Raw genomic sequence first — 121896 nt, 5'->3', positions numbered from 1 at the left:
TGACCAAAAAAAAAAAAATTAACTGGGCCAGGAGCCAGTCACACCTATAATCCTAGCTACTCAGGAGGCTGAGATCTGAGGAGTGCAGGTGAAAGCCAGCCTGGGCAGGCAAGCCTGTGAGACTCTTATCTCCAATCAACTACCAAAAAACCCTGAAGAGGACTCTCTGGCTCACGTGGTACAGCATTAGTCTTGAGCACAAAAGCTCAGGGACAGCACCCAGACCCCTGAGTTCAAGCTTCAGAACTAGCAGGAAAAAAATTACTGGGTTTGCATTTACCTAGCAGGCCAGAAGCTCTGGATTCAATTCCCAGAAAATAAAAATTACATAATACAGCTGTATTTCAAATCTTTGCCTTTTTAGTCGCTTTGTATCAATGTAAAAAATGATTAGAAATGCAAACTTATTATAAATTATTTCCTGATAGGAAAACATTAATACTTCCCTAATCCCTTTCCTCCTTTAATTAGGCAGGCAATGTGTCCATATCGTAACATGGTTTGAGGAAGGGACCTGTCACACAAGTGTCTGAGAACCCAGTTTCCATGCTTATGAACTGGATCAGGACTGGCTCCTTTCCTTTGAAAAAGAAAAAAACTCTTTAAGAAGTAGTCAACTAGATTCCCCTGAAATTGGACTATGCAGTAAACATTACTTAAGTTGATGTTGAAATTCCAACCTTTATTGGACAGAACTGGTGGCCATATTAAAATACCGGAAATGACAACCACGGAAAAAGTAGATAAACACTCAGCCTTTTAAGATAAGGTTGTTGATGTTTAACAAGCATTAATTGAGACAACTCCTGGATGAGGTATTTCTTTACCTTCTCTAGCAATATTATCTCAGAGACAGAAATTCAGTATGAAGCTAAATCATTTTGCACAGGAAATAACTACCTGCTCAAAAGATAACAGCACTTTGCATCTAAGTAATACTTTGAACAAACACCCAGTCACATTTAAAATGCTAATGAAATGCTGAGATACCTGGAAAGTGTGTCCCTCTAATTCCATGGAGCTGAGAAAGGAAACCATTTAGCTAAAATTACATAGCTGGTCACTTGCCATGAGTGTTTAGTCCCCTAAAATCAAGTATCTGATGGGAAATGACAAAGCATTTATCCTGGAGACCTACCATGTGCTAGGCATTTTGTATCTTATTTTTTTGGGGGTGGGGTACAGGTTCTGGGGTGTAAACTCAGGCCTGGGCGCTGTCCCTGAGCTGCTTTTGCTCAAGACTAGCACTCTACCACTTGAGCCATGGCTCCACTCCTAGCTCTTTTTGAGTAGTTTATTGGAGGTATGAGTCTCATGGACTTTCCTGCCTGGGCTGGCTTTGAACCATGATCCTCAGATCTCAGCCTCCTGAGTAGCTAGGACGACAGGCGTGAGGCATGGCGCATGGCAGAAATGCCCTTCTTTAAGAAGGGAGCTAGGGCCTTCACTCCACAGTGTGTGCTACATTTGCACCCTCCACGAAGGCTCAGAGGGGTCCAGTGACTCTCGTGAGGAGAGGAAGGAGAGGCCCAAGAAAGCGGGGTCCCCAGGACAGGCAGCAACAATGACATGCTATCTGTGGCATCTCTTCGGTGGTGGCCCTTGCTTTGCAGCATGAAGCACCCCAACTTCTGAAGACCAGGGGGTTAAAAAACAAAGCTAGGGAGCCGAGCTGGGTTAGACTGGCCTGCTGCTGGCACTCCCATGATGCTTCATAGATGATGACAAAGTCCAGCTGCTGGGTGCCAGTGGCTCACACCTGTAATCCTCGGTTCTCAAGAGGCTGAGATCTGAGGATCCTACTTCCAAACCAGCCCAGGCAGGAAAGCCTGTGAGATTCTTATTTCCAACAAAAAGCTGAAAATGGGGGTATGGTTAAAGTGGTAGAGTGCCAGGCTTAAGCAAAAAAGAAAAAACCTGAAACAAACAACAACAAAAACCTAAGGGAGAGCTCGAGGCCCTGAGTTCAAACTCCAGTATCAGCATAATAGACAAAATAATAATATAATAATAATAACTCACCTAACACAAAACCTGTTTTCTCTGAAAGGCACGCCAACAGCCCTTCCTTTGACGTTTCGGGTGAGCGTGGGCTGGTGAGGGACGAGGTCCAGTCCCGCTGTCTGTGTTCACGCTAACAGGAATCTCTATGTGCACTCCATGCGCACTTCCTCCAGCCCCAGCTCTCCCCTCTCCTGCTAACATTCTGTCATCAGCCTGCCCTTAGAGGAGCCTCTCCCATTTCCCTCTGTCTACCCGGTTATTTCTTTCTTATCCCTTAGCACATCACTTCTTCCAGAACCTTCCTTCACCTCCGACACAGGGCAGAGTCTGGACACCTCCGGGGATCTCTGTAGATGTCCAGCCCACGCTGAGGCTGTGCCTAGCTATTTTAAGCTTCTCTCCATAGCTGGGATAACAGGTATGTGCCATAGGACCCAGCCTCTTCTGCAGAGATGGAGTCCCAACTTTTTTTGCCTGGACTGGCCTAGAACCGAGATCCCCCTGATCGTAGCATCCTGCATAGCTGGAATGACGGACCTGTGCCACTGTGCCCAGTTATTGGTTGAGAAGAAGAAATGTCATAAACTTTTCTACCTCTGCTGGCCTAGATCTATGTGAGCCTCCCAATCTGTGTCTTCTGAGTAGCTAGGACAAAAGGCCTGAGCAAATACATGTGACTTCTGCATAGGTTAAAGTTTCAGAGGACGAAAACAGCTTTAAAGTCTGTGATGGGGGATGAGCAGTCATCCAGGCTGTGAGCCGAGACAGTGTGTAGAATAGGTGCTCACATAGTATCGCCACATATTTTTGCTTTTTTGTACTAGTACTAGAGCTTGAACTCCAGGCCTTGTGTTCTCACAACACTTTTTCACTCAAAGCTGGCATACTACGACTTGAACCATGCCTCTACTTCTGGCTTCTTAATGGTTAATTGGAAATAAGAATCTCACAAACTTGGCTGCCCAGCTAACTTTAAACTGAGATTTTCAGATCTCAACTTCCTGGGTAGTTCAGTTTCCAGGTATGAACCAGCCATGCCTGGCTACCAAAATATTCAAAGATCTACCTTTTGCCAAGTGCTGGTGGTTCATGCCAGTAATCCTAGCTCAGGAGGCTGAGATCTGAGGATTATAGTTCAAAGCCAGGCTGGCAGGAAAGTCTGTGATTCTTTTCACCAATTAACCACCAGAAAACTGGAAGTGGCACTGTGGCTCAAGTGGCAGAGTGCCAGCCTTGAGCTGAAGAGCTCCGGGACAGTGCCAGGTCCCATAACCACCACCACCAACAACAACAACAACAAAAAAAATAAATAAAAGGAAAGATCTGCCTTTCCGCACAGTCCCTCTAGCATGCTGGCATCTTGAATCAGTGTCCACAGTGGGTGGAGTCCAAAACCTAAACTCCAAATCTACAGAGCTACCAAACTCTACTGAGCTCTTATCTAAAGTAGGGTATGGGGCTGGGAATGTGGCTTAGCAGTACAGTACTTGCCTAGCATGCATGAAGCCCTGGGTTTGATTCCTCAGCACCACATAAACAAAAAAAAGCTGAAAGTGGCGCTGTAGCTCAAGTGGTAGAGTGCTCACCTTGAGCAAAAAGAAGCCAGGGACAGTGCTCAGGCCCTGAGTTCAAGCCCCAGGACTGGCAAAGAAAAAAAAGTGTAGTATTGCACATAAGCTACATATAACTTCCTGTATACTTAAAATCATGTCTGGGTTACTTATACCATCTAATGTAATACAATACCATGTGTTTGTTATATTGTATTGCTTAGGGAATTAGGATGGTACAGGCATAATCCTTTCCCCTGATACTCATGCATTTGAATGAACCTGAAGATATAGAGCCTACAGATAAAAAGGCCAGCATCAGCAGGGAGCCGGTGGCTCACGCCTGTCATCCTAGATAATCAGGAGACTGAAATCTGGGGATTACAGTTTGAAGCCAGCCTGGGCAGGAAACTCTGTGAGATTCATCTCCAATAAACTACTCAAATAGCTGGAAGTGGCACTGTGGCTCAAGTGGTAGAGTGCTCGCCTTGAACAAAAGCAGCTCAGGGACAGCGCCCACTCAGGTCCAGAGTTCAAGCCCCAGGACCAGCAAAATAAATAAATAAATAAATAAAAAGAAAATTGGCCATCACTGTAGGATAACATCTGGTTTCTTGGTAGACACCTCTAAAAAAGTTAGTTCGTTCTTTTTGTGAGACCAGGGTTCTACTGTGGTCATACTGATTGAAAAGGCAATCATTTGGGAAGCATCACTGAAGACTCTGAGGTGGAGTCTAGCCACTAAGGTAGAAAGAATTCCTCAGGATTATAATTTAGGTTCATATTCCCATCCAAAGGAACCTCTGGGCACATCTGCAATCCCATAATTAAGACTGATAATAGCATCGTAAAACCCAAGCCTTAGCTTCAGAGGAGAATGTCTGGGCAAGCAGGCTGTCCTAAAAGCAGCCCGACTCTTAGACGCTAGCTGCACGGGGTAGTCACAAGTGTCATGCTTCTTGGCCACCAAGCCGCCCTACTAAGTGATCTGAGCAATGGGTAATGTAGGCAAGAAATTGCACTGCATGACTTAGCTGGCGAGTGGAATTAAGAGCACATGAGTGAGTTAAGAGCGCTTGGCCACCTGCTGCCTGGCCTGGAAGCCTCCAGATTTACCTTGCTGTTTTGTTTTGCAATATTTTAATGCTAGTGAGGCTGAAGTCCCTACCCATTTCACGGCAACCATTGGAACTTCCACTGTCCGGTGCTGGTCTTTCTCTGAGAGAGAAGCCCCACCCACTCCCATGGGTGGTCTCATTATTCACTAGCTCTTTAAGTTCTAAATATTTAGCATTAAACCCTTTGTCAGTTGTGTATGTCTCCACTGATCCTTTTCCTTTGAGAGGTTAGAAGCTTACCTCTGAAACAGATTGGCTCTGAGATGTACTAACTAAGTGGATGGAGTCTAGGTGTTAGAAGCTGGGCTAGTCAGCTTCCCATGGCTGTAACAATATACCTGAGATCATCCACTTAAAGGGAGAAAGGTTTGTTTTGGCCCACAGTTTTATTAGATTTCAGCCCAGCGCCTCATGACACTGTAAGCCTATCAAGGCATAATACGTCATGATAGCAGTACATGGCGGGGGGGGGGGGGGGGCTTCTACCTCATGCCTACCAGAGGAAGTGAAACAGCCAAGGATCAGTGTTCTAATATCCTCTTAAAGGGACCTAACTTTCACTAGGCTCCACGGGATTCCCCTCCCCCTCCTCTCCCCTACCCCCTCCCTTTCCCTTCATCTCTTTTTTGACTGCAAGGCTGGCACTGTACTGCTGAGCTGTTAAGTTTTAGCTGTTAAGTTTAGCTGTTAAGTCTTTCCTCCGTTCTGAGCTATTTCCTTGACCTCCCTCCAGCGAGCTAGGGTCAAATCTAAGGGGCTAGATGGAGATTCCCAAGATAGAACGTTACCCATAGCTCTGATCAGATGTTTAGTTCAGAAGGCTAATAAAATAAAAAAAAACACAACACACAAGCCTGGGAATAAGAAAAGTTAGTTGGAGATCTCCTAAGTTGGCCCACAAGCCTTCTCCTCCTGTTAAGCAGCAGGAGGAGACCTAAGTTGGCCCAACCTCCCGCAAGGGTGCAGGAGGAGTAGACCCTAGACCCGAGTGGACTCAGAGTCTGGGGCTCAGGTAAGAGTGGAGAGTCCCCTAGATTGGCCCACAAGCCTCCTCCTGCAAGAAGCAGCAGGAGCAGATCTCAGTTGGCCCAACCTCCCGCAAGGGTGCAGGAGGAGTGGACCCGAGTGGACTCAAGTAGTGGTGGAGAATCTGGGGCGTCCCCCAGTCTCCCACGGGATTGCCGAGTAAGCGCGTCTGCTTCGACAACCCCTTAAAGAACCCCTTTAAGAAATAAGCAAAAGAAAAACAGACAAACAGACAAATTACAGGACAAGATAAACAAATCAACAGCGCTGTTTCCTTACCTTAGGAGTCTGGGGTCTCGGGGGTCTCTGGGGCGATCCCGGACGAGCCCCCAAATGTTGTGCCAGGTCGCGAGACAACCACCAAGAAGGCCACCGAGACTCAGACGTTCCGAAATGCAAAAGCAAGGCAAGGCTTTATTTAAGCGAGCTGCAACTCGGCCCTCGTCCTACCCACCAACACAGCGGAGGTTAGGAGGGAGCCCCGAGCTACGATTACACAGGGCTTATAAAGGCAAAAAACAAAGTTACAACAATCAGGTGTTCAAGCAAGCAAGATTAGGACACAGGTACAAATCTGATTGGCTCAGGGTTTGAGGCATTCTAGGGGTGGTCAGAGTTAAGCATTCCCAGCAGTTAGAGTTCGACCGACTGGGCCCTAATGGGCTTGTCCTGGGTTTGCTCACAGGGCCTGCTTATCTCTGGTTCATGTGGTAAAATGGGGTTCATGTGGTAAAGTGGGGTTCACGTGGTAAAGTGGGACCTGACTTCAAAGTCTGGCACTTCAAGAACAGGGTCTTGCACTCCCCTCCCCCCCCAGCCAGGTGTGTGCCTAAGCTGCTATTCCCCTACTTTTAAGTCTTTGTGGTCACTGGAATTGTGATCCCAGCCCCCATGCCCAAGGAATCTTTTTCCCTGGTTGGCCGGACATCTCAATTTTTCTGCCTTGGTTTCCCCTGTAACTTGGGATGACAGGTGTGAACCAGGAGTTTGTTTTCACGGGAGAACATCACTTCAGTTCTGCATTTTACACTAAGTCTTCTTTCAACTATGTCTCCTACTGTTAAACCTGTTTGTGGAAGCCTTTTGCCATTTTGTTTTGGTGTTGTGCGGCTTGAACTCTGGGCCTGGGTGCTGTCCCTAAGCTCTTCAGCTCAAGGCTAGCCCTCTACCACTTGAGCCACAGGGACCCTTCTGGTTTTCTGGTGGTTAAGTAGAGATAAGAGTCCCATGGACTTTCCTGCCCAGGCTGGCTTTGAACCTCCATGCTCAACTTTCAGCCTCCTGAGTAACTAGGATGACAGGCCTGAGCCACAGGCACCCAGCATGAAGTCTTTATCTTGGTGCTTTATTGTCAGGGCCTCTGAGGACCCCTTTTCCCCTACCTCCCGGGGAAAATGCCTGAACCCCAAAAACTATGAAAGAGCACTCGGCCTTGTCTTCCGCCAGCAGAAGGCAAAAGCGTACTCTCATGGATTACACTAAGTTGAGGAAAGGTTGCCGAAGCCTCCCCCCTCCCCCCCCGGGGTCCCCTCACGTGTCAGGATCGGCGGCAGGAAGAGAGACATCAGGGAGACACCTTGATGTTTGAATGGGTCTCAGCCGCCCAGAGGGCGGGGAGAAGGATTTATTACGAAGACAAAGGCAGAAGGGGAAGGACTTGGGGTGACTGACTGATTGGCTGACTGGGATGCCCATCAGGTGATGTCATGAAACTTCCTCTGTGGGCAGTGACTACAGCCCCCCAAGAGCTGGGTCTCTGTAGAAGTCCCTGCCATGATGGCATGCACTTGTGTTCGCCCCAGAAGGGCGGGGGCTTCTCTTCCTGTTACAGACGGAAGGGGAGGGGACAAGCTAAAGCCAACTGTGGTCTCTTAAAGGCACAGCTGTCCCCAACACTTTATTACATTAGTTTTTCCTCTTTCTCTCTTGTTGCTTTGGAGCCAGGCTCCACCATGTAGCCCAACCTGGTCTCCAATTCATGTTGCTCCTGCCTCCTGAAGATGGAGCCGCCACAACTGGATCTTGCGTTCTATTCTGAAACCTGCTTGGTCTTTTTTTTTTTTTTTTCTTTCAGTCTTTTGTTCTTACATCTGCAATCTTTCATTTCTTTAAATATATTGTAACAAAGATTTTATAAGTGGACATGATTCATTTAAGAGAGTTTGGCCGTCTGATTTTGCTTTTTTCTCAGCTGATTCTTCTTTGCACAAATGGTGATTTGACTGTGAGTTCACATATTTGGGAACTTCTGTGTAAATCTTTCATTCTGGTCAGGTTGGGCTTCTATAGAAGTGATTTGATTTTACCTCTGTTAGTTGGGGACACCACCAACCCAGTATCAGGTGACCTTATTTGCTCCTGTATTTTAGATCACCTGTGAAGAGCAGATTATAGCCATTAGTTTATAAACCATTCTCAGAGAACACATTTTCCTATCCATCATATGTTAAAGGTGACTCCATGCTTTCTTATTATGCACACTTCTGGGAGGAGATCTATGTAATCCTACTTACTCAGAAGACTGAGATCTGAAAAGCGAGGTTCAAAGCCAGCCCAGGCAGGAAAGTCCATGAGATTCTTATCTCCAATTAGCCACCAAAACCCCAGAAGTGCAGCTGTGACTCAAGTGGTAGAGCACCAGTTTTAAGTAAAAAAGCTACCAAACCCTAAGTTCAAACACTAGTTCTGGCACAGAAGAAAAGCTTGTGTTTGTTGGACTTCGCCTTCGCCTTCTCCTTTGCCAGAATGCTCACGGCTGGGAACTTCCCTACTTTCTATATGAGGGCCTTCTTCTCTGGCCTTGATGCTCAATCTAAAGTAGGTCTCACTTTCACACCACCTTTCTTTTATCTCTTTGCTAATACTGATAACTTATTTTTACCAAGCCCCTACAAAGAAGGGCTGTGTTTTTTGTGTTTTGCTCACAAGTGTATTCTCAGTCCCTAGAACAATTCCTGACACACAGAAACGCCATAAACACAAGCTGAAACGAATGAATAAGCTGGAAAGAAGTATGAAAAGAAAACAGTTATGTAAAAAGCTTGGAGGAAGTCCCAAGGCAGAGCAACTGCCAGGAAGGAGATCCTGAGAAAACCGGAGGTTTGGGTACTCTCAGGGCTAGAAGGACCCCCTGTGTCTTCTGAGGCAAGGGAGCGATGATCAAGGGGTGGGCATGAGCTTGGGGCTAGTGCTTTTATCACTTGACTTTCCTGCCCAGGCTGGCTTTGAACTGTGATCTTCAGATCTCTCAGCCTCTTGAGTAGTTATGATTTCAGGTGTAAGCCATTGGCACCTGGCTTAGATTGTCAAGTGGGACGACATTCAAGGTTTTCAAGTAGGAAGAATGATGACCTGATTTATGTCTGTAGAAAATGGATTTAAGCCAGGTACTAGTGGCTCACACCTGCAAATTTCTAGCTAGAAATTCAGGAGACTGGTCTCTATTGAGGATCCTGGTTCAAAAACAATTGGAACAGACAAACTCGAGACACTCTTAACTGGCAAAAAGCCGTGGAGGTGTATGTAGCCCAAGTGGTAGAACACAACCTTGGGTTGGCCCTGAGTTCAAGTTCAGTCCCAGCACACCCACACAAATTTTAAAAGATTACTTGATTAGGAGGATGGAAGCAATATCAGAGGTAGAAAGTGGCATCTGTAAGAGAAGAAATTCAGTAAGGGAATAATGATCCCATTTGGCTATGTCAGACATGAGATACTCTAATTCCCTTGCGGCTTGTAAGGAATGGTAGCCCCTGCCTCTGAACCACCGCAGCCAGCGAGCTCGGTTATGGATGGAGTGTGGCATTACGGACGGCGGGGACGAGCAGGCACCGTGCAGACGTCCGGGAGTCGGTGCGTGTCCGGAGGTGCGGCACCCACGGCGTCGACCTGGCCTTTGGAAGCATCACCGCACACACACCCCGCGGGAAGCAGGGCCGTGACCGGTGGTTCACGGGAAGGGACGAGGGCCGCTGGGGCCGCTTTCGCGGGTCCGGGCCGATCGCCGCCCGGGCAGCACAGAGGCCCGTCGCCCGCCGCCCGGGTGTCCGCCCCTGGGCGGGAGGCGGCGCGGGGCGGGGCCCCGCCCTCCCAGGGAGGCACAGACCTCACCTGAACCCCGGGACGGGGACGGGGACCGCGGCGTCCGCGGGAGGGGGAGAAGCGAGAGGACCGAAGTCCAGCCGTCCGTCCAGCAGTGGGTAAACGAGCTTTGGACTTGGCGGTCGAGGAAGGCGGGGCGGACGCTCACCCAGCCCCTCCCCCCACGAGCGCCCCCGGCGGCCGGAGCCGCGCCGAGCGCCCCCGCCGGCTTCCCCACTCCGGAGCGGCCCCCGCGGCCTCCGTCCCGCCCCGCCCCGCCTCCATCCCGCCCCTCGCCACGCCCCCTCCATCGCCAAGCCCCGCCCCTCCCCTCCCGCCATTGGCTCGTCCGAAAGACGCGGGGCGTTACCCGTTTGAATGGGGAGCGCCGGGAGCGAGCAGGGCGCACGCGCAGAACGGCGCGGGCCGGCGCCGCCGAGAGACCCCCGCGGTGACCGAGGGACGCTCCGGGGAGGCGAGGGGCGGGGGGTCCGGCGCTCTGGCCCACGTGACCAGCCGGGGGCGGGCGCCGGGGGCGCGCCTGGGCCTCCCGCGGTGCCCCTGCCTGGCGCGGCGCCGGCCGCGAGCGCGCTCGCCCGGCGGTGGAGGCGCGGGGACCCCCAGTCTGCGGCCGGAGGCGGCGGCTCCCGGAGCTCCGCCGCGCACCCCGCGCTCGCCGGCCGGCCGGAGGTGAGCGGGGCGGCGGCCCCGGGGCTGGGGCTGGGGGCGGGACCCCTCGGGGCGGGCGGGGAGGGTGCGGACCCTCGGGGCGGGAGTTCGGGGACGGGCCCCGCGTCCCGAGAAGCTCCGCACCTGCCGCTCCTCGGCGTCGCGGGTCGAGTGAAAGGGCGTTGAGCGGGCTTCCGCGGGGCGCGCGGGGGGCGGCCGGGGGGCGCGCGGGGGCGCGGGGGGCGCGCGGGGGCGCGGGGGGCGCGCGGGGGCGGCCGGAGCGCGGTCCGGGCCGAGCGCCGGCCACGCCGCCCCTTCCCCAGCCGCTCCCCGCTCGGGGGCCGCCGCCTGGAGCGCGTCGTGGCGCTCGGCCCCCGCCCCCTCCCCCCCTCCCCGTCCTCGGCGCAGCCGTCGTGGCGCTCCGGCCCCGGTCCTCGGCGGAGCCGTCGTGGCGCTCGGCCCCCCGCTCCCCCCCCCCCCCCCCCGCTCCCCGTCGTCGGCGGAGCCGTCGGGCCGGGGCTCGGGACCGCGCTCACTCTCACCGAAGGACGAGCGCTCGTTCCAACGCCCTCCCCTCCCCCGACGCCGGGGATGAATCGGGGCCTGGTGGGTCTGAGCTCCCGGGCGGGGGGGGGGGGGGGGGGAGGGCCGGGGCTGCGGCTCCGGGTGTCCCCCCCCCTCGCCCCCCCGCCGGGCCGGGAGCCTCGTGGCTTCGCCCCTCAGCCGCCTGAGCCGCTCGGATCCAGGGCGCGGGCCTCGCCCCCGGCCGGCGTGGCTTCTCCCACGCAGACACTTCCACTGTGCACTTCACAAGAAAACTCCGCAGCCCTCTGGAGTCCCGAAGCCCTGAACCGGGCGCTTCACCTAAAGTAACCGCGCACCGAGCCGCAGGCGTCCACGGGGTGCCCCCCGGAGTGCGGGCCCAGCGCGGAGCTAGGCGCTCCGGACCTCAGAACCGCCCATCTGCCCACACCAGCCCCAAGGTCTCAGGTCTTCAGGTTATGTTGTTAGGAAGTCATCCTGGGTCCGATCCTAGCGCCTGTGCGGACCGCTTCTGTTTGTCCTTGCCTCAGGATCACGTTGCGGGACATTCTTCTACTTTAAGGCGCCTATCAGGGCTGTTTTGTTGTGAACTTTTGAGGAAATATTTCCATGCTTGCCATCATTGCCATCGGAGTCACACATTTTCACTATCCTTTTAATCATCTTTCCAAAAGCATTTATAAATTAAGAATAAAACTTTTTATGAGTTTCTTGCATAAATATGAACGTGCTCCATTTACCGTGGAAAAAGAAATACGTTGAAGTCAGGTTTTCCTATTACTATAGAATCCCTTGGTCAACACACAGGGTCTTGCCTGTAGCAGGCAAGTACGATTCCTTACCATTGACCTACACTCTTAACAGAATGCTTTTCTGCTTCCTACATGGTTCCTATTTTCTTCCCAGGCAAGAAATTAGAAAAGTTTGACATCCATTCTGTATTTGGTGTTCTGTGATAAGAAAAGGCTTCCTGTTCAATAGTTGTTTTCCAGTATCTTTCTCTCCTGTCTCCTCTTGCTGCCCTATATGATGCGATGAGTTTATCTTCCTAGTACACATCCAGCTTTGGATTCTTCATTGAAAAACAAAGCTGCTTATTGCATTAATGCAATGTCAAATATGTGCTCCAACTACTGCAAACAGTTTGGTATTGTTCTACCTTCTCACACATCTTTCACTCCTCCTGACTGGGTACTTATCCTGGGACAGCACATTCTCATCTCCTCACTCCAGCTTGAGCCAGTTCTTGTAAACAGAATGCCTTTCTTCCATTTGCCTAATAATATCTGCTATCCCGTCAAGATGTGATACAGCTTTCCTTGCTTCTATCTTTTTAGATTCTTTTGTTGTTGTTGTTGGTCGTGGGGCTTGAATTGTGGGCCTGGGCACTGTCCATGAGCTCATGGCTAGCACTCTACCACTTGAGCCACAGCACCACTTCGAAAGTCTTATGCAGTTTCCTGCCCATGCTGGCTTTGAACCGCAATCCTTATATCTCAGCTTCCTGAGTAGCTAGGATTACCGGCATGAGCCACCAGCACCTGGTTCTTTTTAAATGATTACCATCTCATCATTTTATTATTATTTTGTGCTGACACTGGGGCTTGAACTCACGGCATAGATGCTATCCTTTAGCTTTTTCCACTCAAGGCTGATATCTACCCTTTGAGCCACGCCTTCACTTACAGCTTTTTGCTAGTTAATTGGAGATAGTCTCACAGACTTTTCTGCTCAGGCTGCCTTCAAGCTGTTGCTAGGATTAATGGCATGAACCACCCAGCTCTCATAACATTATTGAACTGCATAGAAACACTTATTTTCCCATAGAAGTGTTATTACAACTTTAGACTCACATTTGATATATTTTCCTATGAAAAATTCTGAACTAATACTCTATGGACTTTTTTTTTTCATTTATAGTCTTTCAAATTTGGGATTTATTTCCGCCTGAAAGTGTGTTTGAAACTGATTTTGGAGGTTTAAAGCCTTGTGATGTCTGGGCCACTCCCAACTATTGGAGAGGCAGAAATTGGGAGGATCACAGTTCTTGAGGCCAGCCTGACAGTTATTAGTAAGATTCCATCTCAACCAAAAAGCCATGATTATCCATGATTGTAATCCAACTACATAGGAGGCATAGATAGAAGGATTGAGGTCTAAAGCCTGGATATTGGGAGACCCTGCCTAAACAATAACCAAAGTGGAGGGGAAGGAGGAGGTGTGGGTCATTAACACACCTATATAGCGAGCTAGCAGCCCTGAGTTCTAACTCCAGCAATACGCACACAAAGGACAATAATCGGTTTTCATACTGGACGGACTTTTATCCAGCGTGGATCCATTCTTAAGTAAAACCTGTTATCTAGAACCAGAGAACAGCAGTTCTGTGACAGCTCATCTGATGACAGAAGGGCCGGCAGGCAGGTAGTATATACAGCACGGAGATGTTGGACCAAAGATGAGATTTCATCATAGTCCTCAGGGTGGTGAACAATTAAAATCCGAATTATGTCTGGAATTTCCCATTTAATATGTTTGGACTGAAGGTGACTCTAAGTAAACTGGGGAACATAAAATTGTAGATAAGAGGAAACTACGGCAGTAATACATGATGGATCATGTTCTGAGGTAGTTTGGTAATCATTTTTTCTCAAAGTTATATAATCCTCTTTTTTCTACTCCAGAAATATGTTTAGTAAGACTTTTGAATTTCTTTGAGCTATTAATTTTTATCATTTTGTCCAATAGATTGTATAGACTCTAAGCAGAAATATTTTAAATACAACTTTATTTTTTAATCATTTATTTATTTTTGTGTAGGTCCTGGGGCTTGAAATCAGGCCTGGGCCCTATCCCTGAGCTTTTGAGCTCAACCTAGTGCTTGGTGTGTGTGTGTGTGTGTGTGTGTGTGTGTGTGTGTATGTACTTACATATGTATATATGTGATATATATTCATATGTGTGTATATATATCACATATGTAAATAAATATATTGATATATCAAGCACTTATATATATCAAACTATATATCAGGTACTAATGTATATAAATATAAATAAATATATATATTTAGCTTAGCTTGAACCATCAGGATTTTCAGACTACAGGCAGACATTTTCTTTGTAACCTGAATAATTATTTGGAAAGCACTAAATGTTTAATTATAGTCCATTAAAAATTAGAATAGGGGCTGGGAATGTGGCCTAGTGGTAGAGTGCTTGCTTGTTGTTTTTTTTTGCCAGTCCTGGGCCTGGGACTCAGGGCCTGAGCACTGTCCCTGGCTTCTTTTTGCTCAAGGCTAGCACTCTGCCACTTGAGCCACAGCGCCACTTCTGGCTGTTTTCTGTATATGTGGTGCTGGAGAATCGAACCCAGGACTTCATGTATACGAGCCAAGCACTCTTGCCTCCAGGCCATATTCCCAGCCCCAGAGTGCTTGCTTAATAGGCATGAAGCCCTGGGTTCGATTCCTCAGCACCACATATTCGAAAAAGCTGGAAGTGGTGCTGTGACTCAAGTGGTAGAATGCTAGCCTTGAGCAAAAAGAAGCCAGGGACAGTGCTCAGGCTCCAAATTCAAGCCCCAGGATTGGCACGCGCGTGCACGCGCACACACACACACACACACAAATAGAATATAGTTAGGTGCTGGTAGCTCACGCTTGTAATCTTAACTACTCCGAAGGCTGAGATTCGAGGATCACAATCTGAAGCCAGCCAGACCAGGAAAGTCTCTAAGACTCTTATCTCCAATTAGCCAAGACCAGCACTAGATAGATAATTTAGACATTTATTACGTATGGCAGTACTGGGGTTGAACATAAGGCCTTATCATTTGCTAGGCAAGTATTCTACCATTTCAGCTACATCTCTAGCCCTACAATATCTTGTTTATGTTACTTGGACTTTTCTTTTTACTTCTATTTATTCAATTTTATGTGCTAATCAGATTTAGCTAGAAATCAATTTGCATGCTTTTAAAACTCTTTAAGGGTTATTTACCTAACAGATTAAAAAGATACCTATTTAAAGCATCTCTGTAGGAGAGAAAATTAGTGTTTTTTAAACTCTGGAGAAAAGTCTGATGAGAAATTATACCAAGTAATAAGAAAAGTAATTGGATTTGTTCCTATGGGATAGACTCATACATATACTTGGCCTTTTCTCATGATTAATAACAATGCTAAAGTGAAGTATTGAAATATCAAAATCCTCTTTTTTTTTTTTTTGCCAGTCTTGGGGCTTGAACACAGGGCCTGGGGCGCTATTCCTGAGATTCTTTTGCTCACCACTTGAGCCACAGTGACACTTCGGCTTTTTCTATTTATGTGGTACTGAGGAATTGAACCCAGAGCTTCATGCATGCTAGGCAAGCACTCTTATCACTAGGCCACATTCCCAGCTCCCCCAATCCCCTTTTTGTAGACTATATGTCAGTATTGATTCATTTTGAAATTTCACTGTGGATTTTATTAGTATTTAAGCTACCCAGGGAGCGGAGTACCTTCTAACTTTATATGATGGAAAAAGACATATATGTTTGTTTCTCAGTAAGAAAGGAACTTTAGTCATCCTTGGTCTTCAAGGGGATTTGGTTCTAAGACATTGTCCTCCCAAACATTCAAGAACAAAAACCAGTTTGAAGTTAGTCATGCCTCTTCGACTAGTAGCTGGGTGCAGGCATACATGCTTGTCATCTGGCTACATGAGAGTCTGAGAATGGGAAGACCACAGCTTCAGCCTGGGCAGAACATGTCAGTAAAACGGCCGGGAGCATGGTAGCAGACACCTGTCCTTCCAGCTGTGGGAGGGAATGAAAAAGGACCATACTCCAGTGTGCACCTGGGGAGGCAGGAAGACCTGATGTCAAAATAACACGTGCCAAAGAGGGCTGGAGGCGTGGCTCAGCAGGAGAGTGCCTGCCTAGCAAGGGCCCAGACTTGAGTTCAGACCTCACTGAAGACATGGCTTCAGGCTCTGACTGGAGTATGCCTTCGTTTCACTTGGAATCCGTAATCTTTATTGTAATCTGTCCTTCTAACGTCCTGTTTAGCTAGCTGGTTGATAGTCACAGGCAGCTTAAGTTTTTAAGTTCTTTAAAATTTGTTTTGCGATGCTAAAGATCAAATCTGAAGCCTTTCACATGCTAAGGCAAGCTCTTTCTGCCCTGAGTCTTGCCCACAGCCATGACGTTTTTATCTGTTTGAGAGAAATTGTTTTGTGAAGTACATTTATTTTCTAAGCTAATTTTGATCTAAAAATCTCACCAACACTCACAAAATCTCACTCTAAAATCTCACAAACTGATGGTTTGTAAACTTAAAGATTATAATACATTCAGATGTGAAGTTGGTTGTGTTAAATACTTCATGTATTTGCTTTAGTTTATTGATAGCTTTGATTTATTATTGATATTTTTACAGCATAATGTCTGGCAAATCTAATTTATTGATAGCTGATTGTTTTTATTGTTAGTTTTTATTGATAGTTTTTACAGCATAATTTCTGGCAAATCTAGTTTTGCAGCATAATCTGTATTAAATTCTCATTTCTCCATGAGTGATGTAGAACAGAATATATGCTTAACTAAGCATATGATTAGCTTTATTTTGTTAAATTTGAGATTGTGTTAAGTAATGTATATTTAGCACATGTGAAAATTGTCAGTTCTAAAATCATGCTCAATAGTATTATAGACTTATATGTAGTCTTAAATTCCTTTTTAGTTCTTAGTGTTATGTAGCAGTTTGATATTGTTGGTTTAGAGACTTATGCTGAGTAAAGATAATTAGGACTTCTGTGTACTGCTTTAACTTTTTCCTTTGAATAGAATTTCTCTTTAATTTTGTCAGTGACTCCCTCCATGAACATTTAGATTTCATTGATACTTTCAGTTTTTTCTTTTAAAGACATGTAAAAACCCAGGAACATCAGTCATTCAATTCTGGTTTTACCTCCCAAACATTTTCCCATTTATCAGTTTTTTTTATACCTGTTGGCCATCTTGATTTTTTTCAGCTGTCATTTGTGAATATGGCACTTTAACAAATCCAAGTTTGATATAAGTGGTTCATATTTTTCTTCTCTACAACATAACTTGTAATCAAATTTGTCAGTCCTGTTTTACCTATATATCAACATGGAAGTGTTGCAAGGTCTCCGGCCCACTTGCCCTTTGCCCAGATGGCAGTAGGCATGATTTTCATTGTCTTCCAGATATTCTAGGCCACATGCCATCATCAAGTACCCCGCTGGTCTTTGTCCTGACTATGGCTGTGTAGGGGACTTGTTTCTTCTGTCAGCAATGTATTATACTGTCAAAATGATTGTTCTTACCTTTAGTTGCTTCCTCAACACGTGATGCAGTAGAATCGAGCTCTGTTCAATCTCAGGTTATCCCTATAAGGCTTTGTGCCTTGGTTTTTGTGTTTTGTTTTGTTTTTCATATGTTCTTCTCATTTCCCTGTATTTATTTCCTACTTTTACTGTTCTTCTCTTAATTTTGCTTGTAGTTACCTTCATATTTGCCATCTTGTCGTCATGTTATCTTTCAAAATAAATTTTTAGGCAGAAATAGAAACTTGAGGAACCTAGAGTATTGCTTAGTGCTCGCTAAGGATGCACGCATGAGACCTTGGTTCAATTCCAAACACCACCAAAAGAAAAAAAAGTTTCAGTTTAGGTTATCAACCACATTTGATCACCTAAAAAATAAGTTAGTGTCAGCCTGAAGGAGTTGAATCTATTGGGAAGTAGACATTTTGGCATCCTGCTTTATTTCTGCCATAATCACTGTGGTATGTGGTACCTGTACTCTGAATTCTAATACAACAGAACTTTGTTTAAATGTGACCTTCATTCTTCCTCATATCTATCTTTGCTCAGATTGATAAAGGGCTATTACATCTAACTTCAAACATTACAACTAGAAGGGATTTGGAGAATTGGAACATTGGGCTTAAGGGGGAATTAATAGCATATAGAAAGTTTAGAGAATTCACATGACCTAACTTCGAGGCAAAGAAGGGACAGTATATTTAGTATCTGATGGATATCACTGGTTTCTATAGATCCTTGAATAAAAATGAAGCAAATAAAAATAAGTAACTGTCAATTTAAATTATTTAGGACCAGGTACTTTCGATAAGTTCAAAGAAGCACAAAAGATGTGAATGTTTATTAATTGTCTGTTCCATTTTCCCCTATCATGTCGTTTGCATACTGTTTACTGTCAGTGGAGTAAATCAGGGCCAGAATTTCTTTGCTAAACGGCCAACCTTGCTTGCTTATTCTGCCTGCCTTGGACACTTTGTAGAAGTCCGCTTGGCTGTGTAAAGAGTCTCCTTGTTTTGACTTTCTTGTCTTATAATTACATGTGAAACAAAAAGACCTGATCTTTCTGTATGTTTGTTAATTTCTTGAATATGATCAAAATGATTGCTTTATCTTTATTTCTCTCTGATTGGACCAAATGATGCTGCTAATCGTTTTCGTTATTCGTGAAGTTTTGGGAACATTGTTTGGAAGTTGCTATTAAGGGGTAAATATGTTTCTTGCAAATATTTAGTTGTAAGTCTTAACAGAGGTTAAAGGTTGAAACCTGATCACAACTCAATTTAAACACAAAATTTCCAGTTCCAATTCCTGGTCATGTCATTAAATTTTCTTACCTAATGAACAACTATATAATTTTTTGCATACTTAACAAGTGTTGTTATATATATACATATACTATATATCTATAAACTAGATATCTGTACATATGGTATCTATAAACTAGATCTATGACTATATAATTTCCTGTTTATATATGCATATATAAACACTGAAATATGTGTGCCTATGCATATACACATATAGCATATAGTATTGAGTATGTAGTATAAATATAATATACAGTATTGTTAACTATGTAATGTAGAACAAATGTTGCAATGGCTGCAGCAAGAATCATGGGTTAAGAATTGGCCTGCTTGTTCTATGAATAATTTAAGATACAAAATGCTGCCGGGCTGGGGGTATAGCTCAGTGGCACAGTGCTTGTCTAGTGTGTGCGAGGCTTGGGTTTGGTGTGTATGTGTGTTAAATCCTACTTAATTAAAGAGTGACTTAGATATTTTAGAGAATAAAGCTATATTAGTTGTCTTTAATAAGTACCAAACAGTATTCTCCCTGCTTCCTTCCTTGGTTTAATTATGTGAAAAGTAGTCCTCTATGCAGGTTCATCAAGTAAGATATTTTATGACATTTATTCATCTACATTCACTAACTTGTTAAACATGTAAATGAATGCATGTAAATATTTAAAATGTTTACATTTTAATAAGTATAAATTAACATTTTTAAATTATTAACAAAAATTAGAATTTTATTATCTCATAGATAAGAAAATAGTTAAATACAGTTTAAATTTAAATTCACCTTAATGCCTTTCCTTGTGTCCATTTCATAAATAACATGCTAAACCTCATAGTGGATAATGGATGCATTCAGTTGCCAGTTTGACTGTTTAATCTACATGCACTTTGGAGCTATTTTTCTGAATAGCTATACTAGTTCTCTTTAGTAATGCTTTTTTTTTTTTTTTTTTTTTTTGGCCAGTCCTGGGCCTTGGACTCAGGGCCTGAGCACTGTCCCTGGCTTCTTCCCGCTCAAGGCTAGCACTCTGCCACTTGAACCACAGCGCCGCTTCTGGCCGTTTTCTGTATATGTGGTGCTGGGGAATCGAACCTAGGGCCTCGTGTATCCGAGGCAGGCACTCTTGCCACTAGGCTATATCCCCAGCCCTAGTAATGCTTTTTATTAAGGAGAAGAGAGGCATATTCTGAACAAAACAAAACAACATTTGTTGAATTAATTGCTATGACCTATCTTTTCATCCTTTAAGTTATTGCTTCCTTTGTTGAACAGGAGAGGAAATAGCACAAACTATATTTCGTGTCTCTTACATTCCAACTAGTAGTTAATTGGAAAACTTCATTTCCTCCAGGAAGCTTTGCAGTGTTTCCAAGACTGGTCTTTTCTTCTCCCTTCCTTATCTTACAGCTCTTGTTTCCTATTAACCTCTCTCCACTACTTAATTAATCTTAAAAGCATGATGCTAAGTAAAACCATCCAAAACTAAGTAATATATTATCTAGGGCTGTGTACACAGTTTGGTAAAGTTACAAAGATAAGCAAGGAATGATGAACAGAATTCATCACAGAGGCAAGAAGGTGATTGCTAATTTGAGGCATCCAGGAGAGTTCAGATGCATGGTAATATACTTGATCTCATACTGGGTAGTGTTTAACAGATATTTTGATGTGTTATTCTTTTTAGATATATATAGAATATGATTACTGGATTTTCATGTAATTTACTAATAGCATTTTTTTCTGGTGATACAGGGACTTGAACTCGGGGCCTTGTGCTTGATCAGCTAACTCACTTTAGCTGGCACTCTAACCATTGAGCCACACCTCCTGGCCCTGTGAATAGCAGTTTTTAAGAGCTCCGAATGTCATGCTTTAATGAAAAATTATTAGTATAGATTAATTACACAAAAAATTGTTTTGATACATACATTCACATAATGTACTTTCAATCACATTTATGTGTGTGTGTGTATATGCGTGCATACATATATATTTGTGTTAGTCTTGGGGCTTGAACTCTGGGCCTGCATGCTGTCCCTGAGCCTCTTTGTGCTCAAGACTAGTCCTCTACCACTTGAGCCACAGTGCCACTTAGGGCTTTATCAGAGTAGTTTATTGGAGATAAGAGTCTCACAGACTTTTCTGCTGGGGCTGGCTTTGAACTGTGAGCCTCCGATCTCAGCCTTCTGAGTGGTAGGATTACAGGCGTGAGCCATTGGCACTCAGCTTATGATTTTTTTAAATGCTAATGTGATACATACTTTTTTTCTACTGTGACTGCTTATGATAGGAAATATTACATAAGATTATTGTGTTTTACCTCAATTTTTAAAAATTGAAGGGCAGTTCCCTAGCCAGTCTCTTCCAGTCCTGTGCTCATTTGGAATGTGCACCATGACAGTTAAGCCTGCTGCTGTTTTCTGCAGTGACTGACCTGCCAACAATCTGTGGAGTTAGCTGTGTGATTATGTACAGCTCAGAGTTGGTTTAGGTTATTCTTTGAAAATAGGACTTGAAGCAAAGCATCTTGTATTCCTTTTGCAGAAATGTTGCTGAAGTGCTGCCGAAAGGGCCAGAGATGCAAGGATTTGGGACACATTTTGAACCTTTAAGCTGTCTGACATTGACCTCCTTTCATTATTAATTAAGAAGAAGCAGGAGCTTAGGATGTATTAACACCACTTCATTAATATACTAACCGGACAGTGTTCTGCAAACAATTCTGCATTGTAAAGAACTGGATTGATAAAAAACAAAATAATTTTATATTTTACTCACCTTATAATATGACTCCATGGAGGAAAATTTGATAAGCATGAGGGAAGACCATTCTTTCCATGTTCGTTACAGGTAAGACTGTTGCTTTCCTAGCGATGACTTAATCCTCATTTAGACGTGAATTTGAAAATATTCAAAATATTCCAGGTATAGTTAATACCTGTAAGCAAAGTTTTGTTTTTCTGTTGTGGTAGTTGTTTTTATAGGAAAATGGGAGAGAATAATTATATTGCATGGTTTATTAATTTCTGAAAGTTTTCAAATAGTTGCTTTCTATATTTTGTAGCTTTTTATACAACGTAAATATAAAATATATTTCAGATCCTTAAGAGTAAAAGATGGATTTTTGTTGCTGTCGGTTGAAGGACCTAATGCTATGTTGTAGTTTTAAATGTTAACCTTTTATAAATACACTTCTAAAGAAATGGGTATTAAATAAAGTTGGAATTGAATGGATAAGTACTTTCTAAAAGTGACAAATCGATACCCATTTTTAGTAATAAAATGCCCATGACATATTATATGTAATGGGAACAAAGCAAGTATCTTTGCATTGTCATTATTTAACATTTATTCTGGTCATTGTACTGAACCATAAAATAAAAATTACTTAGTAGATTAATGAAATAATAATGGTCTCTTTATCAAAGCTGTTATAAATTAATAAAAAAAACACCAGAATTTGTAGCAATAAATTGAATTAGGAAATCTCTACAGGTGTTCACTACCAAATCTTTGATGTCTTAACGCATGTTTAGGAAATAGTAAATTTATCATTCTGTAAAACATATGGTTCATGTTAGGACACAGTGCCAAGGAAGTTTATATACATAGGCAAAGGCATTTATATTAAAAATAAAAATTAAATTAATTTGTAAAGATACAGGTTGATTTTTATGGAATTACTCATTTTAGCATGATAATGCTATCTTGATTTCATATCTGTGTATGAATACATATGTTAACATTAGAAACGGTTGCAATATTGCCAAGGCTCTTCTCAATTCTTGAGCTCAAATGCTCCTACTTACCTCTGTCTCCTAAATGCTTTTTTTGGGGGCCAGTCCTGGGCCTTGGACTCAGGGCCTGAGCACCGTCCCTGGCCTCTTCTTGCTCAAGGCTAGCACTCTGCCACCTGAGCCACAGCACCGCTTCTGGCCATTTTCTGTATATGTGGTGCTGGGGAATCGAACCCAGGGCCTCATGTATACGAGGCAGGCACTCTTGCCACTAGGCCATATCCCCAGCCCTTTTTTTTTTTTTTTTAATAAAAGACAACTTTTAGAGATCCATACTAGGTATTTTATAAAGGAAATCTTTCTGGAATGTACTTCAAGATGATCCGGGCTTAGGGAAGAGATAAAACATAGAGATAGTATCATATATATTGGTAGTTGCTGAGGTTGAAAGATGGATACGTTGTAATCCTTATACTAATTTCTTTAGTTTTGTATTTCTTTGGGGCCTGTTCTTGCTCATTCGTACTTGTTACTATGATTACAAGATATTTCAGTATTCTAATATCATAAAAATGAAACTGTTGAAGTTCACTTGTAAGGAGATACAAGTGCTAATATTCTTTCCTAAGGAGTAATTCCAGATAACATGGAGTGGTAGAGAACTGGATTAAGAGATAACTAATTCCTCTCCTTTACAATCTTCTGATTTCCCCTTTTGTCATACTTGTGTCAAAGAATTATTTTCACTTTTGAAACTAAGATATAAAATTTAAATCTAGATTATCTTTGTACTACTTTTCCCTCTACAAAATAAACTAAAACAGGTTAGTTGGTAAGTTGGCTTGGATGAAAGGTGATTGAAGCTAGGCCTAGTGGTAGAAGATCTTCACCCATGCTTCCACAATGGTGAGAGAAGATAGGGTCATGCCGTCACTTATTTTGAAACACTGAGTAAGCCTTTTGAGGAGGCAAATTTGGACATAGTTGATATTATTAGATCTTTTAAGGTATTGTATCACCAGGGTTTTAATCCTGTTTTGTTTTCACTGATGTACTGTGAACACAACCAAAGTTAAAGAGGTAAAAAAAACAACAGAAAAAAACAAAACACTAGAGTTAAAATCTAGTGGAAAAAGTTTTTGAGAGATTGAAATAATGCATTTATGCAGAGAGTTACCCCTAAAATTATACCTAAAATGTTTACTTTGTTAAGAGCAAAAGTGAAAACATTTTACTGGGCAATGATAACTCTTGTCTGTGGTCTTAGTGACTCAGAAGACTGAGATCTGAGGGATCTAAACCAGCCAGGGAATGAAAGTCCATGAGATTCTTACCTTCAATTAACCACCAAAAAGCTGAACGTGAACTGTGACTTAGTGGTAGAGTATTAAAAAGCTACGGGACAAAAATATTTCAGTCAAGGATAGTAATGTTTATCATTATTAGAAATATAATTTATTTGGCTATACAGCTAGGTGAGCCATTTGGAAGGATAGAAGAAACTTGGGAGGATCTATTTTAGCAGAGGTGTTTTCCTGGTTTGTTTTCTACATCTGAGTATGTTATGTTCTGTGTTTTTATCCCAACTGAGAAACAAGTGAAATAATTTTATTCTCTCACAGCAGAAAGGATATAAAATTACTTTCTCTGTTACTATTTAATGACCTCCTAAATAATTAATAAACTAACTTGCCCTATTTTGCAAATTACAGATATTTGACTGAGATGTTGTGAATTTTGCCTGAGTATTGACTTCTTTTCTAATTAAATATGTCACAACCGTAAGGTATTTCAGAATTAACAATCTAAAAGTTTTGGCCTTCATTGCAATCAATTACCAAAAGTCTTTTTCTATACTAGTTTATTTTAGAAACAATTTTTCTATAATAGTTTTTCTTTCGTGGTCATGGAGGACCGCGGTTGGCAAGCGGGGTTCTTAGTTTTCTATTCGTTTCTAGTGGCAATTATGGAAAATGTCTTTTTGCATCAGGGCTCCAGTGGCTTATGCCCAAGATCCTCACCACTGGGGAGGCTAAGATCAAGAGGATGACAGGTTATGGCCCGTCTAGGCGTACATTTTGAGATCCCTTCTCAATCAAGTGCTGGGTAGAGTGGTACACATGCCCTTCTTCATCCCAGACACCTGGACGGCTGAAATCAGGGGGACCCCAGTTCCAGGCTGGCTCAGGACAAAATAAAAGTCTCACTGGAAGAACCCAGGTGTGGCTGCACGAGTCTGTCGAAGCTGCTAGGAAGCGTAGAAGAGCAAGTGGATTGATTCCAGTGTGGGCCCACCCTAAGAAGGAGACCCTATCTAACCATGCAAACAAGAGCCTGGAGGTGTTGCTCTGCAGTAGACCACCTGCCTGGGCAGCCAGGGCCCTGCGTTCAAACTCCAGGATTACCAAAAACCCCAAAACAGCTAGCCAGGACACCGTTCAGCCTATACCTAAATTTTGTTAGATATCGAATTTCAGTGTAATGTTACGTAAGTTAAATCCTGGAAGACCAAGTGTTTGTGCTAGTGTTTGTTTGAAAAAAGCACTTCAAGCAAGTAGATATTGTAAATTTCTAATTTATAAACGTCATGTCTGTGCATGGCCATTTCTGCCTTATTCCTGACTTTCTGCCAGCAGCCAGCCGTCCTGAACTTTTGGTGCTAATGGCAATGCCTATGTGAAACCTACCCCTCAGCCATGTCTGGTGGCGTGTAGTTGTGGGGGTTTCGTTGTTGTTGTTGTTACTGTTGTTGTATTAGTTTGGTTTGGCTTTGGTGGTGCTAGCAATTAAACTTGGCATTACCTAGCTAGTCAGACATTCTACTGCTTTTATAACTCCAGTTTGCGCAATTTTTATTTATTTGTTTATCTATCTATTTACTTTTGTGCCAGTACAGGTGCTTGAACTCAGGGCCTGGGCACTCTCCTTTTGCTTTAACTTTATTTCTCAAAGTTGGCATTGTACCCCTTGAATAATAGCCCCACTTCTGACTTTTTGCTGATTAAATAAAGAGTTTTACAGATTTTCTTGCCTGGGCTAGCTTCGAATCATGATTCTCAAGACTTCAGCCTCCTGAGTAGTAAGGATTACAGGTGTGAGCCACTCTGTATCTCTTCTAAACAACAAAAACTGCGCCTGCTAATTGACCTGCCACTTAGATACACAAAGTATAACATTTATTATGATACTAAGTATGTGATAGCTTAATTCACATTTTCTCCTAAAGCATTGACTCAACCCATGCTTATACATTCTAAAAGGCTTTCAAAAACTACAGATGGCCAAACTGCCCTATGGTGGGACTGAACAGTGAGAGTTTAAAAAAAGTGACCCGTCCACACATTCTGCTCGTGTGCAGCCAGGACGAAGAGCCACTGCTCTGTTACAGCAGCCCAAAGCTGATTCTAGAAGAGAAATTGAGTATTAGCCCAGACATTAAAGTTTGCTCATAAGCTGGGCACTGGTAGCTCACACCTATGTATAATCCTCGCCACTCGGGAAGCTGAGATCCGAGGACTGTGGTTTGAAGCCAGCCTGGAAGGAAAGTCCATGAGATTCTTACCTCCAAAAAACCACTCAGGAAAGGTTGGAAATGGCACTGTGGCTCAAGTGGTAGAACAAAAAGAAGCTTGAGGACAGAGTGGGCCCTGAGTTCAAGCCCCAGGGCTGGCAAAAATTAAAAAAGCTTGCTCAGTTTTTAAAGATTGATGATATAGGGCTGGGAATATGGCCTAGTGGCAAGAGTGCTTGCCTCCTACACATGAAGCTCTCGGTTCGATTCCCCAGCACCACATATATGGAAAATGGCCAGAAGTGGCGCTGTGGCTCAAGTGGCAGAGTGCTACCCTTGAGCGAGAAGAAGCCAGGGACAGTGCTCAGGCCTTGAGTCCAAGGCCCAGGACTGGCCAAAAAAAAAAAAGATTGATTATATATATATATACCACTGGTGACACACAGGTAGTTTTTGGTCCATATTTAATGTATAATATTATGTATTTTATATCACCTAAACTTCGCAGTGCATGAATACTGATTTGGATGAAGGTGACTTTATAAATGGTTAAAGACAGTGTAGTGTGGGTGGCTCACGGCTGAACTCCGAGCTGCTCAGGAGGCTGAGACCTGGAACACTGCGGTTCAAAGCCAGCCCAGGCAGAAAGTGCTGGATTAAAGGTGTGGCTCAACTGTAGAGCACCAGCAGTGAGGGAAAAAGCTGAATAAGAGCTTGGGGCCCTGAGTTCAAGCTGTGGTTCCAGGGAGAAAAACAAAAAATACAAAAGATAGCATGCCAACTTAAAGGAGATTTGCCACATCATAAACATTGATTAAGCCAGGTGCCAGTGCTCCCTGCCTCTCATCTAGCTACTCGTCTGAGGCTCGCAGCTCAAAGCCAGCCCTGGCAGGAAAGCATGCCAGACTTTCCAACAACCTACCAGAAAAGGCCAGAAGTGAAAACCATCAGAGACAGCACCCAGACCCTGAGTTCAAGCCCAGGACCAGCGCGTGTGCACATGCACACATACACACGCACACACACGCAGAGGCTGAGAAACACGTGGTAGGTGAAATGCACCTTCTAAAGTTTAGAATTAGAACTGATAACAGTTCAGTGGTGGTTTTTCTTCAGATATTTTTTCAATTCAAGACAGACTTTGAGAATTAGAATTTCCGGAATTTTTTTTTGGGGGGGGGGGGGGCCAGTCCTGGGGCTTGAACTCAGGGCCTGGGCACTGTCCCTGAGCTTCTTTTGCTCAAGGCTTGCACTCTACCACTTGAGCCATAACACCACTTCTGGCTTGTTCTGAGTTTTATTGGCAATAAAACAGACTTTTCTGCCCAGGCTGGTTTTGAACTGTGATCCTCAGATTTCAGCCTCCTGAGTAGCTAGGATTACAGGTGTGAGCCACCAGTGCCTGGCTTCCCAGAATCTTTGGGTTACTGCTTTCTTAACAAGGTTTCTTGGCATTAGTTTTCTCTGTATTTGTGCTTTCTGAATGAAGATGTTTATTAGTCTGTACATGGTTGTATGTGGTTAGAAAAGGAAGGAGAGAATATGTGTTGTGTGGGAGAGACAAAGAAAGGGGGAGAGGTGGATATTTGGATGGGAGGATGGAGAATTGAGTAGATCACCTGCATAGATATTGCATTCATCATAGGACCTCACCTTCTCAGTCACTCTTGGAAGCCCTTAGATCTGCCATATTTCAGTAATTTAGGAAACACTGCTTTAGGTTCTCTCACTAGTTAAAAGTGAGTTGCTCTACGTAGACCCGTGAAAATGAGCCCCACCTGAAGGAATTTAGCTCTTCTTTAAAACAGCTTTCTGATGCTCTGAGATTTCAATATGCATTAGCTCTTGACTACAAATAACGGCTTTATCAGTGATGTATGCAGCCTTCAACTAGAGAGGCATTGCCTCAGCAACAGTAGCCACCAAGTCCACATTTAACTTATGTATTAGCCACTGCTGTCGGTATACTATTGTAAGTGTGTGTCCCGTGTGATTTTGTAGAATGGAGGCTTCTTGCCTCGAGCTGGCCTTGGAAGGAGAGCGGCTGTGTAAATCAGGAGACTGCCGTGCCGGTGTGTCATTTTTTGAAGCCGCAGTTCAAGTTGGAACTGAAGACCTAAAAACACTTAGTGCAATTTACAGCCAGCTAGGCAATGCTTATTTCTATTTGCATGATTATGCCAAAGCATTGGAATACCACCACCATGATTTAACCCTTGCAAGGTAACTCAAGCTTTTTAATATTCTCTTTCCCTAAACTAACTGTTGTGTAAATCCATTTAATTCTGTAAAAAAAAACACAAAAAACGCAGTATATTTAATGAGTTCTAATTTAGTAGTACTGCTTTTAAAAACTAATCTTTCAGCTAAACACCATTTAATTGAAAAGTAGTGAAATGCTCTAGAGTTTAATTAAATGCATGAAAATTAATTTAAAGGCAGAATATTAAGTTTCAGAGTTTTATTTAAAGTAAGTTTGATGGCTAATCAGTCTTTGTATTTTAAGTATGTTCTCTAGTAAAGCAGTTTTCTGGCTGCTTTATATTGTAATGAGCTTTACGTCTTTGGCTTTTCTCCCCCCTCCCAGGACAATTGGAGACCAGCTGGGGGAAGCCAAAGCTAGTGGGAATCTGGGAAACACCTTAAAAGTTCTTGGGAATTTTGATGAAGCTATAGTTTGCTGTCAGCGACATCTAGATATTTCCAGAGGACTTAATGACAAGGTAATAAAGAAGGCCCAGTGCCAAATGGTTTCATTGAAATTGCCTTCTAATAATAGTGTATGTTCTGTCACTTAAAAAAAAAAAATATATATATATATATTCCACTGGTTTTAATTTTGGCACCCTTTGTCTTATATATGTTTATCTGATTTGGGGAAGGAAAAGGGGAATCACAGACCTGGCGGGACCAAGAGTGAACCAGTGCCCAGTGGTGTCACTAGACACAGCTGGAAATGAGCTGCACGACTTGGGGGAGGGAAGTCGGGGAGGGAGGGAGCAGCACCGCTCAGAAAGAAATGTACTCATTACCTTGCTTAGAAACTATAACCTCTCTGTATATCTCCTTTACAATAAAAATAAAAACAAAATATGTTCATATACAAATAGAAAATTAAAGAGAAAACTTAAGATAAAGAAAAATAACAGACCTCTCATCAGTAATCATTTGTTTGGTTCTTTATGGCCATAAAGAAATTTCTTACTTGATAATGTCAAGAATATTACAAATATACATGCTAAGCAGTATTAAGTACTTGGCTTTTTTAAATTTCAAAGTGTAAACTTAGCAATTTTTATCCAGGTAGGAGAAGCAAGAGCACTTTACAATCTTGGGAATGTGTATCATGCCAAAGGGAAAAGTTTTGGCTACCCTGGTCCCCAAGATGTGGGAGAATTTCCAGAAGAAGTGAGGACGGCTCTTCAGGCCGCGGTGGACTTTTATGAGTGAGTAGGGCCGCTGCAGCTGAGCAGCCCACTATTCTGTGGCTCTGTTCCACACTCCTTACCCAGTACGAAGGTTCCAAGTTTGGCAAAGGTTTTAAAAAATAGCAATGGCTTGGGGGTATGGCTCAAGGGCTCAGGCCCTAGCCTTGCAAGTACAAGGCCTTGAGTTTCCATAAGTCAAAGCAGTTGGTTACATGTTACAGTGTGGTACTGAGACCTGACATCCTCATGGAAACTACAGACTACTGCCCCTTAGTGGCCTCAACAAGAATCTCAGGGCATAGCCTAGTTTCCTCAACGTAAGGTTAGCCTTTTGCTAATAGGACTTCATAGAGCTCAGTTACAGAGGTTTCATGATTAACTGTCTTTGACTCAAGACAGAAACCTACAGGAACATTTCTATAAAGATACATCACAGATGGACCTTTAAAATGTTGCACATTAGGCCTATCAACTTAATTTTTCTGGTAAAAAGAATTGGATTAGGGCTAGAGGTGCAACTCAGTGGTAGTGCTTACCTAGCATGGGCAAGGTTCTATGTGGGTTTAATACCTAGCACTATGAGAAAAGAAATAGATCTGTAAGTCAACTAAATAAAAACATTTTCTAGGGGCTGGGAATATGGCCTAGTGGCAAGAGTGCTTGTCCTGTATACTTGAAGCTCTGGGTTCGATTACTCAGCACCACATATATAGAAAAGGCCAGAAGTGGCGCTGTGGCTCAAGTGGTAGAGTGCTAGCCTTGAGCAAAAAGAAGCCAGGGACAGTGCTCAGGCCCTGAGTCCAAGCCCTAGGACTGGCAACAACAACAACAAAATTCTAAACTTCTTCACTAATGTACTGCTTTTTGTTACCATTTTAGGGAGAACCTGTCGTTAGTCACTGCTCTGGGTGACCGAGCAGCGCAGGGACGGGCCTTTGGAAATCTTGGCAATACACATTACCTCCTGGGCAACTTCAGGGATGCGGTGATAGCACACGAGCAGGTACTGTGGTGATAGCACACAGCAGGTACCCGGAGCCTGCGGGCCTGCACATCTCCCGTGGAGCTCCTCAGTGACGAGCCTTCCTTTTTACGATTGCTGAATCTAAAAATTTTCTGTTTCAGCGGCTGCTTATTGCAAAAGAATTTGGAGATAAGGCAGCGGAAAGAAGAGCGTATAGCAACCTTGGAAATGCATATATATTTCTTGGTGAATTTGAAACTGCTTCTGAATACTACAAGTTAGTTTATTATCTCTACAAATAAACATAAAATAAGTAGTTGTGTGATCCTATTAAATTGTAGGCTTTGGGTTTAAAACTTGTTTTGTTTGTTTAGTTGGTTGTCTGATTTGTTTTGTTGTGTACTTGTAATTTGGCCCTGATTTTCTAGTTCACCATCTGTAGCAGATCTAAATACCTTAATTTGGGGATTTTGTATTGTGATTATATGAACGAATTAATTAAGAATCAAATGGTTGGTAACCAGTTGACTAAAGAAACATGAGTACAAAAAGGGCATGACAGCTATTTGACTAAAGAAACAAAGTAATGAGCTTTTCCTCCAACAAGCCAGCTAGAACTCAGAGAGTTGCATATATTCTAAAAACATTAGAAATACTTGGAACTAACCTCTGTAATTGTTTTTAGGCCCACACAAGCTGACTGACATAATAGATCCATATTCTTCAGTATACAGAGTAGGTTGGCAAGCCTACATTAGTAACTGGATTTGTTTCCATTTATAAATCAAGTGTACAATCAGAGAGCAGTGCAGTACCAGAAAGGATTGTGTCTCAGGACCTAAAAGGCAGTTCCAGAGGTCTCAGAAATATTTGTGAGGACAAACAGCATTAGAATAAGTGAGGTGATGGCTTTGAAGGTATTAAGTCATGAAGTATGTAGTTTCAGTGTTGTTTGATAAGATCCATTACCTTAACATAATAACTTTTCTCAGTTATAATTAATATGAAGTAATTCTGTTGCTTGGCAGAAAGTATGGAAAAGGGTCATTTAAGTTATTGGATCCAAAGATACCCGTAAGTTACAGAGGATTTGTTTCCTTCTTTTAGGAAGACGCTGCTGTTGGCTCGGCAGCTTAAAGACAGAGCGGTGGAAGCGCAGGCCTGTTACAGCCTGGGGAACACCTTCACCCTCCTTCAGGACTACCAGCAGGCCGCCGACTGCCACCTGAAGCACTTAGCTATTGCTCAGGAGTTAAAGGATAGGTAAGGTCTACATTCTTTTACCATACAGTGAAGGGAACATATAAATGCAGTAGTGCATCTCTAGAATTTTTCCTTTAATTTTTTCCCCTTTGTTCCCATCTTAAGGGCTTTTCTGTGTACTATTCTCTGCGTTTTGTTTAAAGGTCCAGCCCATGGTAGAGGAGGAGCTTGAGCCAGGATCAGTGGTTAGGTCAAGGTAGCTCTTCCCCTAGATTCATACACACACCAAGTGGCTACCTGGTGAAGCTGCCAGGAGAAAGAGAATGTGGCACTTAAAAGAGACTTGCCCCTAAGATTTATTGTTTTTATAATGTGTTGCCTATTTAAAAGAATGTTTTCAAGTTTTAAAATTTGATCTGGATTTAATATTATCTAGGTATTCTTATATCTCTAGTATCATAGCACTAAGTGCTTTATCTAAAAGATAAAGCCAAAGTATGGTTCATACCTTTAATTATACATTAATGATTGCTACATTGTTTTTATGCTACACACAGACCTCTTTTCAGATAACTGCATGTTAGCTTTGAACTCTGTTTTAGAATTGGTGAAGGAAGAGCATGTTGGAGCTTAGGAAATGCATACACAGCTCTAGGAAATCATGAGCAAGCAATGCACTTTGCTGAAAAGCACTTGGAAATTTCAAGGGAGGTAAGAAACAGAAAAACTCACTAGCTGTGCTGTTCTAATTTACCAATCAGTGGCTGGGAGGGGAATGCTATCATTTTTCCAGATTGTTCAATATGATTGAATAGTAAGTTTGATTATATATTGTTCGTTTGGCATCCACAAAGTGTTTTATGATACAGAGCCAAGGGTCTGCCTTTGTTACCTTGATGTAGAAAGGCAGAGACGTAGGACAAGGCATGGGCAAATGGGAAAACATGACTAAAATATGTCTCTCCCCCCTTCCCTCCCACCCCCCTGGCTTCTGAATAGAGATGGAGGAACAAAGACCACTCTTCTTACACTTCAGCTTGCTGGATATTTGAACTCAGAAATTTTCCCTTCTTCCTTCTTGACTTTTGTCCTCTTGGGGTACTAGGGATTGCTTCCAGGGCTTCCAGCACGCCTCATTTCTCTATGTATAAAATGAGAGTAATATGTGCCTTGCAAAATTTTACTGCAGTTAGGGGTTTTATGTTCCTAGCATAATGACCAGTGATGGTTTAGTAAATGTCAACTGTTATTGTAGCATAGAACTAAAAATTTTTAGGGAAATTTTGTTCATATGCACAAAACTCATCACACAAATATGACAGGATAACTACATTGTTTAATTTTTAAATCCCAGAGAATAGAAGTGATCTAATATTTAGAGAACCCAAGAAATGTATTGAATATAAATAGCTATGCTGTTGTAATATTTTAGAAGCTATATTTTTCTGCTTTTAAAAATCTTTTGTAATAGTGAGTGGCTCCAACTTTCACCAATAGGTAGATAACCCAGGCAAAAAAATCAACAGGAAAACTTTAGAGTTAAATTGCAGTGTACAGGAAAAAAAAACACCAAGAAAAAAAAAAAACCAGCTTTTATTTTGCGGTGCTAAAGATTGAACGCAGGGCCTCATGCTTGCTAGGTTAGTGCTCTACCACTTGAGTCACACCCCAGTCCAAAAGCAAAAAACAAAAACAAGCCCTGTTAAGGAAATAACCCATATCATTCACTCATAGTTTTATAATTTTAGTATACTTTTCGTTTCTCTGTATTTTCTTCCAGTTTTAGGATAACAGCATTTTCAGCTGATCTTTACCCTTAAATAAAAGCTAAATATAAATACTTGTGGCTTTAGGTTGGGGATAAGAGTGGTGAACTAACAGCTCGACTGAATCTCTCGGATCTTCAAATGGTTCTTGGCTTGAGCTACAGTACAAATAATTCCATAATGTCTGAAAATATCGAGGTTAACAGTTTACATGGTAAGTAACTGGTCTTTTAAAACTCAGTGTTTTTTTTTTGTTTTTTTTTTTTGGCCAGTCCTGGGCCTTGGACTCAGGGCCTGAGCACTGTCCCTGGCTTCTTCCCGCTCAAGGCTAGCACTCTGCCACTTGAGCCACAGCGCCGCTTCTGGCCGTTTTCTGTATATGTGGTGCTGGGGAATCGAACCTAGGGCCTCGTGTATATGAGGCAGGCACTCTTGCCACTAGGCTATATCCCCAGCCCAAACTCAGTTTTTTTAATCTCAAAAGATTTTTCTCCATATTCAGAGATTCAAATAGAATAGATAATATAAACCACAGTGAGGGTAGTTAGTGGAAAAACCATAAGGTGGGCACATCTCAGTGCTGAGATGCGGTAGAATAGGGGAAGCAGGTGTGCAGTGTGGGCGGGACAGAGCCGGCGCCCTATGAAGAGGCTGCGTCCGGCAGCATTGTGGCCAAGCTAAAGATGCGCCATCTGTATAACCAGCACTTCTACCCCAGCATCAAAATCAGAAGAAATGCGTATTTGTATACACCAAGAAGCATTTCTGGAAATTTCTGAAGGATCACTTACATAGTGACACAAATGAATTAAACTAAACTACAGGTGTCAGGTTGGATGAATCTCACAAACATAAGGCTCCTCAGAGAAAGCAAGTTGCAGAATACAATCTGACATCACTTAGGTTTCAAAACCTTGCAAATAATGCTATGTTGCTTATATACACATGTGTCATGAAAATGTATAACTGCAGGGATCAGGGCTGAGATTATAGCAGTAGAAACTCTGTAGCATGTACCAGGCCTGGGTCCCCTCATCAGCACAAAAAATAAAAGTGCAGGGAGCAAGGGTGATTGACGTTTTAGTTTTTATAGATGTTAAGTATCAGGTATTCCCTTATATTGTGTGTGCGTGCGTGTGTGTGTGTATGTGTGTGTATGTGAGTCCGTCCTTTCTCTGACCTGCCTCTCCCACTAAATTGGAGATAAGGGGTAGTCTCACACACTTTCCTGCCCAGGCTGGCTTTGCCCCATGATTCTCAGATCTCAGCCTCCTGAGTAGCTAGGATTGCAGGCGTGAGCCACCAGAGCCCTATGTCTTTTAAAATGCCACTTAATTTTTAAGATTGAATAACCTAGGAATTCTTTGTAACTAATGTGTGACATTGTTATTTTAATCTCTTTGAGAAAGCTTTCTTTAAGCTTTTTCTTAAGTAGCAATAAACCCATCTATAATATCTTAAAGTGGAAAAGTATAACTTAGGAAGAAGTAACTATAGTACTAGGAATTTTATATTTGTTCTTCTCTTAAAATTGAAGCCTTTAAAATTTTTTCCTTATACCACTCTATGTTTGGGGGGTTTAGAGCTTACGTAGATAGTATAAAACCAGTTATTATAAAATGCCTTTTCTACATTAAGGGATAGTGTTGGTAACCTGTGGTTAGTTTCTAAACCAAATATAACTTCCTTACATCAAAGTATGTTAGAGGGGATATGGATTTTTATGTAGATGGTGTGGAAAATAATTATTCTCCAAAAGATAGCGTGTTTGAGCACGTGTCGTTTCATGAGGGTTTGTGTATCAAGTAGCTGAGAAGCTGGCTATGCTCCTGACAGGCGCCCTGGCTCATCTGCGTTTGTTTTTGAACAAAGGTGCCCGCCCCAAGCTCGGACGACGCCACAGCATGGAAAACATGGAGCTGATGAAGTTAACTCCAGAGAAGGTTGGCTATTTTCGTGTTTTAAATTTCATGAACGGATACAGTATTTTAGTAACTTTTGCTTCAAATGAAATAGTTAAGCCTCTTCTTACTAGGTTACCACTACAGCACTTGCCTTTAAGAAGGATCGGGAAAAGGATAGTATAAAAGAAGGGACACAGCAAGCTGCTAACCAAGAAAAAAGTGTATGTACACACGTGCTGACCTGAGTTTCCTTTGTAGATTCATAAACCAGTCCAGAAAACTACTCAACAAACTTGATTTTGCATACAGGTGTGCATGTCTGGATTATGCTAGACATACTTTATATACTAGACAGAACTGTTTGAATAGTTGACCATGTAAATGTATTGCTTTAAAAGAAAAATAAAAGATCACATAGAAGAACCAAAAAACGTCAGAAGGAACCCATTGACGCTGGTATCATTATTGCCGAGTTTAATGAAGCTTATTGTCCAGGGGAGAGTTGTTCGAGCTCTATTTTTAAGTAGCTTTTTTTGTTTGATTTTGGGTTTTTTTTGCCAGTCCTGGGGCTCAAACTGAGGGCCTGAGCACTGTCCCTGGCTTCTTTTTGCTCAAGGCTAGCACTCTACCACTTGAGCCACAGCGCCACTTTGGCTTTTTCTATATATGTGGTGCTGAGGAATTGAACCCAGGGCTTCATATATACGAGGCGAGCACTCTACCGCTAGGCCATATTCTCAGCCCTTTAAGTAGCATTTTTAAACTGACAAAAGAAGCACTTTTTATTTAAAATGCATCCTTCCCAGACTGCTTTTTGCTCTTCTTTTTTTTTTTTTTGAGGGGAGTGGGTAACAAAAGGGACTTAGTAGAGAACAAATCAAAGTTACTTTCTTCTACTTCCACTTAATTTTACATTATTGTTTCATGTATATCTAAACTTATTTAGTTTAGTAGGAGCCAGGGTTTGAACTGAGGGCTTGCAGCTTCCTTGCTTGCTAAGCTGACATTCTACCACTTTAGCCACACTTCCAGCCCTCCTGGTTATTTTGTTTTGTTTGTTTTTGCCAGTCCTGGGGCTTGGACTCAGGGCCTGAGCACTGTCCTTGGCTTCTTCTTGCTCAAGGCTAGCACTCTGACACTTGAGAGCCACAGCGCCACTTCTGGCCTTTTCTATATATATGTTGCTGAGGAATCGAACCCAGGGCTTCATGTCTACCAGGCAAGCACTCTTGCCACTAGGCCATATTCCCAGCCTGCATGTGTGCCTCAGAGCACAGCTCACACAGGGCTTTTCTGGTGTGAGAGAAACATTCTACACCTTGATTGGTACAGGGTCCTGTGGCTTCCAACTTGGTCTGGTTTGTGTATTTGACTGTATGAATTTTATATATGAAAAAATATGCCTTGTCACAATTTTCAGTGATTAACATAGCACACAGACCTTCAGACTTCAAAAACCACTTAAGACTGTTAAACCCTCCATGTTGCAGAGCTATTATATATTCTGTACACTTTTCCTCTGCATGCAATAGATTGTCATGTACATAAAGCCAGGCCTTGTCATTTGATGTCTGAAATTTGTTGTCTTGCTCTGTTGCCTATGGTGGCCTTGAACTCACCACCTTCCTGCCCCAGGCCCCCCAAAGCCAGGATCACAGGTCCATGCCACAATCCCCTGCTTCAGTCAGATGGGGACCTGCACAAATGGATTTTGCCTATTGAGAACTTACTGTTTAGTGAAAACAGTATAGGTTCTTTTGTCTTTTTGTTTTATCTTGCTGTAAGAGGAGTTAAACGCAGGACCTTAGGCATTCTAAGAAAGCACTTTTGTGTTTTGGCCAGTCCTGGGGCTTGGACTCAGGGCCTGAGCACTGTCCCTGGCTTCTTTTTGCTCAAGGCTAGAACTCTACCACTTGAGCCACCGCGCCACTTCTGGCCATTTTCTGTATATGTGGTGCTGGGGAATTGAACCCAGGGCCTCATGTATACGAGGCAAGCACTCTTGCCACTAGGCCATATCCCCAGCCCCTAAGAAAGCACTTTACTACTGAGATTTACTACTGAATCAATGAATGAATGTGTATATATATTTTTTAGGGCTTTGGCAATTGTTTTTTATTCTTAGGTTCTTAAAAACCACCATGGGGGGGGGGCAACACCAAAAATTAGAGAGTATTACAATTTAAATAAGTCCACATAAAGATTTATAGTGAAGGCAAAAAAAATTCAAAATAGGGGGTTTAGGGAAAAGCAAGAAATCTAATATTAAAACACGTTTGACAAAAGAAAAAAAAAGCCACCCTCTTAATAGTTGATGAGAAATCCACACTATACATTATTAAAGTATAAACTTGAAAATAGTGAAATACACTGGGGAAAAAAAAAGAATGGCCAATGTATAACTATGTATCAGGTTAATAGTACATGGAGTCAGAAAGATTTGGGGTATTTTTATTTGTGATTTTGTAGGTACAGAACTGGAACAGTGAGATTCTTGCTAAACAAAAACCTCTTATTGCCAAACCTTCTGCAAAGCTACTCTTTGTCAACAAACTGAAGGGGAAAAAGTATAAAACTAGTTTGTCCACTAAAGTTCTCCAAGATTCCAGCAATTCTGTGGACCATCAAATTCTGAATTCTCAAAGGGTATGTTTATATTTTTGAGTATTGAATACCTATCAAATTTTTCACAATTTTAAGTCAGTTATACCTCTCCTATTCAGAACTGTCCATATATCCCTGTATTTTCTTGTCTTGCCAGTCCTGGGGCTTGAACTCAGGGCCTGGCACTGTCCCTGAATCTCTTTGTGCTCAAGGCTGGCACTCTACCACTTGAGCCACAGCACCACTTCCAGCTTTTTCTGAGTAGTTTATTGGAGATAAGAGTCTCAAAGACTTTCCTGCCCAGGCTGGCTTTGAACTGTTGATCCTCAGATCTCAGCCTCCTGAGTAGCTAGGATGATAGGCGTGAGCCACCAGCACCCAACATCGCTGTATTTTCTATCTTCTTTACAGCTCTGTTCATTTACAAGATGTTTGTTTTGGCAGTAATTATTTGTATTTCAAGTTACCATTGCTTATAAAAGATACCAGGATTCACCACAGTGTTTCCCAGTAAAGCTAATTCACTTTAGAAGACAAAACAAAAAAAATAATTGTTCATGGACTTTTTTTTCTTTTCTTGTGCTGGTCTTAGGTCTTCTTTACCCATGACCTTTCTGTGCACTGTCCCCTGAATACTGTAAATATTTAGAATTACTTATTGGACAGGATAAAACATCTGTCACTTTCAAATGCCTTATTCCTAAGAAGACAAGTTTTCCCTAAGTAATTATTCCCTCCGTACACAGATTTTATGTACATTTGCCTCTAATACTTGATAAATGTTTAAAAAATTACTTACATTAAAGTGTATATATCAGTTTTATTTTTGTAACTTTCCAAAGAAGTCTTTTTGACTGGCCTTCTTTGACTCGGGTGAAGCTTCTGTCTTTCCCCAATACCTTCAAACCTTTAATTTAAAAAGGACCTCAGAGGAGCTCCCTAGAGCTTGACAGGATTCCTTGGGTTTCACCCCAAGCGGCACACACGGTAGAAAGTCAGTCTGCTAGGAAAATAGACTTGCTTTCCCATTTAGCTTAACATTTAGTTTGCTTAAATTCCGTTACTGTCGCGTGATAGAACTGACGCGAGTCTGAGTGCAGGTGCATGGCTAGTGCTGCCACTCGCTGCTGGGTAGTGGTTGTGTGGTGGGTCTGATGACTGGGTGTGCCGGAACATCCACAGAGCTTTGGCTGCATCCCTCGGGTTTGGGTAAGTGTAGTGACGCTCGTGTGGTGAGATTGTCCAATGGTGCGTTCCTCAGAATGGCCCCATCCTTAAATTATGCATGAATTTGCACAGATCAGCACCTGAAGTTCTCTTGAGACTGAGTCCCATTTGTTTAACCTTAGAAATACAAGAATTAAAGTAACTAGAAATGTCAAGATGCATTATGCTTATAACGGACATGTGGAATTGAAACCTTTGTACTACTAAACATTTAAAAAGAGAAAAAAAATGACCAGGTACTGGTGGCTCATGCCTGTAATCCTAGCTTCTCAGGAAGTAGAGATCTGAGGATCATGGTTCAAAGCCAGCCTGGGTAGGAGTGTCCGTAAGAGTTATCTCCAATTAACCACCAGAAGACTAGGAGTGGTGTGTGGCTCAGTGGAGGAGCACTAGCCTTGGGTGAAAAAACAGAGACAGCGCCAAGTTCAAGCCCCATGACCAACATAAAAAAGAAAAAAAGAAATGCATTTTGTTAGGTTGCCATAACCTACGATTACCAATTTGTCATTTGTATTCTTTTTGAAAACTAAACATCAATTTAATTGTGACTTTTCCTCCTTCTGAGTGCATTGTGTGTTACTGACTTGAGGGTAATGGGGGAATAATTAAGTGTACTAGGTTTTCTCTTACTCTTTTAGAGGATCAGTGCAGATAGTGTTGGGGATGAAGGATTCTTTGATCTGTTGAGCCGATTTCAGAGCAGCCGGATGGACGATCAGAGGTGCTGCTTACAGGAAAACACCTGCCGCCCGGCTCCCCCCGCAGCCCCCAACGCGCTGAGCAGTAAGTCACCAGTGCTCCCCCCGCAGCCCCCAACGCGCTGAGCAGTGAGTCACCAGTGCTCCCCCCGCAGCCCCCAACGCGCTGAGCAGTGAGTCACCAGTGCTCCCCCCGCAGCCCCCAACGCGCTGAGCAGTGAGTCACCAGTGCTCCCCCCGCAGCCCCCAACGCGCTGAGCAGTGAGTCACCAGTGCTCCCCCCGCAGCCCCCAACGCGCTGAGCAGTGAGTCACCAGTGCTCCCCCCGCAGCCCCCAACGCGCTGAGCAGTGAGTCACCAGTGCTCCCCCCGCGGCCCCCAACGCGCTGAGCAGTGAGTCACCAGTGCTCCCCCCGCGGCCCCCAACGCGCTGAGCAGTGAGTCACCAGTGCTCCCCCCGCGGCCCCCAACGCGCTGAGCAGTGAGTCACCAGTGCTCCCCCCGCGGCCCCCAACGCGCTGAGCAGTGAGTCACCAGTGCTCCCCCCCGCAGCCCCCAACGCGCTGAGCAGTGAGTCACCAGTGCTCCCCCCGCAGCCCCCAACGCGCTGAGCAGTGAGTCACCAGTGCTCCCCCCGCAGCCCCCAACGCGCTGAGCAGTGAGTCACCAGTGCTCCCCCCGCAGCCCCCAACGCGCTGAGCAGTGAGTCACCAGTGCTCCCCCCGCAGCCCCCAACGCGCTGAGCAGTGAGTCACCAGTGCTCCCCCCGCAGCCCCCAACGCGCTGAGCAGTGAGTCACCAGTGCTCCCCCCGCAGCCCCCAACGCGCTGAGCAGTGAGTCACCAGTGCTCCCCCCGCAGCCCCCAACGCGCTGAGCAGTGAGTCACCAGTGCTCCCCCCGCAGCCCCCAACGCGCTGAGCAGTAAGTCACCAGTGCTCCCCCCGCAGCCCCCAACGCGCTGAGCAGTGAGTCACCAGTGCTCCTGCCTCAACACTTCTCTTTCACCTGCCTGTGTGTGTATACTGGGCCCTAGCTCTGAGCTTTTTGCTCAAGATTAGTGCTCTGCCACTTGAGCCACAGTTCCACTTCTGGCTTTTAGCTGGTTAATTAGAGATAAAACTGGCTTTGAACTATGGTTCTCAGATCTTAGTGTACTGAGTGGCTAGGGTTACAAGTGTGAGCCACCAGTACCCAGCTTAATAATCTGATTATTTCTGAGAATTTAATTTTCATCATGGAGATACAGTGATTGTCCCTGAATACATGTACTGCTGAAATAGTGGTATTTGTACAGTTCAAGCAAGGTCTGTTTCAGTTCTCTTAAGTGTATGTTGGGTTCCCCCCCCCCCTTTTTTTATACTATCTTTCTTTGGAGTTGGGCAAAAAAAAAAATGAGAGCCGGGTATAGGTATGATGGTAAGCCTTTACAAACACTTGAGAGACTGAAGTAGGAGGCCTGTCTGGACTATATAGTGGGACCTTGTCTAAAGAGCTAATTTTCTATGACGTGTAAATCTATCTAGAATAACAAGGAAAGCCTAGACAAATGAAGAGAAAGCTGTGGCTGAAGCTAGGGCCTGTTTAAATCTTAGGAAAACTTAAGTAACCTGTTTTACACCTTTCTATTTTAACTACTAATTGATGGCTTCTACCACAGACTAAGACTTAAGATTAGCTAAGTGTTTCCAAAAACATCCCACGCTCACTCTAGTCTAATTTACGTGTATTGAAACAGATACTAAACAGCTCAATTCTGAAATCCAGCACTGTACCTTAGTTCTCCGTGTTGGGTGAGTGTAAGGTAAAGGAGAACATGGAAGAGTCTGAATCACTTGCAAGTGGACCGTTTGAGATTCAGTGGAGTTCACGCTTCCCTCCCTGCTAATAAAAGCCACAGGTGTCTAGTTAAAGCTGGGAGTGCGGGACAGGTGTGTGTGTGTGTGCGTGTGTGTGTGTACACCTAGATGTGTCGACATGGATAGCAGACAGGCTGACCCTCTGGTGACCGCTCTCCTCGCAGGGCCGCCTGCCTCTGTGGTGTCCCCCAGCACAGAGGACTTCTTGGATCTTCTGGCCAGCTCGCAGAGCCGCCGCCTGGATGACCAGAGGGCCAGTGTCAGTAACTTGCCAGGGCTTCGTCTGACAAAAACCAACAATAAGTCAGTGCTGGACCACCTGGTAGCTAATGACAGCAAAGAGCCTGATGAAGACTTCTTTGACATCCTTATAAAGTGTCAAGTATGCCTTTATTCTTTTCACTCTGTGTATAACTTGGATCCCACTGAGAAGTTTAGTAGCACTGTAATTCCATTTTTTGCTTTTTTCCTTGTGTTGGTTGATACCAGGGCTTGAACTCAGGACCTTGAACACATTTGGCTCAGGCTGGAGTTTCACCGCTTGAGTCACACTTCCCTTTCTAGCTTTTTTCTGGATAGAGATGAGAGTCTCTGATGTTTCTGCCTAGGCTGGCTTTAGCCCTTGATCCTCAGATCTCCCCCTCCTGGTTGACTGAGATTACAGGTGGGAGCCACCCCCCTAGAATTCCCTGTTTAGAAAGAACTCAGGGAGACCTTACTTGCCTGTCACCCGAAGAATTGTTGTGCTAGGTATCGAGGATGTTCTTGCTTTTTAAAGGATGCTACATTTTAGGGGGAGAAACAGTGAATAGGTGGGGATTTACAAGCATGTATTAAGCAGAAAGACAAGTGTCTTTGTGGCTATGAAGAAAGCTAAAAAGAAACCAGGATTTTTTGTTTGTTTGTTTAAAGGTTTTACTGCCAATTCCATGAAGATAAGAAATATAAGGATAGTAACAATTCAGAGAAAAGGTTGAAATCATTGAGCAATTCTTGAAATTTTACAAATTTCATCTCTGTGGTCAGTGACTCCCTAAAAGTGATATCTAAAAAGCTCTGTGGGTTCCCCACAAAGATCCAGTAAAATTATTATAAAATATAGGAGGGGGAAAAAAAAACAGGAACTACTGCATTTTGCCATTTAAGTCACAGACTTATGGGCAGCCTGTCATCTGAACAGGACCTTGTCGGGGCTTGAAGCCCGCAGACATGCACTCAGTGACAGAACAAAGCCTGGCACCAGTAAAACAAAGGTTCCGTGCCCAGAATATAAACAAAATGGCGTCAAAGCGGGTTTATTGGCTGTAGGATAAGGAGCAACCACAGTGCCCAGCTTTCAGGTAACGGCCTCAATCTCTGTACATACTTCAACCAAGCTCAAGGTCCACTGGGGCCTTCAATTTGAGGGTCCATCTGGCACCTCCCTTCATGAGACTGGAAGGCCAGCTGCCCGACGGTGAGACTTTGGGCTGTTCTTCGGTACCGCCTGGTGCAACCAAGGCAGCCTCGTCTGCAGTGTGACGCTGTACCAAGGCAGGCATAAGCTGCACAGAAGTGGCCATGAGGCGGTGGTGGGAAAGGATCAGCTTCTCGGCACAGCTGTGCAGACAGGCCTCTCCTCAGCATCCAGAGCTCGGTGGTGTAGACGGCACACAGCGCTGGAAGCAGAGCTCAGTCATCCGATTGTAGACCAACAGGAAGTCTCGCACGTTTCTCAGCTGTTGTTGCTGCTGCTCCATAGGGCCAAGGACCAGAAACCAGGATTTGTAGCACGTGGAGGAGGAACATCTGCATCTGCTTAACGATGCTCTTCTTGGTCCGCCACCTGAACAGACGTGAATGCGGCTTTCAGCCTCGTAAGGAAGGCGGGAGAGGGCTTTGCATGTGCAACGGCAGGTCCCCTTTTGAGCAGAACATCAAGGCGGCCCCTGTGCCTTGATAAGGGAGAGGACAGTCATACGAAAGGAGGGTGGAGAGGTGTTAGGGCCTCGATGGGATGGATAGGACGGAGGCTTGTGTTCAAGTCACAGCTGAACGATCGCCCTGGACGCTAATGGAAGAACAGAGCGGTGAGGGCGCGAGGCTAGTGTGCAGCAAGCAAAAGGGACTAAGACACAGTAGTTGTGTTAAGTACACTGGGGTGTATTTTGGAGTTAGGGTTCTTTTGACAAGATCTGTTCAACTGGGATGCAAGCTTGAGGGGTAGACTCAAAGATGGCTTCTGTCTTCTGGTTTTGGTGATGGAGAATACTAGAGCTTTCTGTTTTGTTAAGTATGTTAAATTTGAGCTATTCATAAGATAGTAAAATGGAGAGTTGAGCAGACAAATACATAAAACCCAGCCGGAAGTCAAAGTGGCCGGCATCATGTGTGGCGATTAAAGTCCTGTTAAGAAATTTTACCTGCTGGAGCGATGAAAGGTCTGACGCCAAGCCAAAACCTAGCGGTTAGATAGAGGAAGGTGAGCGACGACAGCCAGGACTGGGAGGAAGCAGCACATGGAAAGGTACAAGCTAGATTGCTGGATCTGACACCATGGAGATGATTCGTAACTGCTATAGATACTATTTGAAGGCTGGGAATGTGGCTTAGTGGTAGAGCGCTTGCCTTGCATGCATGAAGCCCTGGGTTCGATTCCTCAGCACCATATAAACAGAAAAAGCCAGAAGTGGTGCTGTGGCTCAAGAGTGCTAGCCTTGAGCAAAAAGAAGCCAGGGACAGTGCTCAGGCCCTGGGTCCAAGGCCCAGGACTGGCAAAAAAATCAAAAATAGGGGCTGGGGATATGGCCTAGTGGCAAAAGAGCTTGCCTCGTATACATGAGGCCCTGGGTTCGATTCCCCAGCACCACATATACAGAAAACGGCCAGAAGTGGCGCTGTGGCTCAAGTGGTAGAGTGCTAGCCTTGAGCAAAAGGAAGCCAGGGACAGTGCTCAGGCCCTGAGTCCAAGCCCTAGGACTGGCCGAAAAAAAAAAAAAATCAAAAATATTATTTGGTCGCATGGATTTCTGTCCTCTCTTTATTCACCTCACCTATACCCGGTTAGGTTTTTGTGTTTTTTTAAATTACTTTAAAACAGCAGCCAGGCGCTGGTGGCTTACACCTGTAATCCTAGTTACTGAGAAGGCTGAGATGTGAGGTTCGGTTTGAAGCCAGCCTGGGCAGACAAATCCGATAGGACTCTTATTGCCAGTAAAACAACCAAGAGCTGTGGAGATGTAGTTCAAGGAGCATTTCCCCAGCCTTGAGCATAAAAGCCAAGCGAGACCACACAGCCCCGAGTTCAAGCCCCAATACCAGCATTAAAGAAAAATAGAGCAAAGAAATGGATCCGTAAGCTGCAGAAAGAGCAAAGGGAAGGATGGGCTTTCCTCCCCTTGGGGTGAGAGTAGCGTGTGTGTCTCGGTCAAGGAAGGGGCAGTGCTGTCGCAACTCGGGACTTAGCTTCGGGTGCCGGTGAAAGGGAAAATGATTGTGTAGCTCCTCTCCGCCAAAGCAAGTAAAGAGCAGGGTCACTGGCTAATTGGAACTAGGGCTTTATAAGCTTGGAGAGAAGGAAAATAGAAAACAATTGACTTTGAAGAAGTGAACTGGAAGCTCACTGTGCGGAGGACCTACCACCTTAAGTTCACATTGCTGAAGTGAGAGTGATCAGCGCAGTTGTGGATATTCTGCACTCATCACCGGCTGCTTGAAAACGCATTTCAAGGTGGGTAATTTGGGCAGAGCAGAGGGCCCTGGGCCTTACTCAGCAGCCTGAGAAGTGAAGATAAAAGAAACAGTTTGAGACCAACCCAAGCAAAAGAAGTAAGCCAGGCATGGTGGCACATACCTGTAATCCCGGCTACATGGAAGACAAAGGGAGGATTATGAGCCAAGACCTGTTCCAAGCAGAAGCATGCGACCTGCCTTGGAAGTCACTACAGCAAAAAAGGCATCTGGCTCAAGGGGTATCGTTCACCGTCACTTGTAAGGCCCTGAGTTGAAACCCAGCACACACACACCTGGTATTTTGCCAAGAGAATGAGATGCAGGAAGAAGCCAGTTGTTGAAGACAAGGGCTTTCAGTGATGGACCTTAACACCTCCACGGCACGCAACGAGCAACGGGCACGCGCAGAAGAGCAACGCCAGCCGCTCGGGGCTCGGGTGGCGCGATGGCGGCTCTGCTAGTCCCTTGGGAGGCTGAGATGGTGGTGGAGGCCAGCCACAGCAGCCAGGTGTGACCTTCGTCACCCCGACCTGTGCACAGGGGCACACACCTCGCACCACCCCATCCGACACGGGGGCGGGGGTGGCTGAGATGGGAAGTCACTGGATGCCAGGCCAGCCTGGCCGGAAGAGCCCGCCACACTCCATCTCCACGGAGCTCGTTCCAGCCTGGGGGCCCAGAGCCGCTTGGGGCCTGCGCTGAGCTCAGCAGAGTTCCCTGTGCGGCTGTCCTGAAACAAGCAGTGAAAACGGGCTGGGAGCCAACAGTGCTGGCCTGCCCCTGGGATCCCAACTGCTCAGAAGGCCGAGATCTGAGGATCACAGTTCAAAACCAGCCACCCCCCATAAAAATAAAGAGCCAGAAGTGGAGCTGTTAGCCTTGATCACAAAACTTGGGGACGGGATGGTGCCCAGGCCCTGAGCTCAAGCTCCAAGAGCAGCGCGCAGACACGCAGGGCTGGAGACGTGGCAATCTAGCAAGTGTGAGGCTCTGAGTTCAAATCCCCAGGACTGGGATTAGGAGTACATCACCACTGGTATCTGCCCAAGGCCTTGAAAAAACAGTGCCACCAGGGTTTTATAGATAGCATACTTGTTGATGCCTGCTGTAAGATTGTTTCTTTTTTTTTTTTTTTTGGCCAGTCCTGGGCTTGGACTCAGGGCCTGAGCACTGTCCCTGGCTTCTTCCCGCTCAAGGCTAGCACTCTGCCACTTGAGCCACAGCGCCGCTTCTGGCCGTTTTCTGTATATGTGGTGCTGGGGAATCGAACCTAGGGCCTCGTGTATCCGAGGCAGGCACTCTTGCCACTAGGCCATATCCCCAGCCCAGATTGTTTCTTATACCTGTAATAGTATTGCTTAGTATACCCTCAACACTGTGTCTATCTGTACATGATACTACATGCCATGCTAATCTCTCTCAATTTTTTAGGGCTCCAGATTAGACGATCAAAGATGTGCACCCCCACCCGCTGCCCCCAAGGGCCCCACGGTACCTGATGAAGACTTTTTTAGCCTCATTTTGCACTCCCAGGCAAAAAGGATGGATGAACAAAGAGTTCTTCTACAAAGAGGGCAAAATGGGGACACCGAGTGTGGGCTGAAGGGTCTTTTGCAAAGCCATGCTTTGTTGGAATTTAAAAGCCCAGGGAAGTGAGCAGCAAGCTAGGGGCTGTGTGTGTTTTTACAGAACACTGCAGGTAAACTCAGCCTGCTTGTTCCTAACGCAGAAACCACATAGCACTGTCAGAGCGCTCGCGTGATGTGGTCTGCGCCGCCGCCTCCGCACAGGTTTCTGGGTGGAGGTGTCCACAGGTGCTGTCACGACTTCCAGCACCCCCGCCAGCGCCCGGGCGTCCTGAGCAGGGATGGCCACATAGGAATTTAGCCCTCTTGCTGAGGTAGCTTTGTAAACTCCCACTGAAATGGCATTTTTAAAACTTAACCATGGATTTACAGTCGGAAATTACAGCTTAGTAAAAATAATGCACATGTCCAATGTAAAAAGTTCTAGATATTTTTTCTCTATTTTCAAAATATTTTTAGGCCAAGCCAGTATAAAACTGTTAAGAAATAAATTTCTTTTAGCATGTTTTGGCTATTAGTCTCTTCTGTTATGTAATAGCCAGAAAACCCAAACCACGTAAACTGAAAATTAAGCATGGGAGGCTCCAGGTCAGCTCGGCTGACCTTGCTCGGCTACCACTAAAGCTTGTCTTCAACCATACACTGCAAGCCGTTTACAAGGGTTCCTAAGAGGAGTGGGCAGGGGCTGGGAATATGGCCTAGTGGTAGAGTGCTTGCCTCGTATACATGAAGCCCTGGGTTTGATTCCTCAGCACCACATATATAGAAAATGGCCAGAAGTGGCGCTGTGGCTCAAGTGGTAGAGTGCTAACCTTGAGCAAAAAGAAGCCAGGGACAGTGCTCAGGCCCTGAGTTCAAGGCCCAGGAGTGGGCAGGAGACAAAGAGGGAGCTGGGGAAGTGGCGGGGAGGGCGGGTTTAAGGCTAATAGCAGGATACCAGTGCCCACAAAAGGCACACGGTGCCAAATTACAGAGTACTACTCTAAAATGGCAAAATAAAAGTTAAAAGTTTCAGGCCTAGAATTCCATTTAGAGCCAAAAAACAGTCCCCATGAAACTCATATCTCCAATTAACCACTGAAAAACCAGAAGTGGCGCTATGGCTCCAAGTGGTAGAGTGCTAGCCTGGAGTAAACAGAACTCAGGGAGAGCACCCAGGCTCTGAGTTCAAACCCAAGGACTGGAAAAAAAAACAACCCAATAAGCAAATACAGTATTATACCAAACAACAGCTATGTAAGAGTAAGAAAACAGTACATGCCACATGTAAAAAAATAAGTAAACACAGTATGTACCAAATAGCTACAGAAAAATAAGTGTTTATTACACCCATAAACATTTAACATAAAAACTATAACAGTTGTCTACCCCATTCTGATTTTCTTAGAAATAGCTATGTTATATAAGCATTCAATTTGAGTGACCAATACTGGCTAGTCAATAAAGTCTTATCCCTCTCTTCAGGCAAAAAACTGGGCTTGATATGTTTCTTCAGTTTGCTTAAAGTCTTCCCTGAATTGCTATAATCATTCAATAACAGTAGCATATTGCCTTGCTAGCTGTCAAAGTAGATTCCCAAATGGCATCTGTAATAAAAGAATACAAAGATGACATTTAAAATGTTTTGAAGAGTCAAGAGTCCAAGCGGTACTGTAGCTGAGTACTCTATTCCACTATGATGACTGTAGTAGTCTATAACTTGGCAGTCACGTGTCTTCCGAATCGATCACGACTCCGCACAATTCCCACCATGGGAGCACACTAATGATTTGTCCATGGTGAAGAGGAGCAGTCTGCAGAGACTACTTCATATGCATGGGTGTTCACAAATCTATGCGAAGCTGCATTCATCCTTTCATTAGTTTGTTATGTGCCTGGTATGTTACAAATGATAAAATCTGCTCTGATATCGAAGGTCATATGCAAATTAACAAACTGCTTTTTTAGACTTGGAAAATAAAGAATGCTTTGTAAAATCCTTAATCTATGGGGCTGGAAATGTGGCTTAGTGGCATGGGGCTTGCCTACCATGCATGAAGGCCTGGGTTCGATTCCTCAGCACCACATAACAAAAAAGTGGAAAGTGGCGCTGTGACTCAAGTGGCAGAGTGCTAGCCTTGAGCAGAAAGAAGCCAGGGACAGTGCTCAGCTCAGGCCCTGAGTTCAAGCCCCAGGACTGGCAAAAAAAACAAAGCCAAACAAAAAAATGTTTTCCAATCAGAATTTTTCCTTTGTACAAAAATCTCTAATAATTAGAACTTCAGACAGCCAAGGCACTATGGTTTACTATAAGCCATCCAATATCTAATAGTGTCCACTGCTAGAATCCGAAGCCACATGGAAAACCGGTCTTAATGAAGTCTGTGACTTGATGTAGTAGGGAAAGAACAAAGTCATTCTCAAAGTCAATGATGGGAAGCTGAGGTTGTATAAACTTCTCTAGCCACTGAGCTCTAAGGCATGAAGTCAAAGGTCCCCCAACAGCCACAGGAAGTCCCACTGCTCCGTGGGGGCCCAGCCGTCAGCCAGACTCACGTTGGGAGTGTGCACTCTGCATGTGTGCTAAGAGCTGCAGTGCACACACAGATGAACCTAAGGGAGCTCCTTTAACAACTGATTATTATATTGGAAACACTTTGAATTTAGTGCAGAACCAACTGCTCTGCTAATTAAAGTAGGTCTGACTGGGTTTCCATCTAGCAGTACCCATTAGTTGGTTCCTATCAATGCCCAGAACAGTAAAATGTCTTCAATTAACTTCTGGTTCCTTCACTTCATCTAAAATTACACTTGCCATAACATTCATTTAAAAAAGTAAATTCTGGGGCTGGGAATATGGCCTAGTGGTAGAGTGCTTGCCTCATATACCTGAAGCCCTGGGTTCAATTCCTCAGCCCTACACATATATAGATAAAGCTGGAAGTGGTGCTGTGGCTCAAGTGGCAGAGTGCTAGCCTTGAGCAAAAAAGAAGCCAGGGACAGTGCTCAGGCCCTGAGTCCAAGGCCCAGGACTGGCAAAAAAAAAAAAAAAAAGAACTTGATGAATGTATCTTAGTACTAAAGAGAATAAAGTCTGTGTGTATGTGTTGTCAGTGAAATTAGTGATTGAGTTGGCATCATTTAAGTATACACTATCACTAGGAAGCATGAGTAAAGAATATACTTTCCAGAATTCAAGATGGCTTCAGAGCTGGGCGGACCTCTGTTCCTCTAGCCACATGGGTTGCCGACTGGCTCCTTCCCACACCCAGCTCCTGCCAGGCTCAGTGGGCTGCCCTCAGCTCCGGTCCGCAGCTGGGGTGCGTCAGTCCTCAGCAAGGGCTTGTGGGTCTGCAACTCGGTCACGTCGGTCCTCGGCAGGGTCACATCAGTCCTCAACAGGGGCTTGTGGCTCTGCAGCTGGGGCGCATCGGTCCTCGGCTGGGGCTCAATCCTCAGCTGGGTCGCATCGGTCCTCGGCTGGGGCGCGTCGGTCCTCAGCTGGGGCTCAATCCTCGGCTGGGTCGCATCGGTCCTCGGCTGGGTCGTGTCGGTCAGCAGCTGGGTCATATCAGTCCCCGGCTGGGGCTTGTGGGTCTGCAGCTGGGGCACATTGGTCCTTGGCTGGGTCATGTCGGTCTGCAGCTGGGTGGTGTCAGTCCTTGGCTGGGTGGTGTCAGTCCTCGGCTGGGTGGTGTCAGTCCTCGGCTGGGTGGTGTCGGTCCTCGGCTGGGTGGTGTCAGTCCTCGGCTGGGTGGTGTCGGTCCTCGGCTGGGTGGTGTCAGTCCTTGGCTGGGTGGTGTCGGTCCTTGGCTGGGTGGTGTCGGTCCTCGGCTGGGTGGTGTCGGTCCTTGGCTGGGTGGTGTCAGTCCTCGGCTGGGTGGCGTCAGTCCTCGGCTGGGTGGTGTCGGTCCTCGGCTGGGTGGTGTCAGTCCTCGGCTGGGTGGCGTCAGTCCTCGGCTGGGCGGTGTCGACGGTCCTGGGCGGGGCTCGTCCTCATCCACGTCCCCATCAGGTGCGTCTCCCGCCGGCCCCAGTGAGACAACGCGAGCAGGCCGGCTCTGCCCCGGCAGCGCGTCTCCTCGTGGGATTCCAGCAGTGTCCTCGGGTTTCGTATGCACCATGGGCGACTGACGCTATAAAGGACACAGGTTTAGTGTTACTGTCAACACAGCGACATGTGGCAAGCCGCTGGCTTCGCGTTTGCCTTGCTCCCGCCGCGCTGGCCCACAAGCCCTCACCTCGCCCAGTGCACATGGCTGCTCGGCTGCCGACTCGCCCTCCCGCCCGCCGGGCGGAATCCCTCCACACACACCGACGGGGCGCGCAGCGAGTTCAGAGCACTGCAGACAACGCAGAGCGTGACACACGGTTCAAGGATGAGCTAGCGGGAAAGCAGGAAGCCAGGTGCAGAGGCACAGGGCGGCAGGGACGCGGCCTCGGAACTGACAAGGCCTGAGGACAAGTGGGCGAGCCCTTCACGCAGCCCACACCGCCACAGGGCCCTGAGTTCAAGGGGTCTGTGGCTGGGGGGGAGGGAGGGGTGGAGGGTGCAGGAGAGGGAGAGATGACCAGCAAGGGCGGGGGCGCATGGAAAGGGGGAGACCACCAGAGGGATGGCCAGCGAGACGGGGTTGGGGCAGGCAAGGACCCAGTGTCCCCCTCAAGCTGGGTCAGGAAGGCACTAGATGCTTTTCCAGGTGAGTGGCTGGTGGTAATTATGAACACGCACAGGTTTTCTGGATACACACACATTTACACACCTGTTACTATTTCTATAAGAAACTTCATGGCAAGAGATTTTATAATTTCCTGTCTCAAGGTTTACTTTGGAGCTAAGGGCTCTGAATCCAAAACCCTAGTAGTGTCCCATCCCCCTGCCAAAAAAGAGGTTCACTTTACAAATACCAACTCCTTTCTCAAACAGAAATGTCCCTTTAAATAACCAGTGGTACTGGGGCTGGGAATGCGGCTTAGTAGTACAGTGCCTGCCTAGCACGCACAGAGCCCTGGGTTCGATTCCCCAGCACCGCATGTACAGAAGACGGCCAGAAGTGCAGTCCAACAGCTCTCAACAGAGAAATGGGGTCTCCTCTGACTTCTTCATGCCCCCAAGGGGGGCAGGAGGGGCGCTAGGGTGAAGGACTAACAGTGGTCAGCAGCTAGGAAGCCTTCGGGCCAACTTACGCTGGCGTCTGCCAAGTCGCAGGCCCGGGGCGCGCTCTCTCCTCCGTGCTCATGGGTGTGGCTCGGGGGGGCCCTGCTCGATGCGGCCAGGGGGACCCCTGCGATGGGGATCGGGCCTGTAGTCCACGGCGGGCCGGGGGTCGCGCTCAGGCCCGCGGAGCTGCCGGAGGGTAACGACGGAGCGGCCTGCACCATAGCAGAAGACCTGGGGGAGGGAGAGGGGAGGGGAGGGGGAGAGGCACAAGGTGAGCGCATCGCCCCAAAGGGACACGAGTCCAACCTTCTGCGCCTCTGGAGGGGGTCCAGGCTTATGTCACACAGTCCCCGGGACCTGGGGGGCTGCACGGCTCCGAGCCTGCCCCAGAGCCTGCCCCGGTGGGATAGTGTGCAAGGCTCTTCCCCCAGCCATGAGAGGGAAGCCAAGGGAGGGGGCCACAGCGAGGCACTGGGGGGAGGGGGGAGAAGGGGGCTCAGTGTCTGGCAATTTCTCAATGCTTACTCATCATAGAAAATAAATGCTTAAAATTATGTCACTATGCAAATATTCTGCATGTTTTACAACCATAAACCTAGCTAGTGCCACATCTAACATTCAGGTTGAAACTTCACCATACAAAGACCCTCACTTTCTCTCTCCCTCTCCTCCCCCCCTCCCTCCCTCCCTCTCCCCCCCCCCCTCTCTCCCCCTCTCCTCTCCGCCCTCCTCTCCTCCCTCTCTCTTCCTCTCTCCCCCTCCCTCTCTCTCTGAGGGCACACAGGGCGGCTTCGAGGTGACAGTGGCACTGGGGGGAGGGGGGGCAGCTCCCAGCACGTGTTTGTACTTCTATGTGGGAAATGGAAGTAAACAGGCCTCCTAAGCGAGCTCATGGTAGTCCTCAACTTTTAAGGCAGCACAGGGATCCTAGGATCCAAACAACGGAGCTACGGTGAGTCCTACTTGAAGACAGCAGCACTGTCCGTCCTCCCAGGCCCTGGAGTGAGGTGAGGAGTCACGCAGGGCGGGGCCCGGCCGCCTGCTAGCAGGGAGGCTAGAGGGCAGGAGTCTGAGCTTGGGAAGGGAACATCAATTGAGGCAACACAGTGCTGACTTAATGTCCAAAAACAAACACGAATGATAAAGCTTGTGCTCCCAGTTTCAGATTTAGACTAACCTATATGGAACTAGTATCACATAAGACATATTTAGAAATCACTAAATCCTGAAAACACAGCAAAAGACAAAAAGCAAAGAAATAATTTCAAAGTGAATAAAGCATCTGAATTTTGAAAAACAGGTAAAAATAAACAACAAAAACTCTGAACAAACGATGGATGAATAATGAACCATGTTTTCTCCTGTGTGCAGGTTCTAGGGCTTTGACTCAGGGCTTGAGCTTTTGTGCTTAGGACCAGGGCTCTGCCACTTGAGCCCCAGCTCCACTTCTGGCCTTTTGGTGCTTCATTGGAGGGAAGAGTCTCAGACTCTCCTGCCCAGGCTGGCTTTCAAACAAGATCCTCAGCTCTCCGCCTCCCGTGTGGCTACGATTACAGGCGTGAGCTACTGGCGATGAACAATACGTTCATAAATGTCTTTGGACCCCCAAACTGTTCCCAGCACTGCCTCCCTCCACATTCGCATTCTGTGTTTAACCAGACATGCCTCCTTGCTCAGTGACATCCTAACTCAGGTTGGAATAAGTGGGCCTATTTCTTTTCCAGGAGGAAGTAATGAAGGCATCCCTGCATACGAACTTACCAACGTTTCAAAAGGTTATTCTCCATCACTGCTGTCACCTGTGGGGAAGCACTTCCTTAACTAAAGAACATACCTATGAGTATAAATCAACATTTCATTGAAAGACCACCGCCTTGACACAGTGGAGGAGAGGACAGAGGGGGAGACTCTCAGGAGAGCCTGCCCCGTGGCCATCTTGGAGCAGCCAGGAGCCCCAAATCCCCAGGGAAGGGGGTCTCTGCCAGCTGTCTAACCTCTGATTCCCCCAGGGCTTCCCCAAGGAGACCCCTCTTGACAGCAGAGGAAGCGGCCCAGACATGGGGCCAGGGTGGGCTAAGGCACATGGAGAATGTACTGGAATAGTCCCCAGTCCTGCGGCCACCTTGCCAACAAACGACAAGCACCACTGCCACCTAGGCCGTTCCTCCCAGCCCCCCACCACTGCGGGAAGAACATGCCAGAAGAGTTCCCCAGCCTCAGGAGGCGGAGCTCCCAGCGGGAAGGGCAAAGCTGAGGAGAGTAGCCTTGGCCAGCTCCTCCACCAAGTGTGCAGCACAGAGACCTCTGCCCTCCGCCCCGCCCCGGGTGAGCAGGGACACTGTACATCTGCCACTCTCGGGAATCCAGAACTTCCCATGCAGTCACACAAGACATGGAAGACATGCACACAGAAAGAAAAAAGAAAAGCATCATCAGACTTGCCTAATTTAAAACTCTTTCAGGAGCCCTACGATAATTGACAGTCACCCCAACAAACGCTAACACGGTTGGGGCCCAAAGTAGGCCTGCTAATCTGCTTCCTCAAGAAGCCTCCTGCACCCCCAAGCTGCTGGCCCCTCCCTCCACTCCCCAAGTCAGAAGAAAGTGACAGCTTTAACAATAAAACAGACGCTCCTATCTTAAAAACACAAGAATCACCTTCTTCTACCGCTAAGCATGACAGGAGGGTACGGTGACACACGCCTGTAATCCCCTGCACCTGGGAGATACATACAGGTGGTTACTAGGTTCAGGGCTCACCTGGCTAGCAAGATCCTGGACTAACGAAACACAAGAGCAAGTATGAATTGGTCTGATTTACACAGTATCAAAACAAAACCAACCAAAAAAACCCTAGTCATTCCAGACTTGCCTTTTCTCCTGTATATTCATTAAATATGATAACATTAGATACTAACCAGGAGGGCCAAAGCTATAATGATCAGCACTGGAATCTGCAGTAACACCGGAATCTCCTTCATGAGCGCTCTAATAAATTCGCCCACTCCTTTCCCAATGTGCTTCAGGGGCTCTGTCACGAAGTTGGTAAATGTAACTGCGAATGCCTAAAAGATAAAAACGACAAGCTTTTCCTCCAAGGACTGAGACAAACGGAGGAAGCCAAAATTCACTGTGCACCGAGGCTCAAGTGAGGTCACAGGAACCCAAATGCTTATACATACTTTATGTGTTCTAGTGATGCGAAGCACCACGCCTTTACACTGCAATAGGCCCCAGGTTATTTTACTCGTTTATTTATTTTGCTGGTCGTGGGGCTTGAACTTGGGGCCTGAGCACTGTCTCTGAGCTTTTTGCTCAAGGCAAGTACTCTATCACTTGAGCCACAGCGCCACTTCCGGCTTTTTTCTGTTTATGTGGTACTAAGGAATCGAACCCAGGGCTTCATGCATGCCAGGCAAGCACTCTACCACTAGGCCACATTCCCAGCCCCACCCCTTCAGGTATTTTAGACGTGATCCACTATATAACCCAGGCTGGCCTCAAACTCAAGATCCTGCCCCTCCTGAGGCCTTCCCAAGTGCTGGGATTACAGCCATATACCACCACACCCCCACTATTTACTAGTGTGAAAAGTCAATGTAATCAAAGTATTTTTTCTAGGACAACAGCTTATTATTAGCAAAAGACTCCAAAAATTTAAACATTCTTCTAGAAATGCAAGGGATTTTTGACATGCTTTATGTAACAGTTACAAAGTTCATGCTATACCTTTGTAGGTGGAACCAACCAAATGGGGTTGACTATTAAGAGCTCATGGTATTTTTGGCACGGGTCATCCTTAAAGGTCACTGAACTTCTAAACATTTCTATTTAAAGAAACAAACAAAATACAGAATCATTTTCAAAAATTAAAAAGTTGTAATTAATTTCCAAATAAAACTTTTTTACTCTCCTTGCCCCCATTAGTCAAATTTAACTTGTTTTAAATTTGAAATAGACCCTTGTAGTGCTGACTTTAATAGTGCTCGTTTTTAATGTTTTTATGTCCAAACTCATGATTTTAAAAACTCTACTCAAGGGGCTGGGGATATGGCCTAGTGGCAAGAGTGCCTGCCTCGGATACACGAGGCCCTGGGTTCGATTCCCCAGCACCACATATACAGAAAACGGCCAGAAGCGGCGCTGTGGCTCAAGTGGCAGAGTGCTAGCCTTGACGGGAAGAAGCCAGGGACAGTGCTCAGGCCCCTGAGTCCAAGCCCAGGACTGGCAAAAAAACAAAAAAAAAACTCTACTCAAATTGTGCAGCTCTTAGGAAAACAAAGCATTGTATTTTACGAAGATTTCTAAAAAGTCAATGATTACAGCTGGCGGGGGGGGGGGGGGGGGGGGGGGGTGCCAGGTCCCAGGGCTTGAACTCAGGGTCTGGGCACTGTCCCTGAGTCTCTTGGGTTTTCTTGCTCAAGACTAGCGCTCGACGCGACAGCTGCAGCTCTCCCGCGCTCCGTTGCCTGGCTCCTTGGTAGTGAACTGGCGCAGCGCCTCCACAGCCTGAGCTCAGCCCTAGCTAGGGAAGAGGCTTGCGAGCAGGAGCGTCTCCTCCCGTGCACACAGCAACTGAGGGGAAATGGGGTGCAGTAAGGGGTGCCGGGGGCGGCCTGCGGTGACCCCTGGGACGTGCCAGACGCTTCCGTTGGGGGCTTGGGGAAAAGGTTCGGGGCTCTGCCTCGTGTCTAACAACGACCTTGGAATCCACTAGGATCTCAAGAAAACATGGATTTGAACAGTTTTCATAAGAAAGCAGAGCATGGGTCCTAGTGTTTTCGGCCAGTCTCATGGACATTTATGCACATTTAGGAATTAACCCGTACAATGGACAGCTGGGAAGCTGAGCTGAACTGGTTTTGTTCTCACAAGTCCTAAAATCTACGGCCCCTGGGATGGATTTTAGAAGCTACTGAGACCTTACATGTCAGTGACTATGGACTTGCATTGATAAGGTGTTTTTGAACATCAAATCGTTTCCAGTGCTGTCTGTAGTCGTAAATATAGACAACTTCCACGGTCAACATTAGAATGTTAAAAAAACAAATTACTTTTCCTTTATAAAAAAAGACACCTATAGTACAGATATAATACAAGATTTCATGTATTCACTCACTTCAGTAAACTTCTGCTGAGACTTGCAAAATGCTAGTCAGGCAGGCAGGAGAGCCCGGCCTTCAGCGCAGCCGAGGCCGTGACCATCTCCATTTGTTCCTTGTGACGTTCCATGAACTCTGCTTACTGGTTTTAAAGCCTAAAACTCCTGTTGCGTGGTTTTCGCTTCTTTTATTAGGTTTTTTTAAAGTTCTTTTTTGGTTTATTGGGTTTTGCAGGGCTGGGGACTGAACTCAAGGGCCCCATATACGGGAGGCGAGTGCTCTTCCCGCTTAGCCTCGCTCTCGGACAAGTCCCCCATCTGGCCTCTCCTTGTGATCGGCCAGCCTCGGCTTCCCGAGCGGCTGCGAGCACAAGCTGCTGACCACCACAGCCAGCTGCACGCTCTTCACATCAGAGACGCAGTCAAAGACAGTCACCTCCGGCATTTCATCATGGTCTCTGTGACTACTATTTTGTCTCATTCTCAGAAATTCTATTCAAAACAGAAACACCTTACCCCAGAGACTTCCAATCCAATCCATCTTCTCAGCACACACATTGCTCGATGGCTCCAACTTGGCCACTTCAGCCTGGTGCTGGGCAAAAGCTAGCTGACCATAGGAAAGGGAAGTGTGAAAGGCTGCGGAAAAGAAGGCTCTGCCTTTGCATCCCAGAAACCTTAGTGCAGCGTGTCTACCGTTCATGCAAATCAGCTTGTGTAGAGATTTTTAACAGAATAGTTTTTGGTTTTGGCTGTGTGCCAGTGGCTCATACCTGTAATGCCAGCTACTCAGGAGGCTGAGATCTGGGATCTGAGGATCACAGTTTGAAGTCAGAGGGGGCAGGAAAGTCCCTGTACGATCCTAATCTCCAGTTAACTACTCAGAAGCCAGAAGTGGAGCTGTGGCTCAAAGTGGTAGGGAAATGGCCTTGAGCAAAAGAGGTCAGGGACAATGCCCAATCCCTAAGTTCAAAGCCCAGGACTGACAAAGCAAAACACACCTCTTTTGTGTGCTGGTCCTAGGGCTAACATTTAGGGTGAGGCACTGTTCCTCAGCTTTACTTGCTCAAGGCTAACGGTCTACCACGGAGCCACAGCCCCTTCTAGCACTGGGGGGAAGTGGGGGAGGCTGGTTTAAAACCCCGATTCCCAGATGTTGCCTCTTAAATAGCTACAGGTGTGAGCCACTGGCACAGGCTAGAAATACACATTACTTTTAAAGACTGCATTGAAATCTTAGTGCAATAAGGATAAAGAACTAAGTATTATTGCCTGTTTTGTACATAATTATGAAAGAAAATTTACAAAGGATTTTAATGCAGCAGTGATACTAGACACTATGTTGAAAATGAACTATATAAGGGGATTAGGAAGAAAAAAAACTGGGAGAAAACAAGGGAAAAGGTGACACTGTTCAAAGAGAAATGCACTCATTACCTGACTTATTTGACTGTAACCCCTATGTACATCAGCTTTAGAAAAAACAAAACGGGCTGGGAATATGGCCTAGTGGCAAGAATGCTTGCCTCGTATACATGAAGCCCTGGGTTCAATTCCCCAGCACCACATATATAGAAAACGGCCAGAAGTGGCACTGTGACTCAAGTGGCAGAGTGCTAGCCTTGAGCAAAAAGAAGCCAGGGACAGTGCTCAGGCCCTGAGTCCAAAGCCCAGAACTGGCCAAAAAACAAAACCAAACCAACAAAAAAAAAACAACCTAGAATTTTTAAATTAGTTCAAATATGGCTTATACTGCAGTTGGTAGCACTTGAAATACAGGTATCCAAATTAAATGAGCATTTCTCCCATTTTTATAATTCATGACAAAATGGCTTTGTTCTGGACGGCTTTGGTAAATGATCTCTAGTGTGGCTGTCCTCATAAGCATCAGGTCTACGTCTAAAGCTCAGCCACAGAGGAGAAAACTGCACGTGTACTAAAGATGTGCACATTTCTTCTGTTACTCTCTAAACAAGCAACAATTTACACAGGACTTGCCCTGTATTAGGCATAAGAAATCCTAGAGACAATTTCACATTCACGGGAGGATGTGCACGCTCTGCATGATTTCACACGTGGGGATTTCCAGGGCCACGCACACTGGCACCTACAGGGGCCTTAGAACTAACCCTACAGACACCTGGGACAGACAACCTGGGCGAGAACCCTGAAGCAAGACCACCCAGCCAGTCTGCCTTCCTTCCAAAGAGAACCTACATGCCTGATTTGTAAACAACTAGGGTTAGATGCTATCAAAATTAGAGCAAAAGGTAAACGGTAGGTCCCAATGTTTTAATCAGATGAATTCTCTGAAGGTACTTGATACATGACTGAAATTTCCCTTTAAGATTCTGCCTCTTGATAGGAACAGTAGTGGTCCTTTTAAATTTCTACATGCATTACAGTTCCAATTTTGAAGAATAACTACAGTTTAGGGAAAAAAAAGATGGAAAAGCAGTGTCTCAAAATGTTGACAGATGGGGCTGGGGATATAGCCTAGCGGCAAGAGTGCCTGCCTCGGATACACGAGGCCCTAGGTTCGATTCCCCAGCACCACATATACAGAAAATGGCCAGAAGCGGCGCTGTGGCTCAAGTGGAAGAGTGCTAGCCTTGAGCGGGAAGAAGCCAGGGACAGTGCTCAGGCCCCGAGTCCAAGGCCCAGGACTGGCCAAAAAAAAAAAAAAAAAAAAAAATGTTGACAGAGTTCAAACCCCACCTCTATGTTATATCATTCTATTCACATAATTTACCTTTGTGGAGCTTGAGGCGAATCAGGACCTTGCTTGCTATGCTCTACCACTGAGTCATGGTATCAACACCCTCCCTTTATTATATAGATACAGTGACTATTCACAGTAACTAGGAGCTTTAAAAATTGGTTATCTGTGTTTATTTCTGTGTCTTCTGAATTACTTTTAGTGAATATGTCACTTTCATGGTAAAAAAAACTCATTTTTTCCAGAACATTTTGACAGCATTTGTAACTGGTAAGACTATCCTTCTGTTCCTACATAAGTTTTTTCACTGTTATCACAGAGGTGATATGCAGAGGGATTACAATTACATACGTCAGCTAAGGACATTTCCTTTCATAGTACTTCCACTCCCTCCCCACCCCCGGCTCCACCCACAAGCTGTTCAGCTCATGCTCACCAGTGTCTAGTGAGCCCCAGTGCCGCACCTTTTTACCCTTTTTCCTCAAGTTCTGTACCCTCCCCCCAACCTTCCAAAGATGTACTCTTGAAAACACCACACATACGATAAGTCAGTCACCTGTAACTAAAACTTTTTAAAAGGGAGGAAAAATAAGTGTCTTGTTTCCATATCTTGGAGTTCATTTCAGTATATATGTTATTTTACATAAATATGAAGAGTCAGTTAGGCAGTGTGCCTTTGTGTTTCTCTCCTAAGAGTGTCCTCTTTTGGTCTCACTGTGTGTGGGTATCTATAATCCTGTAGAATTTATCATATCCCAGTGCATTTTAGATCTATTATCTGCATATCAGAGAAAAACATGCATTGTTTGTCTGAGCATGGCTTACCTCATTTAACATGATTTATTATAGTTCCATCCATTTCCCTAAAAATGACATTACTTTATTCTGATGGCTGTATAAAATTCCATTGTGTATAGGTAGCACATTTTTTGGATCCACTCATATATTATGCAGCACCTGAGCTGTTTCAGTATCTTGGCTCTTGTGAATAGTGAAGCAATGAACATGGAGGTGCAGGTGTCTTTATCATATCCTGGTTCATGATGCTCAGGGTAGATGCCAACGAGTGTTACGGGTGGTTTGTAGGGAAGATCTGTTTAGTTTTTTGAAGAACCTCCAGACTGCTGTCCTGAGTGGTTGTACTAGTTTACATTCCTACCAAACAGTGCAGTAAGGTTCCTTTTTTCCTCTTTGTCTGATATATTGCTGGTAAAGATCTTTTTCCAGTTTGTTGGACATCTTTCTAGCTTAGTAACTATGTCCTTAGCTGGGCAGAAATTTCTTTTTTTTTTTTTTTTTTTTTTTTTTTTTTTTTTTTTTTGGCCAGTCCTGGGCCTTGGACTCAGGGCCTGAGCACTGTCCCTGGCTTCTTCCCGCTCAAGGCTAGCACTCTGCCACTTGAGCCACAGCGCCGCTTCTGGCCGTTTTCTGTATATGTGGTGCTGGGGAATCGAACCTAGGGCCTCGTGTATCCGAGGCAGGCACTCTTGCCACTAGGCTATATCCCCAGCCCCAGAAATTTCTTATTTGGTGTAATCCCACTTGTCAAGTCTGTTGTGCCCCTGCAACTTTATTCAAGAAGTTCCTACCTATACCTGTGTGTTCTAACGTTTCTCCTCCTCTCTCTTGCAGTAGCTTCAAAGTTCTGGGTCTGACATTGAGGTCTTTGATCCACTTTGAATTGAACTAGTGCGTGGTGACAGAGATCTATTTTCAGTCCTACAGAAGAGTTTTAACAATGTGTCCATCTAGCTTTAGGCAGGTTTAATTGTCCAGACACTTCTCAACTGTAACTAGGTTACGAAAATGAAGACTACACTTCTCCCCCACAACTACACTTTACACACCACTGTATGGCGGACAAGTGCCAACTGCTGCCTTCCACCCATATGTGAGGCAAAATTGCTCTACGTGGATTAGAGGGTTTATCATAAACTTGAAAAATAAAAATTTTTTAAATTAACCTTAAAACTTATTTTAGAGCTCCACTTATGGAATACCTTATATAAATATATCCAATTCCATCCAAAACTGAAGAGCAAACTGATGAAGAAGACGCGTCTCAGTTGGGTGTACCAGCCGACGTAAGTCCAGAGCTCAGTCGCTATCAACACAACGACACAGAGCAGACACAGAAGGACCTCAAGACAGAAGCAGAGTAAGAGTCAGCCAGCAGCTGGCCAGCCGCCCCACCCGCAAACCCCACCGCCATCCAACCCAGACGCAAGGACAAAACCTTGTGCGGGCCTCCACTGTCAGCTCATCTCTGAAATGATTAACTACAGGCTCTTACAGTAGTGTTTTGAAAGCATTGTTAAAAATAAAAAACAAGGAAGGTGAACTGTGTGTGATTATATTTTATACGCATAATAAAACAATACATACACCTGTCTGATGGACCAATGTGAAAAACATTGTTAAAAACCCATCCCATCTTACCATCAGCACATTATATGGATCCACTCCAAAGTAATCTTCAAATCGCCACTTCCATGTTTCAAAATCATGAAACTTAAAATTTATCAAAATATCACTGAGCGCATCATCCAAGGCTCCTGATTTCCACTCCTCTCCACTGAGAAACTTCTGTATTTCTAGTAAAGTTTGTCTTGTAAGGATAATTTCAGCGTCATAATGCATATCACCACTGTCTTCATTAGGCTGCATTAAATTTACCAGAAACCAAACAAAAGAAAGGAGAATGTTACCACAACACTCAGAGAAGCATAAGAAGACAGTTTGGAACACTAGACAGCATTTCAATTGCAAACCTCCCTCCAGAGTATGAACATTATAGCACCCTGAATGCAGCAGCAAATAGGCCACTCTAACGAGAGCAGAAAAACCCGACGGTGTGCAGTACTAAAGCAGAAGCAGGCGGGCAGAGTGCCTGCTCTGCTTGTTCCGCGGGGGACGGGCATTGGCAAGTCCACCTTTCAGCACTCTGCACAGGCCCAGGGTGAACCAGGAAATCACCTGAGGATTGATTCTGAGATCAAAAATAAAATAAGTTTAGTGAACAGCTAAGTTCATCGATATGCAATCTGCAAATAATGACTGCAGAGCTAAATGTTTGGACCCCAACCTTAGACCAATCCTGGTAATGTACATAATGAGGAAAGTCTGTATGCTTAAAAATGTGTGCTTAATAAAGCTAAGGGAGGGGGGCTGGAAATATGGCCTAACAGTAGAGTGCTTGCCTAGCATGCATGAAGCCCTGGGTTCGATTCCTCGGCACCAGATATGTAGAAAAAGCTGGAAGTGGCGCTGCAGCTCAAGAGGTAGAGTGCTAGCCTTGAGCAAAAAGAAGCTAGGGACAGTGCTCAGGCCCTGAGTCCAAGGCCCAGGACTGGCAAAAAACAAACAAAACTAAACTAAGGGAGCTGGGATGCCAGTAGCTCACGCCTGTAATCCTAGCAACTCAGCAGGCTGAGATCTGAGGATCATAGTTCAAAGCAGGAAAGTCCATGAGACTCTGATCTCCAAATAACCACCAGAAAACCACAAGTGGCGCTGCGGCTCAAAGTGGTAGAGTGCTAGCCTTGAGCTGAAGAGCTCAGGGACAGTGGCCCTACAACCAAAGAAAAAAACAAACCCTAAGGGACAATGCCTATCCTCTGAGTTCTAGCCCAGGACTGGCACAAAAGAAAAAAAAGAAAAGAAAAGAAAAAGAAAACCAGTGCACACATATGAAAAAGGTATGGACATAGTAAATACAAAGTAGTGAGGTCAAGCCAGGGCAGGACTCTCACCCCACCTCTCACCTCCATTAGTGGCCCAGTACCACACACGAGTAAACTGATCTTCAAGGGGTAAGGAAAGTCTGCTGCAAAACAGAGCAAAGCTGGCTCGTACCTTTCATTTTGAAGAAACCACTCTTGGGAAAGAGTGAGGTAGGTATTCTACTAAAGCATGATAATCCTTTATACTTATTATCTAAAATTAATAATGGATATTATGCTGATTAACATGACCAAACACTCACAAGTCCAAGCTTTCCAGCTTCAATTAAAATCTTATTTAAGTATCTCCTAAAAATAGGATTGCTTTGACTTTCATAGTCTTCTCTCTTTTTCTTTTCACATTCATCAATCTGTAAAACACAGTAAGTTCAACATTAGTTAGCATCCAAATTTAGTGGAAGAATTCTAGCCTGGAGCTAAGGGTCTGTTTTGTGGCTCATGTCTATAATCCTAGCTACTCCGGAAGCTGAGATGAGGGCCGCAGTTCAAAGCCAGCCTGGGTACGAAAGTCCTTGAGACTCTTTATCTCCAATTAACCACCAAAAAGTCAGAAGTAAATCTGTGACTTAAGTGGTAGAGTGCCTTGAGTGAAAAAGCTAAGAGACAGTCCCCAGACTGCGTTCAAATCCAAGTAACAGCATGGAAAACAAGCAAACACGGCATGGTACCAGCGGCGCACACCTGCAATCCTAGCTACTCAGGCAGCTGAGATCCCAGAATCATGGTTCAAACCCAGTCAAGAAAGTCCAGGCTGGGCTGGGGAGATAGCCTAGTGGCAAGGGTGCCTGCCTCGGATACACGAGGCCCTAGGTTCGATTCCCCAGCACCACATATACAGAAAAACGGCCAGAAGCGGCGCTGTGGCTCAAGTGGCAGAGTGCTAGCCTTGAGCGGGAAGAAGCCAGGGACAGTGCTCAGGCCCTGAGTCCAAGGCCCAGGACTGGCCAAAAAAAAAAAAAAAGAAAGTCCAGGAGACTCTCATCTCCAATTAACCACACAAAAACCGGAAATGGTGCTGTGGCACAAGTGGTAGAGCACTAGTCTTGAGCACAAAGCAGTTCAGGGGACAGTGTCCAGGCCCTGAGTTCAAGCCCTGCAACTGACAAGAAAGAAAAAAAGGCATTTCTGGCTGGACATAGTAGCTCATGTGTGTAATCACACCTACCTATTGAAGAAGCAAAGTTCTAGAGGATTGTGGTTCAAGGCCAACCTGGGCAAAAAGTTCACAAAGCAAAGGCAGTAAAACAAAAAGGCTTACCAGGATATAAATAACAATTTAGGAATAAAAAAAAAATCTAACCTTAAAAATTAAAGAATCAAGTCTGAGATAACACTTAGACAATTCATCGGCATTTGACAAGTCAGGACTGACATCTTTTCTTTCAGATATGTCGTATTTCACCTAAAACAAAATAGATTTTATTAGTTTTTTTTAATGCAAATGTTTATTACATTTTGGGGAGAACGATGGACGAGGTGACATTGATCAAGATGCACTGTACTTACAAACTGATTAGTTAAATTGAGACCCCTTTGTACAATTATAGTGAAAACAAAATTTAAAAATGCCTATCACGGGCTGGGGATATAGCCTAGTGGCAAGAGTGCCTGCCTCGGATACACGAGGCCCTAGGTTCGATTCCCCAGCACCACATATACAGAAAACGGCCAGAAGCGGCCCTGTGGCTCAAGTGGCAGAGTGCTAGCCTTGAGTGGGAAGAAGCCAGGGACAGTGCTCAGGCCCTGAGTCCAAGGCCCAGGACTGGCCAAAAAAAAAAAAAAAAAAAAAAAAATGCCTATCACACCCTTATTCATATCAACCAAAAAAGTATAAATATGAAGATCTTCCAGTTAACAAATGGGTCAAATATAGAAAAAAATGGTACATTATCAGCAATAAACAGGGATGAAGTGATGATATATATTACAACATACTTTAAAAGATATGTTAAGCAAAATAAATCAGACCAAAACATTTTAATACACAATTTTTTTTAATTTTTTTTTGCCAGTCCTGGGCCTTGGACTCAGGGCCTGAGCACTGTCCCTGGCTTCTTTTTGTTCAAGGCTAACACTCTACCACTTGAGCCACAGTACTACTTCTGGCCATTTTCTATATATGTGGTGTTAGGGAATCGAACCCAGGGCTTCATGTATACGAGGCAAGTATTCTTGCCACTAGGCCATATTCCCAGCCCTACACAATTCTTTTAAGATCTTATTTCTTCATAGTTTCATTGTAAAAACTGTCTTTGATGAATAAAGACTAAAATTTTAATTTTTATCTTTTTTAAGACTTTGCTCATTACATTCTCACTTGAATTGAACCACACACACAAAATCTCAAATGTGCATGCTGAAAGTTAAAACAAAAATTAGATTACTCTTTGATGGATTTTATGTTCAAATTAAAACACAAATAACCAGATGGATTTGAAAGGTTTTACATATAAAAATGTCAGAAAGATAATTCTGCATGACTGCTAATCATTTCTACATGACACTCCTAAGCTCTGAGAAACAGTAACAAAGACAGAGCATTTCCTAACAAGACTGAAACGTTTTACACACTTACACACCCATATACACACTCTGTGTGTTTTCTGAGTACGTGCCTGAGGTTTCCTCATTGTTCCCGAAGCAGCATCATAATTAAGCATGTCTGTGGGGTCAATCCAGTCATCATCATGAGCATAGCCGGTCACCAGAAACAGACCTTCACAAAGGAGCAGCAAGCACAGCATCCTGGAAGAGGCTAGAAACAATGGCTAGGTGGAAATACAACTTTTAAAATACTTTTTAATAATAAAACTACTTCTAGTATTGAGATAATACTTTCTAATCCAGTGCCGGTGGCTCACATCTATAAACCTATCTATTTGGGAGGCTGAGATCTGAGGTTCGAAACCAACCCAGGCAGTCATGTCCATGGGACCCTAATCTCCAATTAACAACCTAAAAACTGGAAGTGACGCTGTGGCTCACAGTGGTAAAGCTCTAACCTTGGGCAAAAAAGCTCAGGGACAGTTCAAGCCCTACGACCAACAACAACAAAAATATACATACATATAGCACTTTCCGAGTAGTAACTAACAACTGTACAGAAAAGAAAAAGAGCAAAATGATATTCATATATAAAAATATACAAATATAACACAATATTCCCATTGGGATAGGAAAATAGATGTTTTCCATCCCTAATTATACGCCCAAGAAAAATGAAAAATATATGTCCCCACAAAAACTTGTACAAAATAGCCTACCAGGCAGAAACAGCCCCTCTACTGATGAGTAGGTAAAAATGCCAAAGCCACTCAATAGATTTAACCATAAAAAGAGAATGAAGTGCCTACATTACGCCATGCATGAAGGTACCTTAAAATTGTGACGCTATGTGAAATTGTCATGTGCCATGTATCACATAAGACCACATTACTAAATGATCCTAGCTATTTGGAAATCCAGACTTCGAGCCTGTAATCCTAGCATAGGAGGAAGAGATCAGGTGGGTCACACTTCAAAGCCAGCAGGAGCAAAGAAAGTTCCTAAGACTCTACCTCAACCAGTAAAGGGCAGGCGTGGTGGCACTCCCAGCCATCCCAGCGAGGAAGGAGGTTGGAGGACTTAAGACCACAGTCCAACCCACCTAGGCATAAATGGAAGACCCTATTCTAAAGCAAAAAGGGTATGGGGATGTGGTCAAGGGGTAGAGTGTTGGAGAATTAACTTCTCTGACCAGTGGAAAACTTAGCCTTGGCACAGTTACTCTGATGCCTCATTAGCATACTAATAGGCCCTTGGGAACATATTCCCAGTTAAGAGTTCCTTTGTGTTTTCGGGCCAAAGGAAGCCACCTTTTGTTATAAGAATCTCCCTTTCCCCTGCTTAGAGTCTCCTGGAGGAGACTTGCTTGACCAGCTGCCTTTAGGGAAAGATTCTCACTGTAGATAGGAAAGTCTCTTCACAAGCAAATGGAGAAGTCATGGTCAGAGTTAATTAAATTAGTCTTGAGGAAATAGTAGCTAGGTGATAATTAGAATTATGCCTCCACTGGTTATAATCCCTTGTTTTTATCAACAATCTTTGTGTTAACTTCCTCCTATAATAGGAAAGCTTTTGTATTAGTTTCTTCCCTAATATTAGCAACATCCTCCACTTTTGTATTTGAGATGGATATCATGCTGTATTAATTTTTACCCTTGAAGTTGTGAAATTGATTTCTAACCCTATATAAACCCTGGCCCTCCTGAAATAAAGCATGCATTGGTCCACTGGCCATGCATCCCCCGTGTCCTGACTACGGCTGCAGTTACCCAGGCCCGACAGTAGGGTCTTGAGTTCAAACCCCAATACTGTCAAGAAAAAACAGTTCAGGTAAATCTGAAGGAAAGAAAGTCAATTAGTAGGTGGCTTACAGCTGAGCATAGAAGCATATAAGGCCTATGAAGCCTAAAGGACAGAGGTGATTAAAAATGTTTGAAAATTATGGCTGGATCCTAAAAGCCACTGAGTTGCACATTTCATTTGATTTTAATGAAATCGGGTCTTGCTGCCTCGGCCCCTGAGCTCCAGGGAGCCTCCTACTTGGGCCTCCCAAGCAGCTGGGAGAGAGGCGTGCCCCTAGCTTCTCAACAGCACATTTTAAAAGCGGAGAGAACATATACTCCGTTTCATAAAGTGTTGTATGATTTTAGAAAAAGTCAACTAAATGCGTGAATCTAAAAATAGCATGCGATTTACATTACAGTTCAATGCAGCTGCTAAAAACCAAACAATTCTAATAAAATCTCCTTTCTAGCCAGATGCCAGTGGCTCACTCACGCCTGTAATCCTAACTACCAAGGTGTCCTAGATCAAGGATCATAGTTGGAAGCCAGCCTTTGCATAAAAGTCCAATTATCTCCAATGAACCACCAGAGAGTCAGAAGTAGAGCTTTGGCTCCAGCCTTGAATAAAAAAAGCTAAGGGACCTGGCCCTGAGTTCAGGCCCCAATTCAAGAGCAAATAAAACACAAACAAACCTTTACCACTTCAATTATTAACAAAGGATCCACTTTAAAAAGATCTGAAATTAAGGTTCAAATAAGGTGACTGACCCCAAAATTATTAAGAGAAAATGAGTTTCCTCACCTGTCTTGTCTAATATATTATCCAACATGGTAGCTGCTAGCACCTGTGGGTGCTGAGCACTCAAAATAGCTAGTGTGAAGATCTTTATCTTAATATGGACTTTTATTTTAACTGTCATGTAACACTGGACATCCTAAAGAACATCTGTACTGGCACAGAAAGTTCTATTGGACAGCCTACTTTATGCTATGTTTATAGGACCTTCCTGCAGACAACCTGTAGACAGTTGGAAAAATAAAAGTCATGAGCATGGCACTGGTGGCTCACACCTGTAGTCCTAGCTACTCAGGAGATTGAGATTTGGAAGGCTGAGGATCAAAGCCATCCCAGGCAAAAAATGTCCAGAAGATTCTTAATCTTTGCAATCAGCTTAAAGCTGACCTGGAGTAATTGCTCAAGTGGTAAAACACCAGACAAGAAAAGATGGACAAGGGCCAGACCAAAACCAAACTTCAGTCCTGGTACATGCATGTGCACGTATGCACATACACACACACACACACACACACACACACACACACACACTCCAATCTAAATCACTTCCCTGTGCTCCTGACAACCTTGTTGATTCTTTTAGTACAACACACAATGATCCACTAACCAGGAGCTCTCCATTGTACTGCCCACTGGAATCCTCAGAAGCTTCGAAAGCAACTTATGTGCCAGTCTTTCCCACACCCACTAAATCAGAAATGGTGAAGACCGGTGCCCAACTATTGAGATTTTCAGAACACCACAGCTGATTCCATTGTTCAGCCCAAAACCACAGCACTAAGTGAACTCCTCTGTGGAAAGATAACATTTTACCCAAATCTAAACTCACCTCCTCGCTAATCTCTTCATCCCCCAAGCCCAGCGCCCAGCTCCAGGGCTGATAAATGAAGTGTTTAATACACAGTAGTCTCTAAAATAACAAGTCATACAGTAAAGGCACCATGCTCGCCGCTGCACCATTAGCCTTAGCCAAGTTATGCAAACAGCCAGATGCCCCACAACGGAACCACTGATAGCGATGATCAACAAAGTGCGGTGTGTGTATATGAAACGCAATTCTATTTACCCATCAGGAGGAACAGCACGCCACTCGCAGAGAAATGGACCTGGAAAAAATATGTTCGGTGAATTCGGGCTCGAAGGGACAAAAGGGCACACGCGTACACGCAATCAACTGGGCTCAAGTCGGGTACACGCGGGGGGGGGGGAGGTTGTTCTTTTGGAGACAATTTCACAAAACGAACACCAGAAAGCTACTGGCTCACACCTCTAACCCCGGCTGCTCAGGATCTCGGTTCGACGCCACCCTGAGCGGAAGGCTGAGGGGCTCTGACCTCCAACTCACCAGCAAAAAGCTGGACGCGCGGCCGCGGGCCGCGTCCCGGGCCGGGCCCCGGCTGCCCCGCGTCGGCCGCCCCGCCCGGGAACGCCTGCGGCCTCCCGCGTCCCCCGAGCCACCCCCCCTCCCCGCGGCGACTCACCCCGCGCGGCCCTCCGCCCCAGGGGCCTCGCAGACTCACGCGCGAGGCTCCCGCCGGCCTCTTCCCACAGGACAGCTGCCAGAAGGGCCCGCGCCTTTCCGTCGACGCGCTCGCCGCTGATTGGCCATGCGGGAGGGGCGGGGCACCGGCCTCTTCCCCACGGGACGGCTGCCCCGCCCAGCGAGCCCACGTCTTCCCATCGACGTGCTCGGTCGGCGGCCACGCGCCCTTACCGCGCCCGCCGCTGATTGGCCACGCGGCAGGGCGGGGCACGCAGGCCGCCCAGCGAGGCTCCCGCCGGCCTCTCCCCGCGGGACGGCTGCCCGGCCGGGCGCGCCCCGGTCTTCCCATCGACGTGCTCGGTCGGCGGCCGCGCGCCCTTACCGCGCCCGCCGCTGATTGGCCACGCGGCAGGGGCGGGGCCTGGGCGGGGCTAGCGCGGAGTCCTCTCCCCTTCTGAAGTTCAGCGTCGCAGAGCTGACCCCACGACCTGCACAGCCGCTCCCTCGCCCTCCCCTCCCCCCCACCCGCGGCGCGGCGCGCGTGTGGAACTCTACCCACTTGTCTTCAAGCAACTGGCTTCTCTCCCTCTATGTCTTGGAGGTTCCCCCCTGCTTAGCCTGGCAGAACCCCCTTCTTAAAGGCTGAATGATATTCCATCCTATGCCTACGCCCTAGTCACATTACCCATGGCTCTCCGGAGGGCCAGAACCGCCAGAACGCATCGCAGTTCCGAGGGGGTTGGCCGAGGGCACCCATGTCCCCCGGAGAGCCGCCGGGACCAGTCAGCAAGGTGGCTCCGGGGCTGAGCCGCCTGGGGTTTCAGGTCCATTAGGGGAAAGACAACGCCGTCCCCGGGAGCACCTTCGTGGCCGGAACCCCGCCCGGCTCCGCCGCCATCGGGCCGGCGGCGCCCTTCCCCCGCCCGCAGCGGCTTCCCAAGGCGGGACCCGGACCTCAGAACCCCGGAAGCCGTGTTGGAAGGCAGTGCACCCCCCGCCCGCCTCTGGGTCTTAGCGCAGTGAGGAGGCACGGAGACCATGACCGGGTGTGTTTCCCCAGCTCCAAAAGGATAGCTTACTAAAATATTTCCAGAACATTCCACCTTGTGATTTTTTTTTTCTTTTCTTTTCAGAATACGGTGACTTGGCTTCCCTGTAGATCTCAGGAGCGCAGGGTTTGCAGGGGATCCCGGAAGGTGTGGGGAGCCCCCAGCCTTCACTCACACCAGTGCCGCTCCGCTCCGATCCACCCAGGGGTCCACACACCGGCCACCCCCGGATGCGCTCGCGGGCGCACCCAGAGGCACGCGGCCAGGCCCGGGCTCTCACTCACGGGCCGGCCGCAGACCCCGGACCCGGGGGCCCATCCGCGGGGGAACGGGACGAGGCTACAGGACGAGGCCACCAGGAGCACGGATGTCCGCGCAGACAGCTGGCGGTTCACCTCACTGTCGGCTCTGTGGGTGCATCCCTGGAAAGGGGGATCCCGTGCTCATCATGCCCGAGCTGCCCCTTCCTTGGCTTCTCTCGGTAGCAGTGCTTTAGAGTGCGTTTCTCTGACTACTAGCGATACTTACAACTTCTTTTCTTTTTAAATTTGGGTCTCACTCAGGTTGCCCAGGCTGGCCTCCGCCTCCTGGGCCGTCTCCCGGGTAGCTAGGAACGCGGTGTGTGCCCAACCCCAGCCGAGCATCCTTTCATACACTTAGCAACCATTCATAGATCTTCACTAGCAAAACATTTATTCAAGTGCTTTCCTTACGTTAAGTCAGGGTTGGGTTTTTCTTTGTATGTTATTGTTGAAGTTTAGAAACTCTCTATATACTCTGAATATCAACTCCTAACAAAATAGGATTTGTAAATATTTTTTCTCCAACTTCATGAGTGTCCTTTTTACCCTATGGGTTATGTCCTTTTGAACTATTCTTTTCTTTTTCTTTTTCTTGACAGTCCTGGAGCTTGAACACGTGGCCTATACACTGTCCCTACGCTTTTATGTTCAAGGTGAGTACTCTACCATTTGAGCCACAGCTTCATTTCTGGCTATTTTTGGCATTTAATTGGAGGTAAGAGTCTCATGGACTTTCCTGCTAGGGATAGCTTTGAACCACAATCCTCCAATCTCAGTCCCCTGAGTAGCTAGGAGTGCAAGCATGAGCTACCGAGTGCCTGGCCCCTTATTGTCATTTTCAATAAATAAACCTTTTTTTTTAATTTTTGTCAGTCCTGTGTGTTGAACTCAGGGCCTGAGCGCTGCCCCTGAGCTTTCTTGCTCAGGGTTAGTGGTCTACAACTTGAACCATAGGTCTAACTAATGAATACACCTTTTTTTAAAAGAAAATTTGAGAATAACAAAAAAAAAATGGATCAGACCTCTGAAGTGCACAACTGAGAAAAGATGGGAAGAGTTATGAACCACTTGGTCTCCTTACTCTAATCCAGAAAGGGCTACAGCTTAACCTTAGTCCTATCACTTTCTTTTTTGTGTGAACTTCAAAGAATCTGCAGAAGAAGATGGTGAAGGCACAGAAAATGTGCTTATCAGTCCAAATATTTATTGAAATAAAGCAATTTCTGGCACTTTTGTCTAATGCACTGCAGTAAAAGAAATGAGTCCTGTTATCTCATACCTCAGAAGATCTTAAATGTTTTCTCCCTGATAGTGATGAAAGTGAACAGTTTCATAATTTTGTTTTTTGCTCAAGGCTAGCAACTTTATCACTTAAACCACCAATCTGCTCCACTTCTGGCCCCCCCCCCCACTTTTAGTGCTGCCCCAACTGGCTTCAAATCAAAATCTCAGACCTCAGCCTCTTGAGTAGCTAGGATTACAGGAATGAGCCACCAGTGCCCAGCAGAGGAGAGAGAGAGAGAGAGAGACAATTCCCTTTGACAATGCTAGGGATCAAACCCAGGTTCTTCTACTGAATCACACCCTCATCCCTATGACCACTTTTTTCCTCTAAAATTACCTAGTATATATTAATAAATTGCCCTACATTTTAGCTGGGTGTCAGCGGTTCATGTTTAATCCTAGCTACTCAGGAGGCTGAGATGTGAGGACCCTCATTCAAAGCCAGCTTAGGCAGGAGAGTCCACAGACTCTTACCTCCAAGTAGCCAGCAGACCAGCAGAAGTGGAGCCATGGCTCAAATGGTAGAGTTCTGCAATTCAGAAAAAAGAAAAGAAAGAAAAAGTTAAGGGACAGCACCCAGGTCCTGAATTCGAGCCTTAGCACTGGCACAAGAGAGAAGAGACAGAGAGACTGAGAGAAACAGAGAGGAATAAGTTCTGACATTCCATTGTACAGTAGGATGACCATAGATAATAATGTAGTGCATATATATGTATATGTATATATACATATATGTATGTATATGTATATATGTGTGTGTATATATATATATACATTAAAGGATATATAAACTAAAAGGAAATGTACACGGGTATTTAAAAGTCACACGGTGCTGGGAGCCACTGGTCCCACCTGTAATCCTCGCAAGTCAGGAGACTGAGATCTGAGGATCACTGTTTGAAGCCAGCCCAGGCAGGAAAGTGTGAGACTTACCTGGAGCTCTGGCTCAAGTGGAAGAGCAAAAGCAGCTCAGGGACAGCACTGATGCCCTGACTTCAACTCCCAGACCAGCACCAAAAAACAAGAAAGAAAAGAAAAAAGAAACATCACATGGTATTCAATAAATATGTACAGTTTTAATATGTTGAGGGAAGGAGGGATCTACAGAAGAAAGGAGAGAGGAGATAAAATTTCTGGAAATTCTGGAGAGTTCCTAGAAATGGCATGCCGAGAGAAGATTTATGTCTTTTGTCTGAATCCTTGGTAATATCCCCTTACAGGAACCATAAAGATCTGCTTGCTCCATGAACGTGTGAACAAGATGAGGAGGGTGTGGCACCCATGGGAGTGCCCACTAGGGGGCACTCTTTCGAGGAGAATCTGCTGCACGGAGCGAGTGACTGACAGCCTGACACATTGCTCTTTGCTATCTCTGGACACCCTGGGCATCTCAGAGCTGAGGACTGAGCACCTCAGTAGTTCGCTGGATCACTTACAACTTCCTCTTGTCCTGGGATAAATCAAAGGCCAATGGAAACAACAAACCCTGTCTATTCTTAAAGCCAAGTGATAGTACCTAAAATGACCTACCTGTTTCAAATGCCCTCCTAACCCATGCCAGGGACAGCAAGCTCTGGATTCTTTGAATGTTTTGATTTCCTGAACGGGGGGAAAAAATCATTTTCACTTGGTTTAGACAAAATCATTTTGTATTTAAGAAAAATGAAATGGCTGGGAATATGGCCTAGTGGCAAGAGTGCTTGCCTCATATACATGAAGCCCTGGGTTCGATTCCTCAGCACCACATATAGAAAATGGCCAGAAGTGGCCCTGTGGCTCAAGTGGTAGAGTGCTAGCCTTGACCAAGAAGAAGCCAGGGACAGTGCTCAGGCCCTGAGTTCAAGGCCCAGGACTGGCAAAAAAAAAAATACAAACAAGAAAAATGAAATGTGGCACAGATGGGGAAAGCCAGACGGGGAGAGCTAGGATGGCCACCACCAAACAACCAGTTGCCACAACCCAGCACCCCAACCCTTAAAAGCTCACAGCAGCGCAATCCAGGACACACAATCCAGGACCAGTAAGTCCCCTATTACCCCCCGCCCAATGGGAGAACAACTCTAGCAGAGACCCAAACGCTACAAAGAAGCTAGAGCTCCCTCCCTACCCCGAGGGAACAAAGGAGGCCCATATCTGGTGGCTCTAGGACCCTACAGCCTCTGGGATGACATGGGAGCTAGCAGAGGCAGAGCAGTGCCCAACAAGGGGACCGGGAAACACCTTCATCAGGCGTACCCCCCCAAAGACCCAGCAGAGGTGCCTGAACCTGGCCGCACACGCCCCACTCCCTTCCCAGCAGGGGCCCAGGGACTGGGCATTGGAAGCCCCACCTGAGGCGCCTGGTCCTCACGGACTTCTTGAACAACAGTCACAGGCTCGCTGGTGTGCAACACCAGCACAGCAGGGACACCTGGGCCCGAACACATGCCCCTCTCACAGCGGAGGCGCAGAGTCTGTGGGCACCAACTCGCGCCTGAACATTTGATCCTGCTGGGGCCCACGCATACCGTCCCCCACAGCAGACTCATTGCGAGAGGGCACAAGCACCCTCCAACAACTCGGGGCAGCACATCCCCATAGGAAGCACTAGAGTGCAAACACACGTGCCCCCCCCCCCCCGAGGGCCAGCGTGCTAGCCCTCCAGCAGGAGGATCTCTTGCCCAAACCCCCACGGGAGAGCACAAGCCGGCAAGCTGCACCCTCAGCAGCAACACCTGCTCTGATAGGCGCACACCGCACAGGTGGGCAGGGCCCCCAGCGGCAGCACCCGCTCTGATAGGCGCACTCTGCAAGGTGGGCAGGGCCCCCCAGCGGCAGCGCCCACTCAGGTGCACTCCACACAGGTGGGCAGACCACCCCTCAACAGCAACACCTGCTCCAACAGGAGCAATCCACACAGGGGGCCGAGCCGCCTCTCAGTGGCAAATCTCAATCTGAGAGGTGAGCTCCTCTGACCACGGTACCAAGTGGGAAAAAGAATCAAAGAAGAGAAAAGTCTCCACGCCATGGTGAATCAGCAACCCACAAATCCCCATCAGGGGCACACTAGGGTCAGCACAACACAGTGGCAGGACACAGTCCTGAAGAGAAAGACACAGAACCCACCCACCCCCAAGTACAGTGAGGGTGACCACCCCGGCAACAACCGAGACGGTCACGCTCACCCATTGGGCAGTAAGGTTCGACAGCCAAACTCAAACCCAGAGCCAGATCACAAACAAGTCTCCCACTGACGAACCAGAGGGAACCAGCACAAAGCCAACCCAAGGAAGCCACCTACAGATCTCCAGATGCGCAAATCACAAAGAAATATTACAAATTTCATGAAAGGGCAAACCAACTCGCCAGCTCCAAAAAGCAGTACGACCGAAGAGGAGATGGAGAATAAGAAAGCAACTGAGGCTATGACAGCAGAAATGATGGAAAGCCTCAGGAACGAATTCAGAAAACAATTCCAGAAGTTTAGAATGGAAGTCTCGAAGGACCTTCAGGAAGTCAAGAAAGAAATGGAAGCAAAAATGGATACAATGCAAACCTCCGTTAAAGAAGGCCTTAACATCCTGAGAAGTGAAATGCATGAAAAAATAGATTTAAAATACAACTCATTAGAGGAAGAAATTTCCACGATCAGAGCTGATCTGGCAACCATAAATAGCTCCCTGACATCCATAAACTCCATACTTGAAACCGATTCACAAAAAATTGATCATATTGAATCCCGAATCTCTCTTTTGGACAACGATGCAGCCAGTAAGGACCAGAAAATTACCACACTCCAAGAAACGGTAAAACTCCAGAACAAACTAATCCAGGAACTAGTGGACAAAGACAAGAGATATAATCTGCGCATAATTGGAATAGAAGAAGGAGCCAAATACCAGAGCAGAGGGCTTCAACATATTTTCAATAGAGTTATTGCAGAAAACTTGCCCAACCTTACAAGGGACCTCACCCAGATAACCGAAGCCTATAGGACGCCTGGGAGACCAGACTCTAGAAAATCATTGCCCAGGCACATAATAATCAAGACTTCAGATCTCAAGAATAAAGAGCAAATGTTGAATGCAGCCAAAGCGAAGAAAAATTTATTACAATGGGAAAAGGATCCGAATTACAGCAGAACTCTCCACAAAAACCTACCACACACGAAGAGTGTGGAAGAATACAATCCAAGTCCTACAGGCCAACAATTGCCAACCCAGAATTATATATCCAGCAAAACTAGAATTCATATTCGAGGGAAAAACCAGATCTTTATATAGCAAAGAGGATCTAAAGGAGTATGTGAATAAAAAACCAGCCTTACAGCGAATTCTAAGAGGGGAATCCCACCCAACAGAAAACGTACAGGACACCCAGACAGAAACAGAAAGGAACTGCAATAGCCAGAGTCCAACAGAAAGAGCAGCTCATTAAAGAGAAGAAAAAAATAAAAAGGAGAGGAAAAACAGCCTGACAGGAAAATGGAAGGGGAAAAAACACTCTTATCCTTGATCTCTTTGAATATAAATGGTATAAATGCTCCGATAAAGAGGAGTAGACTGACAGAGTGGATCTGCAAACAAAAAGTTGCCATCTGTTGTCTACAAGAGACCCATCTTACAGCAAGGGATAAAAACAGGCTCCAAATGAAAGGATGGAGCAAGATCTTCCAAGCAAACGCACCTACCAAAATGGCAGGAGTAGCCATCCTGATCTCAGACAAGCTGTATTTCTTATTAAAATCAACTCAAAAAGACAAAGAAGGACACAACATTTTAATACAAGGAAAAATCCAGAATCAAGACATCACAGTGATAAATGTATACTCACCGAACAAAAGAGGCCCTACATATGACAAGCAAATTCTGACAGAATTACAGAACAAGATAGACCCAAACACAATCATAGTGGGAGACTTTAATACCCCACTCTCTCCAAGAGACAGATCCAACACCAGGAGGATTAGCAAGGGAGTAACACCATATCCCAAATGGATCTGACAGATCTATACAGAATCTGCCACCCTACAAAGACGCAATACACCTTCTTCTCAGCAGCCCATGGATCATACTCCAAAATAGACTATGTCATAGATCACACAAAGAACCTCAACAAATACAAAAGTATTGACGTCATCCCATGTATTATATCTGACCACAGTGGAATAAAGGTACCCCTCAATAACAACGGTTACCACAGAGGCTATACACATTCTTGGAGGCTAAACCCCTTACTGTTATCTAACACTTGGGCCACAGACCAAATTAAAGATGAAATTAACAAATTCATAAGCCACAATGACAATGAAAATACATCACAAAGGAACCTATGGGATACAGCTGAAGAGTACTGAGGGGCAAGATCATTGCCCTCAGCACTGACATTAAAAGAATGGAAGCAGAGCAGGTAAATAACCTCATGATGAAACTAACAACTGGAGAAACAAGAAATGATCGATTCCAAAACCACTAGGAGGGGAGAGATCACAAAGATTAAAGAAGAGAGAAATCTGATTGAAAATAGAAAGACCATTCAACAAATAAATAAGACTAAAAGCTGGTTCTTTGAGAAAATAAATAAAATTGACAGACCCCTCGCAAGACTTACAAAAAAAAAAGAAGAGAAGAGACTCATATACATAAAATCAGGGACTCCACCGGAAAAATTATAACAAATACACATGATATTCAAACAATCATAAGGAACTATTTCCAGAACCTCTACTCACTAAAAACAATGATTTTACAAAAATGGATCAATACTTAGAGAAGTATAAACTGCCCCAAATTGAATCAAGAAGAAATAAATCAACTAAATAAACCAATAACTTACAGTGAGATACAGGGGCTAATCAAGAGCTTCCCAACAAAGAAAAGCTCAGGCCCAGATGGATTCATCAATGAATTCTATAAAACCTTCAGTGAGGAGCTAATACCAATACTCCTCAAACTCTTCTGCGAAATAGAAACAGAGGGAGAAATCCCAAACCCATTCTATGAAGCTAATAATATACTCATCCCCAAACCAGGCAAAGACCCAACAAAAAAAAAGAGAACTACAAACCAACATCACTAATGAACACAGACACAAAGCTCCTCAATAAAATATTAACTAACAGGATCCAGAAACTGATCATGACAAAGTAGGTTCATCCCACAGTCACAAGGATGGCTCAACATCCGTGAATCAGTCAGTGTGATCCACCACATCAACAGAACTAAAATCAAGAATCACATTGTTATCTCAGTAGATGCCCAAAAAGTCTTTGACAAAATACAACATCCAATACTTATTAAAAACTGTGGAGAGAACAGGAATAGATGGAACATTCCTCAAAACAATAAAAGCCATATACAACAGACTAACTGCTAACATCGTATTAAATGGGGAGAAACTAAAATCATTCCCCCTAAACTCAGGAACAAGACAAGGATGCCCACTCTCCCCACTTCTTTTCAATATAGTCCTGGAATCCCTAGCCATAGCAATAGGCAAGAGGAGGATATCAAAGGGATCCACATCGGCAAGGAAGAAATCAAACTATCCCTATTCGCAGACGACATGATTTTATATCTGAAGGACCCAAAAAACTCAGTCCCCAAACTCCTACACCTAATAAACCATTTTGGCAAAGAAGCAGGATACAAAATCAATCCACAAAAGTCAGCAGCTTTTCTGTACACCAGCAATGTACAAGCAGAAAAGGATATTATGGAAATAATTCCTTTTACAGTAGCCAAAAAAAAAAAAAAAGAATAAAGTACCTAGGAATCAACTTAACCAAAGAGGTGACGGACCTATTTAATGAGAACTGTAAAAATCTAATAAGGGAAATCAAAGAAGACACAAGGAGATGGAAAGACCTCCCATGCTCATGGGTAGGCAGAATCAATATAGTGAAAATGGCCATATTGCCCAAATTGTTATACAAATTCAATGGAATCCCCATCAAAATCCCAGCTTTGTTCTTCACTGAAATAGAGAAAGCAACCCATAAATTCATATGGAACAGCAAAGACCTTAAATAGCTAAAGCAATTCTAGGCAAAAAAAGCAGTGCAGGAGGTATCACAATACCAGACTTCAAACTCTACTATAGAGCCATCATAACAAAAACAGCCTGGTTTGGTGTAGAAACAGACCGGAAGACCAATGGAATAGAATTGAATATCCAGAAATAAAACCGCACTCATACAGTTAGCTGATATTCGACAAAGGAGCTAAAGACATACAATGGAATAAACAGAGCCTTTTCAACTACTGGTGCTGGGAAAACTGGGCAGCCATATGCAGAAAACTCAAAGTAGATCCAAGCCTATCACCATGCACCAAGATCAACTCAAAATGGATCAAGGACCTCAACATCAAACCTGAATCTTTGAAACTACTCAAGGACAGAGTAGGAAAGACGCTAGAACTTACAGGCACAGGAAGGAAATTCCTGAATATTGTCCCAGGGGCACAACAGATAGGGAAGAGACTCGACAAATGGGACTACTACAAATTCAAAAGTTTCTGCACAGCTAAGGACATAGCCACCAAACTAGAAAGACAGCCAACCATATGGGAAAGGATCTTCACCAGCACAGTAACAGACAAAGGCCTAATATCTGTCATCTACAGAGAACTCAAAAAACTAAGCCCCTCCAAGCCCAGTAAACCAATTAGGAAATGGGCAAAGGAGCTAAAGAGAGACTTCACAAGAGAAGATATAAAAATGGCAAAAAAAAAAAATATGAGGAAATGTTCAACATCCCTGGCAGTAAAGGAAATGGAAATAAAAACAACCTTGAGATACCACCTCACTCCAGTTAGAATGGCCTATACTCTGAACTCAGGCAACAACAAAAGCTGGACGGGGTGCGGAGATAGAGGAACCCTTCTCCATTGTTGGTGGGAGTGCAAATTAGTACAACCACTTTGGAGAACAGTATGGATGTTCCTCAAAAAGCTCAACATAGACCTACCCTATGACCCAGCCATACCACTCTTAGGCATCTATTCTGAACAACAGGTCCCAAGATATCAAAAGGACATTTGTACTTCCATGTTTATCGCTGCACAATTCACAATAGCCAAAATATGGAAACTGCAGTGCCTTATTACCTCCTGTGTAGTCCCCTTTCACTCTCGAGTGTAAGCCGCCCATCTGGCAGACAGCTAATCTGGAGTGAGGGCTAGGTGCAAGCCTTGGCCACGCAGCCCCAGGGCGGGAGAAGAGGCAGGCCTCTCAGGACTGCCCCTTAAAGGTATAGCCAGAGCCCAACATCTCCTCCTTTTGTTTTTCAAAATAGCACGGGGTGCTGTAAACATAAGGCGCATGTAGACATGAGGCAAATGTTGACATAAGATATATGTGGGGCCTCTTCCACAAAAAGGGGGGGGTAAGTGAAGGGGCCACCCATTTGGCTCAGTCTGGAGTAATTGAAGTTCTTATCCCATTTTTTGGGCCACTCAAGACAATGCAGACAGCATTCCCCTCTTCTGGCAGTGAGGTAGAAGCAGGTTCAAGCTTTGATGACTCTGGTGGTCCACAGCAGCCAAGGCGCTGGTAACTTAACACATGTGGTTAGTAAAACATTTTATCATAAGCATTGAGGCAAGGTGTCAAAAACCTCAACTCCTACTTCCCTCCTACTGGAATCCCTAAGTTTAGCAGCAGGGGAGAGACAAAAGGGAAACGACAAGGTAATAATACTCCATTCCAATTTTTTTGTAAGGCTGCAGGAAATATTGCCACAGCAAAACATTACACCAGAAAGATGTCAAGCAGAGTCCAGGAAGCAAACAGGGAAGGGAAGATGGCTGCCTCCAGTGTCGTCTACCGCTGATGAACGCAGGCAGGCTTCCCATATTCCCATGGAACAGCAGAAGAAATCCAGCATGGTCCTTGTTTTCCTAGAGAGAACAAGAAGAAGACATTTCTCCAGAGCAAGTGCTCTGGGCTTGGTTTCCCAATCGGGAAAGGCACATACAAGGCTCCTTCCCGCACTGATTTGGGGAGATTTAAAATTTCTTTTTTTGTGTGTAAATTTAAGATATTTAATGTGAGCATAGCTGTCCTTAACTGGTCATGGGGGCTGTTCCCCTCCTTTTTGTTTTAATTAATGACACAGGAGGGCACCAGGCTGGGAGTATGTGCAGAGGTCATTTCTTCTGGAACTACTTCCTGCTGAAAGGGGGCGAAGTAGTCAGGGGCCTCTGATTTGCCTGGTACCGTCCAGTTTGGTTGGTGAGAGTCCTCATCATTACTATTAGAATGGTTATTAGGGCCAGAGGGTGTCATGGTCTCCTCTGGCCAGCTCCTGTAGCTTGGGCACATCAGGAAGTCCCTAGGGCTGGGGCCTCAAGCGTCCACATCTGTGTTGGGCGCAGAAGTGTAGAAGGATGATGGCCTTGAAATGCAAGTTCCCAGGTGGTGACCTCAGTGAGGGATGTTATTCTGTTAAAATAGACTTTTGAAAAGGTCAGGCAAAAGGCTGACAAGTTCACAGGGCTAGTTAACATGAATGGCATAGGAGAACATACCCTGGGCATAAGCCAGAAAAGTTCCATTCAGAACATAAACCCAATTGTGGCCAATTACAAGGAAGGAGGGATAGCTGAAGGAAGTGTTTAGGGGTAGTGGTCTGGTTTGGAGTAGCAAGTCAGAGGCTAAAATAAATATATATACATATATACAACTGGCAGGAAAAGGAAAACGGAGAGGTATGGGCATTGGGTAGGTACAACTATTCCTTCAGATCTCCCGGCTCTGATTAGTTTTGAAAAGGTGAGACAAGGCGACTCCGTTTAGGATGTGACATCATTCTCCTCTTACTCCTCTCCATATCCCTGTTTCCTGGACTGGCTGAGTCCCAGGAATCCAGGTGCTTGTTGCTGGGATGGCATGCTCCCATTGGCATTCACGGGGTTTGAACTCAGGGCCTGAGAACTGTCCCTGAGTACTTCTGCTCAAGGCTAGTGCTCTACCACTTGAGCCATGGTGCCGCTTTCAGCATTTCTCTGGTTCTCTTGAGCCAAGCTTCCAGTCTGGCTCTTTGCTGGTTAATTGGGAGATGGAGTTTTAGAGAGATTTTTCTGCCCAGGCTGGCTTGAACTGCAATCCGAGGAGTTTTAGCCCTTTTTATATCCAATTAAAGCAACAAGGAGAACAGTAGGAACAGAGTTCACCTGTAACTTGTTGAGAATTTACCAACGAACCCTGACCAGAGTTTACACTTAGAGAACAGCAGACGGAATGAGATGAATGAGATCCACGTGCTATGAAATCATATCATTTAACCTTACTGGAAAGTGGAAGAGAACACAAATAAATGACAATCAAGGGCAAAGGGTTAAAACAATGTAAAAGTCTCAGCTTCAGCAGTGGCTGTGTCTTCCATGCTGGATCAGCATGCTTCATTAGCCATGTGTGGTGGGGGCAGGCAGTAGAAATGGGTTGGATCTGGGCGAAGCTGTAGTAGCATCTCTGAGAGTCCTCTGGACAGGCTGTCACACCTCCTGCAAGATTCTACACAGACTGTTTAAAGACATTTGAAATCCCCCAGTATTTTCTGGTTGGTTGATCTGAGTACTCTGGCTGCTCAAATCCTTTATCTAGAAATCTATTTTAAGCTGTTAAAGGTAGGAGGCTTTTACATCTTTGCCTCAGCCTTATTTGCACTGGAAAAAACTCTGAAACCCAGGGGGCATCTAGCCTCCTGGCTGCCTGTTTTTTTCAGTCCTGGCTACTGCATGACCTTTGAACTCAAATGACAATTTTTCCTTAATGCAAGAATTACAATTACAAAATTAGAAACACTTATTCATTTAGCTTTCCAATAAATTAGTGAAAAACATTAGCTTACTTTGCCATTTTTTTCTACATACAGTAAATAAGATTTTACTTTTATCCCCATTAGTTTATTATACATACCTTAAAATACCTGCCTGATTATATGTAACTTAGGATAGTTAGGAGTCTTACTTGTTACATCCCAGTATACACACAGAATTTAGTAGTTGAATCATTAGACTGATATCCAGAACAATTGCAACAAATGTACTTTTAACAGTGTTCACCAGAATTACAAACACAAAAAATCCAGTCTCAGCATCTTGCCTTTTTAATATATCTAAATTGCAAAAATAGCATAGGAATCAAATCACACCAGATAAATAAACTTCTTAACCATTAAGAAAAACTCTTCCAATTCTTAGTATCTTTCAAGGGGCAGTTTTAGAGATTCCAGTCAAATCACTCATTGCTGTATATTAGGACCTTTTGGAGTTTTTCTTAGGCACATTTGCTTGCCCCCCAAACCGTTTGGGTTAAAAACCTGGGGTTGTTCCTTGCTGTAACTCCACCTACAAGCTGCAAGGGAAAGTTTAACACAGAACTAAAGCAAATCAACGCAGTAGTTCAAAGAGGCAGTAATTCTTAAACCATGATGCTAGATTTTATATGCTTTTACCCTCAGACAAACAGACAGACAGACATACACAGACAAACGGTTGTGCACAGGATTTTGAGCGCTCTTAAAATTGTTCTTTAATTGGCCATGTAAGTTTTCTGGAATTCAGTGCCAAAATGATATTATTTTGCCCATATTTTAATAAACAAAAAAAAAAAAACCTTTCCAGCAAACCAAAAATTTCACAGATTATCCGACAAGCCACATTTTGAGAAACCAGTTTGGAGACAGGACATGAACAGAACACAGACTGCAGGATCATAGCAAGACACCTTAACCTTCCAGCATTTGAATTGCAAGGCCGCAGTTACAGAGAGTTACCAGGAGCTGGAATCTCCAAGTCCCTGCCCAGCCTCCAGGAATTTGGCACGCCCACCACCTGGGGTGAGGGCGGGAGGCTCTTGTTAAAACCCATTCTGTTGTTAACCGAACTTCCAAACTTAGCAAACATCGTCAACAAAAAAAACCTAAAGCCTTTTTTGTCTCTTTTAAAGCAGATTAGCCAACAGATATTATGTAGGCGAGTCCAGTAAATTTCCCAGGCCTCAGAGGCGGGGGAAGGGCGCAGGCACAAGGGCAAGCCTCCCCAAGAGTGGCAGCGAGCCAAGCTGCTGCCGAACTTCTCCGTGCTCGCCACGCTGTATAGTGCCGCTGCTGGCCTCCCGCCTCCTCCACTTTCCGGGGCCGCTGGGCCTAAAATGGCTCGAGGATCTGGCAACACCTGCTCCTCCCCAGCGGCCCGGGAGTGGCGCTCTTTGCATGCCGCCGTCGGTGCGACCCGCGCATCCGGGACCACCGTTCACAATTGGGGACCCAGAACCCTTGTGTGGGGGGGTTCCGGCCCGGATGGCAACACCTGTTCCACGCGCCACCGCCGCCTTGCGCACTGCGCCAGCCCCAGGCATTGCCGGGGCCGTGGCCGCTGCCAGCACCTCTCCGCTGCGCCGGCCATGGGATCTGCATAGCCCGCCGTGAAGCCGCGGCGGGACCCGCACTCGAGCCCGGCCCCCAGGGCGGCGGAAAATCTGTTCCTCTCCCAGCAGCATGTTCTGAAATCCCTTGATCCTTTGCCCGAGTGTCCCACACGTCCAATCCGGTATTTTGGAGTGTGAATCTACTTTGGCTCTGCCCCATCTCCCTGCCGATGTGGGGGACCCCACACCCGGAAAACCGTCCGCGAACCAAGGGTTTACCGGTATCTCCGTCTACGTTCCCCGTGGGCTTTTTGCCCCACATTATGGCGCCATTATGCAGGGCCTTGTTACCTCCTGTGTAGTCCCCTTTCACCCTCGAGCATAAGCCGCCTGGCCCGCAGACGGCAAAGCTGGAGTGAGGGCTACGTGCAAGCCTTGGCGTGTGTGGCCGCAAGACCGCCCCCTCCCCCCACTCGCTAAGAATAAGGAGGCAGGACACCAGGCTGTCTCAGGGTAAGCTTCTGGAACTTCCACCGGTTTTACTCAGGGGAGGGGTTTATATAACAGTAATGGTGGCAGGAAGGGGAGGGACCTGGAGTCGCTAGTTCTTATTAGCGACAGGCTAATCTGAGCTGTCCATCACAGTGATGTCATGGAGCTTCCCCCAGAGGCAGAGATCACAGCCCACAGAACCGCCCCCATTATGATATCCATGTGCTCTGAGCCAGACGGGAGGTGGGGCTGGTTTGGAGAAAAGGTAGGAGTGGCTAACAGCCACGCAGCCCCAGGGCGGAAGAAGAGGCAGGCCTCTCGGGACTGCCCCTGAAAGGTATAGCCAGAGCCCAACAGAAACAACCCAGATGCCCCTCCACAGATGAATTGATCCAAAAAATATGGTACCTATACACAATGGAATACTACATAGCGATTAGAAATGGTGAAATATTGGTATTCGCAGGGAAATGGTCAGAACTTGAACAAATAATGTTGAGTGAGACAAGCCTAGAACACAGAAAACAAAGGGGCATGGCCTCCTTGATATATGACTGTTAAGGTAGGGGTAGGGGGAGACAGTAGAGACCAGGTCTGTGAAACCAAAAACTTCTTGTCAAATGGTATTTCCCACAGGTTTGGGTCAGCGACCCAACAGTATGTAACTAAAACCAAACAACTACTCAACATATAAAGGTCAAAAATTGACCTCTCAGTGGATCACAATAGCTCAAAAGCTATGTATGTACGTTCATATAAGACAAAGATAAGCAAACCCTATTGTTGACATTACATTTAAAGCCCTGGGCAAATTTCCTTTGGCGTAGGCCACGTGGCTACTGTATATGTTTTTGGTACACTGTGTATTGTATATATGTCTACCTGATCTGGGGAAGGGGAAGAATAACAGGGTGTAAGATATCACAAGAAATGTACACACTGCCCTACTATGTAACTGTACCCCTTTTGTACAACACCTTGTCAAAATATTTAATTAATAAATTATAAAAAAAAGAAAAATGAAATGGAAATCTGAGATGGAAAAAAGAGCAGGTATCATTATTCTTGCCTTACCTTTGTCAAAAATGAAATTTAAAACTGAACCCATTTTCCTAGTTTTAAATTTCGCACAAACTTGCAGGAGTAGTTAAAATGTAAAGGTTAAGTATGAAATAAACTTAAGAGTGGCTTGTTTTTAGCAGAAGTCCTTTCTGCTGCCTGAAAGGGAAAAATTATGTACCTAATAAATGTCCAAAATCGAACTAGGTTTTCCTGAAGAAGTATCAGTTCGAGATCCATGGAATCTTAGTTAGAATTTTTATATTCATTCAGCAGTGCGGGCAGGAAGGATCAAACCAAGCCCTTACTCATGCTAGTCAAGCCTTTACCCCTGAACTGTACCCCTAGCCCTAGACAGGTTTTTATTAATTTAAAAAAAAATCACAATACAAGGCTGAGGATATAGCATCATAGTAGAGCATTTGCCTAGCATATGCAAGGGACCCTGGGCTCAATCTCCAACACTACAAAAGGAAACAAAGAAAAGACAGAAAGAAGACATAAAAGCTATGACCTTATCAAGGGTTAAAAAGCAAATTAGTAGTAAGAAACTGATTATGGCTGGGTGCCAGTGGCTCATCCTGTAATCCTAGTTACTCAGGAGTCTGAAATATAAGGAGGACTGTGGTTGGACGCAAGCCTGGGCAGGAAAGTAGATGAGACTCTTCATCTTCCATTAACCACCAAAAATCTGGAAGTGGAGCTGTAGCTCAAGTGGTAGAGCACGAGTCTTGAGCAAAAACAGCTAAGGGAGAACTCCTAGGTCCCGAGTTCAAGCCCCATTACTGGCACACATACACAAAAATAATCATAGAATTCTTCCATTAGTTCCACTTCCAGTAAACTGGAAAATATCACTGGAAATCCACAGATGCTGAGAAACGTAGTTTCAGTGTCAAGAGATCTTTATTGAAATAAAAGCACAATTACACTTCTAGTACCCTTTCCACATGTGTACAATAGATTAAAAATGCTTGCTACATACAGTGCACAGACAATTCAATTATTAGTACCAATACAACTGCAGTGGAAATAAATAAAATAGCCTATTTAATAACTTAAAATTACTGTACAATATGAAAATAAAGATAAATGTTAGGATCTACAATGCCATAGAAATAAAATCATTATTTTGCGTTACACAAAACAGTATCAGAAAAAAAAATCCCGTTTTTGGAGTGCAAAGTTTAAACTTCCCATTTTAAATTATCATGCAGACATAGCATTTCAAGCCACGCTATGATCTATGGCAAAGTGTTTAAATTGTAAGAGGAAAATGCTACCCAGTAAATAATTACTCCACCAAATATCGCATTACACACTGCTGCTCTGTGCCATTTTTGAAGGAGGTATCGTGTTGCATTCAAGATATTGAAATGAACACGTTTCTGAAGCAAACACACAAACCTTTAGCCGGAAACAAAATTATGTGACAGGATAATAACCATATCCCCTGGGTTTGAGAATTAAAAAAAAAAAAAAAGCCTATACCACATAATGAACTAAGAACCAGTTTTCCATTCATCTTTAAACTCCATAATGATCCTTAAGAGAAAAGGACAATGTAAAATTTGGGAGACATAAAATTCTGGCCACTAGAAGAAAAGTGATATGACATGGGATGGTGAGAGGAGCAAAGCAGCTTCTGAGTCCCTGTGTAGAACGTGGCCACGGTATAGATCATAATACACGTAAAAGTAAAATTCAGTTTCAATGTGACTGAGGAATGCATTTAACACAAAACCGTAAACACATTATCCACCTTGACTGGGCGGGCACCACAACTTAGAGCTCTTCTGCAGACAGAGCAGTGAGCACCACCGCAAGCTCGCATGGAAGACAAAGCACTGTGGCTGCCCGATACCTCCACCAACCGGACACAGCGGCTAAAAGCTTTCCTCATGCTAACCCACTCTTGGACGGTCTGTTCTTCAGGTCTGGAGTTCTCACAATTCAGTAGTCTTACGTCTCTGAGCTTCTGCTGCACAGACTAACGCAGGGTGTACGCTAGCCACTGTAAGTCCAGAGGGTCACAGTCCTGTCTGCGGAGGATGACAGGAAGGAGAGGTCCTGGGTGTGCCACCTGCACTGAATCACTTTGTCCTTGTGCTCCCCTACCACCATGACAGGAAGCTGCTTGGTGAGGTCCCCTAAATTTAAAAAAAAGAGAGAAATGTTCATTTTAAAGACAAAATGAGCATCTGTATAGATTTTACGGCTTCCTGCTTCTTAACTACTATAGTATATAAGGTTTAAAGAGCTCCATCATGCTAGGAGAGACCCCACTGCTGCTTTCCCTGGGAAGCTCCGGTACCTGGTTACTCCCTGACTCCATCCTGGCCCCCTTTGCTGGCTTTTCTTCTCTTCCTAATTTAGAAGTTCGTGGTATTCTAGTTGTCAGCCTGCAGATTTTATCTGTTCCTTTGGTACCTTACTACCTATGAAATTCCGTGTTGTACCTTGCTCATTGACATACGTAGGATTCACACCCATTTTAAATCCAACCTTGACTTCTCACCAACACTTCAGATTCAGATCCAGGGCTGGGGAAATGGCCTGGTGGCAAGAGTGCTTGCCTTGTATACACAAGGCCCTAGGTTCAATTCCCCAGCACCACATATACAGAAAACGGCCAGAAGTGGCGCTGTGGCTCAAGTGGTAGAGTGCTAGCCTTGAGCAAAAAGAAGCCAGGGACAGTGCTCAGGCCCTGAGTTCAAGGCCCAGGACTGGCAAAAAAAAAAAGAGAACAGATTCAGATCCACAGAACCTTTCATCTGAAGAAGTTTGACTTGTCTAAAACTTCTTGGCTTGCTTTTCAAGAATTCCTCCTCCCACCCATTTTCCTCTCTCAATTTATGGCACCATCTGGCTGCTCAGAAACCTAGGAAGCATGGCAGATTCCCTGTGGATTCCCTCCACTCCCTCATGCAGACTATGTAATCTGTTTAATAACATTAGTGTTTTGTTTTTTTTTGGCAGAGCTGAAGACCAAAGCCAGGACCTTGCTGTTCCACTGACCTCAATCCCCGGCCCCTAGAGTTGTTTTTGAAGTTAGTACATTTGCATAAATCCCTCATTTATCTCATAATTTACTATAGTAGATAAAACTATTCAACAATATAAAGATTCACTGTTTACTTAACAATTTGCTATAAGAAACCCTCATGCACTTTAAATAAAATACTAATTTTATTAAGCAGATTATTTAAAGTGCATGAAGGCTTCTTGTAGCAAAATTTTAAATAAACAGTGAATCTTTATATTATTTCAATTACACCAGATTCAGAAAAAAAAAAACTTCAAAATAGGAGAGACTAAAATCAGAGGTCAATCTCAATCACCTTGGAGGTCTGTCACCTTTATTTTCATATCATAAGAGCCTGTTAGCAGGTAGTGAGCTCCAGGGGAAAAGCGAACAGAACGGACATCACTGGAGTGCGGGTGGTAGCTCTGAACCATTCTCCCTCCTCTTATGTCATACAGCATGCAGCTGGAGTCTTCTTGACCAGTAGCTAAAAGCCGGCCACTGGGATCTACAGCTACTGACGCCACTGCACTGCCTGTAGTGAGGCAATCAAAGTTTCAATACAGAAAATTAGTATACCTAATCTGCACCATGGCTAATTATGTTGCATTGAGCCACATACCAATGCTTTAATGTAGCTTACCAATATTCTTCAGTATTACAGAAAAAGAAATCCAAATTAGTAGCCAAGCAATAAGCACTAGTATATTTTGGGGGGCAAGGGTGAAGCCAGATTCTGTAAGTCTGGTTTCTTAAGTTGAAAGAACCCATTGGAAAAGCATTGTTAATACTACAATGAACAAGCCACATTAGACAAAGTGGCTCTCCTAATCCACTGTGGGCACTGTCACGTAAACATCTGGAAATACCCTTATATTCAATGCCTAATTGGAGGAACAAAAAAAATCACTAACAAATTATATTTTAGGGCAATTATAAATTTTTATAATGTTAATAATTTCTTAAAATTTTACAATTTTATATTTTAAAAATTATAAAATTGTATTTTAAAATAAGAAATGTCCTAAAGCAACTCAAGATTTACTATCAACAGAAAATAAGTTCTGAATCCAAAAACTAGAGCCTTAACCCTAACATATTGTCAATGGGGAGGATTCAAATGGTTCTTAGAGCCAGGGGCCAGTAACTCATGTCTGTAATCCTAGCTATTCAGGAGACTAAGATCTGGGGATCACGGTTCAAAGCTACCCAGCTCCTGTTGTTCATGAGACTCTTCTCTCCAGTTAACTACCAAAAAAGAGTTAAGTGGAACTGTGGCTCAAGAGGTGGAGACTAGCCTTGAGCACAAAAGCTTAGGGACAGTGTCCAGGCCTGGAGTTCAAACAGCAGGAGGGGGATTAAGAAAGAAAAAAGGGCTGGGAATATGGCCTAGTGGCAAGAGTGCCTGCCTCACATACATGAAGCCCTGAGTTCGATTCCCCAGCACCACATATATAGAAAACGGCCAGATGTGGCGCTGTGGCTCAAGTGGCAGAGTGCTAGCCTTGAGCAAAAAGAAGCCAGGGACAGTGCTCAGGCCCTGAGTCCAAGCCCAGGACTGGCAAAAAAAAAAAAAGAAAGAAAGAAAGAAAAAAAAAAAATCTTTTTACTGGAGGCTTGAACTCAGGGCCTGGTGCTCTCCTTTAGCTCTTTCATTCAACTCTACCACTTCAATCTCAGCTCCACTTCTGGCTTTTTGGTGGAGATAAGAGCCTCACAGATTTCCTGCTTGGGGTGGCTTTGAACCACAATCCTTAGATCTTAACCTCTTCCTGAATAGCTAGGATTACAGGTTTGAGCCACTGGTTTTTTGTTTTATGGTTTTTCTGACAAAAATCTTAAATACTAACAATAGTTTATATGTTTTCCAAAGCTCACCTCTCTCTAGCAAAATCTTGTTTCTTAGCATTTAATTTTTCTAATTAGAAAAAAATTAAAATTTTCTCCTTGAATGAGGTCCATAATAAAAAATAAGATTGAAGTGAACACTGCTCTTCTCCAAGGCAGTCTGGGAAGACTTAATCGAACAAAAGGGTCATAGATTAGATCTTGAAAAATAGTAAACGGAATGTACGTAGACATATAGATATGCCTGTGTAATTTAGTCTTTTCTCAAAATTTTGACAGAGGAAAAGGAGCTATGATGAAAAGAGTACATGAGAACATGATTAGAAGACAAATATAAAAAACCTTCAAGGCAGCACTTGGCACAGTGATTCAAGGCTGTAATTAATCCTAGGAACTTGGGAGGCACAGATAAGAGGACAGAGATTTGGGGCTGGGAATGTAGCCTAGTGGTAAAGCGCTTGCCTCGTATACATTAAGTCCTGGGTTCGATTCCTCAGCACCACATATATAGAAAACGCTGGAAGTGGCTCTGTGGCTCAAGAGGTAGAGTGCTAGCCTTGAGCAAAAAGAAGCCAGGGAACAGTGCTCAGACCCTGAGTCCATGCCCCAGGACTGGCAACAAAAACAAAACAAAACAAAGAGGACAGAGATTTAAGGCCAGCCCCAGCAATAAAAGTTTGAGAGACTCCATCTCAATTGATGGCTAGTTGCAGTATCACTCTCCTATCATTCCCAGTGACATGGGTAGACACAAGTAAGAGAACTGCAGCCTGGGCTGGCCGGGGCATAAAGCAAGACCCTATCTGGAAAAGGCCTGGCTCAAGTAGCAGAGGGCCTGCCTGCAGACTCAAGACTGAGTTTAATCCTCAGTACTGGGGCAGTGAGGGAAAGCAAGACCTTAAGCACTATAGGACTTGAACTGTTCCTGGAGATAGTGAAAAATCACTGTGGACTTGCTAAGCAAGAGAATATGATCCGAACAGTACTTTTGGTAAGTTATACTAAGTGAAAATATCAAAACAGAAGGATTGTAAACGAAGACAACCCATTGTCCAACAAGATACAATAATGGGATAATGAGAGAATAAAGGCTTAAACAAGGACAGATAGATTTTAGGGTGGGGGAAGAACAACAATATTGCAACTAACTGCCTGAATAAGGAATAAAATTGGCGGGGGAGGGGGTGAGGGACTGGTCATGGGACATGAACACGGGGCCTGAGCGCTGTCTCTGAGCCTATTTGTGCTCAAGAATAGCACTCTTCCACTTGAGTCTCAGTACCACCTCCAGCTTTTTCTTAGTAGTTTACTGGAGATGAGAGTCTCACAGACATCTGCTTAGCCTGGCTTCAAACTGCAATCCTCAGATCTCAGCCTCCTGAGTAGCTAGGATTATAGGTGTGAGCCACCAGCACCTGGCAAGGGAAAAACTTTTTAAACGAGTCCTAGATATCAAATAATCTTGCTTGATTGCCCAATAGGGAAATAAGTGAATATCATTAAAATTAGGAAAAATGAGAACTGTTGACTCGCAGAAGAAATATGCAGGAGTTTAGTCCAAAACATACAAAGTTGATGATGCCAACAAAAACCCAGATTTATTTATTCAAAAAGTGATTATTAAATCACTACTCCCTTGGCATGGCACTATATAGTAGGTACTGTAACTATTCTGGAAAACAAAACGGGTATGTCTCTTATATATAGTATGATGAATGAATATAATTCTATCACAAAAAAAGGTATGTTACTTTGATACAACTTAATATCTATTAGAGGAGATAAGCAATAAGTAAATAAATACACTGTATTAAATAGTGAAAAGAGTTTGGTGATATAACATAAAAGCTCTGCATGGGTAGCTCTTGCCTATAATCCTAGCTACTCAAGAGGCTAAGATATCAGGATCATAGTTAGAGCCAGCCCCAGCCAGGAAAGTCCATGGTGCTCTTGAAAAACAGACAATGAAAGTCAGAAAGTGAAAGTGGGTGGTGGTGGTGGTGGAGGGAGGGTTGGGTAGAGTGAAAGGGGTAGGTGTGTGTGTAAGGTGTAGGGAGGGAGGGTTGGGTAGAGTGAAAGCCAGGGGTGGAGGGAGGGAGGGTGGCAGGAGGGAGAGTGGAGTGAGGGAGGGTTGGGTAGAGTGCCTGCCCAGCAAGCACAAAGCCCAAAAGTTCAATGCCTGGTACAGAAAAAAATAATAATAATCAGAAAGTGACATAAAAACTTTATATTATAAGGTAAATAAATCAATAAATAATATTATAATCATTATTTAGAAATAGGGAAACAAATATTAAGTGGAAACAACTATGAAAGTTAAAAATTATTGTCTCTGAGAAACAGAAAGCTAAATAGCCTTTTAGGGACCGGACCTACTTCTTGTTTTGTTTTTCTTTTTGGCTGATAACACGGCTTAAACTCAGGGCCCCATGCTTGCTAGGCAGGCATTACCATGACCGCACCCTCAGCCCTGTTTTTGCTTGCTATTTTTCAGATTTGGTCTTATGATTTATTCCTGGGATGCATTTGGGACTGTAACCTTCTTATCCATGCCTCTTGTGTAGCTGAGATTACAGATCCAGATCACAGATTACACACCCAGTTCTTTTAAAGGGTCTAACTTTTTGCCTGGGCTAGCCTCCAACCATGGCCCTCCTAATGTCTGTCTCCTAAGCAGCTAGAATAAAATGTAAGTCACTATTCATGGGCCCATTAAAAAGAATATTTTTAAAGGTCTGGGCTCTAAAATTGCCCTGCTAACAAAATAATTTGGAACATAATACTTAATCTTCTCTATGAGCCTTCATGTCCTAAGCTTAATTCTTATTTCTATAAATATAGTAACAAGCATTTTGAAAGAAACAAAAGTAATCAATAAAATACAAAGCATTTATTCATGACTTCTACCTCTTTGCACTGTAGACAGGAGAACAGAGGCTATTGTCATTCATAAAGTTCTTTCTCAGACAACTTCATTTAAATTAAGAGAGAACCTACCAGTTCCATGAAATGTTGTGCCGACAACACGAACACAGCTTGGCACTCGCAGATCCCAGAACCTAACAGTCTTATCTTGGGAACCAGATGCAATCATCCAGCCACTCCAGGTGTAAAGTGCTAAAATGTGCCCTGGAAAAGATCAGAGTTGTTGCTTTGGGAAAAGTCCTTCCACAGTATTTGCAAAACTAAATACTCTTGGGCAAGTAATGGTCTGGTTAATCAGATACACTCTGTGATAGAGATTCTCTACATGTATCAGATAGGCTTTGCCCTTCTACACTCTCAGTCTCGCTTCCTTCTTGCACAAAATGGAGCTGAAACCTCCAACATCATAAATTCATGGTGAGAATTAAGGAATTACATGACAGTAACAGCCTTCAGAAGAGATATTTTATATATCAATAGCACTGAAATGTTATTACTCTGTTGCTATCCATACTTTGCAAATTAAGCTTTTGGGATAAAAATTCCCTAAATCTTGATTATGTATGTATTCTCTCTCTCTCTCTCTCTCTCTCACACACACACACACACACACACACACACACACACACACACACACCCCTCATTAATGAGAAGGAAGAGAGGAAAACAAGCACAAGTTGAACAAAGGCAGAAGCAGGGCTGGAGACTGATAGCACTTACCGGTGTGTCCACTCAAAGCATGGAGGCCCTGTCCTCTTTGACAATCTGTTGTATAAATGTTACAGTCCCCTGCTCCAGCACTTATTAAAATAGCTCCACCACTTTCTGGGCCTTCCATAAATGCCAGGTCTCTAATTGTCCCATCATGCATACTAAATTCCAGATCCGGTCCTGAAACAGCAATAAGAATTTAAAGAAAAAAAAAGATGCTGCTCAACTTCACTGTGATGACAAGATTGCTAAACTGTCACAAAACCAGTATGATCTGTATTTTACTTAGGGATTGACACTCATCAACTTCACTTCATTGAATATGCAACTTCAGGAAATAAAAATGCAGATTCAGTTATAACCAATCCTAAGAGCAAAGCTGACTACATAAAATTACCAAGAAAAAGAGAGGACAGATACTCTCTAGCTACTTTGTTAACAGATTGCTGGTAACAGATGATCTGTTGATCTAATTCTGGTACTTACACAAAAGATGTGAGTGTGTGTGTGTGTGTGTGTGTGTGTGTGTATGCGTGCATGCATGCATATGTGTCTGTGTTTTATGTGCATATTAAACCCAGAGCCTTGTGTATATTAATTAAGCAAGAGAAAAACCTACCACTTAGCTATATTCCCCACAACCCTTAAAAGCTATTTTTCTATTAATAAATTTCTAAAATTCAGATACCAACTGGTCATATGTAAAAATTTACTAAAAGGAGAGTAATAATATCTCAATGTAACCAAAATACTAAAACATAAAACATACTTTAAGATTATAGTTTTAGATTCCATTGATGACAGATCCAACACTGGGACATGTAAAGGACATCCTGGCCCGCTACTGCTTCCATACTTGGGCCCTACCTGTTGCATTACAGTTCTCTGCGTTGAAGGGTAGCACTTTGACATATTTGTCATTTGATCCTGTTGCTAATAACTGTCCACAAGGACTCCAAGCCACACAGTAAATGGATCCTTTGTGATGTTTGTTCCTTTTAAAACGCACCACTGGCTGCTTAGGAGTGTCATGTGTACTGAAAGAACAAAACGACATAAAGACATTTCAATTACTTGCTAATATTAGTTAATATGAAGCTGTCTTTGAAGGAGCGAGCAAAGAGGATGTGAGATAACAGGTTATTAACAGTTTTCATCAGACAAGGAGCTGGAGCGCATGTGCAAGCGCGTTCTGGCTTGCCCAAGTCCGGCTGCACCCACAGGAGGAACCTCCAGGCCGCCTCTCGGTGCAAGGCTGAGTCCCACTCACGGGAGTATGTGCTTCAACCCTCCACTTCCTTCTACCTCCTCCTTGGATATTACACTCACAAGCTCACTCCAAGAGTGCTTCCAGCAGTCATAAACCCTGGGTTTCACAGCCCAGTAAGTTGTAACAAACAAAAGCCAAGAACACTTGGCCAGGAGTATAATCTGCTAACTCTGAAGGACTTCTATTTTCTGTATGGTACACCATTCTGTCCCTGCTTTTTCTTATAAGCAGTATCTGTAATCATAACCTTGCCCCAGTTGATACACTGGCCTCTTATAAATGGAAACAAACACTATTAAGTTTGAAAAGTTTCCAAAATCGTAAAGGAAACAGAAACCATATTTATAATCAAAAGAATAAAATTATAAACTTTTATCCTACTAATCTCTCATTTCATAGCACGTAGGAATATGACTTAAAAAATACTCAGTTCTCTTATTTTCCGTGGATTTTTTTGAAACCCAGAAGTAAAACAGTAAAAGAAAGCTACTGATGCTTCTAAATTAGAAAAACTCAATCCATTCATTAAACAAATAACATGAGGAATGTGCCTGAAGTGAGAGGAAGGTGAAAAATGAATAAGAGGATGATCTCTTTCCAGAGTTTAAAATCTAGTAGATTAGATACTGTCATAACCACTCATGTACAGTGAGCAGATAAAAGTTAGTTATAGCAAGTTTCTACTGAAGACAAGATACAGTAGGTAAAATTCTGGCAGAACATGGAGTATGAGTAAGCTGTAAGAAAATCAGAGATCAGGAAATGGAGGATAAATGTGTAGGTGAGGGACCTGAGGCTCAGCATAATAAATTTGGCATTTAATATTAGTCATTTCTAAATATATTTGCTAAATAAATTTGTCTTTAGCTCTTCCTTTATGACTGCTATTTTCTACCCCTTGATCTGGAATCCTGCATTTTCTTTTATGTATTCCTATTTAATTATATAAAGAACACCAATAAGTTATATACCACATTTTAAAATACTATAACCCAAGCTGGGCTCTATTCTTCATTTCTCTAACCTTTGGATGTTACCACAGGGCTGGGAATATGGCCTAGTGGTAAAGTGCTCACCTCGTATACATGAAGCCCTGGGTTCGATTCCTCAGCACCACATATACAGAAAAAAGCCGGAAGTGGCGCTGTGGCTCACTAGAGTGCTAGCTTTGAGCAAAAAGAAGTCAGGGACAGTGCTCAGGCCCTGAGTCCACACCCCAGGACTGGCAACAAAAACAAAATAAATTTAAAAAAATAGATGTTACCACATTCCATTAGTCAAAACTACTGGTTTCCAAGAGCATGGTCAGAATGGTAGAATACCTGTGTAGCAAGCACAGGCCCTGAGTTCAAACCTCAGTACTACCCAAAATTATTGAGTTCAGAGACAACCAAAAATCATACTCTCCTTCTTAAACTAGGTTATAATAAATCTTAAGATTTGTACAAAAAAAGTCTAAAATACAAATAGTCTCTGTTTTGTTTGTGGGGGTTTGTATACTGGTAAAAGAATTATTCCTTTTATGGCATTCATGTCCCTAACCACAAATAACTCATGATCTCTATAATGTGAGGGGTTTTGCTTGTTTTTTTAGTTTTCAGTACTGGGACTGGAACTCAGGGCCTTCTGTTTGCTAGGAAAGTACATTACCACTGGAGTCATCTCCTACTGTGCCAATTTATCTTGATAGCAAACACTTGAACAAATTGACAGAAAGTCTACCTAATCAAAATCCAGAGTTACAATCCAGATTTCCTGTGAGGTCACATCTGAGCTATTCACCTTTTTCTTTCTTTTTGTCCTGCTGGACTGGCGGTCAAGGTCGCACCCAGTGTCCAGCATCATGTGCATGCAGGGAAGTGCTTTCCCATTGAGCTACAAATACAGGAGTAATAAATGTGTTCACTTTTAACCACATGTCTTTAGACATGTATGCCTCATTTTAAATCCCACTACAGGTTAAGCCAGAGGGTAAAATCATTGTTAGGTTACTCAATTAATTTATGTCAGTTTAGATGGACAATACTAACTTTACAACCTAAACTCCTTCTTTCCTTAGCTTACAGTCAGCCTTACTGTGTTTTTATCTTACATAATTTAACTGAATTATCATTACTTTTCAGATAAAAAGGTAAAAAAATCATAAAAATCAGGAAGATTGCAATACTGATGTACAATGACCTAATCAGAAACATTTGAGAAATAATCACAAAATTAGTGAAGTTATTCAAGTGTATTATTTTTCCCTCAAAAATAAACCTTAGTAAAAGGAAGGAAGTACTGAAACATCATTGAATGACAACTCTGATAAAAGACGCTGATACAGGCAGTTTTAATATAAGGCAAGTGTGACGTTACAAACGAGATCTTCTTACCTTGCATCAATTACTTCTGGATAGGCACACACTCTCAGAGTTTTTGAATTGGAACCAACAGCATATAAACTACCACTTGGATGAAAAGCCACTGCTCTAACAGCTTGTGTGTCTTCTAGGGTGTTAATACAAACAAACTGCTTTTTTGACTTGTCATCCTATGGAAAGAATGAGATTAGAAGAATTCCTCTTTATCTAATTTTAAATTCATTTGAACTACTCCTATTTGATCAACTCATGTATTATTCCTGCTTGAGCAACCAATAATCTTCTAAGTGAAAAATCCAAATTAACCCAATGTTTTTATTTTAAACTTAAGCATTGATAAATGAAAGTCAGATAGTTTATAAACATTTGGGTTTTTACATTAAAACAAAACACATGATTAAGAGTATATTTCTATATATTAAGTTCTCTTTAAATATCAAGGAAGGGGAATTCATAGACATTAAAATTCCAGTAAAAATGACAGAAGATTATAGAGTATCATTTGTGTTTTTCAAAGAATCAAGTATTTGGATAATTACTTGGGGAGCTGAGTCAGAAGATCAGCTCTAGAATAGACTAGCCTAGCCCGGGAAACATTCTAAAATCTCATTCTCAAAAAAAATTAAAGTTGGGAACTGGCAGCTCACGCCTGTAATCCTAGCCTCTCAGGAAGCTGAGATCTGAGGATCATAGTTCAAAGCCAGCTGGGGCAGGAAAGTCCCTGAGACTTTTATCTCCATTAACCACCTGAAATCAGGAAGTGATGCTGTGGTTCAAAGTGTTTTTTTTTTTTTTTTTTTTTTTTTTTTGGCCAGTCCTGGGCCTTGGACTCAGGGCCTGAGCACTGTCCCTGGCTTCTTCCCGCTCAAGGCTAGCACTCTGCCACTTGAGCCACAGCGCCGCTTCTGGCCGTTTTCTGTATATGTGGTGCTGGGGAATCGAACCTAGGGCCTCGTGTATCCGAGGCAGGCACTCTTGCCACTAGGCTATATCCCCAGCCCACTGTGGTTCAAAGTGGTAGAGCGCTAGCCTTGAGCAAAAGAGAGCACAGGGACAGACTAAAATCCTGATACCAAGCTGCATGGCTGACAAGAGATAGATAGATAGATAGATAGATAGATAGATAGATAGATAGATAGATAGACAAGATAGAATAAAATAAAAAGAAAGGGAGAGAGAAAAGAAGGAGGAAGGAAGGGTGAAAGTACAAATCACTGTTCTTTAATTCATTTAATTTTTTTTTTTTTTGGTGCCAGTCCTGGGCCTTGGACTCAGGGACTGAGCACTGTCCCTGGCTTCTTTTTGCTCAAGGCTAGCACTCTGCCACTTGAGCCACAGCGCCACTTCTGGCCATTTTCTATATATGTGATGCTGGGGAATCGAACCCTGGGCTTCATGTATGTGAGGCAAGCACTCTTGCCACTAGGCCATATTCCCAGCCCTCATTTAAATATTTTTAAAGCTTACCATTATCTGCAGAAATGAATATTTCGGTATCCCAAAATGAAATTGTAAAATGCCCTTTTAGAACTATAAAAATTATTTTAAATAGAACATTTCAGTTTCAGGTTATTTTAAACTGTCAGTCTATTTGTCCACAGCAATCTCCTAAAGAGGCAAATTGAGGTCATTCTGTATAAAAGCTTTGGAAACTCTTGCTATTGGTTGTCATTTGAAATCACACTGTTATTCAAACATGATACGTGGGCCACAGAGGTGACTGGACCTAAGACCAAAGATCTTCAGACAAATTGTCAGCAAAAAACACAACCAAATCCTATCTTCTGGATATACGAATGTCAAATATACACTTCAAGACAAATCATATCAGCTCTGGTTATAGTGTAAGTGCTCTAGGACCAATGATAAGTACCACTACCATACTATGCTCATCTTCTATAACTGAATTCTGTTATTCATATGAATTTATTGGCTAGAAAAATGTAGCATTCATTTCCCATTAATAAAGGAGAAAAAAGACAATAAATAATTGATTAAATGACATATTAACAATAAGCTACAAAACTTTCCTTTCTTTTCAATTGTTTTAATTAGTAATCTATGAAATAAAAGATTGCACATGAAAATGTTGATTTTTAACTTTTCATTTTTAAAAATAAAAAGATTAAAAAATAAAAGGCCAAAAGAACCAGAAACATTGGCATCATATTTCTTTGTGCACAGATAAATATTCCTATATACTTATGAAATCAATGGATATTTTTCATTTATATTACCTATGTGGTACCTATATGCATCTGAAAACAATATTCAGGCGTGAGGGGCAGAACTGAGACTTGAACTCAGGGCCTAGGTGCTGCCCCTTAGCTTTTTCACTCATTAGTGCTCTGCCACTTAATACACAGCTCTACTTGTGGCCTTTGGGGGGTTAATTGGAGATAAGAGTATCAGGGACTTTATGGTCCAGGATGACTTCGAACCTCAATCCTCAGATCTCAACCTCCCAAGTAAGAAGGATTAAATGTTGTTAGCCCAGTTAACAACATTTCTTCTTCTTTTTTGCCAGTCCTGGGGCTTGAACTCTAGGCCTGCCCCTGGCCTGGGCACCTGTTCCAGAGCATCTTTTTGCTCAAGGCTAGCACTCTGCCCCTTGGGCCAAAGCACCACTTGCAGTTTTTTCTGTTTATATGGTACTGAGGAATCAACCCAGGGCTTCATACATGCTAGGGCAAGCATTCTACCACTAAGCCACATTCCCAGCCATAACAATGTATTTTTTAATGGAGATAAATTTTAAACTAGAAGAAATAACAGTTAGGATAGGTTGTTTAATTTCAAAGCACAGAATAAGCATATTGGTGAGAGGCACAACAGAGATATCAATATCATCTGAACAAATTAACCATAATCAATTATTCAGAGCATAGCATGGAGTCCCAATTCAGAGTCACTACAGAGCCATATTAATATGAACTCCAACTCGCAAATGTGTTTTCTAAGATAACAACATATCTACTTAGTCCACGAAGCACTCAACTACCAAATATACAGTAACAATAATGACCATTTCTAAAAACAGCATCTTTGAACTGCAAATTCTACAGGATCATTTGCAAATATAAGTAAAAATGAAACATTGTCCTCTGAAATATTACCTCTTCCCCTCTTGACCTTGATAGACTCCCTGAAGAATCTCCAAGAGATGACTTAATGACTGAATGTTCTGAGGAGCTGTGAGAATAGAAATTCAAATAGTTTACTCTGCATATCAAAGCGGAAACAAAACTTAACCCTTCGGTCTTTAATTTTTCCTTTTAGCAAAGGATCCTCAATGACCACCATTGAACTTGATGTTGATGGAGCTCAGATCTACAATCCCAGCTGCTCAGAAGGCGAGATCTGAGAATCACAGATAAGCCAGCCTGGGCAGTCAAGCCGTGAGACTTCTATCTCCAATTAAACAGCAAAAGGCCATAAGTGGAGGTACGGATCAAGTGGTAGAGAGGAAGCTGTGTGTGATAAAAAAAAAACAAAAACGCCAAGAATTCACACCCCACTACTAGACATATATACACATGGATACATACAAGACACTTTGTGGAGGCATTTGTTAAGAGGCTTTAGGTTCAGTGATTCTAGGGAGAATTGTAAGGATAGATGAAAAGCCAAAATGGAAAGGTTTCTGTAGAGTCTACACGTTTCATGTAGGGTGTTAAGTACCCTTCCTCTGCTTAGTTCCCAAGTTCCCGTTACAATGTTTAAATCATACCCTAGCCAAGAGCCTGGAAACTGCCTTTAGGAAAATTATCCAGCCTGAGAAAAAAATAGCCAAAACTAACAGTTTAGAGAGTTCCTTAATAGAACAATTTCTACTTAATTACTTTTTCATGAGGTCACAAACAAATGTACTCAGACAGATGATTCATAAATTTATGTGTATACACACACACAGTTTTTTAAATACCTCTCTATCAACAGCCAAAGATTTCTACACACTGACAAAGCTTCCTAGATAAAAGCTAGAAAAAGAAACTCAGAAAAGGAGAGGTAATTAAGGGAACAAATATAATCTTTAGGGATATAAAAGGAAATAATGAATCCTGGAAATAAGAGCAAGTGCTTTTCTCTGAAGTTTTGTGTTTTTTTAATCATGTTATGGCCATTGTGAAGAACACAAACACCACCAAATGCTATGGGGAAGGCAGGGGGGAAGGAAACCTTTATGCACTGTTGGTGGGAATGCAAGCTAGTGCAACCACTATAGAACTCAGTTTGCAGGTTTCTCAAAAACCCCCAAAAACAACCACCATACAATCTTGGATGTTAAATCTGCAGGAGTGTAAGTCAGGATGCAGTAGAGGCACCTGTATACCAATGCTCACTGGAGCACTATTCACAACCGCCAAATGTTGGTGTGAGTCACCTGAAACCAGCTTCAATGTCTTTTGGAGAATTAACATCATTAACATTCTGTTGTTGTTGTTATTTGCCAGTCCTGGGGCCCTGAGTCCATGCCTGTGTCACACAGGATGGGGCCTGCCAACCACTGAGCCCCTCACTGCTTCCTGAGGTCCCACCATATGCTCTCAGCCTGCCTGTGTCACGGCCTCTACCTCTCCCTTTCCCCCTTCATGTCCAAACCTTCCCCCCCCCCCACCCCCGGACAAACACTAAAGTAACCTGATAACTCCAACAGTTCCCATTGTTGTCATTCTCTACAATGTAGGCTGGCCAGTTTACTTCCCCAAGTTCCTACTTCAAGCTCTCTGCTCCCAATGCAAAGCCTCTCCTGCACTTACCCAACTCTGATGAAGTTCCTCCACTTGAATGCTGTCAGGAGGAGGTTCAAAGTTCCCTAGGTTGCAGTTGTTTTAACTCCCTGGTATAGCTCTTAGACTTAAAGCCTGACTATAAGCCACTTAAAAGCAGCTAGAAGCCAGCTCTGGTGGCTCACACCTGTAATCCTAGCTACTCAGGAGGCTGAGATCTGAGAATTCCAGTTCAAAGCCAACCTGGACAGTTAAGTCCATGAGACTGTTACCTCCAGTGAGCCAGCAAAAGCCAGAAGTAGGGGCTGGGAATATGGCCTAGTGGCAAGGGTGCTTGCCTCGTATACATGATGCCCTGGGTTCAATACCCCAGCACCACATATATATGTGGCTCAAGTGGTAGAGTGCTAGCCTTGAGCAAAAAGAAGCCAGGGACAGTGCTCAGGCCCTGAGTCCAAGGCCCAGGTCTGGCCAAAAAAAAAAAAAAAAAAAAAAAAAGCCAGAAGTAGAGTTGTGGCTCAAGTGGTAGAGCAGTAACCCTGAGCACAAAAGCTCAGGGACAGTGCCCAGACCACAGCCCCAAGATGGGCGTGCATTCACACATATACACATGCACACACACAAACCGCTAGAGTTACTAGCTGTCTCCAGCACCTCCTATTTCTCTGGCAGCTCTTCTATATAGCATTCCCTGGGTGATTTATTCCAGTGTTTCCCTATGTGCTCATCACAGGTTTTTCCCCAAAGCAAAAGCTCTCCACCAGCAGCAGAGACTGGTTCGTGGGGCGGGGGGGGGGGGGGGGGGGGGCGGGAAGAATCATAATATGAGCTTGAACTTCTCCACCAAAGCAAACCTCTGCCCCTCTATGTCCACCACTGGATGATTCTTCTACCTGAAGGCTGTGGGTGAGTGGTTCTGAATTTCTGGTTCTGGACTGCGATTGTTTTAAGTGTGGGAAGTGCCTTAGTCTTACAGCCTGACTGGATACTTTCCCATAGCCAATATAATATTATCTCCCAGCATTTCAGTCTCAAGCAGGAAGCCCTCCCTCATTGGGAAGGTGCCTCCCTAAAGGCTGCCTTATCTGACACAGGTCTGTCCCACTGGGGAGTCACTGACCCACCAAGTCCCTGCCGCGCTCAAGGCTTGCAGGAGGCCGGGAACTGTCCCGTGGCTAGGTCTGTCATTCTGGTCATTCTGTCCTGGTAGTCACCTGGCTCACCCTGTGATGGAGGCTTTGGCTTCCCATCCCCACAGGAGAGACAGGGGCAGGAGCAGCAAACTACTTTCTAATCCTGTCATTTTCCAGTTTTGCCACATTGTTCAGTCCTCTTATTCCTTGTTGGCAGTTCTCAGTTCTCTTCCTAACTTTTGCTCTTCCAAACAAATATAGTCTCTCCTTTGTTTCTCAGGCTCTTCTCATCCACAGAGTCTGATGAAGAAAGCCTCTACTCTGTTATTGTATCCTACTCTTCCTTGATTTTCTTAAGCCTTAAAGTATCATTTTTCTTTGTCTTTTAATCATCACTGTATCTACTGGACAATACTGGGGTTTGAACTCGGCTCTTCCTAATCACTTGAACCACATCTCCAGACTTTTGGATTTGGGGTAGAGGGTTTGAGACAGTCTCCCTAATATCTCAGGCCAGTTTCAGACTCTCAATCTTCCTTCCTGTGACTTAGTGCTGGGATTACAGATGTGTGCCACCACTCCTGGACCCTAATCTATTTGTCTTCTAAACTCAAGTATGAATATTACATAGACAAAACTTTAAATGTAAAATTTCAGTTCAAGTTCAGTGAGTAATCAAGTAGGAAAATAATAATAAAAAAGAAACAAATATTAGATAGACATGTTCTGATTTAAAAGTATAATATTTCTTTCTTGCTTTCTTTCCTTCGTGGTGCTGGTTCTGGAGCTTGAATCAAGGTGTGAGCACTCTCTCTGAGCTTTTTACTCAATGCTAGCATTCTACTACTTGAGCCACAGCTCCAGTGCTGGCTTTTTTGGTAGTTTGGTGAAGATAAGAATCTCATAGCCTTTCCTGCCTGAGCTGGCTTTGAACCACAACTCAGATCTCTGCCTCTTGAGTAGCTGGGAATACAGGCCGAAGCTACTGGCACCCATGTGAGAAGTGCAATTTCTATGTTGCTGTTCATAGTAGCAAATTAATAGTTCCAGGTTTTATAAAGTTAATCACTTACATTTGGCTTCCACAAGGAGGTGATTCCTCAAGAAAGGGTATATGATTTGTCGATCCAGGATTACGAGGAGTACTTGTATGAATATTTGAAGCATCATGTGTTAATCTCTGACTAGAGTCTTGGGGTGGTGTAGCAAAACTAGTCACAGAAGAATTATTTGATCCATTGCTTTTGTTCCCGTTACATTGCTGATTAAGCACTGACACCTCGTTACCAAGGCTATCCATTCCAATATTTAGTTCACCAAGCTTCTGAATAGACCTACCAAATAAAACACAAATAGTGGGAAATAAAAATGTGATTAAATTTCTAATGTATTATGAGATTAAAGTTTACTAGACTGAAGTTTAATAAATGTATGCACATATAGTATTTGGCAAAGTTAATGTTAAAAATCTGCCAAAACCAAGATATAACCAAACACATAACCAAGGGCCGGGAATATGGCCTAGTGGCAAGAGTGATTGCCTCGTATACATGAAGCCCTGGGTTCAATTTCCCAGCACCACATATGTAGAAAATGGCCAGAAGTGGCGCTGTGGCTCAAGTGGCAGAGTGCTAGCCTTGAGCAAAAAGAAGCTCAGGCCTTGAGTCCAAGGCCCAGGACTGGGGGAAAAAAAAAAAAAAAAGAGGAGGTTACCAAACACATAACCAAGACTACAAAAGAAGACACCCCCACCCCCCACCCCGCAGCACCATACTGACAGCATGAGGGGCACAGGACTGTGAGGCTGGTCCTGGGAAGTTAAAACCAGGATGGATTTGAGGCTAATGTGCCGCACAGTAAATTTAAGGTCAGGAGGAATACATACTGAGACTGCCTCTAAAAAGCAACTTTTATCATAAAAGCGGGGGGGGGGGGGGGCGAAGCACAGAGGCAGAAAAACTCCAGTATGACTTTGGCTTAATTTTCAATTTAATTTGAACCAGGTGCTGGTGACTCACGCCTGTAATCCTAGCTACTCAGGAGGCTGAGATATGAGGATCATGATTTAAAGCCAGCCCAGGGTAGGAAAGTCAGTGAGATCCTTATCTCCAATTAACCACCCAAAAAGCCAGAAGTGGAGCTGTGGCTCAAGTGGCAGAGTGCTAGCTTTGAGCAAAAAAACTCAGGGACAGCACTCAGACTCTGAGTTCAAGCCCCAGGATCAGCACAAAAAAGTAAATAAATGAGAAATAATAAAATAAATAAATTGCGGGGCTGGGAATATGGCCTAGTGGTAAAGTGCTCGCCTCATATACATGAAGCCCTGGGTTCCTTTCCTCAGCACCACATATACAGGGTGAAAAAAAGCCAGAAGTGGCGCTGTGGCTCAAGTGGTGGAGTGCTAGCCTTGAGCAAAAAGAAGCCAGGGACAGTGCTCAGGACCTGAGTTCAAGGACCAGGACTGGCCAAAAAAATTAATAAATAAATTGCAATATTTGTAAGCTAACAGGAGAACTAAGAAAGTTAATCCATTAAGAAGGGGGCATCACTTGTATATATTTTTGTTTAGCTTGTAAACAAATGCTTTTACACAAGTATAAAAAAATCATCTTTTGAAACCTAGAACTCATTCTTCAACATGAATTTTGATGCACCTAAGAGGAATATAAAAATCCCTAAAATAGTCTGATTTGATGGGGATACTGATAACCTGTTTAAATTGGCTGTAAGAATAAAGCTGATCATTTAAAAGCAAAAAATAAAAAAGGGGAACTGAGGTCAAATAAATTTAGAAAATGTGAAGTATAAAATGTCTTTAAAATACTAATAAACCATTACCCCCTCTTAAATAGGGTAGGACAAGAGCAGAATATGCCTATAGCAAGTACCAAATCAATAATGTCAATTATAGTATTCATTTGAAAAATCAAGAAATATAAAGTAATTGTACAGTACTATTAATAAAAATTCTTTTTTTTTTTGTTTTTTTGGCCATTCCTGGGCCTTGAACTCAGGGCCTGAGCACTGTCCCTGGCTTCTTTTTGCTCAAGGCTAGCACTCTGCCACTTGAGCCACAGCACCACTTCTGGCCATTTTCTGTATATGTGGTGCTGGGGAATCGAACCCAGGGCCTCATGTATACAAGGCAAGCACTCTTGCCACTAGGCCATATCCCCAGCCCCTAATAAAAATTCTTATATGCTTATCTGAACTAGGGAAGGGAGAGAAAAATGAGGGCGGGTGTAACAAATAAAGACAAGCAATGTACTCACTACCTTATTATGTAACTGTACCCCCTCTTTAAATCACCTTGTCAATAAAATTTAATTTAAAAAATTCTACCATATGCTCTATGGACTGGCATGTGACTGCAGTCCCAACACTCCAGTGGCTGAGACAGAAGGATTGTTTGAGTCCAGAAGTCTGAGCAACAAAGCAAAACTTTGTCTTAAAAAAAAAGTTCTATTATGCAAGGGTTGTTTTATTCAGTAAGATCTATTACATAACACAATTTCTCTACCTCTCAGAAGGAAGAAAGAAAAAGTATAATTTAAATTGCAAATAATGAGAACATTAAGGGGAAAAGTGCATTTTAATTTATAAATTCCATCTCCATTCTCTTTGTCCTTGATTTTAGTCAAGCACATAGATACACAAAACTAAGAGTCTAGATGCTGGGAACCAGTGGGCTATGGCTATAATCATACCTACTCAGAAGGCTCAGAGATGATCTCAATTAAACATCAAAAAGTTGAAAGTGGGTAGGTGCTGGTGGCTCATGCCTGTAATCCTAGCTATTCAAGAGGCTAAGGGCTGAGGATCACATTTAAAAGCCAGCCCAGGCAGGAAAGTTCATGAGATTCATCTCCAATTAACCACCAAAAAAAGGCAGAAGTGGAGCTGTGGCTCAAGTGGTAAAGCACAAAAGTTCAGGGATAGAGCTCAGGCCCTGAGTTCAAGCCCTAGGACTGGCACACACAAAAAGCAGAAAGTAGATAGAGCTCAAGTGTTAGAGCACCAGTCTTGATAGAAAAAGCTAAGGGATAGTGCCCACCCCGAGTTCAAGCCCCCATACTGGAACACACACACACGAATTGAACAAAAACTTACATTATTAGAGGCTGAAGATATAGCTCAGTAATACAGCTCTTGACTACACAACCCCAATCTGAGTTCAATTCACATTACAAAAAGAAACTGCATTAAAGGATTAGAAAACAATAAAAGGTTAAAAGAATCTGTGGAACTAGTTTACAAGAAAAGGATAAGCACGCATTCACAATTATAGATTGTTTATTCTATGGATTCCTGTAGCATTCTCCCCCTGTAATGTAATTCCCAACTAATCATCAAAGGAATTGAATAGGATGCTTTAACAACAATATGCTCTAAACTGAACCTAAATTATTTTATAACTTAGGTTTTATAAAAAATAAGAACAAAGTGGAGAAGATGGCGCCGCCACAGTAGGCAGGCACCCCAACTCGCTCCAACTGAATAGCAAGCTGGGAACTCTAGCACCCAACACCCCATCAAGAACCCAGCAAAACCAGCAGCCAGAAGCAGTGGAGAAACGCAGGAAACAAAAAGGAGCAAAAAAAGAAGAGCCTACAACCTGCACGGAGCCTGAGAATCTCCGGGGTACCCTCCCCCCACCAGCCGACGCTGGCCCAAACAGGGCCAGGCTGGGAAAGGGGACCCGGCGAACAGTAGACCGACTGCCAAAAACCCACACCAGGAGCACAGAGTCCAGACAGCAGGACTCCACGGACCCCAGGGAGAGCGTGGACCAAGACAGACAGCGGCGACGGGAAGTTCGGGACTGCATGGCCAGGATCAGACGTGAGCAGTGGGAAAACCGAGCAGCGCAGAAGGGGAGAGCCGGGGACGCCACCACGACCTTTTGCCACACCTCAGCACTCCACCCCCAAAGGACCAACGGCGGGGCAGGACACACACACAATCCAGGACCAGTGAGTCCCCCATTACCCCCTCCCCCAATGGGAGACCAGCTATCAGAGACCCAAACCCTACAAAGCAGCTAGAACTCCCTCCCTCCCCCTCCCCACCCTGAGGGAACAAAGAACCCCCAAATCAGGGGGCAAGATACCATCGGGCTCTGGGAAGACACCGGAGTTAGCAGAGGAAGGGCGGAGCAGCACCAAGGGAGCAGAGGAGCCTTCCCAACAGGGGCCCAGGGACAGCAGGCACTGCAAGCCCCACCCGAGGCACCTGGGCCACGCAGACACTTGATCCCACTGGGGCACACACATACCACACCCCACAGTGGACTCGCGGGAGGGCGCAAGTACACCCCAACAACCCAGGGCTCGCTCTGGTAGGCGTACCCCACACAGGTGGGCAGGGCCTCCAGCGACAGGGCCCGCTCTGGTTGGTGTGCCCGCACAAGTGGGCAGAGCTCTCCAGCGGCCGTGCCCACTTAGTTTGGCGCATTTTGCACAAGAGGGTGGACTGCCCCTCAACAACACCGGCCCCAGAGCGGTCCACACAGGAGGGCGAACCGCCTGAGAGGTGAGCTCCTCTGACCAAGATACAGAGTGGAAAAAAGAACCAAAGAAGAGAAAAGCCTCCAAGCCACGCTAAACCAGCGACCAGCAAACCCCCACCAGGGGCACGCTAGGGTCAGCACAACACAGTGGCAGGACACTGTCCCGCAGAGAAGGACAGAGAACCTACTCACCCCCAAGTGCAGTGAGGGTGACGCCCTCAGCAACAGCCAAGAAAGTCACGCTCACCCATTGGGCAGCAAGGTTCAACAGCCAAACCCAAACCCAGAGCCAGGATGTTGGGGACTGTTTTGGTCTTGGTGGAAGGACACCAAGAGCGAGATGCTGCCCTTCCCCCAGCCCTGGGACAATGGGAGGGAGCCCCTCCCACCTTTCAGCCTCAACCAGAAAAGAAGCCCCCCACCCCTTGGGAGGCGAACATGTGCATGCCACCATGATAGATTTGCCCAGCCCAGAAAGGAAGTTCCAGGATCACTTGAGTGACAGCACAGTCAGCCAATCAGTCAGTCACCCCAAGTCCTTCCCCTTCCGCCTTTGTCATCGTAATAAATTTCTCTGTCCCGCCATCAGAGGGCTGAGACGCATCCCACCATCGCAGCGTGTCCCTGATGCCTTCTTTCCGCCCCTGCTCCTGGTAACATGTGAGGGGACTAGGAGGAGGGGAGGCTTCAGCAACCTTTCCTCAACTTAGCGCAAGTCCACGAGAGTACGCCTTGTCCTTCTGCTGGCGGAAGGCAAGGCTGAGTGCTCTTTCATAGATTTTAGGGTTCAAGCATTCTCCCCGGGAGATCGGGGAGAAAGGGATCGTTCAGATCCCGACACCAGGACACCAGGACACAAGGCTCCCACTGACAGATCAGCGGGAACCAGCACAAAGCCAAACCAGGGAAGCCACCAACAGATCTCCAGATGCGCAAATCACAAAGAAATATAACACAGTTCATCAAAGGGCAAGCCAACTCGCCAGCTCCAAAAAGCAGCATGACTGAAGAGGAGATGGAGAATAAAAAATCAACTGAGGGGCTGGGGATATGGCCTAGTGGCAAGAGTGCTTGTCTCATATACATGAGGCCCTGAGTTCAATTCCCTAGCACCATATATACAGAAAATGGCCAGAAGTGGCGCTGTGGCTCAAGTGGCAGAGTGCTAGCCTTGAGCAAAAAGAAGCCAGGGACAGTGCTCAGGCCCAGAGTCCAAGCCCCAGGACTGGCCAAAAAAAAAAAAAAAATCAACTGAGGCCATGTTAGCAGGCATCTATCCTGAATAGTAGGTCCCAAGATATCAAAAAGACATTTGTACTTCCATGTTTATCGCGGCACAATTCACAATAGCCAAAATATGCAAACAACCCAGATGCCCCTCCACAGATGAATGGATCCAAAAAATATGGTACCTATACACAATGGAATACTACATAGCAATTAGGACTGGTGAAATATTGTTATTCGCAGGGAAATGGTCAGAAATTGAACAAATAATGTTGAGCGAGACAAGCCTAGAACACAGAAAACAAAGGGGCATGATCTCCCTGATATATGACTGTTAAGAAGGGGTGACGGAGAGACAGTAGAGACCAGGTCTGTGAAACCAAAAACTGCTTGTCAAATGGTATTTCCCACAGGACTGGGTCAGCGAAACCAAAATTATGTAACTAAAACCAAACAACTACTCAACACATAAAGGTCAAAAATTGACCTCTCAGTGGAATACAATAGCTCAAAAGCTATGTATGTACGTTCATATAAGACTGTCGACATATTGTCTAATATTGACATTACATTTAAAGCCCTAGGTGAATTTTCTTGGGCGTAGGCCCAATGGATACTGTATGTTGTTGATACATTGTGTATTGTATATATGTCTACATGACCTAGGCAAGGGAAAGAAAAACAGGGTGTAAGATATCACAAGAAATGTACACACTGCCCTACTATGTAACTGTACCCTTTTTGTACAACACCTTGTCAAAAAATTTGTGTTCAATTAAAAAATAAATTAAAAAAAAAAAAGAAAATTATACATCATGACCAAGTAGGCTTCATCCCACAGTCACAAGGATGGTTCAACATCCGTAAATCAATCAATGTAACTCACCACATAAACAGAACTAAAATCAAGAATCACATTGTTATCTCAGTCGATGGCCAAAAAGCCTTTGACAAAATACAAAATCCATACTAATTAAAAGCTCTGGAGAGAACAGGAATAGATGGAACATTCCTCAAAACAATAAAAGCCATATACAGCAGACCAACTGCTAACATCATATTAAATGGAGAAAAACTTAAATCATTCCCCCTAAACTCATGAACAAGACAAGGATGCCCACTCTCCCCACTTCTTTTCAACATAGTGCTGGAATCCCTAGCCATAGCAATAAGGCAAGAGGAGGACATCAAAGGGATCCACATCGGCAAGGAAGAAATCAAACTATCCCTATTCGCAGATGACATGATCTTATATCTGAAGGACCCAAAAAACTCAGTCCCCAAACTCCTACACCTAATAAACCATTTTGGCAAAGTAGCAGGATACAAAATCAATCCACAAAAGTCAGCAGCTTTTCTGTACACCAGCAATGTACAAGCAGAAAAGGAAATTATGGAAACAATTCCATTTACAGTAGCCAAAAAAAGAATAAAGTACCTAGGGATCAATCTAACCAAAGAGGTGACGGACCTATTTAATGAGAACTGTAAAAATCTAATAAGGGAAATCAAAGAAGACACAAGGAGATGGAAAGACCTCCCATGCTCATGGGTAGGCAGAATCAATATAGTGAAAATGGCCATATTGCCCAAATTGTTATACAAATTCAATGCAATCCCTATCAAAATCCCAGTCACATTCTTCACTGAAATAGAGAAAGCAATACATAAATTCATATGGACCTAGAATAGCCAAAGCAATTCTAGGCAAAAAAAGCAGTGCAGGAGGTATCACAATACCAGACTTCAAGCTCTACTATAGGACCATCATAACAAAAACAGCCTGGTATTGGTATAAAAACAGACCGGAAGACCAATAGATCAGAATTGAAGATCCAGAAATAAAACCACACTCTTACAGTCAGCTGGTATTCAACAAAGGAGCTAAAGACATACAATGGAATAAACAGAGCCTCTTCAACTACTGGTGCTGGGAGAACTGGGCAGCCATATGCAGAAAACTCAAAGTAGACCCAAGCCTATCACCATGTGCCAAGATCAACTCAAAATGGATCAAAGACCTCAATATCAAACCTGAATCCTTGAAACTACTGAAGGACAGAGTAGGAAAGATGCTAGAACTTATAGGCACAGGAAGGAACTTCCTGAATATAGTCCCAGGGGCACAACAAATAGGGGAGAGACTCAACAAATGGGACTACTACAAATTCAAAAGTTTCTGCACAGCTAAGGACATAGCCACCAAAACAGAAAGACAGCCAACCATATGGGAAAGGATCTTCACCAGCACAGCAACAGACAAAGGCCTAATATCTGTCATCTACAGAGAACTCAAAAAACTAAGCCCCTCCAAGCCCAGTAAACCAATTAGGAAATGGGCAAAGGAGCTAAAGAGAGACTTCACAAGAGAAGAAATAAAAATGGCAAAGAAACATATGAGGAAATGCTCAACATTCCTGGTAGTAAAGGAAATGCAAATAAAAACAACCCTGAGATACCACCTCACCCCAGTTAGAATGGCCTATACCCTGAACTCAGGCAACAACAAATGCTGGAGGGGGTGCGGGGAAAGAGGAAGCCTTCTCCATTGTTGGTGGGAGTGCAAATTAGTACAACCACTTTGGAGAACAATATGGAAGTTTCTCAAAAAGCTCAATATAGACCTACCCTATGACCCAGCCATTCCACTCCTAGGCATCTATCCTGAACAGCAGGCCCCAAGATATCAAAAAGACATTTGTACTTCCATGTTTATCGCGGCACAATTCACAATAGCCAAAATATGGAAACAACCCAGATGCCCCTCCACAGATGAATGGATCCAAAAAATATGGTACCTATACACAATGGAATACTACATAGCGATTAGGAATGGTGAAATATTGTTATTCGCAGGGAAATGGTCAGAAATTGAACAAATAATGTTGAGCGAGACAAGCCTAGAACACAGAAAACAAAGGGGCATGATCTCCCTGATATATGACTGTTAAGAAGGGGTGACGGAGAGACAGTAGAGACCAGGTCTGTGAAACCAAAAACTGCTTGTCAAATGGTATTTCCCACAGGATTGGGGCAGCGACCCAACAGTATGTAACTAAAACCAAACAACTACTCAACATATAAAGGTCAAAATTGACCTCTCAGTGGAATACAATAGCTCAAAAGCTATGTATGTACATTCATATAAGACTACTGTCGACATATTGTCTAACATCGACATTACATTTAAAGCCCTAGGCGAATTTTCTTGGGCATAGGCCACGTGGCTACTGTATATGTTCTTGGTACATTGTATATTGTATATATGTCTACCTGACCTAGGGAAGGGAAAGAAAAACAGGGTGTAAGATATCACAAGAAATGTACATACTGCCCTACTTTGTAACTGTACCCTTTTTGCATAACACCTTGTCAAAAATTTTTTGTTTAATTAATAAATAAATTACAAAAAAAAGAAATTATCATACTTTGTGATGAGCAGTGTATTTAGACAAGTGCTTCACATATTGTGGAGTAGAAAAAGAAATAAATACATTTCCAGAAAGAAGCAAGCGCCCTTACAAAAGTTTATATCCTACAAACTTTTAATCTTTCATTTGTAAAATCACCGTAATCTCTCTCATCTGACTGCTTACTAAAGTATAAAAATATGAACAAACCTTAAAGTGTGATAATAAGGATGCAATTTAAACATTTAGGATCTTACCACAGTATATGAACTATTGTAGTGTTATTATCATAATGTTCTCATAGATTATTTAATGGCATGGGGTGAGCAAATGCAGTCATCATATTCAATGTACATTATGTGAAAGTTAAATTATGTAACTTGAGGATAGGGATGGGAAAGGGAAAGTGAGGGGAGAATGAAGGAAGGGGTGACATTCATTAAGATGCAATGTACTCATAAAATTCCTTATATTTTAAAAAGTGATGGAAGACCAACCTGTTAAGGAACTGTTCAGTAAGATTCTGTGGCTGGTCGGGGGCCTCCTCTTGATTCACACCTCCCTCCAGCAACATCTGCTGGTATATCTGCCGCTGCTGCTCCTTCTGTTCTAAGTGTTGCTGATAGCGTAATCTTTGCCTGTAATATTCTTGGAACTGCTCAGTGGAGTCTCGAAGCTAAAAATATTAGAAAAACGATATAGTTGAAAAAATTATTACTGAATATATAACAGTAGCTTCTAGAAATGCCGAAAGATGACAGCTAGATACATTTAACAGCTACAAAACAATATATTCTCTTGGAAAAGTAACACAGTACCCATTAGTCATAATATTCATAGAAATCAGCTAATTTGCTTTAGTCCACCAAATAAATATACTAGCCAAGATGAATGGTTGCCCAGATTCCTTGGCCAACCCAAAATAAAAAGTGCAAATTAATGGCTCTCATGGGGACACAGGGAACATATATGTATATAACGATGAAACTGTCATTACCTGAATACAACACATATTGAGAGACTGCATTAATATTTGATTTTTTTTAAAGGCCAGTGATTTCATGCCTGAAATCCTAGCTACTCGAGAGGCAAACAAGATAGCAATTTTATTTAGGCTAGCATATAGAAGGACAAAATAACTGGGAATGAATTAAACCAAAGAGGGGAAAGACTTTTTTTACATTGCAAAGTACAGAACACTGCTGAGAGAATTTTTAGATTTAAAGGAAATGCATCCTGTGTTCATGAATAGGAAATGTTAATTTTGTTAAAATGTGACCACTACCTAGGACAATCTATAGATACAATGTGTTCTCTATAGAACTTCCAGAGTCTTTCTGCTGGTGCTTTACCACTTGAGCCAGAGTCTCAGTTCTAACTTTCTGGTGGTTAACTGAAGATAAAAGCCTCATGGATTTTCCTGCCCAAAGCATGATCTCAGATCTCCACCTCCTGAATAGCTAGGATGGCAGGCACGAGTCACTGGTGCCTAGCTGCCTCTTCTCTTTCTTGGGAAGAGTTTGAAAAGATTTTTTTCAGCCAAGAGCCCTGCGTGTGCTAGGAATGCTACTCCCCAGCCCAACCGTTAAAAGACTTACAAAATAATGTACATGGTTTATGTAAAAAAGATATACCATATATTCTTTGGGGAGAAGAATGAGCCAATAAGGAAGTCTAGATATTCTCTTTCCTACTCCCAAACAGTAGAAAATGATTTCAAGGTTCTATACAAGCAAACACTATTATTTTTGCCAAGGGAAAGAGCTCTAAAGGACAGCAAACAGTAATAAATATTACCTCATTTTTTTCTTGCTTAGCTGGATTCTGTGCTCCATTTGCAGGCTCTTTTTCAGAAACTGAACTCTGACTCAAGATTTCACTGCTGATAGGCCGCTGTGCCTCAACAGGTGTATCACTTCTTCCAGAAAGGTGCCAAAAAGCAAAACAGCAGGGAGAATGAAGGAAAGTACATTTTAGTCAGAGAACTTTTGAGTCTAAAAAAGTGAATATTTATCCTAAGTGCTTACCAGGCGAACAGAAGAGTTCTTTTTTTAGCCCAGATATCTTTATTTGTATGCGTGTTTTCTTTTAAAGGTCACATTAAATTTGGGGATTTTGATGGTGAAACATCTTTGAACAATTAGAACACACGCACACACCCAGGGAATGACATGAATGTAAAACAGATCTTGTTGGGGTTGTGGGAGGGGAGAGTATGAACAGAGAGGGTGAACAAGTACAAATATGGTCAATATATTTTATGCACATGTGTTAAAACGGGATACTCAAGTTATTGAGATTGATTTGGGAAGAAAGGAGGGGAATAAGAGAAAAATGACAGAGGAGACAAGATATCTATAACTTCTCTGTATAAATAATTGATGCTAACAACAACTAACGGAGGGTTTGGGCAGTCGTTCTCAGCCTTCTGCCTACACTCCAAACCTGCGGCACAAAGCTGCTGGTGCATCCCTCCAGCAGAACAGGCTGGCTGCAGCCAGGACTGTCAGCCAGGCTGCTGGTCTCTAGGAGGTTGCTTCAGAATCAAACTGGAGGCAAGAAGAGTTTGTGGATAACAAGGGAAGGAGTGACACTGTGCAAAAAGAAACTTAATCTTGACTTATGTGACCATAATCCCTCTGTATAACACCTTCACAATAATAAAAATGTTTACATAAAAGAAAATAAACAACAACAGTTTATATCCTGCTGGGTTTTAAACCTAGATGATTTTAATAGGCTATTTCCCCATGCTGCATTTTTTTTTTTTTTTTGCTTTCCTCTCTTCCCTCAACTACAATAATACTTTTCAAAAATAGAATTTGATTTTAGAGAGGAGTTCTTCTTGTTTTTATTTTTCTATTCTTGGGGCTTGAACTCAGCTTGAGCTGAGCCTGAGCTTTTTGCTCAAGACTAGTGGATCTACCACTTTAGAGCCATAGCTCCATTTCTAGCTTTTTGGTAGTAATTGGAGATAAAAATCTCATTGACTTTCCTGCTGCCTGGGCCAGCTTTGAACCACAATTCTCAGATCTCAGCCTTCTGAACAGCTAGGATTACAGGTGTGAGCCACTGGAACTGGGCAGGGTTTACTTTTAAATTTTATTAAAAGTCTTTTTCATTCTGTTTTCATTTTACGTAAAAACAAAACATATCTCTTATCCAACATTTATGATGCATTTATGTGTTTTCTTTTGTCATTACTGGTATTTGAACTATAAATAAATTTTTCAGAGAAATAAGCCAGATACTACTAACAATTTCTACTTTCTACAACTACTCTATTTAAAATTTTTAATCATTGACTTTTTCTGAAGATGATGAATACCAAACACCTATACAGATTATCTACATGGTTTAGGAACCCTAGGACCAATTATAAAAATTAAATGACCTCTCCCTTTAAGAAATATAATTATGGGCTGGGGATATGGCCTAGTGGCAAGAGCGCTTGCCTCGTATACATGAAGCCCTGGGTTCGATTCCCCAGCACCACATATATAGAAAACGGCCAGAAGTGGCGCTGTGGCTCAAGTGGCAGAGTGCTAGCCTTGAGCAAAAGGAAGTCAGGGACAGTACTCAGGCCCTGAGTTCAAGGCCCAGGACTGGCCACAAAAAAAAAAAAAAAAGAAAGAAATTTGATTATGGCGGGGTGCTGGTAGCTCATGCCTGTAGTCCTAGCTACTGAGGCGGCTGAGATCTGAGGATTGAAGTTTGAAGTGAGCCTGAATATCTTATCTTCAATTAATTATCAAAAAAGCCAATAGTATAGCTGTGGCTCAAATGATAGAGTGCTAGCCTTGAGCAAAACAGCTCAGGGACAGCATCCAAGCACTGAGTTCAAGGACCACAACAACAAAATGAAAAGGGGGGGGGAACTACTCTATTCCTGAGTACCTGTAAAGTGCTATCCTTGAACAAAAAGAAGCCAGGGACAGTACTTAGGCCCTGAGCCCAAGGCCCAGGACTGGCAAAAAAATAAAAAAAATAAAAAAAGGATTCCTAAGAGTTATTACTTTTAGGAATACTAAGAGTTACATTAGCCAGGAGCTGGTGGCTCACACCTGTAATCATAGCTACTCCGGAGGCTAAAATCAGGATGGCAATATGAAGCTAGACCCGGTAAGAAAGTCCATGCTTTCCACTTAACCACCAGAAAAAACAAACAAACAAACAAAAAAATGAGATGGAGTTGTGGCTCAAAGTTGTACAGCAAAGCCCTACAACTGACAAAAAAAAAGTTACATTATTTGTATAAATCGATTTTCATAGAGTAACATTTAATTTTGTGGTATCTATAGAACACTCATATTCTGTATCATTTAATTTGCACAACTACCTGTGAAATATGTTATAATCCCTATTTCACAGGGGAAAGAGAACTGAAAACAAGCAACCTGTCTCTTAAAACTGCACAGCAAATACAGCTATCCTTGAACATAGGAGGAATTCAGGACAGGGCTATAGGTGACATGAAAATCAATTTTGTTGGTGGTGGTGGTGGTCATGGGGCTTGAACTCAGGATCTGGGCGCTATCCCTGAGCTCTTTTGCTCAAGGCTAGTACTCTACCACTTTGAGCCACAGTGCCACTTTTGGTTTTCTGGTGGTTCATTGCAGATATAGAGTTTCATGGGGACTTTTCTGCCTGGCATGCTTCAAATTGTGATCCCCTGATCTCATGTTCCTAAGTAGCTAGGATTACAGGCATGGACCACCTGTACCCAGCATGAAAATCATTTCTTAAAGTTTTTAAGGATGTGGGAACAGAACCTGTCACGGAGAACATTATGTAAAAATTAGCTAAAATTACTGAAACACAAATTTAATGTCATTCTCCACTTAAAATCCTTCGCACACTTACAATGAACTCTGCATTCCTCCCTCTCTCCACTGTTGCACCACCCAGTCACCTGTGGCAGGGCAGTGCCGGGCCCCCTGCCAGAGCCACTCTCCTCATAAACGCACCCAGAGGGGCACTTCCTCCAAGAGGCTTCCCCAGGACACTGGCTTTCTCTCCACCATCCCCACACTCTGTTCTCAGCTTCCAATCCTTTTTTCCTTCAATACATTTAACATAACTTCCAATTATTTTATATACCTGTTCATCTTTTTAGCCTGCCTCCCCAACCAAACCAAAACTCCATGAACAGAGGAAATTCATCTACCTCACCCATCACCACAGCCGTCATGCCAAGCACAGGGCCTGCTATTTGGCAGTGATCTTCTTTTTTTTTTAAAGTGCTTTAGTTTTGTCAGTCATGGGGCTAACATTCATGGTCTGGACACTGTCCCTGAGCTTTTTCACTCAAGGCTAGCTAGTGCTCTACCACTTTGAACCACAGCTCCACTTCTGGTTTTCTGGTGATTAATTGAAAATAAAGTCTCATAGACTTTCCTGCGTGGGCTGGCTTCCAACTGCGATTCTCAGCTCTCAGCCTCCTGAGTAACTAGGATTACAGGCAGGAGCCACCAGCACCTGGCTAAAACAAACATTGTTTATTTATTTAAATACTACAATAGAAGTTGGGTGGAGAATAAGAAAACTAAGACTGAAAAATCAGTAGAAAAACAAGGAACTGAATCAACAATTCAAGAATCTAGAGAGAGGAAGATGGCGCCGCCACAGTAGGGAGGCACCCCAACTTGCTCCTACTGAATAGCGAGCTGGGAACTCCAGTACCCAACACCCCATCAAGAACCCAGCAAAACCAGCAGCCAAAAGCAGTGGAGAAACGCAGGAAAACAAAAAGGAGCAAAAAAAGAAGAGCCGAAAACCTACACGTAGCTGGAGAATCTCCGGGGTACCCTCCCCCCACCAGCCGACCCTGGCCCAAACAGGGCCAGGCTAGGAAAGGGGACCTGGCGATCGGCAGACCGACTGCCCAAAACTCACACCGGGAATGCAGAGTCCAGATGGTGGGACTCCATGGACCCCAGGGAGAGTGCGGACCAAGACACACAGCGGCAACGGGAAGTTCGGGTCCACACCGGGAACGGACATAAGCAGCTGGGGAACCCAGCGGTGCAGAAGGGGAGAGCCCGGGACGCCACCACCTTTCGCCACACCACAACACTCCACCCCCAAAGGACCAACGGTGGTGCGGGACACACACACAATCCAGGACCAGTGAGTCCCCCATTACCCCCTCCCCCAACAGGAGACCAGCTATCAGAGACCCAAACCCTACAAAGAAGCTAGATCTCCCTCCCTCCCCTTTCCCACGCCAAGGGAACAAAGAACCCCCAAATCAGGCGGGAATGGCCCATCAGGCTCTGGAAAGTCACAGGAGTTTAGTAGGGGAAGGGCGGAGCAGCCCCAAGGGTGCCCAGGAGCCTAAACTGGCCACACCGGCCCCGCCCCCTTCCCAACAGGAGCCAGGGGACGGCAGGCAGTGCAAGCCCCACCCGAGGCACCTGGACCTCGAGAACTTTTACAACTAAAATCACAGGCGCTGGTGGGCAATACCAGCACAGCAGGGACACCTGGGCCTGATCACACGCCCCTCTCGCAGCGGAGGCGCAGTCTGAGGGCACTAACCTGAGCCCCGACAGTTGATCCCACTGGGTCCCACACATACCGCCCCCCACAACAGACTTGCGGGAGGGCACAAGCACAACCCAACAACCCAGGGCTCGCTCTGGTAGGCGTACCCTGCTCAGGTGGGCAGGGCCACAGCGGCAGCGTCCATTGTAGTGGGCGCACAGCGCACAGGTGGGCGGAGCCCCCAGAGACAGCGCGCGCTCTGGTAGGCGCACCTACACAGGAGAGCAGAGCTCTCCATCGGCCCGTGCCCACTCAGTTTGGCGCATTTCACACAAGTGGGGGGCCACCCCCTCAACAACACCGGCCCCAGAGCAGTCCACACAGGAAGGCGAATTGCCTGAGAGGTAAGCTCCCCTGACCAAAACGGAGTGGAAAAAAGAACCAAAGAAGAGATAATCCTCCACGCCACGCTGAATCAGCGACCAGCAAACACCCACCAGGGGTTCAGCACAACACAGTGGCAGGACACTGTCCCGCAGAGAAAGACACAGAACCTACTGGCCCCCAAGTGCAGGGAGAGTGACCACC

At 44.3% G+C, this 121896-nt stretch overlaps 4 protein-coding genes and 2 non-coding genes across 14 annotated transcripts in view; 2 read left to right on the top strand and 4 right to left on the bottom strand.

Annotated features, from left to right (window-relative positions):
* Positions 1 to 465: 465 nt before the first annotated feature.
* On the bottom strand, positions 466 to 569 carry LOC125364305. Its single transcript, XR_007213468.1, has one exon. It is a non-coding gene; the product is annotated as a small nucleolar RNA U13 (small nucleolar RNA).
* Positions 570 to 10285: 9716 nt separating this feature from the next.
* Positions 10286 to 47329, top strand: Gpsm2 (G protein signaling modulator 2). 3 transcript variants are annotated; one of them, XM_048363154.1, is made up of 15 exons: positions 10286 to 10468; positions 21173 to 21478; positions 27878 to 28099; positions 28464 to 28599; positions 29180 to 29322; positions 30184 to 30307; positions 30430 to 30545; positions 31376 to 31531; positions 32074 to 32182; positions 33325 to 33451; positions 35110 to 35180; positions 37611 to 37787; positions 39611 to 39755; positions 41692 to 41909; positions 46670 to 47329. In XM_048363154.1, exons 2-15 carry the CDS (start codon positions 21423 to 21425, stop codon positions 46892 to 46894), a joined length of 2025 nt encoding a protein of 674 aa, XP_048219111.1. In that variant the 5' UTR covers positions 10286 to 10468; positions 21173 to 21422; the 3' UTR covers positions 46895 to 47329. The 3 variants fall into 3 exon arrangements, with proteins under 3 accessions (XP_048219111.1, XP_048219112.1, XP_048219113.1); XM_048363155.1 differs by lacking the exon at positions 21173 to 21478 and having other exon boundaries at positions 10287 to 10468; XM_048363156.1 differs by lacking the exons at positions 41692 to 41909; positions 46670 to 47329 and adding an exon at positions 40575 to 40608 and having other exon boundaries at positions 10288 to 10468; positions 39611 to 39747.
* LOC125364239 (mitochondrial import inner membrane translocase subunit Tim10 B-like) lies at positions 42895 to 43272 on the bottom strand. The gene is given in 3 exon segments (XM_048363728.1): positions 42895 to 43145; positions 43148 to 43173; positions 43175 to 43272. Coding segments are annotated over 3 exon segments (369 nt in total). The 5' UTR covers positions 43267 to 43272.
* A 798-nt stretch (positions 47330 to 48127) lies between the features above and the next one.
* Positions 48128 to 69748, bottom strand: Clcc1 (chloride channel CLIC like 1). Its single transcript, XM_048363157.1, has 12 exons — positions 69718 to 69748; positions 66143 to 66282; positions 64828 to 64929; positions 63770 to 63877; positions 62224 to 62445; positions 61785 to 61925; positions 57582 to 57675; positions 55694 to 55791; positions 54883 to 55029; positions 51991 to 52195; positions 49988 to 50939; positions 48128 to 48410 (listed from the first exon to the last, which is right to left on the bottom strand). The coding sequence occupies exons 1-10, from the start codon at positions 69719 to 69721 to the stop codon at positions 52040 to 52042; spliced, it is 1212 nt and encodes a 403-aa protein (XP_048219114.1). The 5' UTR covers positions 69722 to 69748; the 3' UTR covers positions 48128 to 48410; positions 49988 to 50939; positions 51991 to 52039.
* A 17808-nt stretch (positions 69749 to 87556) lies between these two features.
* The window catches only part of Wdr47 (WD repeat domain 47), a 67293-nt gene continuing 32953 nt past the window's right edge, over positions 87557 to 121896 (bottom strand). For 2 of the 7 annotated variants that reach the window (XM_048363717.1, XM_048363720.1), the window contains 10 exons: positions 116620 to 116740; positions 115320 to 115498; positions 105750 to 106010; positions 101930 to 102005; positions 98826 to 98983; positions 96048 to 96217; positions 95190 to 95366; positions 94542 to 94673; positions 90013 to 90231; positions 87557 to 88821 (listed from right to left, as the gene is read on the bottom strand). In XM_048363717.1, the coding sequence (XP_048219674.1) occupies positions 88679 to 88821; positions 90013 to 90231; positions 94542 to 94673; positions 95190 to 95366; positions 96048 to 96217; positions 98826 to 98983; positions 101930 to 102005; positions 105750 to 106010; positions 115320 to 115498; positions 116620 to 116740 (1636 nt within the window). In that variant the 3' untranslated portion in view covers positions 87557 to 88678. The remainder of the gene's footprint in view (positions 88822 to 90012; positions 90232 to 94541; positions 94674 to 95189; positions 95367 to 96047; positions 96218 to 98825; positions 98984 to 101929; positions 102006 to 105749; positions 106011 to 115319; positions 115499 to 116619; positions 116741 to 121896) is intronic. The other 5 variants (XM_048363718.1, XM_048363722.1, XM_048363719.1 and 2 more) reach the window with 3 other exon arrangements.
* Positions 107221 to 107344, top strand: LOC125364358. Its single transcript, XR_007213511.1, has one exon. It is a non-coding gene; the product is annotated as a small nucleolar RNA SNORA40 (small nucleolar RNA).

This window comes from Perognathus longimembris, chromosome 15, assembly GCF_023159225.1.
Source record: "Perognathus longimembris pacificus isolate PPM17 chromosome 15, ASM2315922v1, whole genome shotgun sequence".
Classification (NCBI taxonomy): domain Eukaryota; kingdom Metazoa; phylum Chordata; class Mammalia; order Rodentia; family Heteromyidae; genus Perognathus; species Perognathus longimembris.
Note: the sequence above shows the minus strand (reverse complement) of the source record. Positions and strands in the feature narration are given on the sequence as shown.

Coding starts and splice junctions, on each gene's coding strand:
- Gpsm2 (XM_048363154.1), top strand. CDS start 21,423: ATGGAGGAAAATTTGATAAGCATGAGGGAAGACCATTCTTTCCATGTT. Junction 21,479..27,877: donor TCTTTCCATGTTCGTTACAG/GTAAGACTGTTG, acceptor GTGATTTTGTAG/AATGGAGGCTTCTTGCCTCG. Junction 28,100..28,463: donor CATGATTTAACCCTTGCAAG/GTAACTCAAGCT, acceptor CCCCCCTCCCAG/GACAATTGGAGACCAGCTGG.
- Clcc1 (XM_048363157.1), bottom strand. Junction 63,878..64,827: donor TTGATTCTTTAATTTTTAAG/GTTAGATTTTTT, acceptor TGTGTTTTACAG/ATTGATGAATGTGAAAAGAA. Junction 55,030..55,693: donor GGTTGGTTCCACCTACAAAG/GTATAGCATGAA, acceptor TTTATCTTTTAG/GCATTCGCAGTTACATTTAC.